Source organism: Chelonia mydas, chromosome 9 (assembly GCF_015237465.2).
Source record: "Chelonia mydas isolate rCheMyd1 chromosome 9, rCheMyd1.pri.v2, whole genome shotgun sequence".
Lineage (NCBI taxonomy): Eukaryota > Metazoa > Chordata > Testudines > Cheloniidae > Chelonia > Chelonia mydas.
Genome location: NC_057855.1, coordinates 75,786,489 through 75,926,751, shown reverse-complemented (window position 1 = coordinate 75,926,751; position 140,263 = coordinate 75,786,489). Strand labels below are relative to the sequence as shown.

At 49.5% G+C, this 140,263-nt stretch overlaps 6 protein-coding genes across 14 annotated transcripts in view; 4 read left to right on the top strand and 2 right to left on the bottom strand.

Annotated features, from left to right (window-relative positions):
• LOC102933309 (transforming growth factor beta activator LRRC32-like) overlaps positions 1–434 on the top strand; it is a 9,024-nt gene extending 8,590 nt beyond the window's left edge. For all 4 annotated transcript variants that reach the window (XR_006283885.1, XR_006283884.1, XR_006283886.1 and 1 more), the window contains one exon: positions 1–434. This exon is cut by the window's left edge. The gene's annotated coding sequence lies outside the window, so the exon portion shown is untranslated.
• Positions 435–18,131: 17,697 nt separating this feature from the next.
• On the top strand, positions 18,132–25,452 carry LOC102929745 (protein Wnt-11b). Its single transcript, XM_037909519.2, has 5 exons — positions 18,132–18,416; positions 19,692–19,927; positions 21,799–22,076; positions 23,023–23,315; positions 24,547–25,452. Exons 1-5 carry the CDS (start codon positions 18,334–18,336, stop codon positions 24,719–24,721), a joined length of 1,065 nt encoding a protein of 354 aa, XP_037765447.1. The 5' UTR covers positions 18,132–18,333; the 3' UTR covers positions 24,722–25,452.
• Positions 25,453–39,179: 13,727 nt separating this feature from the next.
• IGBP1 (immunoglobulin binding protein 1) lies at positions 39,180–54,671 on the top strand. Of its 2 annotated transcripts, none has more exons than XM_037908086.2 (6): positions 39,180–41,424; positions 42,871–43,182; positions 46,352–46,547; positions 47,995–48,077; positions 51,426–51,538; positions 54,141–54,671. In XM_037908086.2, the coding sequence occupies exons 1-6, from the start codon at positions 41,234–41,236 to the stop codon at positions 54,284–54,286; spliced, it is 1,041 nt and encodes a 346-aa protein (XP_037764014.1). In that variant the 5' UTR covers positions 39,180–41,233; the 3' UTR covers positions 54,287–54,671. The 2 variants fall into 2 exon arrangements, with proteins under 2 accessions (XP_037764014.1, XP_037764013.1); XM_037908085.2 differs by having other exon boundaries at positions 54,138–54,671.
• A 145-nt stretch (positions 54,672–54,816) lies between these two features.
• Positions 54,817–72,284, top strand: LOC102929519 (diacylglycerol O-acyltransferase 2). Its single transcript, XM_037908084.2, has 8 exons — positions 54,817–59,726; positions 61,723–61,851; positions 64,309–64,416; positions 65,967–66,037; positions 67,309–67,513; positions 68,766–68,940; positions 69,462–69,664; positions 70,849–72,284. The coding sequence occupies exons 1-8, from the start codon at positions 59,687–59,689 to the stop codon at positions 71,001–71,003; spliced, it is 1,086 nt and encodes a 361-aa protein (XP_037764012.1). The 5' UTR covers positions 54,817–59,686; the 3' UTR covers positions 71,004–72,284.
• Positions 72,285–75,445: 3,161 nt separating this feature from the next.
• Positions 75,446–94,137, bottom strand: P2RY4 (pyrimidinergic receptor P2Y4). Of its 2 annotated transcripts, XM_037908083.2 has the most exons (3): positions 91,758–94,137; positions 84,649–84,751; positions 75,446–78,730 (listed from the first exon to the last, which is right to left on the bottom strand). In XM_037908083.2, the coding sequence occupies exon 3, from the start codon at positions 78,712–78,714 to the stop codon at positions 77,614–77,616; it is 1,101 nt and encodes a 366-aa protein (XP_037764011.1). In that variant the 5' UTR covers positions 78,715–78,730; positions 84,649–84,751; positions 91,758–94,137; the 3' UTR covers positions 75,446–77,613. The 2 variants fall into 2 exon arrangements, with proteins under 2 accessions (XP_037764011.1, XP_007055358.1); XM_007055296.4 differs by lacking the exon at positions 84,649–84,751 and having other exon boundaries at positions 75,448–78,730.
• A 153-nt stretch (positions 94,138–94,290) lies between these two features.
• LOC102929300 (phosphatidylinositol 3,4,5-trisphosphate 5-phosphatase 2) lies at positions 94,291–120,853 on the bottom strand. Of its 4 annotated transcripts, none has more exons than XM_027817695.3 (27): positions 120,573–120,845; positions 119,095–119,705; positions 114,616–114,679; positions 113,270–113,408; positions 112,869–112,944; positions 112,171–112,311; positions 110,804–110,891; positions 109,526–109,612; positions 108,036–108,143; positions 107,387–107,501; positions 106,825–106,931; positions 105,379–105,481; positions 104,640–104,836; positions 103,529–103,646; positions 103,066–103,162; positions 102,390–102,528; positions 102,015–102,114; positions 101,127–101,215; positions 100,446–100,527; positions 100,221–100,310; positions 99,653–99,769; positions 98,805–98,893; positions 98,196–98,283; positions 97,315–97,470; positions 96,911–96,986; positions 96,012–96,576; positions 94,291–95,124 (listed from the first exon to the last, which is right to left on the bottom strand). In XM_027817695.3, exons 2-27 carry the CDS (start codon positions 119,229–119,231, stop codon positions 95,113–95,115), a joined length of 3,180 nt encoding a protein of 1,059 aa, XP_027673496.1. In that variant the 5' UTR covers positions 119,232–119,705; positions 120,573–120,845; the 3' UTR covers positions 94,291–95,112. The 4 variants fall into 4 exon arrangements, with proteins under 4 accessions (XP_027673496.1, XP_007055342.1, XP_043377771.1 ...); XM_007055280.4 differs by having other exon boundaries at positions 112,791–112,944; positions 120,573–120,844; XM_043521836.1 differs by having other exon boundaries at positions 94,330–95,124; positions 103,066–103,646; positions 120,573–120,853.
• Positions 120,854–140,263: the final 19,410 nt, after the last annotated feature.

Genomic DNA, 140,263 nt, shown 5'->3' with positions numbered 1-140,263 from the left:
AATGCAGGCGCTCATAGCACTGCAGATGGAGCAGATCCGCGCCTGCCCCCGCCCCGCAGCCCTTGTCCCAAAACTCTTTCCCTTGTGCCCCCATGTCACCGCCAACCCACTTCACCCAACATCCGGTTTCTTACCGCCACCAGCTGCCTCCGACACCTGTAGCTTCACCACCCAGCCCTGCAAACTACAACCCTTACCCACTGCACTCAGCCCCCTTCACCATGCATTTTAGCCAGCCTGAAGTGCAGCACCCATTGCACCACACTCCAGACAGGAAGGCTGAATATGATAACAAGACATACGCAAATCTGTGCTTGTCCCATTCCCCACCCTGCCCCCTTCCCTCCTCCCACACAGCACAGATGTGTCATGCCTTTTCTGTTCCCCAGCAGTTGTGTTTCTTTTCAATAAATGAATTTTTTTGGCTTTGAAAACATTCTTTATTGCATTAAGTAAAAGATACCAGAGCCCAGGAAAGCAACAGGCACTGCAAGTTAGTGCATCATACGTAGTAAACACAGATGCCTACTAGCATTGGAGCCACTGCACTTCACTCCTGTGCAGGGCACCAGACATTACTGGTGGCTCTCAGCATCGAATTGCTCCCTCAAGGCATCCCTAATCCTTACAGCCCCGCGCTGGGCCCCTCTAATAGCCCTGCTCTCTGGCTGTTCAAATTCAGCCTCCAGGTGTTGAACCTCCGTGGTCCATGCCTGAGTGAAGCTTTCACACTTCCCTTCACAAATGTTATGGAGGGTACAGAATGCAGCTATAACCATGAGGATGTTGTCATCGGCCAGGGTCCAGCTTCCCAAACAGACAGCACCAGCAGCCCTTTAAATGGCCAAAAGCACACTCAACGGTCATTGTACCAACTCAGCCTGTTGTCGAACCACTCCTTGCTGCTGTCAAGGCTCCCTGTGTAGGGTTTCATGAGCCATGGTATTAAAGGGTAAGCCAGGTCTCCAAGGATCACAATAAGCATTTTGACTTCCGCTACGGTGACCTTCTGGTCTGGGAAGAAAGTCCCGGCTTGTAGCTTCTTGAACAGGCCTGTGTTTCAAAAGATGCGTGCATCATGCACCTTTCCGCATCAGCCTGCGTTAATGTCCATGAATCGCACATGATGATCCACAAGTGCTTGGAGAACTATCGAGAAATACCCCTTCCGATTTATGTCCTTGGAAGCTAGGTGGTCTGGTGCCAGAATTGGAATATGCGTCCCATCTATTGCCCCTCCACATTTAGGAAAACCCATTTGTGCAAAGCCAGCCACAATGTCACGCACATTGCCCAGAGTCACGGTTGTTCTGAGCAGGATGCAATTAATGGCCCTGCAAATTTGCATCAGCACAATTCCAGCGGTCGACTTTCCCACTCCAAACTGGTTAGCGACCAATCAGTAGCTGTCTGGATTTGCCAGCTTCCAGACTGCAATAGCCCCACGCTTCTCCACCAGCAGGGCAGCTCTCAATCTCATGTCCTGGTGCCACAGGGTGGGGGTGAGCTCAGCACACAGTCCCATGAAAGTGGCTTTCCTCATCCAAAAGTTCTGCAGCCACTGCTCGTCATCCCAGACTTGAATGATGATGTGATCCCGCCACTCAGTGCTTGATTCCCGAGCCCAAACGCAGCATTCCACGGTGGTGAGCGTGTCCGTGAATGCCACAAGCAATCTTGTGTCGTCATCATAGAATCTCAGGGTTGGACAGGACCTCAGGAGGTCATCTAGTCCAACCCCCTGCTCAAAGCAGGACCAATCCCCAATTCGACATCATCCTCGGACTCTTCACTGTCACTTTGTAGCATAAGGAGTAACTTGACTGCACTCCGTGATGTGCTGGTGAGATCCATCAGCATATTCCTCAGCAGTTCAGAATCCATTCCCACAGACCGAAAGGGAAGACAGAGCACACAGTACAAAAACCGTTGAAAGATGGTGCCAAATGTGGATGGAAGCACAGGGATGCGAAGTGATGCATCACAGGGCATTGGGACAGGACCCAGGATGCCCCATATTCCCCCACCCCCTTCCCACAAGCCACAGCACCAGAATGGGAAGAGGTGCTCTGTGGAATAGCTGCCCATAATGCACCGCTCCCAATGGCACTGCAAGTGCCGCGAATGTGGCCACATCACTGCGCTTGCAGCTGACAGTGTGAACACACGGCAGCGCTTTCCCTGCTGCGGTCTCCAAGGCCTGATTTAACTTCTGACGCTCTACTTCTGCAAGTGTAGCCATGCCCTTAGTAATTCACCTGGTACCCAAGAGCTATGCGTGCTGGCAATGTAAAATGGAACCAATTACAGGCACCTTCACCTTTAATATGAAAGGGCTGCCCAGGGAGTCTACAGACCCCAGTATGCCCCCCTTTCAATCTGAGTGGATGGTCACTTGAATTGAACTGGAGCATTGCATGCTGGGCCCTCTAGTCTTCATTAGATGCACTTCTGTATTAAAGGTGACTGGCTGCAACCACATACAAAAGTCTCGATGCTGCCTTTGTGCCCAAAGCTGCCTTTCGGATGTCCATCCTGCTCCAGTCCTCATAAAGATGCAAGAAGCAGCTTCCAAAGGCTGGAGATTATTTGTTCTCTGTTGCTCAGTGTGTCAAGCACAGCATCTAAGGGGAAGACAGGGAGGGAGGAATGTTGTCCCATAATCCCGATGGTTTATATAGTGCTGTGGCCACTGAACATTTCACAGACACTACAGCTGTGTCTTCACTAGGAAAAAGGTGTGTTCTGTTCTTAACTCAAGTTAATGAGCAGGAGGTAAAATCCTAGTGAAGACAAGGCAGCTGTAGTATTAACGCACGTGAACAGGTCACGGTAAACCCAAGGCTCCCTCATAGTCTAACTCAACCTGCTAGCTCATGTGAAACCATAAACTGCCTTATCTTCTCTAGGATTTTATCCCATGCTAGTTAACTCGAGAACGCATCTTTTTTCCTCATGAAGACAAGGCCTAAGTGAGCCTCCTGTCCCCTATGCAGCAGGTGAGGGAGGGTGGTGTTGGAGGCTGGGTAACTAAGGCAAGTGGGAGACTTTTACACTATGTTCTGGGGTGGAAGGATCTTTGCAAAAGAAGCTCATAAACTTTTCCCTCTATTTTTACTCTGTTTCTCCCCCTGAGGGAAATCGAGGTTTTTCTAAGCATTTCTAGGTAAGGTGATGCTTGTTCTGTGCATTGGACAGAAGAACCTGTCATACCATGCATTTGCTCTCCCTCCTCAGAGCTCAGTGGGCCCCACTGCATGCCCTATATATGGAAAAGAGACTCTATTTCCTTCTCGTTTACACTGGCACCCATTGCTGTGGTCCCTGCTGCCACTCCTTTCCACTATCTCTTAATACGGCTTGCTTGTTCTGCGTGACTCAGCAAAACTCCCCTGACAGCTTTTTCTAATTAGAGGTCCTGGGTTTTTTGTTCATGGCACTTCCTTCCTCTGTGATGGGGCTCAGTAGGGACTAGAACCTGCCACAGCCCAGCCAGTGCGGCATCTTGGTGGGAGGGAGATTTCCTCACTGTAGAGCGACATGAAGGCAATTTGCAAAGTCTCTCCTCCTTTGCAGTCTCCTTTTAGAATCTCCCTCCTGGTGTGTCTAAAATCTCCCTCACTCACACTGTCCCAGCCTGATGGTCCAGGAAAAGCAGAAGTGAAATTTTTCTTGTTACATTAGCATGTTTTCCCTGTCTGGATCCTACCTGCTGAGCTTCCATTAAAGGAGATGGGTGGGAGCCTGGAGATGCAACCAGCCAGGTAGCCCAAACTATGGATTGTGCTGCTGTAAGTGGGCATGGTCTCAGGGGTGTACGAAGCGCTGTCTCTGTAACAGTGTCCCAGCCCTTTGGAATCCCTAACAGAGTGGCATTACAAACTGCTCCAGCCTCTCCAGCTAGTGCTGGGGACAGACCCCCTGCCCTTCAGTGCCTAGCCCATGGGAGGAGGCATTGCTGTTACTGTAGTCTGGGTGAGCTCAGGGCTATAATTGGGCTGTCTGAGTTAGTCCCTTTGTGAGTTCACTTATTATGGGCCGGTTCTGGCAGGTCACTGCCTCCCACGGCCCACTTCTTAGTATCTTTTCTGTGGTGAGGCCACGAGTTCAGCCAGCAAACCAGAAAGAGGAAGGAGGCCTGGCCCTGAGGGAGAGGCAGCCCCTCCCTCCTGGAATGTTGCCTACAATCTCTTCTACCCTGGGTCACCTATCCCCTCAGTGAGGAGCTCTAGGAGGGGGAAGTAGGTACTTGTCCCTAGTGCGATGCAAAGTGTATGCAGACACCCCCACACCCACCTAAGGATTTGACTGGACTAGGGGGAGCTGCCTCACTCCTGAACAGTGCTGCGGATGGAAGAGTCACCACCACATGACAGCCTGATACTTCTGGAGCGTTGGTGGCTTTACGTCATTGCAACACACAATCCTCAGCTATTAAATGTCATAGGACAAGATACTCATCAAATACCACCACCAGCCTCCCTCCAGCCACCAAGGGGCAGGGGCTCTCTCTTCTCTCCGTCCCCATTTCCCTTCTGTCTGCTGGATGGGAGAAGGACTCCCAGCAAAGCACCTCTTTTTCCCTACTCTTGGGCAACACTGTACAGGTCTCCCCATTGCCTCGTGTGTGTAAGGCAGCCCATGGATGTTGGCAGCTGTGACCTGTATCTTGATGAGAAGCACCAAGCAAGCCAGTGGTGTGTGCCAGAGTAATGCAGGGCCCTGAAGGGCCCCTAACTCCAATAGTTGCCCTTTTTCCATCATCCTTTGTTCTGGTCTTCCTATCCAAGCCAATTTAGTTAATGTATCAGTGAAGATTTCATGAAAGCTATTATCAAATCCTTGGATGAACACAGCTTCATCGTCCTATCACAGAAGCAATCAAGTTTCCCTAGCAAGCTCTCTCTGTGGCCCTCTCGATGCTGTTTAGTTAATGCTCACAGTTCCCTTCATGTCCAGGTATTTCATGACCTTTTCCTCTCTCTCTATTCCTCTGCCCTTTCACTCAGGTTGGCGGTTACAGAGACCTGCCCTGCATACAGAAGTTTGACCAGTTTAACAAGGTGTGATGTGGCACTGGATTAGTGGAATGGGTGCAACTTCTGTGCATAGACAAGCCCAGTGATGGGTTGCAGTTTGCCTGGATCCCTCTGCTGTCCTTCCTACAAGATTTCCACAGGGAGACAGTCTGTCAGCTGACTCCCTAGACATGTTATCCAGACTGGCTGGTTTGGACATAGTCATATTGTCCAAGTGTTCCCTTCCTGCTTTTTATCCATTTATACAGGCTCTTCCACTCCTCCCCACATGACACACGGACCGGTCACAAGAACAACACCAGCCACTCTGGTGGGTGGCAGTGGTTACAGTGGCTCCATTTCACTTTCTCCATGACATTCCCTCCCCCCACCCAAAAAAAAAAACCTTTCTGAAGAGTCTATGTAGGAAAGTGAAGCCTCCCTCCTGACCTGGGAAAACCCCTCTCAGGATGGAGTGTGACACGGAAGTGGACTGGGTATTTTTAGCACTTACCCTTTGTTCACTCTCTGGCTCAGGTTGGAAAGAGGAAGTGACCTCAACTGAAGAATGGTGTTTGCTTTAAAAGGAAGCCCTTGTCTGTGGGCCAGTCATTGCAAGACTCATATGCAAAGGGGGTGACCCACAAAGTCACCTTTTTAGGAGGCAGCATGTTCCAGTGGACTGAGCTTGGGAACAGCTCAGCACCTGAACTGAGCCAGCAGCTTCTGAATTCTAACCCAGATGCTTGTTATGGGAGCTTGGCACTTACCCTCTTTCCCTTATTTTCCCCAACAGTGAGTAAGGGAAGGTAATAGTGATCTTCACGGTATGCCATTAAACAGGCAGCATTTGCCAATGGCTCCTGCACAGTAACCAGTGACTGCAGTTTCTTCCAAGCCTATGAAAAACTACCCTGTCTCGGCTAGCGCTGTGCCATGTCTACCTGCAAATGTTGCCCCTAATGGCAACCACTGGGTCTCCAGGGGCACATGCGAATGTGAATTAGCTGATGTTAGTGCAGTGCTGTGTGAGTGCTCAGCTGTAGTAGTATTTCTGCCTCTCCTAACACACAGCGGCTCAGAGCCAGGCTCTACACCCTGTTCCAATCTTATCCTTAATTCCCAGCAAACTGACAGCGTTACCACTTGGGAGCGCTTCCCAGCCAGACCGCAAGCTCCTTTACTCAACTTGTGCAAACAACTTTGAAGAGTCCTCCTGCTCCATGAAGCCTCCTGATCATAACAACCAACCACATCCTGTGTCTGTCTGTGTCATACTGTGCGTGTACCCACAGGGCCTCCACATGAACTTATTCCCGGAGAGGATCCTGTTCTGTGGTTGGGACAATTCACACCCAGGACAATGTCCTGTAAAATAATAACAAATCACTGTGCCCCCATTTTGGTTTCTCATGGCTTTTGCTACTGGCTACTCCTGGCTTCTACTAAACCCCATTATCCAGATCTTCCTGCAGTGTATATACTCTGCTCATTGCTACATCTGCTTCTTGCTGGGCTTCTCTTCCATAGCCACCAACCACTGGACAGGTGTGAACAGAGCCCAAGGCATCAGGCAGCCATTTCTTCTGCTGGACCTTTTAATCCAATCAAAACAAAGTAATGAAATGTTGCTCCTTTGACCTGGTAGGAAAGTTTGGTCCTTCGGGGTTAGGCCTGTGATTCTAGAATTGCCTGTGGAAATGGTGTGACTCTGAGACTTGTGTTTGATCTGCTGCTAACATGCAGCAAAGCCCCTCTCCCATCCAGTCACAGCAGAGGTGAGTAAATGTTTTTACCTGCTCTGATGTTCATTGAATATCAGGGTTGGAAGGGACCTCAGGAGGTCATCTAGTCCAACCACCAAAATATGACTCTGGTGGGACTCAAACCCACAATCTTTGAATGACTTCATCTGTCATTGATCTAGAAGTCCAATGCGCTATCCATTGTGCCACAGAGGCAATATATTGCTGCATTGCAGGCTTCAGTGAGGTCAGGGGTCAGACAGACAAAATGCTGCATGCTGGCTGCTTCAAACTTCTGCCGTACTCCATCCCCTCAGTAACACTGACAGCAAGGCTGGCTCCTCAGTGTCAGATGCATAAGTACCTGCCTATTCATACCCACCAACTCGCCTCTCCCTCTCCCTTTCAAACTCTCACTGGCTTTGATATTTGAGTGCTTTGGGATTTTAATAGATTTGCCTGCCAATTACTTGATTTTAGATTCTTGGGTTTGCCAAGTTGCCAGTATAAAGTGCCAGCCATACCCAGGGCTGTCTGGGTGAACTGAACCCAAACAATGATTGGGTGTATCTGGGCCAGGATGCAGCAAACAGGTATCAATCCAGGGCAATGGGGCACAGAATGCCAGTCTGGGATCTCTCACACTCTGACTCTTGGGTGACAAGCACTAGCTAGCTAAGGCAGTTTGTACCAAGGACAGGTAGAGGATGACTCCAAGAACAGATTCTCTGTCTACCCCGTGGGAGGAGACAAACTGGAATGGGGTCCTTGTGCCCCCTGGAAGGGACTCTGGGATCAGTACCATGTTGGGGACAGAATCACCTGAATTGAGAAAGGGATATAAACATATCTTAGCTGTACTGAGGCATATCTATTATATATAGAGCATGTTGAGATCCTCAAATGTAGGGCACTATCCAATGCTCTGTGTAGACACATTCTTATTTCTGTGCCTCCTGGAAGGGGCTCTGGACAGGAGCTCTGCCTCCAGTTTTAATGCACCAACTAAAAAAATTATTTTATGCCATAAATTGCCATCTGCCAATGCCAGCACTGAATGCAGGAGTGCAATGAAAGTGGGAAGGCCCAACTGATGGGTACCAACTGGACTCTCATTTTGCCTTTATTGATGTTCTGCAGGCCACAGTACAGAACATCTGGGAAACCTGGGTATGTGACTATGTCCCCCACTAGATGGTACCCTCACCTTATATTTTCATATGGTCTCTGAGATTGTGACTGTAGAGGGTTCTTAGGAGCTAGCTTTTTCATAATTCAAGATAATGAGCCATTAGGCTGGTATTTGGTTCTGCAGTCTGTTTGGGCGGGTTCTGGAGGTAGGCCAAATCAGGGCTGGATCTGGGGTGTAAATTCAACAGCACCAAATTTTGGTGAGCTGTTGTCATGAGATTTCTCCCCTATCTTGGGCCAAACTTGCGCAAACCCACCTGTTCTCTCCCTAGTTCAATCATCTCCAAGCCAGAACTGAAAAAATTTACACCTGGACTCCTGACCAGATGCACCTAGTGCCTCCTGTGGGCCTTCCTGACTGTGGAGATTGAACTCTCAGGAGCTGACCCCTGGACAGACTGATGTGCAGTTACACTTGCCACAGACACCAGGCCCGGCTGCATGTCTGGGATATCAGCCGCCCCACTGCCAAAGGGTTAGGAACCCATCTATTCTGGTGACAGCATGGTCTGGAGTCCTCAGGTCACCAGTTCATGCTTTACAGCCTCATTGAAAAGGAGATGTGAAGAGGTTTATGGTGGTCATAAAGGTGGAGTGAATGGGGGAATAGAAAAGGAGGGGAGCTGAGGGGGAGCCTGTGCTTGGGTGTATGGAGAGGGGAAGGGACTGGTTCTCACTGCACTGTCCCTTCCCCCATCAGCTGGGGAAGTGGGGCAGTGGGAGAGCTTTGAGTATGGGGTGGGGAGAGGATCCTCAGCTGGAGCAAGAAGCAGAGAGCCTGGAGAATGGAAGAGGGGGTCTCACAGATACCAGGGAGTCAACTGTATTGCAGATTAGCAACATGCATGCTGGTGAAAAAGGGGACAAATAGGGGCTCTCCACACAGTGGGTCCAGCCCAGGCAGCTGCAGTGCAACCTTCCCATGCCCACCTCACCAACGTGCCTCAGGCTGCCCTGAGCTCCATCTCTGTGGTCTGTCTGCTGAGGTGCAAAGAGGCCAGTTAGTGCCAATTGTGGAGGGGTTTATCAGTGTGGACACCTGGCCACTAGACTGAGAGGCACCAACACCTCCCACATTAGCAAGGTCAGTGCTAAGAGGCAGGAGGAGTCTGTATGGCTGAGGGTGTTTAGGAGCATCCTGAAGTTGTCTGTCAGGGCCCTGCATTTGGTGTTTGTATTGGTTGGGGCCTTATGCTGTAGGCTGGGGGAAGGTGTTAGGTCCCTCTGGGGCCCTGTCAGTTTGTATGCAGCCCAGGATAGTCAAACCCATTTCTGGTCATAAAGATCCCCTGGAGTGTCTCTGAGAACCAGATAAACCAAGGAGCAGGGGTCACAATGCATGGCTGGTGAGGGTGAGTCACCTGCCACTTAGCATCCTAAGTGCTACTTTCCTGAAGGCTTAGGGGGGTTCTCCTTCCTGTCTCATCCTGCTGAGAGTCCTGCTCCCTCCCTCTGAATGCAGGGAATTCTTCTCACACCCGCTTCTCAAGTGTTCAGTGTGGGGCCTGCCAGGAGCACAAAGAGCTCAGAGCTAGATAGATGAGGCAGTAGCTTCCCATTGCCCAGAAATCCCATCGCAGCACCTGCTGGGAAATTGCTGCTCTGTCATGTTCTCAAGTGGTAGCTGCTGTTAAGAGTCAAGTGTCCCTTGTCCCTGTATCTATTCAGTTAATGAACCCCACAGCTAGGCTCCTCTCGACACCCAGGATTTGCGGTAGAGGAAGCTGCATGAGTAGTTCACACTCTGCACAGAGGTGGTATTTTGCTAAGCCTGCCTTTGCACAGAGGCTTGGGGCAGGTTGTGGGAATGCTGGGGCATAGGCACTGTGCTGGCAGTACCTTTCCTTGGAGTTGGGTGGTTCTGTTAGAGGGACCTAATGAAATTAGCCCAATGAAATCACCCAGTGAGGTTAGGGTCTCTGCCAGTTTTCCTCAAATCTACCACCGTTCCTCTCACTGGTGTAGCTCCCCCTAGTGCCAGCGACAGTGTCATGAAAACCTGTTCAGAGCTGGGTTAGTAGCTAAAATGCTGGCACCTGCCTACACAAGGATTCCCAACATCACTCACACGAATGGAGCTGCACCGGTGGGAGATTTTAGAGAAACAGAGCCAGTGTAGATACTGTCCCATTAAGCACATTTTGCTGGGTGCAAGGCAGCTCTGGGTGCATGAGCACAGAGCACAATGACTTTGAAACTGACAGAGCTGGGGCCCAGTTCGGAGGCTGCCAGAGCTACCGTACCCATTTGGATGGTGCTCAGAGGGTGCAGGGGATTGGTAGCAGGCTGAGAGAATATGGAATGTTCCACGGTCTATGTGATTCTGAAAATTTGGCTAACTGCATGGGATAGGCACCTATGCTGATATGTAAAACAACATAGCAGGCATGCCCAGTGCAGTGGCTTCACTCACTGATCACTTCATGGCTCACTCAAGCTTAGCAAAACATGCATCTCTGAGGGCTAAAGATGTGATGAATTTGAATTGGTATGTTCCAGCTGGTTTTGTTATACCCGCATGAAAAAGCACCCGAACAATTTTTCACAGCTGAAAAAACAATTTTTCATGTTCAGAAAACTCCAAATCCATTGAACAGATTTTTTTTCAAACTTTCCCCCCACCTCTGGACCTAGAACAAGCACAAGACACTTCATCTCAAAGGGGAACTTATGAGGAAAGTTATTTAAAAACACTAAAAAAGGAGATTCAGAATGAAAATAGTATGTGTGCCATAACTAAAGAGAAGTGTGTGCCATATATCTGAGCTGTGTTCAAGGTAAAAACTATCAACACATATGCCTGTAGGGTGTGAGAAAATATATTTGCAGACATCCAGAGGCACAACAAGTAGCAACAGGATGGAATGGAGCAAAGAAAAATGTAGGCGGATTATCAGGAACCATTTTGACCAATTTGACTTAGATTTATTGCCCAAAAGAATTGATGGAAGCTCCATTGCTTGAATAATTTAATCGTATACAGAACAAAGCAATGGAGATAATACTGTATGGTCAAATCCTGCACCAGACCCCAGGAGAACAGGCTAGCTAGATGAGGCTTTTCCTGTTCTAACTTCTGGGATCTCATTTTGTGTACTATCCAATGTATCATGGAATTAAGGGACCAGTTTCTCTCCCATAGCTCCCAGAAGAGGCTGAAATTCATGGACCAGATTCATGTTGGGCGTAAGCACATTGAATTCAAAGTGGTTATAGGAGCAACTGGTCCAAGGTGGAGAAAAAGATTTCACACACAATGACAACACTCAAGTCCGTAGATAACACAGGGCAATGCCCAACTGCAGCCCAAACATTAAGTGGAGAAAATAACAGAAGCACACATCGTTAAATAGAAGGGGTGCCCTGAGGAGACTTTGGATTGATAAGAAGTAACTGAGCTGGGTGGAGGATGCTGAGGCTATTACAAACTAATGTAAAGAGAATTGTTTCCTGAACCTACAGTGCATGTGTTGTTCTTTATGATGATTATACCACCAGCTCCCGGCCAGGAATTACGCCAAGGCTGCCTCAGGGCTCTGGATTTCTGTGGGAGTTGACTCCCTCTGGCTAATCTCCTGGGACTCCCCTGAGTTTCTCCTGCTGTGCAGCACCTAGCCAGCTCTTCTTTCCTCGGCAGTCCCCTTCTGCTGCCCCATGCTTTCCACGGTGAGAAGAAGCAGATCTCACCCAAGCACGCCTCCATGCATTTCATCTGAAACCAGCCAGTGAATTTCATCACAGATGAGATGATGCACATTTCATGGCCTTGGAAGAGGCAAGAGGAGTTGCCACCCTTCTGAGAGAGACATACAAGATCATTAACAATGTAGAAGAGGCTGAAGTGCCTGGAATGTGTCCAGGGCAATAAGGAAACCCGGGGCTATGGTATTACCAGGCTCTCTGAACTCCACTTGGGTCTGTCTGGATTAGGAAATGCACAGGGATACCTTTCAGGGCCTTCCATCAGGGCTTCCTTCACAGGTGAACTTTTCTGCATTGCTGAATAGGTTTCACTCCCTCTAACAAGGAAATGTGGCCAGCAGACCACACACAGCCATTGGCAACATAGCCAATGTCTTAATCTTTCATAAGAAAGAGCAATCAATGGATGGATGGATGGTCCCTTCCCATTATGCTGTATCTTGATCCAAACAGCTAGGAGATGGAGGAAGAAGAGAGGATGCACTGATGTATGTGCTGGAGCTCCATCTAGGTCAGTCGCAGGCAAGCAGAGACAATACCAGTCTGAGAATCAAAGCCATAATAGCTGATTTGTCTCTTTATCTTTCCCATTCTGTTTCTTCTCCCTTCTGGCCAACATCTGAAGCAAGGCAGGGCAGTGAAGAGGGCAAGAAACCTTTCCTGCTGTAGCTGATGTCACTTGATGTCACTGTTGTGTCTGAGGCTAGTTTTGTAGGGTTCCGTGATGACTACACACTAGAAAGGAGTCAGGCAAGGCAAGAAGGGAAGGCAGGAGACGGTGGCCACTGCTACTTTGTTTGCTCAGATGCTTCGCTGAAAAACATATGGATTTAAAAAATAAATAGGCATCTTAGCCCCCAGTTCTGGTAAGAGTCTGATCTTTAACATGGAATTTAGAGCTCCAGGAATACGGGTCAGGCCAAATCCCCCAGCCAGACTGCATGGCACTTCTTTCTCTCCGAAATATGCAGCACAAACCTACTTTCACCAGCAGGAAATCTTCCCCATTCAGAGATGCTCAGGGAGGATTTTCCAAGTCCCTACTGCACAGGAAAAGAAAAGGCCGTTCTCCCCCATACAGAGCACTCAACCCTCTGTTTCAACCTCAGAACCCAAAGCAAGATACTGGCAATGTTCTGTCAGAGAACACATGGTAAATGAAAACTGGTTCTGTCTTGTACCCTGATCTGAGGTGCAGAGATGGACCAGACTCCTCCTCCTCCTGGAACACAGTGAAGCAGAAATCCATATGCAGGAGGGTATCTACTGGCCTCCATGTGAAGGGGTCCTTGCAGAGGCATCCCAGCTGTGCCTTTGTTGGGCAGCTGTGTGAAGCAGTTTTCCTCCATTTGACTCTCCCACTCCCCTCCTGGGTCTCTTCTCCCTCCCCTCTGCTGAAAAGTCATTCCACAATTTACCAGGGTTTGCTGAAAGCCACGTGGTTCAAAACCTAATCATCGGGGAGAGCCCAGGAGCAGAAAAGCTAATGAGATGGAAATCAGCTGATTCTAGCAATAATACAGTATCAGCTAGATATTCTTTCTTTCTCTTAATTTAAGCCTCTTTTATCTCCCTTTGGGATTTGGGAGTGACCTCATCTCCTCCCCAGTAGGTACCTTCCTCATGGACCATTACTCAGACACAAAGCACTAAATGCCTTTTCATCACAGGGAATTAACTGGGGAAGGTCAGCAATCCAAGCTCTATCATCATTTTGTTTCACGATGGCAAGTCAAAAGGAGGTCAGGGGGAAGATATAAACTACCCATCTAATTATGGCCAGTAAAGAGAAGATCCCTTCCATTTAAAGCGGTGATCGCAAAACAAGGGAGAGAGTGGAAAAGTCCAAGGCAGAAGTCTTAATTGGGAATATTTCCAAAAGATATTAGCATTTGACTTCACAAGGCTGCTGGCTCCATCACAGCCCATCTGTTCCAGTGGGAATCCTTCCCCTCAGCCCTGCTTTGCACCAAGGCATCAAACGAATCTACGGTGGATAAGAGCCCAAGTTAACTCTGCAGTGAAGGCATTCCTTCCTTTATATTTTCCCCACCTCTTTTTGTCTTGCTAAATTCCCTGAGTTTTATATGCATGGTTTTACTCAGTTGTGTACATTTCTCAGCAGGGCCTCACTCACTGTACCAGTGGAATTCAAGGTGCTGCTTCTGATCCAGGAAGCCTGCTGTGGTTTGGGACCTGCTCTGATCCCCTGCACCAGTGCTGTGGCTGAGATAGTTGAGGTGCTTTAGCTATAATTTTCCCAGTGTGCACTCTGGGGTACTACTAGAGGCAGGAGGGTATTTTATGTGGTGTGCCACATTCTGGAATTCAGTCCGTCAGAGCTGGAGCTTCATTGTGCAGTGCAAAGCACATTGCTTTGGTCAAGCATTTGCCTGGCTGGATAATTGCTGGTTCTTTTTATGGATGGTATGGGCCAGTGCAGAAGGAAAGGGGTTTATTGTGCTGTGAAACTAACTGCAGCATCATGCTGAGTTAGGTCATGCTGTGGGCAGATGTTTTGGTGATAGGCATAGAGGAAGTTCAATCAATCAATCAGTTTTAGGGCTGTGTATTGTGTATAGTGTGTCTGTTCTCAGTGCTTGTGTATATAGCTTGTGCCAGTGTTATGGATTCCAAAATGATGGTGGAAGCTGCTTTGCAGCCCCTTTCCTTCACACAGCTTCTGGAAAGGTGCTTTAACGGGATTACATTGGAAATGTTTTTGTTGGCAGCATGCTGAGAGCTCTCCCCAAGCCGGTCTGACGCATCCCTGGTAGGTGTCCCCAAGAGGCTCTCCTAATCACACTAAATTTCTGCAGATTGATCCTCATACAGTTATGAAACAATTAGCAGCTCCTAATATCCTAAGCAAGTCAAACAGGTAGAGCAAAAGATTTGTCTCTAGGAAAAGAAAGTGGAAGGAGGTAACACTGAGAAGTCAATGGCCAGTAGCAGGACTTTCCCACATTCAGTCAGATTCCGAGGAATCCCTATGCTGAGTTTCAGGAGGGGACTCACTGGGGAGCCCAAACTCCTAGCCCCAGATCCAAAAGAGGGGATCTTTGGGCTTCTCTCATTTACTTTCCGCCCCCTTTAAGGTGGGGATTTAGCTTGCTTTTATTAGTAACACAGGTCAGAGCTGGTGCTTTTGGCTGTAATTTAGCCCCACATGTCTCTGCCTTTCCCAGGGGGCTGGATTCCCCTTGCTGGTGAGGCTTAGTGAGATGGTCTCTATGTTTTTGATTGACTCATATATTTGGATAGTCCTGCTGTTTAAACGGGGGTGGGAATTGCCACTGAGCTACACTGTAGGTAACCTGGAGACTGGGGTCTCAGCAGAGGGAAAGGGGTGCCCAGGTCTCTAGTCCTCACTAGATCCAAGGGGGGGGAAATGTATAAATACAATGTATTTTTAAAACATCTTTCAAACACGGCAGAAGTTGGGCTCCAAGATCTGCCCCCAGAAATAATGATCCATTCAAGGTATGGCACTGATAATTGCCAACCGGTTGTATCGTTGAGCTATTTCCTCCTATTTAATATGCAAAGAAATGTCCAGGAGTTTGATGTGTTGCCCACTATCCCCGCCCTTGTATTTTTGTCCATGATAAAAAGATGGTGAAGGGGAAATTTTCCATCCTCTACATGTCCCATATACAGGCCAGAACATGGCCCCATTGACAGAGATACTCTGAGCTTCTATGCTGCAGCCAATGCATACATGCTGTAATCCTAAATTGCTTAACTCTGAAATCTCCTTTCAGGAAGAATGCAAAACATTTACCAGGCAATCTAATGGGACATCGACACCTGTTGCTTTTAGCTCCATTTAAAGTCTTTGTACCACAAGGTCATGAGTATATGAATCCATAGTAGTAATGCTCTAATGCATCATTGAGCTATCTTACAATACCTGGCCCACAATGGACACCTGTGACAAGGTGTGGGTCAGAGGAAGTGGGGGCAGGAGAGAAGGAGAGGGCAGAAGGGCTGAAAACACAAAGCAAGTATTTGTGTAGGGTTGCAGGATCATTTTATCTTACAGAGCAAAAGGCCAAGAAGAGCAATCCTTGACTTCGTGTCCTATTGTCACGGGCTCTGATGTTCACACCAATTGTTAAACCATGACATAATGCTGTTTCCATCATTTCTAAACTTATTCCAGAGCCACAATGATGTCAGCCCTGGAATAAAACACTCAGAGGCAACAGTGGCCACTGAATTATTAAGAACAAACACAATGGAACACAGGGCTGGGGGCTAGGAACTGCCAGAGTTCAGTTCCCGTTCACAGTGTGGCATTGGCCAAATCCCTCAAGGAGACACTATCAACTTGAAATTCAATCAGTTAAAAAAAAATTTACAAGTAGTTTCAACCCTGCCTGAGCTAATTTGTAAAGCCATCTCCTGGTTCTCCTCCTTCAAATCCCTCAAGGCTTGACCTTGGGAAATGCACCCATTAATCATGGCTAGATTGAGGGACAGGTGGGGAGAGTAGATATTCTTTATTTATGAGCAAACACATATTTAATTTATTCAGAACCATCAAGACGTGCACATAGTAATCTCGAGTTCTTGTTATTGTCACCCTCACCTTTCCTTCTCTTCTACAGCTTGCATCTTGGTGAGACTGTAAACAGTAACTTCCGGATAAGGACTTCTCCTTGTGTGTGTGTCCCCCCCCATCCATGCACAAACAATAAATATTAACAACTCAGCTCCTACATCGGCTGCTGAACCTCCCTGCCAATCTCAGAGGTTTTACTGCCACACTGTCCTATTTTTGTAACCCATTTGTCTTAGCTAAGTCCCACTCAAACTAGAGAAGGAAGGCCCAGATCCCAACTCCCATTGGTTTCAACTATTTAAATGGATTCAGATGATTTCAAGGACCTCTGAGGATCTGGCCCTAATTGAAGGTGGAAAACTGGAAGGTGGAAAACTGAAGATTCACAAAGTGCTGTCAAGTCAATTAATGCAAAAATTCGGCTTCCCCCCTCCCTCCCCCCCAAAAATCTCTCACCTCTAGGAGGTGTAATTTAGAACTACCCTAGGTAAAGCAAATCACCCAGAATGTGAATACAATGTAAATCGGCAGCAGCAATTTAACCTGGTTCCTCTCCCTCTTCCTATTTGCAACAGGATTGGATGATGTTTAAAAAAAAAGTGAATTGTACAGAGTTTAAACATAGAAGTAAGTACAGATTATCAAGGGGTGCGAAATTCAGTTTAGGATCAGATGGCATAAGGAACACATAATCTGAAATCTCCCCGATTGTGGGTAAAAGGTTGACGGGTCAAAGTACAGACATTGAGATATGAGGGTATGTTGTTCATATAATGGCTATGTTCAGATGTGGAGTATAATGAGTGGATAGGATGACGAGGATGGATCTACCCTCATTTGGTGAGATTTAACGTTCAGTGAGTTTATGGGTTACTAATACTTAATCGTCTCCCCTTCCAGGCAGCTCAGTAATCCTAAATATTTGTAAACTGTTCGCAAATGGAAGGCGCTATGGAAGTGCTAAGCAGAAGCTGGCAGTGGATTCGCTGGCTGGCTCTCCCACAAGAAGAGGCCGCCACGCTCCGGCTGTTCGCACCCCTTGGTCAATCCCATGGGTGGTTTGTAAGACAGGAGGGCTGGGAGTTTGAAGCAGCGGTGTAACGCTACTGGCCTTTGCTCTAATCTGCGGGAGGGGACCGGGCAGTGCAACGGGGCTCCCCTTGGTTTTGGGGACGAACCCCTCGTGAGCTCCTAGCGGGACAGCGCCCCCAGTTGATTGCCTTGATTCACAGCAATTCACATGCAGATAAACCGGAGCCGCCCAGTTCTCATTTCAAAGCGCCTCTTCAAAGGGTTAGCCAGCCCCTCGCTACTCCCCGGGGAAGTGGAGATTGACACAGTCTCAACACCTCTGAGACCTGCCTGAAATATTTGTCTGACGCTATTTAAATGCGCGGGAGTGTTAATGCAACCAGGGCCTGGCCAGAGAGAGACCCCTCTGCGAGATCAGCCCCCTGCACTGCCGTGAGATCCCGGGCCAGCCGGCAGGAGAGCAGCCCCCAAGGGGCAGCGTTGGGGGAGGCTGGCCCTGGGCACAGCCAGGGGGCCCCATCCCCTGATCGGCCAGGAAAGGGCAGTGGCCGCGAGTCTGTCCCCAAGCTCTGCGCCCCAACCAGTCCCGCCCCCACAACCGGGCTCTGCGGCCTCCCCAACCCCACCCAGGCCGGGCCCTGTGCCCCCCAAGCCCGCACCCCCCGTCCGGGCTCTGCGCCCCCGACTAGAGCCAGGCCCTGTGCCCCCCCAACCCCGCACCCCCCGTCCGGGCTTTGCACCCGCCGGTTCTCTCCTGGGCATTGCCGCTGCCCCCTCTTCTCCTTGACTCTGGGTAGCTACGGGCAGCCCCGGGACACCTGGCCGGGCCCTGGGGCGGGGGCTCGGCGGCCTTTCCGGGGGAGGGGCGGGTTGTGTGGCTTTGACACGAAGCTGCGAACGGCCCCGCGTGTCCGGCCGGGAGCGGAGCCGCCGTGTGAATGGCACCCGAAACTCCCATTGTCCGTCCCCCCGGGGGGTGCCGCGCCCGGGCGCTTTAAGAGCCGGGGGCTGCCGGCCGCCCCCCAGCCCTGCTCCTGGACTCGACTCGCTCCTCTCCTGAGCGCCGCCCGCTCCTGCGATGGGCTCGAGCTTCCCCGCCCCGCTGCTGCTCACCCTGGCGCTGCTCTGGCAGCTGGGACTCTCCGCGGCGATCCAGTGGCTGTGAGTAGCAACTCAGGGCAGAGGGGTGGGGGCGCGGGGCCGCAGCCCATGGCAACCACCCCTCCCGCGGCAGCTGAGAGATGCCCTGCCCGGGGCTCCCCAGCTCAGCTGGAAAATCCCTGTTCCCTAAACTGTTGCCTGGGCTAACCCACCTGGGGACAGGGCAGGCTTAGCCACCCTCCAGGGGAGCGGAGAAGCTGAGCCGGCGGGGAGCTGACTCCCTTTCTCTGTCCTCTGCCATTTGGCAGTCCAACTCCTCTGCCTTTCCCCCTGGGACAGGGACACTTTCTGTGCGCCATTGTTCCCCTACTGGATTTTAAACTCAACACAGCCATCCCTTCGGAGCCCTTTCCCCTTCTGGCCAACTAGCCACTGCCTGCCTTGGGGCTAGCATGGAAGGATTTTCAGTCTTGCTTTTTAACTGGCATCTCAAATCAGTCTGACATTTGCCTCTCAGGATACAAGTGTTAGCTGGTCTTTATACCTGCTTAGTTCCACTGAGTTCACACATAGCAATAATGGGCCACATGCAACCTTGGGTGGGTGGGAGCCTCCATTTGCTCCGGTTTGGCCCTTTGTATGTATGAATAAATAGAAGATACACACGTATGTGGCGGTTTATAGCCCAATTTGCAGAAGTTCTGGGCACCAACTCTATTTTAAATCAATGGAAGCTGTAGCTGCTCATCCCTCCGAAAATCAGGCCCCGTGTGTCAATGTAACAAACGTGTGAGCTAGAGACATACATTTTAAACCCCACATGCTGTTCACACTTATTCCCTACACAGTAGAAGAGAATGCCTCTAAGGGTGGAGTGCCACCAGGACAACTCACAGCACTGACAGCAGCAGGACGGACCAGCTTCCCAAGTGCACTGCCCTATAATGTACCTCAGTCTGGATCTGGAGTGGGTGCCTCTAGGCCCAGAGGGGAGTTTAGGTGTCAGGTCTATTCAGTCTAGGTGCCTCTGCTGAGGATGCCAACAAAGGGATGCAATTAGTACCAGCTATGTTTGTTTTAACAATGTTGATTCCAGGCCTGAGACCCACCACCTCTTTTCATGTGGGGGACCACTGAACAGCTGTCACTGATTTGGACCGTAACCAGATTCCTGATCTAGAGGTGAAAGGCCCGGTATCCAGTTACCAATACTCAACACATGGCTCATCTCTCCTCCTCTCCGCCCCAGTAACATCCCTGGTCACAACAAGAGTGGGCTGGCCTCGATTCTCTACCCCGTCTCACTCATTTATGGTAATTCCTCTTTCATGACAGAGGGTTGATGGTGAATGGCAGCAGGGTAGCCTGGAACGAGACCCAGCACTGTAAGATATTGGATGGGCTAGTCCCAGACCAATTGCAGCTGTGCCGAAGAAACCTGGAGCTCATGCACAGCATTGTACATGCAGCCAAAGAGACCAAGGGAGTCTGCCAGAAAACGTTCTCGGATATGAGGTGGAACTGCTCTTCCATTGAGTATGCACCCAGTTTCACCCCTGACCTCATGAAAGGTAAAGGAAGCTCTGCTATATCATCTGGCATTTCTATACTCTGCTTGCCTAGGCACTGTAGTTTTTCATTCTCCTGCAGTCCTTTCACATGCAAAATTCCCATTGTAGTCAATGGGCCATATTCTGTTGTCAGATACTCTGGAGTAACCATATTGAAGTCACTAGAGATATACAGAATTTACACCGGTGTAACTGAGATCAGAGTCTGGCCTGGAGCGTGCAGAGACTGCAGGATGCAGTCTCAAAGCTAGCTCTCAGTCTGTGTGACTGACATTAACTTCCACATCAAAAAAAGAGCAATTGCTGGAGACCCCCAAACTAGAAGGGGAGAGTAAATCCCAGGGGAAAGTGAAGAACAGAACAAAACAGGGTGAAAAAAGATGGCACTAAGAATAGAATCAGAATGAGATGCAGATGGGAGGGGGGCACAAAGGAAGTATATTTTCTTTTATACCTGGTTTTGTCCACTTGCTATTGACTCAGAGCAGGAATTTTGCATTCTTGCTCCTGTGAAAGGAATTACTGGCTAGAGCAGGGCTGGGCAAACTTTTTGTCCCTAGGGCCACATCGGGGTTGCAAAACTATATGGAGGGCCGGGTAGGGAAGGCTGTGCCTCCCCAAACAGCCTGGCCCCTGCCCCCTATCCGCCCCTTCCCACTTCCTGCCCTCTGACTGTCCCCTGTCAAAACCCCCGACCCATCCAACCTCCCTCCCCTCCCCGCTCCTTGTCCCCTGACTGCCTGCTCCCAGAACCCCTCACCCCTAACCACCCCCCCGGGACCCCACCCCCTATCCAACTGCCCCGACCCCTATCCACACCCCCACCCCCTGACAGTCCCCCTGGGACTCCCACACCTATCCACACCCCAACCCCTAACCTCCCCATGGGACCTCACCCCCTATCCAAACCCCCCGCTCCCTGTCCCGTGACTGCTCCCCAGGACCCCCTGCCCCTTATCCAATGCCCCTGCTCTCCGCCCTCTTACCGTGCCGCTCAGAGAGCAGCAGCTTGCAGCCGCATGGCCCAATGGAGCCAGCCACGCCTGCAGGCGTGGCGAGCTGAGACTGCGGGGGAGGGGGACAGCAAGGGAGGGGCTAGGTACTAGCCTCCCAGGTCAGGAGCTCAAGGGCTGGGCAGGATGGTCCTGCAGGCCGGATGTGGTCCGCGAGCCATAGTTTGCCCACGTCTGGGTTGGGGGCGGGGGGAGTAAGCTGTTTGGAAGGAACTGATAGGGTCCTGTCTCCCTAATGCAATAGGGCTCTGGCCCTAATGGGGGAGGGTGCTGCTATAATAGAAATAATACGTCTGTCAGAGGAGATGTACTTGAGCGGTTAAAGTTCATCACTGAGTAAACCACCCTGGATTCTGTTTCTGGAGCTGCTGCTGTTTTGCTGTGTGACTTTACAAGTTGCTCTCACTCTCTGTACTTCATTTTCCCTTTCAGTGAAATGGGGAGAATAATGCTGACCTACACCACAGTTTTGTGATGAGTTTGTGAGATTTCACTCAAGAGTGTGCGCTTGCATGCATGCTCTGAAATCCTTGGGTGAAAAGAGCTGTAGAAAACCAAGCTACTAATTGTAAACAGCACTGCTCACTTTGGAGCCCAAATCAGTGTTGCCTGGAGCATCAGCCAAAAGGAAACACTTCCCTCACGCCCCCTCTCCCCAGGTCCTGAATTCTGATTGCTGTTGTACTGTGCTGAGACCCTTGTGAAACATACAGTTAGCATCAAATGAATGAGAGGTGTTGATGATTCTGAAGAGTATGTGGTGATTTTCTCTGTATGAAGAAAGCTCTGTGGCACTAGGAATCACGTTGGTGTTTCTGGGATTCAGGACTCTCTGGGATTCTTCCTTTTTCTTCACAGGGACCAGGGAATCTGCGTTTGTCTATGCATTGGCTGCTGCTGCTGTCAGTCATTCCATCGCCCGGGCCTGTGCCTCAGGGGAACTACCTATCTGTTCCTGTGGATCTGTCCCATCTGAGGTGCCTGGACCTGGCTTCAGGTGGGGTGGCTGTGGGGACAACCTCCGCTATGGCCTCCAGATGGGTTCTGCCTTTGCTGATGGTCCCATGAAGTCCAGCAAGGCAGGAGGACAAGCCACCAGGCTTATGAATCTACATAACAATGCAGTGGGCCGACAGGTGGGTATGGTCACTGGCCACAAAAATTGGCAAGACAGCCACAACCAGGGCACCTCTTTTAAGAAATAACTGGTTATATTGGCTGAGTTGCGGAGGAGGGCTGCAGCCTCTTGTCAGATTGTTGGGAGACCACACATGAATAAATTGGAGAGGCAATCAATGGGTTAAAGTAACTTTATAATGACCCATTCACACAAACACCTGCCTTACAGAAACAGGGCCGAGACCCTGTCTTGCTAACCTCCAGGGAGATAATTGCTGGCTATTTATATCTTCCCAGTGGTACATTGAGATCCATCCTGGCTTTGAACCTGCTTTACCCCAGGACCTAACTTGCTATAATAAGAACTGCATGTTCTTCTGTAGGTCTCTGCAGACCTCCAGTCCTGGTAGCTAATGGACCTGTGGTGACCAAACATAACCCAACCGAGGGCCTTGCTGACAATTTGCCATGAGCCCACAGGTGGCAATTAATGTGCAAAAATGGAGCAAATAGCAGCTACCCCTCCTGCTTAATACTATGGAGGGATGGCACGCAGAGACTACAGGTCTGCATACATAGCCAGGCTACTTGGAGCAAGATGGGAAACTGCCCACAGCACACCCCTGAATTAATGAGGGGAAACTTCAGGCCCCATTGCAAACTGGTGGATGGCACTGGTCCCAAGGACTACCCTCTTATTACAGGGACAGAAAAGCATAGTAATTGAACCCTTGTATTCCCTGTTAGTCTTGATGCAGGATTTCATGTTTGGCAACACAGGAAAGCATCCCCCATAGGTACTAAGTGAGATAAGGCCTCCTGGGTGCCAATGACTGTCCATGCTTTCTCATATCCTGAAGCCTCCTGTACATGCTCTTCAGAGATCTTCTTGGGATGTATGGGCTGTGGCGAGGAAAGATGAATCCCAGCTTTGGGTTCCTTACTGATTTTATTTCTTTCCAGGTATTGATTGACTCCTTGGAGACCAAGTGTAAATGCCATGGTGTTTCTGGCTCCTGCTCAGTTAAGACCTGTTGGAAGGGGCTGCAAGGTTTGAGTGAAATAGCCGCTGACCTCAAATCCAAGTACCTGGCAGCCACCAAGGTGATCCACCGGCACATGGGGACCAGAAAGCAGCTGGTGCCCAAAGAACTGGACATCAGGCCAGTGAGAGAGGCTGAGCTGGTTTATCTAGTCAGTTCTCCAGACTACTGCACAAAGAATCCCAAACTGGGGTCTCTGGGGACTCAGGACAGGTAAGGACCAGCTACAGATGCCGTAGCTTCCCTGTGTTATAACTCTCCCTCTGATATAAGGGGCTCTCATTCTACCTCTGTAGTCCAACCTAGAAACACTCTCTCTAAATCCCTTCTTGTTTGAATGATGTAATCTCTGCTATAACACACACAACATGTCCCATTGCCAGCTTGACTGTGAGTGCATAGGGAGGCTGTAATTGCAAGAGGCTCTGAAATCTCCCTACATCAGTTTTAATAAACTCCCTAGCCCCTCTCTTGTCACGCACACCCTACCACAGGCAAACCTTGTAACCATGTAACTCGCTGCAGACTTGAAGACCGTTTGAGGGAGGGGAGAGGATGCAAAAAGTGGAGAGAAGCCCCTTCTCATATGGTATGGTCTTACAAGGGGCCTCCCGTGGTCTAGATTGGGCCCCATGCATCTTATTATTCTATCTGTTCCACTAGAGCTGATACTAAACCTTGAGTGTTTTGTCGGGAGGAAGCGTTTGCCGGTTAGTTAGATGGCAGACCCAGCAAGCGTGGGGATTCCCATGAAACCCTAGCAGCTTGTTTATCTCCCCTGGGTACAGGATGGTAGGTGCCCCCATATTCAGGATTCAGCTGTAAAGGCAATGGAAAGTCCAGTAGATTCAACTAGTCCATTCCACAGCCCAGCCCTGCTGCCTGGCATATGAACCTGCTATTCCAGTGGTTCTCAAAACTTTTGTACTGGTGACCCCTTTCACATAGCAAACCTCTGAGTGTGACCCTCCCTTATAAATTAAAAACACTTTTTTGTATATTTAACACCATTATAATTCTGGAGGCAAAGTGGGGTTTAGGGTGGAGGCTGACAGCTTGCAACCCCCCCATGTAATAACCTTGCAAACCCCCCCGCCCCCCCCCCGAGGGGTCCCAACCCCCAGTTTGAGAACCCCTGTGCAATTCAGTGGGTGGAGTCAGAAGCATTTACCCACCCCACCCTGATGAGTCATGAGGAGAATGGTCCTCCAGTCTAAACTCTTCCATAGTCCTTCCTGCATCAAACTGCTCATCATTCCAGTGTCCCTCAGGGAGAAACAGCCCCTCCCAAACTATTCTCTGGTGCCCATGTATGTCTTTCCCTGGAGGCTGAGCAAGTTGTTTCCTAGATTGACCCATCTCAACTCCTATGCCATAACTAGCACCTCAACACAGCTGTGCCATCACATCCCTAAATCCCCTCATCTTTCTTCCACTTTGGCAGGCAATGCAACAAGACCTCTGTGGGCAGTGACAGCTGTAACCTGATGTGCTGCGGGCGTGGCTACAATGCTTACACTGAGAGTGTGGTGGAGAGGTGCCAGTGCAAGTACTATTGGTGCTGCTATGTGATGTGCAAGAAGTGCCAGCGGACAGTGGAGAGATACGTGTGCAAGTAATGCAGGAGGCCTTGGAGCAGCCCATGCACTGAGAAAGCACTAAATAACCTATGCTCCGAGACACTCCAGAGCATGTCTGGATATTTAATTAATCACAGGGGAAGTTGTAAGCTTTGGCTAGAAAGGGGGGCATAGTGGAAATCCTCATATTGGCATTACCCAGGAAAACACACATTTTTGGGGAAAAGGCCAGGCTTGATGTCTTTAGCCTCACCCCTTCCAGAGCAAGACAAACAGCTGCCTCCTGGGGCTGATCTGGTTTGTTCCAATTCTCAACCTCCAGCTGGGGACAAATAATTTATTACCCTGAATGCATGGATCTCTTTTTCCCCTGAGTTGCCAGCAGCCGTGTCTCTTTGTGGGAAGCTTTTGAAGGGGGCCTGAAAGCCAGGAGTGATGGATGGAAATGGGTGTGGGGAGAGACCAGAGTGAACGCAGGGGAAGAAAGAAGTGCTGCTCCTGAATAAACATGCTGAGGAAATCGTGGGCATACACTTTTGGGGTGGCCACCAGATGCTCCAATTTCAAGACAGGTACATGTTCATTGTCTTCTGCAGCATCACACTTTCTCTCTAACATTAGGATCAGGCTTGGGTGTAGGCTCGTCTCTGACCAATTAATTGCTCCTGGAGAAAGATCTCTGCCACCCTCTCCACTATCAGTGAGATCCATTCCTCTGTTCTTTCATACCAATGAAAGAAAGAGAGAGAGAGACATTCTAATATCATGGTGATGGGCATGCTACAAAAACTGAGACAAAAGAAAGGTCCATAGGGGATGTAGGTGGAAATAGTGGGATGGAAAGCGCTATTGAACTTCAGCATGAACCAGTGGGGTCTTGGTAAGGACCAGGCCTGATGCTTCTGCCCCCGAGCTCACACCTGTGAGGTGGAGAAGCCAGTAAATTGGGTGGCACGTTCTCATTCTCACATCCTTTTCTCCCCTCCTCCCTTGCTCCTCCACACCAAGGGTGGCAGCCTGTCTGCCTGCCCCTGTCTCTGACAGTGAGTACTGAGTACATTGGTTCCATGGCCCCTTTGTAGGGTTTGGAGATGAGACTGAATCTTTTGATTTCTGCTATTTATTTGGTGCTCTAATAAATTTGTTAGTCTCTAAGGTGCTACAAGTACTCCTGTTCTTTTTGTGGATACAGACTAACACGGCTGCTACTCTGAAACCTTTTAAATAAATATGTTCGTGTCTCTGCCAATGATGGCCCTAAGCCTCGTGTTACCCAGAAAGGCTCCCCACTCTGCACACTTCCCCCCGCCCCAGAACTCAGCTGGCCACAGAAGGGATGAGGCGATGCTGTGTCCCCTCTTTGCCTGGTAAAGGGACTGCAAAGCAGACATTCTGCGTCCTTTCAGGAGATGAAATGGCAGAGGTGGCTTCATAGTTTAAAGGGAAAGGATGTTTATTTCCATTTGAAGATGCTTTTTTCCCCTCCTTCTGTATCCCCTCTGGTACTGATTCCATACTGCATTGGGCTGTTGTAGCCAGACACAAGCAGCTATGGAGCATTTTTCTTGGTTGCTGCAGATCTAATCTCCCAGCAAAGCACCTACTCTTCTGGGATTTATTCCTAGTAGCAGAGAGCTTGAGTCTGGGGCAATGATCCCTGAGTTGTTTCTGATCTTTATAAATCATGGTTCAAACTGACCTCTGTGAGAGCTGGCAGCTGGAGGAGAGGTCAAAAGTGAGAGTGACTTTCGAATGGACTGACTTTCTCTCTCCTCCCCCTGTTGTCTGTGGGTCGCACTCCAGCTAGTGCTGGCCCCAACAGCCTCAGTTCTCTCAGAACACACATCAAAGCCAAGATGAAAGCAGAGAGACACCAGCTGCAGCTTTCACAGATTCCTCTTCCTCTGACTGTAAGGGGAAGGATTTTTCTTTTTTCTAAAAGGCAATATGCTCGGGACATCTGTAGGGTGGGGCACGCTTGTAAACTTGATCAAAATTCTAGGGCAAAGCTCTTGTGGCCCTGGGGATTCTGTGGCAGCTGCTGATACATTTTTTTTTTTTTTTTTGAAATTGTGGGTTTTTTAATTGAATTAAATATGGAAATGAATAATTCTATCGCTTTGCTTCACTCTCTCGTGTCATGGAATCTGTTCGAACACTTTATTGTACCCAGCCTCTAAAAGTTAATGTGCTGCAGGTTTTGTATTGATAATGAAAAGCTGCATCTCACCAGTTCTCAGCAGAGATCTGGAGGCAGTTTGAGATAAGCAGATGTGCTGGAAGTTAAAATGATCAGAGGTGAAATAGCTAACTGTTTACAATGAAATGCATATAATTAGATTTCAGCTTAACAACTATTGTTTCAGACAATCTGCAGCCTCAGGCAGATATCTCTGCATCAGCTATGCTTAGGCCCTATGTAGATAGTTTTCTTCACAGCTGCGAAGGTTAGAACGTTAACTTTCTATTTTTAAACAAAAGCTCAAATCTGGAGCTCATACTTGTGGAGTGTTTCTTCTCACAAAAATTTATTCACAAAGAGAAGGGAGCTTCCAGCCCTGCTGGTTAGAGCGGGCTTCCCATTGTGACTGAGGTGCTGGGCTTTTTGAGCCTGAAACCGGCCAGTATAGCCAGACCTACCCTCCTTTATTCCAGTGAGTTAATGTTGGTGCTTAATTAGTAACTTAAATGCCTCCACCATAACAATTTCATTGCTGAATAACTACCCAATCCAACCAGCAGAAGACATTGCCATGTCAGGCATACCATGAGCTGGAAATGCCAGTGAATAGTGTTAATGAAATCTGTGGATACTAAACATTATGGAAGTGGGAGGAGCTATAAACCCCACTGAGCATGGCAAAATGATTTAGTGATGCCAGAAATGTGGGCAGGAAATCACAGAAGGAGAAAGCACACTAGATGTAAATCTCCAGTGGTTTGAGAAAAAAGACTGTTTTGTGCTAAATATGGAAAGGCACCATTTCTGGAGCAGTTAGCGGATAGTCCCCCTCTGTCTGGCACTGGTGTGGTTGGCACCTGGGAGGCATCATTCAGGTGTGGGCCCCTCACCACCAGACACATTAGCAAACTGGTGAAAGCTCCAAGCAGTGCAACAATAATAATTGGGGGTTGCAGGGACTGATTAATAATTAGTGATTGAAAAGATTAAAACTCTCATGTGGGGGGAACATGATACATGTGTAATGGAAGGAAGGGTGCAAACACTAAGGACTTATTTGGGGTGGTACAAGGGGATATAAGTAGGTGTCATGGGCTGAAGTTGAGAGGGACAGTGTGAGAATGTGGGGGACAAACCCAGTGTCCAGTCCCCCAGCTCCAATGACTCTTTCATTATTTAGCCATAGTAGAACAGTTTCAGCAAGAGAGGTTGAGGGAGCCCTCCATCACAATATCCCATGGTTCCCCTGAGAGGCATGGGAGACCCCGGTTCAAAAATCGTTTCTCTTCTGCTGGCAGAGAGGTAGGCTTGTCTCTTACAGCTGAAGTGAGTGCTCTAACCACTGGCCTAAAAGTTATGAAGTGGGCACTGGCACTCCCACCACCTCCTCTGGCCAGATTTTGATTAGGACCTGATCTGGTAGACAGCCTCTGAGCACACCTGCTGGATTGGGTCTGATTTAGGCAAATGAATGCCTCTCTTCCCCCAGTTCATGAATCACTGGGGGTCAGGCAAGAAATAGATCTCCGGATGCCTAGAATGAGACGGCAGTGTGGATCCCAACAGGACAGAAACTTCGGTGCCTACAGGGTTAAAGCTGGAGTTTTGTAGACAGCTGAGTAGTACCTTTGTGGATTGGGGTCAGAGTGTTGAAAGAAAAAAAATCTCCATCTCTGTTCTCCTTTATCCCATCACTTTCGGGGTGGACAACAGCACCATGACACCCTGCTAAGATATTGCAACAAGAGGGATTGTCCCTGGGAATCTTCAGCTGAACGATGGTGATGAGTCAACACAGATGAGTAAGAGAGAGAAGGAGTGCTGGGTCTTAGCCTGGAAGAACCTCTCTTGTTCCAAAAGTAGGTGGAAGGGGCAGCTAGGGAAATGGCCTTGGGGAGGCTACCAGAAGACAAATACCCATCTTTGGGGCTAGGCATGAGTTGAGGAACGCCACCTTTAGGAAGGCAGGAATCCATTCCTGATCTGAGTCCCCTGTCATAATTACAGGACTAGCTAAACCTCTGTCCCCTTTGTGGCTGTGTCTGAGTGTACTCACTTCAGGGGTACAGAACACCCCCTTCAGGTGCTGGGCCTCATGGCTTTACCTTTCCAGGGGTGGAATTCTGCAATTCTCCCACTTTTTGACTGGGCTGTAGGCTATCCTGTGTATCCCCTGTGCTAACCCAACAGGTGTGGCTGGGTTCAGCACCTGCAGTTCTTCCCTTTAGGAGTCTGACCAGTGGTGAACAGAGTGACCAAACAGCCTTCTTAAACCAAAAGTGTTTTATTTTAGCAATAGGAACAAAGTATTTAGAGAAAAATGTAACCACAGTCAAGCACATGGCAACAACTTGCTCCTGGCCACAGTAAGAGTGGGCTATTTAGTGCCCTGGATGGAGACCTGTCATGCAAGGAGCAAGGGCTTGGTGAATAATTATACCATGAAAATGGCTTATGTTAGTAAGGAAACAACCAACAGCTGGGACCCCACCAGAAATAATATCCACTGAGATGTTGGCTCATCTGACTGCTCTAGTGGACAAGACAGCTGGAGACTGCAGCCATGCTATCTGCAATCCCAGATACATTTTAAAAATGTGAAGGATAAACAAACAAATCATCATTAATTGAAGCTGGTGCATTTCTAATCACTGTGGCCTTCCTTTCTCCCCTGTCCCTCTACACTGGACCACTTGTTTTTTTTTTCTTTTTTGCTTTTGTGGCTGGTTTTCTAGGCACTGGGTCCAGTTTGGATTCATTCATGTTTAGTATGTGTAGCGTCCCAGAGACTATTTCTGATTTTTTAAATCAGCTTTTTGCTGTGGAAGAGATGGGAAGTAGATCCTTATCTGTAGATCCTTAAATAATTGCTTTTTTCTCATTTGCATTCCTCAGCAAAGTGTCTGCAAGGCCAGTTCGAGGATGGGATAAAGAGGGAGGAGCCAGCAGAATACACCCCCACAATCTGTAGCCTCAGGGGAAGTCACTTTCCAGATCTTATTGAATGTTGGCTAGGTTTACAACTTTCACTTGCTGCTCAGTTCACTGGGAGTTGAGTCCTGTCTGCTGCACTAAACTAGATTACAGGGTCTTGGCTTGGGGAGGGTTGTAAGGGGCTGGAAGGAAAAGAAACCTCCTTTTCCAACCAAAGGCAGCTAGTCAGCTGCCACTGCAGCCTCAGGTCTGTGTGTCACCTCTCTTCCCCAATAGGGGAACAGATAAAGGATCTAGGTAGTAGTGGGTCCCTGGCCCTCACCCCTCCACTGATGGTAGTTCCACAGCGCTAGAGAAGGTAGGTTTGTGTGTGGTGGGGTGTGTTGAGGACTCGAACCCAAAACGAACCAGGTCAAAACTCCCGTGCTGTCTGGGGTTCAAGTCCTCAACAGGTGGAATTCTCTTTTTTACCAGAAAAAAGAAAAGGAGTACTTGTGGCACCTTAGAGACTAACCAGTTTATTTGAGCATGAGCAAAGCTCGTGCTCAAATAAACTGGTTAGTCTCTAAGGTGCCACAAGTACTCCTTTTCTTTTTACGAATACAGACTAACACGGCTGTTACTCTGAAACCTTTTTTACCAGAAATCTTTAAGCAGCCCCTAATTTGCATGAAATAGAGCAGATTGTAGCTTCTATTTGTTTATTCCTGCAGCTGGAGGCTTATCATAGTGTGAGCAAGAGCTTGGTGAATGATTACATATATGTGCAGGAGAACCATTTTTGCTTCTGCATACTACGGTCATTATTTAATATGAAGGGGCAGCCTGCAAAGACATGTCCCACTAGGCAATGCTCAGTCACTATCTAAGCAGTTAGGCTGCATGCTCATACCTGTAGTCATAACTGGCTGTGCCTATGTTGAATATAAAGGCAGATACAGGCCATATCCAGCCTACAGCCCATACTTTGGCCACCCCTGCTGTAAGTGGCTCTGTAAATCTAATCAAGAGTCCTGAAAAAGAGCTTGATGTAGCTTGAAGGCTTGTATCTCTCACCAACACAATTTGGTCCAATAAAAGATATTACCTCACCCACCTTGTCATTGAAAAATCTAACTCATTTTAGACCTATGAGGGCAGCAGGTGAAAACAGGACCCATCGCTCACAGTAGGGGAAGTGCCTGGGCTCCTGACAATTCAACAGCACAGGTAGGAGCCTGCCCATACTGCTGGGTGGACCTGCTTGCTCACTCTAGACAAGGCCTGGGGCATAGTCTCAGCTTCCCATTATTTCCTTTCATCTCTCTCTAGTATCCATTTGGCTAATGTAGATAATGCTCCTCTAGGCCTGTTTGACCCCACCCCAGATAATCTACACTGAAACTGCTCACACACAATGCAAAGGGGAGGGGTGCTGAGGTGGTGTTCTATGCCTGACCATCAGCAGGTTTGTAATTAGCTAGAGAGCACCACTTCAAAGAGGGAGCAGCAGATCTGGTGAGCAGTTACTGAGCCTGATAAGAGAAAAGGCACTTCATGGGATTTCCTTTAGTTCTAGGCAAGGGATTTATTCTTGTAGGAGCTGGCAAGTTCCAGTTAGCAGACAAAATAAGGCCATCAGATAGGAAAGATGGAAATGGCCTTTGTCTTCTCTTCCCTGTTTCTAAATGGAGCAGGGCCCCTTACCCTCCTCCCGAAGGGGTCAGCTCTGCAGTGTGGGGGGCCTCCAGCTTCCTTCAACCCCCCATATATTATTGTTGTCCTGGGGAATCATAAAAGATTAGGGTTGGAAGAGACCTCAGGAGGTCATCTAGTCCAACCCCCTGCTCAAAGCAGGACCAACCCCAATTAAATCATCCCAGCCAGGGCTTTGTCAAGCTAGGCCTTAAAAATCTCTCCACCTCCCTAAGTAACCCATTCCAGTGCTTCACCACCCTCCTAGTGAAATAGTTTTTCCTAATATCCAACTGTGAAATAACTCAGTTGTTACATACCAACAATTGCATCTTTAGGGCAGGTTCTGTCATGCTGCTTAGTTCAGACTCTGTACTAATTTTTAAACAAGACTTGCCCATAGTGACATCAACTCCATAAACACCTTCTGGAGGGTCTGTGGATTCACTGACAAGGGGTCGGTTTGCTCTTACCATGCAGACACACATACATTTGGGAGTGGGAAGAGTTGTTTCACAGGGCTGGAAATCCTGCTAAATTGAGAACAGCTGAAGCTTCCTCACTGGGGGAAGGGGGAAAAGAAGAGTTCTGCCCTTCCAGGTGGAAGAAATTAAGGGCTCGACTCTTGTTAATACCAAACATATGCCTCCCTGGTTTAGCTGATCCAGTACAATAAAATGACAGGGTCCTCATTACTGAGCTAACCTTAGTACTCAGAACTCTAACAAGCTGGAGGACCTGTTTAAGACAGGAAAACAGATGACCCTATGAGAAAGGAAAGAGCAGCTCCCTGTCTCCATCTCCCCATCCCAAACCAAAGGGAGACAAACAAATGACTGGCTTATGTTCTACAAGAAGTTGACTCCTGCTTGCCTTCTCCTCTGGTGGTTATCCTGCTGAGGCTCCACTGCAGCTGGTTTGAAGTCTGAGTCTCTGTTTATGAACTGACTGGTGGGAGTTGTTTCACAATTCATAGCTTCTGTCTGTTGAGTTCACACCATGGGCTCATCTTATTCCATTCCATAAACTCCCTGTGGACCACTGTCCCATCCCTCTCTATTTCAAGAGTTCCCTGCAACTCCCTACCACCTTCTTCCTCATCCCTGGTGCTCTCTGTGCACCCCCATATTAGGGTCCTGTATTCTCTCCCTGCATGTCACGGCATCTGAGGATTTATTTATTTTGGCCTCACTCAACCCTCCTGTTAGGCAGCCTTTGGATATGCAAGGATCACTGACCTGATTGCTGAAAAACAGCCATCTGTGGAGCATGGTATTTAACAGCATCAGTACACAGGTGTTTAGGACAGGACGTGAAGTAGAATCCTTTATCTGAGTGAAAATGCAGGAGGCATTTAGGGAGCTAGAATTCATGCCCGTTGAAATTTGTCCAGGAGCCTGGGTTCAGCATGATGACTTCTCAGAAAATGCTATGAGTAATCAGGGGCTTGGTTTGATGTCCTCTGAAAATTGGCACCTTCAACAGCAGCATGATGCTCCCAGCTCCAGGATTGGGTTGTGGTAGAGAAATAAAACTGGCAAGAGATTGGGTCTGTGCTGATCAGGGCCTGGCTCACGTGTTATTGCCAGGAAACTGGATCATACTAGTCACGTTCTCTGTGAGGCTTGGGGCAAACTACCATGTGTATATCTCTCTGATTCTGCTAACATATCGTGGGCACCTAGCAGTCTGGGAAGGAAGAGCCTGTGTCTACACTAGACTTTTTTCCTAACATTTCCCACGGGTGCTGCCAGCAGTTAGCTTCAGCAGTGGGAGGCCAGCTCCTGCTATTCTAATCACTATGCTGTCTAATCCAGCTCAGAGCAAGTCTAGATGACACAATGGTTAAACTGCTGGAGGAGCCAGTCTACCCCACAAGTCCTTCTGTTGCTGCCACCTGGAGATCTGCATGTCCTAGAAGAGGATTACATTGTTGAAATCCCAGTGACGGAGTGGTTCAATGGGAGGTACTCTCCCCTCTTAACTAATCAATGTGCTGTACAGCTAGAGGTACTGTCTTTCTGATGAGAGAAACTGGTTGCAATGTCACATTACATTGTCTTCTTAATCCCCCCCGCTTCCGTTGGATAGAGGATTCTCCTCCTCTTCCTCTCCTCGTCTGCTGTGTGGTGTCCCACTCAAGAGATGGCTGCATTTATACAGCGGGAAAAATGATTAAATAGAGAGTGTATAATTGATTAGTAAAGAGGTTTGGGATCCATTTGGATGACAGGCAACAGAAATTTAAAACAAAATATTACTTTTAAGAAAATCTACACCTTTCTAGGGCTGAATCCAGTCTGACCTGGATTGTCTGTGTCTGATTTAGATCATGAGCTACTTATTATTTATTATTAATAATCCAGTACAGAAAAAAACTTCTTTTAAAAAAACCCTGCAGCAGCTCTAATACAGTAGCAGCATCAATGTAAATTGGCCTTAGCATTTTGCAATAGGTGCTTCTGGCTCCTTCTAGGGAGGGGAGAGGCCAAAACCTGAACCCACACCTCACCAAGAGTTACTTTAATCTCTGGGATGAGACACGGTATGTGGGGGAGTTGCACCTCACTGAGAGACCAATCTCAAGGGCTGCTGTGGCCTTGGTTGGCTTTTCCCACCAAAACAATGAGCAGCAGCAGCCGTTCTGTCAGGCATCTCCTGCTCTTTCAGTCTTGCAATGAATTAGCTCCCTCTAGCGAAGTGTAACAGGCAAAGCATGTCAATGGACCATATGTCTGTGTCCAGCATGTGCATCTAGTATAGCCAATATGTGATATTTCAGTTTTATAAAGCTTTTCTTGGAAAAGATTCCCTGCTCTTCTCCCATCACACAATAGGACTATGGGTGCAGCATCCAGATTTTCATTTGCACTGTAATTTCCTTAATGGGGAAAAGTGAGACTAATAATGGTCTAACAAATACATCTCCAGAGAGCTGTGGGAAGAGAATTAGAGCAAAAATCATGGGAAAAAGTAAGAAAATTAGCTTCGGGAAAGCTAGGTTTTCTCTACATTAAAAGTAACATTGGTTTAAAATGAGTGCCCGGCTACTTTGCCCATTTTGCTAACAAGGGAAGATGCATAGCTAAGCTTATAAATAAAATTGTCCATAATAGATCATTTTCATGTATCCACCAAAAGCTTGGGGTAGATACACAGCCCGCATATAAGGCACTAACATCAAACAAACAAGCTTCCTAACAGTTACATGCACAGAGCCCCCCTATGGGACCATGAGAGCAGGAGTCATAACCAAGTTGGCAGGAACAGACTTCTCTCAGAGTTTTGCCCATGGAAACTTCCTGAAATTCACAGTTCATTTACCTGAACATATAGAGGATGAGACTTTGCCCTGTACACAGACAAATGGTATATTCCTGAGGAAAAAATGTTCTTTGATAATGGTCAAGGTTTAGAAATGCTGCTCCAGACATGTACAAAGGTACAATTTATTTTAAAAAATAACCACCAAAACGTTAAAACTATGGCAATAACCCATAAGGTGAAGTATACATTGAAACTATAGAAATCAGTATATTGGTGCTTAGATACAAGTGATAGGCAGCAACCAAAATCCTAATAGACGCTTTCATCTTGCCTACACTTGGATTTTTGAGCCTGTAATTTCCAACTGGTACAGCTCCACTTGTGATAGCACTGCTGGAAGCTGCAGCATCACCCAGGCCTGGACACTTTTATCACTGAGTCATCTAACTCTGATGATTTGCTGCAAACAGAAGTGTGATCATATGAACATAGGAACTGCCAGACTGGATCAGACCTGTAGTCCATCTAATCAAGTATTCTGTCACTGGCCTATACCGGATTCTTCAGAGAATGGCATAAGAACCCTGCAGTGGGTATATGTGGAACGATCTGCACCCCACATAGGTTTCATCCTGATTTCTAATAGTTTGAGATTGATGTAAAACCAAAAACACAATGCTTAATAACCATTCAAAATTGTAATGAATAATTATTCTGGATATTCTTTATATCTATTGTGGTAAACCCAGGACAAACAGCTACAAAAGGGGGGTAGTAATTAGTCCCAGGGGTTTAAAAGGCCCTTCCCTATCCAGGGAGGAGAGAGAACCACAGGGCAATAAGGTTCAGCTGGAAAAGGGGTTGCTAGGGAACCAGTTAGGTTCAGCTGACTCCAACTACTTGGGACCTTTTTAAACCCTCCCCTGGGTGGTAGGAGAGAGAGAGAGAGCGAGAGGAGCAGGGAAGTTGTCAGTAGGCTGTTTGTAGCAAGACACTAGACCTTCCCAGTAGGGAGGCTGCACTCACTCCCCAGAAAGGAAGGAAAATAAGCACAAGGGACTGACTGAGGAGAGGAGTAGCAGGACCTTGTGCCACCTATAAGGATTTGCCCCAAACCTAAAGAGGACTGAGCGTACTGAGGTGAACAAGGTATTTTGCCACACTATATAAATTCCCAATCCCTTTTGGAATCTTGTCAAGATTTTAGCCTCCATCTCTGCCACTGGCAATGAGTGCTATGGCTTAAACAAATCATGCATGAACAAGAATTTCTTTTTAACAGTTTTGAATTTCGTACTTTTTAATTTCACTTACTGTCTTGTTCTTAGATTATAAAACAAGGAGAATTGAAGCTCTCAATCTACCTTCCCTATAACACTGATACTTCTATCATATACCCTCTAATTTGTCTCCTTTGTAAGGTAAATAATCCTAGTCTTTTCAATCACTCCTCTCATAAGTTTTTCCATATCTTTGATCATTCTCATTGCTCTTCTCTGACCCCTGCCTCTAGTTCTGCAATATCCTTTTTGAGATGGAGTGACTAGTACCATACACAGAATTGCAGGTGAGACTGCACCGTTGATTTATATATTCCACTTCAGTGAACCGTAAGGTATCACTGGGGATTTCCAGGACCTTGAATATTTGTCTTCGCTCTTGCAGAGAAAAGAAAAGAAAAAAGGGAAGGGAAGGGGTAGGTTCTTTCACCTCAAAAGGACTTCTAGGAAACTAAGGCCCTTCCTTCCTGAACGAGGCATATAAACCAAAACCAACACTGAAAACAAAAAAAGAAAGGGAATAAACAGCCTCTCTCTGATCCTAAACAACCCTCGGGGGTTTTCCATGTATTTACACGGTTCACTGCTTTCTTGCACTTCAGAGTATAATTAGACAAGTAACAAAACAAAATCTCTTTCTGAGATCCTTTACCCTTCCATGGCATAATCTAAAACTTTCCCCTCCGGTATGCAGTCAGTACCATACTAAAATCTTAAATAACCAAAGGAAAACCCCTGCAAACAACTTTTTTTGGAAGCTGGCCCCAAAGGTACTTCTAGTTAAAATAAGGTCCCTTTTTCTTTAGATACTTTGACCAAAACCCTCATAGAAATGCTAAAGGAAAAAGAAGAGGGAACACTCAACCCACCCATTTCTCAGATGTTCCTGATCTTGGACTCTAGAAAGCAGTGGTGAGCTAGAGCCAGTTCGCACCGGTTCGTGAGAACTGGTTGTTAAATTTAGAAGCCCTTTTAGAACCGGTTGTTCCACGAGGGCTTCTAAATTTAACCGGCCAAAAGTGGTGCCTTAGGCACCGACTCCATGGGTGCTCCAGCCCTGGAGCACCCAAGGGGAAAATTTGGTGGGTGCACCCACCAGCAGCTCCCCAGCCCCACCTCACCTCCGCTCGGCTTCTGCCTCCTCCCCTGAACGCGCCGTCTCGCTCTGCTTCTCTGCCCCCTAGGCTTCCCGCGAATCAGCTGTTTGCGTGGGAAGCTGGGGCAGGCTGAGAAAGAAGCAGCGGCTTCCTGCTCAGGCCCAGGGAGGCGGAGGTGAGCTCGGGCCTGGGGGGCGCGAGGAGGGCCGCCCGCACCACAGCAGGTAACCCGGGGGGGGGCATGCAGTGAAACCGCTCCCCGCCCCAGCTCACCTCCGCCACCCTCAGCCTGAGCGGGAAGCTGTGGCCTGCTTCTCAGCCCTCCCCAGCTTCCCACCAAACAGCTGATTCGCGGGAAGCCGGGGGGGAGGGGAGGTGGAGAAGCAGAGTGGGGCGGTGCATTCAGGGGAGGAGGCGGAGCGGAGGTGAGCTGGGGCCGGGTGCAGGGTGGGGAGCTGCTGGTGGGTGCTCTGCACCCACCAATTTTCCCTGTGGGTGCTCCAGCCCCGGAGCACCAGGGAGTCGGCGCCTAAGGCGCCACTTTTGATGTGATCAGTGCAGGGAGCGGCCGCTCCACCTGCTCCCCCCCAGCTACGCTCCCCCGCCCCTAGGAGCCAGAGGGACCTGCCGGATGCTTCCTGGGAGCTGCCCTAGGTAAGCACCGCCGGGACTCCCCATCTCACCCCCCAGCAGGTGCCTCTGGCTCTTAGGGGTGGGGTGGGCACCCACTACGGTGGCCCATGAGACCCTCCTGCCCGGTTCTGGGGGCAGTCAGGGGACAGGGGAGGGGGGTGGATGGCCCAGGGATCCTGGGGGGCGTCAAGGAACGCAGGGGGGTTGGATGGGGCAGGAGTCCCAGGGGGCGGGGGTGGGCAACGACCCCCTCGTGGGGTGAGGAGGGAACCCGTTGTTAAGATTTTGGCAGCTCATCACTGCTAGAAAGACAACGCACAAAGTGTTTGTCTGCATTCACTAAATTACCCTGACTTCATAGTCTTTTTTTCAAGAGCACAATAACCCTCTCTGAGACCATATAGCCTCCACTCAAGGAGACAATTGCAACCCCATGCAGTATCTTTGGGGACCACTGTATTAAATATATGAAGACAAAAAGTGGGGGCGAGGGCTTTTGGTACAAAAAGGCTGACTTAAACTGACACAGAATTTTCTTTCTGATCCAGCAAAATTTTTGTCTAAGGGAGCTCCATGCCTGCTGAAGGCTTGGAAAGGCTTTGGCACCATAAGTAGAGCCCTACATGGATACCAAATTTATATCTACAGGTGCAGATACCTAAGGAGCTGCAGGGCTCTACCAGGAACGGCAAAAGCAGCCACACGTCTAGGCACTGCTTGCAGGAGCCAGCGCCCCGTGCGGGCTGCTCCTCTGGTGTGGCTGTACCGCCTATAGCCTTGCCCATGGAGTGGGCACGAGGCTCAGCGACTTGCATGTTCCCTGTCTAGCATGACTAGGGAGAGCTGCGACTGAGCCTGGTGCCTGCCCCAGGAGGTGAGGATGGTACAGCCATTCCAGAGGAGCTGCCCGCGTGAGGCGCTGGCTCCTGCGAGCAGTGGCCAGAGATGTGGCTGCTTTCACTGCTGGTGTTCCTGATAGAGCCCTGCAGATATATATATATCTGCTTTATATCTGCATCCGCGGATATACATTTGGTATCCGCACAGGGCTCTACCCATAAGACTGATGGGTGAATCCTGGTATGTTTAGTGTGTGTTTAAACTTGTTCATTGTTTTTATACATTTTTTCTGTAATGCTTTTACCTTAAGAATAAAGGTACTGCTGAGAAAGCTGTGTGGTCACTTGTAACTGGTGGCAATATACTGGTCATTGTCCTTGAAGAAAAAAGCACAGCCCAGGTGCTGGCCATTAGGCAGACTGACTTGCAGGGAACATCACAGTGTAAGGCAGGGGGCTGTGTAACCTTAAAACCTCCCACTCAGAAGGGAGTGGAACAAGGGTCTCCACCCAGAGACAAGTGAGGGCAAGGGTCCTGAAACCTAAGTGGCTACTCCTGGAGTTTCCATATATACATTTGTAGTTTACCCTGGACTGACACTGACTAATGCACAGAAACCATTTAGCTTCTCAGCAGTGTCCTTACCTTCTTTAATAGTCCTCTTTAATAGTCCAGTGGTCCCACCAATTCTTTCTCAGGCCTTGTCTACATTACATAATTTTGTCGACAAAAGTCAGTCAAAATAGTGGAGGTGTACACACTGAAATGCTCCTCCTGCCTATGTAACTCCCTTGCTAACATAATAAATAAATAACCAACATAATAAAACCACCTCGATGAGAGGCATAGGGCTTATGTTGATGTAATTAAGGTGACAGTGTCTGCGTAGACATTGCGTTTCTTATATTGGCTGTTGGCTGTCATTCTTGTAAATTTCATGGCTGGGAGTGGGAAGGCAAGAAGTCCTGCACCACTGCTCCCAGACAGGAACATGGAGATGAGAAGCCCCAGGGAGCAGCTGGGCTCCCGGTGGGGAGCTGTGCAGAGCTGAGAGTTCTGGGTCTGTTTCCCACACTGCCCCTCTTCAGTCGATGGAAGCACTCCTGGTGAGGATGTGTTCCACTGACAGAAAGAGGGTAGCGTGGACATCAGCCACCGCAGTAATTAATGCTGTGGCTATAAATCGACCTAACATAGGTCGATTTAAGATTGTAGTGTAGACATAGCCTCAGGCTTCCTGATTCTGATACAAGGTTTTAAAACAAATGAGATTCTTTAGCTATTTGCTCTTCAAACTCCATTTTTACCTTTCTAACTTCTCTACTGCTTATTGCCTGCAGTAATTTATGCTCCTGTTTCTTGGCCTCATGAGGGACTGACTTACAGATTCTGAAGGATTTTTGTTTGGCTCAAATAGCCTCTCAAACATTGGCCTTTTAGCTATACTGGTTTCCTCCATGCTTCCTAGTTCCTTTTTTATCCAGCAGTATACCTAACTTCTGAGACTCCATTATTGTTTTTTCTTAATAGCATCCCAGCTACCTCTAAGGATTTTATTTCACTTTTAGCTTTAGGGTGTTTTTGACTAACCTCATTTTATTGAAAATTTCTTTTCTAAAGATAATCTGTGGATTGTGGAAAACGATGTCATGTGTCAATATGAGATGTGTTACAGGCATGGTAGTGATCCAAAGTCTTTAGCATGTCAGATTTTTCTAGTGTGAAGATGGTCATGGAGTTTTAATAAAAGCTAAATTAAGGAAGGACAGTCTTTTTGTTGCTGTTCCTATAAGGAATTTATAGGTAAGGTAAGGTAAAGTACACTTTTTCCTGGAGGCTTCGTAGGACCATAGAGTCAGGCAGCGTTTGCTCGACCACTATACAATTAACAATAATACATTCTAGTGGAGTTGATCACGGCTGACACACGTTTCCTATGAATTGACAGGGTTGTTTTAGATATTTGTTGCAGTCCATGGAGAGGTGTTAGTGACAGGTCTGGGTAAGTCAGATGTCAGCGTGTGCTGACGCAGCTGGCTCAGAACCAATTTCACTTTTACAGACAATCCTGTACCTGCCTCTAGAGCACGCGGTGCCCAGGCCTCCAAGTGCACCAGCCATTAACGAGTTCACGCACATACCAAGACGGGTGAGCATTGTCCTCATTTTACAGATACCAAGACTGAGGCACAGCGTCGGCCAGGAGAATCGACATGTCTGTGGCACACCCCAGCCCAGGCACAGCTGGCCAGGGAACCCAGGCGTCCTGCCACGCTGGGTGTAAGTCACGCTGTCTGCAGGGCTGGGCCCGAGGCACCCCCGCCGGCAACACCTGGAGCCCAGGCTCAGCGCGCGCCGTTCGGCCTCTGCGCAGTGCCAGGCCGCTGTTGGTGCCACAGGCAGGAACAGCCCAGGAACATCAACGGGGGGTGCCCCGAGCTCCCTGTCCAAGAGGAGACTCTCCCGGGTCTGCCCCAGGCCCCGCCGCCTCCGCGCAACACGCTTCTTTCGTCAACCAAGATGGCGTTGGTAATCAACGGGCGCTAAACTTGAGGGTTGCCTCTACTAATATGGCGGCCGGGCGCTGCTGTGCCGCTCCCGGGCCCGGAAGTAGTTGCGCGTAGGCACCGCGTCCCTTCCCAAGATGGCGGCGGGGACAGCAGAGACGCCGCCGCGGCTCTCCGAACTGCTGGAGTCAGGCTGGCAGCTCCTGGACGAGGTGGAGGCCAGTACCGAGCCCTCCTCGGGGGCCCCGGCGCTCCAGGACAAGGTCCGGCGGGGGCTCGACCTCCTGCAGCAGGCAGCCCGCGGCGTAGCGCAGCTCGACCTGTTCAGGTGCGCGGCCGAGCTGCTCCTCTGGGGGGGCGGAGGCTTTTGGCCGCGCCCCCTCCCCCGGGCTCTGCCGGCCCCGCCCCCCTTTCCCCGGGCTCTGCCGGCCCCGCCCCCCTTTCCCCGGGCTCTGCCGGCCCCGCCCCCCTTTCCCCGGGCGCCCGGCCCCGGGCTCTGCGGGCCGGACCAACTAATCGGGCCATCTCGGTCCGCGCACTCAGGGGACGAGCCTGCTGCACGTGGCTTGGGTTGGCCGGGCGGTCGGTCTCGGGGCCTGCTGTCGGTGCTGGGAGCGCAGGTGTAGACAGGCCGCGGGTATTTAAAGCTCCCCATCATCGGACTCTTCCCAGATCTTAAAATGTCCCCAGTAGGCAGCAGCTCCCTTACACCGGGGATCCGGCTGTGGTTAGGAACCTGAACTGGTGTCTTCAGCAGAGGGAAGGGTTTGTAAAATATCGCTAATATAGGCAAGATTATGGAGAGTTAACAGCAGAGCTTTGGTTAGGATCTGGGATTCCCAATGTTTGGATCACTGAATCCTGCTTCTGTAAATACAGTTTCCAAGCAACGGGTATGAATGAAAATCCCAGAAATAGTGTTTGTGGTAGGTGAGAAAGACCCCCCCTGCCGCCACCTCTGTGGCACAGTTTGGTGGTTACGTTTTACAGAAGGTGAAGAAGCATTTCAAAGAGCGTCAGAACAGATAGGCTTTGTGCAGAATTGTAATACGTGTATATTTGCTCGACTTCAAGAAGTGCAATATTTTTAAAAAATGGACAACATTGTTGATAGAGAAGCAAAAAGCTACATACTAGTTTTATACTATTTTAGTTTTCAGAGTCCCTCCCAGTGGAGAAACTACCATGTAATGTAGCCACACCTTGCAGATGAGGGGCATTGGCTTTCATTGCCCATCAGTTCTGCAGCTTGGTCTGTCAGAGGGATTGCTTTATAGTGGCATGAAGTGTTCCATCACCTAAGTTCTATTTCCTTGCTGGTCCTGTTAACAAGAGATCAAGTTAGAGAATTAAAACTGGCCCCTATTAATCAATGGGCCGGTCTACAGCTGTTTTAGGAGTGGATAACAATCCATAGAATATGGTGATGCAGAAAGACCCAAACCAATTGCTAAAGAGCATTGTATGTTGTGAGTATTACAGCTCTATCTGGGGCCTCGTCTAGGCTAAGATAAAAGCTATGGTGATATAAAATATTAGCTAACACATTTTAAAAACCCATCTTTTTTTCCTAGTTTAGTCTAGGCTTCAGAGCTTGTGCTTCAGAGCTTGCACTCCAGGAGCTGTCTTCCTCTGAGGAAATGTGTTCCATCCATTCCTTCCTTTTGGTCCTCCCCACCATTGCAGAAATGTGAAGATTACAGCTCTTCCTATACATGCCATAGGCATCAACCCAATAGGGCAGAGGTACAGGAAGATCTTATTTCTCTTTCAGCCAAAATGAAGACCTGGAGGAGATTGCATCTGCTGACCTGAAGTATCTGCTGTTACCTGCTTTGTTGGGAGCCCTCACCCTGAAACAGGTCAATCTCAGCAAGCGGCTGGAGCATGTGCAGATTGCTCGTGCCCACTTCATGGACTTCCTGACACTCTGCAAGAACTACCAGATTGGCAAGTTCCACCTTCCACCAACACCAGAGAGTCCTAATGAAAATGAGTCTACGGAGAGTCTTTCGGGGGCTGGCCCATCTGGCAGACAGGCCAGTCTGGTGGCCATGGCATCTAATAGACAAGCAAAAATTGAAAGGTAGGTCTGTCTTTTTTTTCTGATTAAAGCAGTTGCAGGTACAAAATAAGGGGTGGAAAAGTAGAATATTTCACAGTACAAAATATACAGTATGATATTATAGAAATGGGTATAAAATGATAAAGAGAATAGTTTGAATTGTAAATAAAGTGAAAAAACAGTTTTTCATCATCCATTTATTAAATACATGCATTCTAGTTTTCAAGGTATTCACCATAGGTATCATTTAATACTATTAATTTCTCCCTGGGCAGGAGAGCCCTTGATTTAGTACAGCATTCATTAATAGGCATGTTGATTACAACTTCTATTCAGTAGTTGTAATCACTCGGGTAACTGAGACCCCATCTTGCACAGAGAGGGGCTATTTATGTAGTATTTACCAGATTGGAGCCTAAAGTTGTAAATGAGAGGAAGAGAAATATTACCAAAGCCACTATTTCAGGGGTGGCCAAACTTACTGACCCGCTGAGCTGCATACGACAATCTTCAGAAGTTCAAGAGCTGGGGCACCCCTGCTAGAGCCTGGGTTTTTGCTCCTGCTTCTGCTGAAGCCCTGAGCCCCGGCAGGTGCACCCCGTGGGGCTGAAGCCCCAAGACCTCCATCCCCGCTGGGCAGACGCTCCTATCCCATGTCAAGGCAGAGATCCCAAGCTCTTCTCACCCCACCCCCCGGTCTGGTAGGTGGAGAATGGTTGTGGGGGGTTTGGAAAAGAGCTGCATGTGGCTCACGAGCCATGGTTTGGCCACCCCTCCTCTATTTCAACCTAAGAATGTTAGGTGGTAGAATGTTATTGTATTGGAGTAGCGCCCAAAGGCCCCTGTTGGGTGCTGTTGGGCATTGTACAAATACAAACACATGGTCCCAGCCCCAAGTGTTCATATTCTAAGAGAAATGGATTTGGGATGGTAAAATAGTATCATTTCACTGATCCAATGGTCTCCAAAGCCTTTTTGCTGTGATAGGAAAAACACCATACACTTATCAAAGTCCTCAGTACTGCTACCTCTTCTTCAGCATAAGCTTTAGTACAACAATTTAAACAATACCTACTTTTCACCTTGTATAATAAGGTATAATGTACATATAAGGTCACCTCTTTCTATGAGATCAAGGTAGTTGGCAACACTATGTATATTGGGGAAAAATGGTGACACCTTCTCTGTAGATTCTGTTCAGGGGCAAGCTGCAGTCTGTTCTCTGATCTGGGAAGTTGGGGATTTGCATTGGCTTGATGTCAGCAGTGAGGAACACGTTTACTTGGATAAAGACAAGAATAGTTCACACAAACTGGGACAGATTTTCTTGTGTGGATTCACCAATACATGTCTGGCCTGCGTGTTCCTACCACCTCTTCCCCCTCGCCCTTCATCACCCCAAGTGCATGGAGGCCCTCAACAGTAACTGGTAGGAATGTGGTAGAATTCTAGTGTCTTGGGAGTAGTAATAAAACATGTGGTGTCCTTGGAGTAACTTATTTGAAGAGGACTGCCCTACTTCAAAGTATTAAGGTCGGCTAGGGTGGGGTCACGTCTCCTGTAATGCTCCAGGAGGGAAGCTGGAGGTCTGGTCCTTCTGTTGCTTAGCATTATGCTTCTCCAGCCCCTCAGTATTGAATTTTGTAAGAGATTCTCCTGAATGATCTGCCCTTCCAACCCCCTTAGTTTCCCTCTTCTTCGTTCTTAATGTTTTATTCTGATGACCCCAGAAAGGATTCCCTAGCTGAGTTTGTTAATCACTGAAACTGGGCATAAGCGGCTAGCCTTAGAAGCATATCTGATTTAAATAATAATCCCATAAAGTAATAAAACAGCTCCCTGTTTTCTAGTTCAGGTGTCCTTTTGCACTTTGAACTCAAGGATTTAGACTTTGAAGCCCAGATCTCTGTCTAGCTAGGAATTACTGCATCCTATAGGATCCCCTCTGACATCTTTATTTCTTAAGAAGGGTCTGATTAGCTCTCATGTTGGTGGTCTCAGCAGGGGCATTAAAGATTTTAGGTCATGAAGTTTGAGTGCCCCTTTCCTTCAGGTGATCCCTCCATTAGGAGTATTGGTTGTGTTGTGTGGGGGAAACTCATTGCCTCTGCCAATGCACTATCTATTCTATGCATAGGTCGCTTTAGCCCAGCTTCTACCATAATAAAATTTACTTGAGAAAAACCAAATGACCCTTACTGGAATATTTTATGCACTGTGGGTGGTTTTTTCTATTTGTTTTTTCCACCAGGTACCCATGGTGGCAATTGTCGCAGAAGCTCCTGGGTGTTATGTACTCCCTTACTTGCAGTTATTCACACATCCTGTCAGCATGACTTTTCTCTTTAAAGAGCTAATTTCCTGAAGATGGCACCAGAACCACTTTAAAATTGTATCTCTGGTTTTTGTTAATGGCCAGCAGGCTTCTTGGGATCTCAGCCAGCCTCTTGTTTGAAACATATCTTATTCAACAGCAAAGTGGAGATACCTGCAGCCAAGTCTGTTCTTACCCACACTGCAGTAATTAGCCATCAAAAACTCCCCTTTAGTATATTTTTTTCAGTTCCCAAAATTGCATAAGGCACCTCACAAAGACAGGTGAAGATCCCATGCTTGCTCCAAAGAGCTTATAATCTAAACTTGAGCTGATGCATCAAAGAAGGATCAAAACCCAGACAAAGTGAAGGGGAGGGGAAAGGGAGACTGTAGCAGATTTCCCTCTTGTATTGAGCTATATGCATGTGACTGTTTATATATTCTCAGTACCTTACAAGGGAAAGGGAAGGCCTTTAGTCAAGAAAATAAATCCACCTTCTGGATGCTGATTAGCCTGAGAAGAATGTTCTTGTACTCCATGTCAGGGTTCTCCAACTGTAGTTTGTGGGGCTCTTTGCCAATGGTCTCCAGAGACTGGGCTGGTCGTAAGGTGCTGACTTGTATTGAAATATATTACTTTACTAATATACTTTTCCCTGTAAGTCGCTGCTGTAGTTCTGTTGGGATGTATTCTAATTCTGAACTTCAGGGGTACTTGTTCCAAAAGGTAATTTCTCTAATAAAATGTGATCCACCCTAAGACAACCTCCTGAACCCTCTTTGCTCTACAGTCAGCTGTGTCAGAGTACCATCTGATAAAAAGTTGTTTGAAAGAGGTTCTTTAAATGGTCCTATCTTTCCCTCCCTGAGGCAGATATAAGCAGAAGAAGGAGGTGGAGAATAGGTTGGCCTCAATGAAAGCTTTTGTGGAGAGTGGCCAGGTGGAGGAGGAACAGATACGGGAATTCTACCTGTTGCAAATCCAGAAGTGGATCACTACGAGCCTGGAGGAAATCGAGAGCATTGACCAGGAAATGGTGATTTTGAGAGGAAGGAATGCACTAAAACAGGTATGAGATTTGGGATATGTCGTGGGGTATGGGGCTTGTAGGTTTTGTGTACAACGGCGGTTGATGATGGACATTGGTGAGACTGAAACAAAATAAGATTATCAGATTGTGTCAATGGCAGAGCTTAGGGTACTTTCATAAGTGAAGTCATGGGTTAAAATCCTACATAGATCACAAGTGAAATGAATGGAGGGGTCTCTGTTTAATGCCTACTGAATATTTGTCTGTATTAACAAACTAGGACCAAACCTGGCATGACCTTTTCTAGTTGTGGGCAGTCAAGGCTTGAAATAGCAGTGTGTTGCACATCAGACTTGCAGTACACTAAGACTGCTAGGGCAAACCTGCCCCAGCAATTTCCCTACGCTATGCCAGATTGTCAGACCCTCACTCTTAAAATAATCTGCGACAGTTAAAATAATAATCCAGTGAGCTTTTAAGCATGCAGTCTTGGCTTTCAGAATGTCCAGGTGCCGTCTGAAAGGAGTGACCCTGTTGAACAGTAAAAGCCCCTTCAGCAACATGTGACAGCTGTATCATACAGAACGATGCTGCTTTCTAGAGTTCAGGCTTTGTGCTGTTCACTTAAAATGTCTGCTGGTTAGAATTAGAAACACATTAAATGGGTACTGCATAAAATATTCCAGCTTTATTTGAGACATAGACTTGTTTTGTGCACTTCAATGACCTGTCCCTGTAGCACTGTCAGCTGGGGTGACAGCACTCTGCTCATCTGCAGTGCTCTGAGGCGGTAGAATTATTGCTCATGACAGGATTTACTGAGTGGCAGATGTGCCATATTTGGTCCCTGGGAGAAATAACGGTTCTCGTTTCTTCCTCCAGGTTAGTCTAGCTCAACTGCAGCTGCCTCATGTTTTATCAGCTTCTTGCTTTCATCCAGGACTGGAGTGCCTGAGGCACAGGGGAGTGCTGTCACATGCTGGCGCTCACATAGGAAATTTATGGCGTAGCATGGGTTAAGGCTGGAATTTGTCAGACTCATGGTATGTCTACACTGCAGCTGGTGTGTGATCCCCAGCGCCGGTAGATAAGTCTGCCGAGCAGATAGGTCTCTTGGTCTGCTCGAGCAAGTATGCTAAAAACAGCAGTGTGGTCATTGCAGAATGGATGGTGGCTCAGGCTAGCCATCTGAACTTCGACCTGGGGGTCAGGCGGGCTTGGACTCGGGCAGAAAGCCCAAGCCGCTGCCTGTGCCACAACATCCACACTGCTGTTTTTAGCACACTAGCTCAAACAGAGCTAGCTCAAGTCTGTGTCTCCGCGCTGAGAATCAGACCTCCCAGCTGCAGCGTAGACCTACCCTCCGTACGTTTCTCTGGCTGCAGAGGTGGCACTCTTCTCATGCTCTGCACTAGAGGACATGAAGGGGGATGCAGGGGAGGTTATTCTGAAGGTAAATCTGTTTGCTTTTGTTTCCCATCTCAAGGCTTCAGCACTTCCTCAGACTTCTCAGCGTCCCAGGACTGCAATGAAACCTTTCGTTCTCACCCGGGACGCCATGCAGGCTAAGTATGTTGCACCATAATAATGTTAGATGCAATCTCTGTCATATGGCTCCGTTTTCCTGGAAGTAGTGAGCACAGTGCTGCTTGGAATGTGTTTACAAAAGGCTAAGCTGGGCTCAGGGCATTCTTTCATGTCCAAAGGAAATACTTTTTCAAGACCTGCACCACATCAGGATGGCTTTTATTGTATGTGGGGGTCTGGAGCCTGTAAGATACCTCCTCCCTTTTCCTTTTCTTAATTCTCCTTTACCAGCATGCTCCAATATGCTGTCCTATGCCCCCTTCTCCTGGTGAGGAGGAAGAGAAGATCATCTTAGCAGCATCTCTCTGTGGAGTACACTGATCCAAGAGTACCACCATATCTGTGGTCTGTTTTCTTTATATTTGGTTAACTGGGGAGAGTTCCCAGCTGGCAAGGCTTCCTTTGCCCCTCTCTGAGCCCTCAATGTGTCATACCTGCATCAATGTTGCTACTCGAGCAGAAGGTCTCTTAGCACTTCCTTTCCCAATCTAGGGCTTGAAACAGAGCCAAGAAAGGAAAGAGGGAAGGCAGTCTGAGTTGGCCCACAGTGCTGCTCTTTGCTTCACCTTTGTTACAGTCCCTTCTCGTCCTGTATTTAAAGGAAATTTTACTCCTGCAAACCTTGAGATCTTGGATCTGTCCCTAGGAGTGAGGTGCATGTTTGTGCTCAAAGGATCTGGGTAATTCTGGTGTAGTTTGTCAGTGTCAGTCTCTAATGTGAAGTGTCAATGTGTTAGAAACAGTGAAAGCTGTGACTTCAGAAGCAGTCTCCCAGTAGACTGATGGACAAACTCAGGAAAAGACTGTCATATAGTCAAAATAAACAAACTTGGTAGTGAAGCATAAGATGTTATCTACTAGAGAGGTCTGCTGTGTTTTTTGAGAAACACACATAACTCCTTAATTCTAGCTGTTAACGGGAAGTGCACTGAATGGGTTCAGGGTTTTATATTTGTATACATACCAGTTAATTGTATTGGAAGGAGTATGGTTGCCAGGTCTTTTGTCACCATCCTGTGCCTAGGCTTCTGTTGGGATCTTAGAATGTGTTTACTTAGCTAAGTAAAGGACTGTGGATTCTGAGCTTGGTTCCTAGTTGCTTCGTGTTCTACAGCAAGCATGTAGGGGTGTTGTCCATCCATGCCCTTTGGGGTGAATTGATGCTGCTTCAAGGGTCCTAAGAGCTGAGCGGGTCTCTCTCTTTTAGACTTCTGGGATGATCTCCGTGGATGTCAGGTTACTGGAGAACAATTTGCTGTAGGCTTGAACTCTATATAAATATATTAGTTCCAGTACAAACCATGTTTATGTCCCGCACAGCATTACAAGATAAATGTAAGGTGTTCCAAAGTAGGTATGTGTATCATAACACACATTAGAAGTTCCTAGCCATTAGTGACTTGAACTGCAACTGCTGAGAGCCCCAAGTCCCCAGAGGAGGTGTTGATTGCAACTACTTGTGCAGAATAACATCATCTATCCAGAGTTCACAGATGTGTGTATATGGATTAAGCCATAGTGGCAGACTCCAGGCTGGAAGTTGCTCTCTCCTAGAAGATGGCAAAGTGCAGTATGCGACCAGTTTGCTGTTTCCCTATCCTTTTTGATAAAGGACCCCACAAGGCCACACTACATGTTGTGGGACAGAGCGAGACCGGAAATGGAGGAAGAGACATTTCTAGCCTTATAGCAATAGTACTGTAATGTCCAATTTGAGGGGGGGAAATTTAAAAAAGGAGAAAAAACTTTCCAGAGGTTGGTGTTTGCCCCTTTGCTTTTCCTGGTGATCTTAAATTGTTTTGATGGGGCAGTGACACAATACAGCAGGCGATCTAGGAGACTGAAGGGTATGCATGTAAAGTTACTAAATGGGAAGATTGTAGGAAGGGGAAATCAATGAAAGCACCCAAATCTGTGTTTTGCACTGACTGATAGAGTAAATAAAATGGATTGTTGCCAGATCTTCATTATGGCCATTAGATACAAAAATGAATAAGCCAAATAAATGGAACTGAGCTAAAAGCAGCAGGAGACTGCATTGGTTACACCCTGACTTTGACCAATGAGCCTAATAAGGAGCAGAAGTCCTGGGATATTGTCAGACCAAGAGCCTGAAGAAAGTAAGAGCAGGCTGGAGGGGAACAGAGTGTATATTGTAGAAAGAGAAACATCTTCAGCGGACTGGATGAGAGTCTAAAATAATCTCTGGGGAGCAGTTTAAAGCAAGGCTGTGAGTTCACACTCTCAGAAGATGGTAGGGCAAGCAGCCATGACCAGAAGCTATGGAATCAAAGCTAAATCAGAGTAATTTGTTAATGGAACAGACTCATTGAGAAGGTGGCTGAGGCACTATACTTGCAGAATCAAGATCAGGGACGATGAGGTGCTGGTGGGAAGGATTCATAAAGTTCTGAGTGATGACCGAAGGGCCTTGGCTGGCCCTTCTGTCTCTTTCTGTGGGACTCCAGAACACAGTTCCTTACTGGGACTTACGTTCATTTACAAGAAAACTGAAACGAGTTTGCTCTGAGGAGGGATAGAAGAATCTCTAATATTCACAAAGGATCCAGAATAAAGACCCTGAATGCAAAGATCAGACTATAAACTCTGGCTGTCAAGTCTGTGGAGAAATTGGAATGATTTGTGCTGGTTTAACTAGACAACGCAGAGATCTTTGACTAGAAAAGGAGTGTGTGCAGGGATGGAATTTTAAGGCATTCTGTTCTGAAGTCCTTAACTATCTTCTGAGGATGTCATTCTGGGGCCAGTCTTATTAGTTCGATATGTGCACGGACCTAAGCTCATCTTATCATTTTTGTAATAATTGCATGTTTCAAGTCCTCCTCAGACAGGAAGATCTCACAGTGTTGCAAATTTATTAGCTACCGCCCCTGAAATGCAGTCACTTTGTGGGGAGAGCATCAGCCAGGCAGATGATTTTCTGTGCACTGCAGCATCATAAGGAAAGAGATTTTTGGTCAATGATACTAGGTCTTATTCTGTCTCTTACCAAATGGGCCAAAAGGAGGTTAATATCTGAACAGAACTTACAGGGTCACACTTTCCTTTTATTTTAAATTTTATACTTCACATAACAGAAAAAATAACATAGATGCTACAAATCAGGAGGGTTCATTTAAACAGGCAGACTAAGGACTTTCTTGAATGGGAGGTCAAAATGTGCTTGATAAGTTGGGGCTGCCCTGGGAAGACTGTCGTCTTGGTATGTTGTGGGTACCTGCAATATGAGGCTGCAACAGGAGTATTAACTTGACATAGAATGTGCACTGTGTATGTAGCTTTATATTAACTATCTATTTCTTCCTACAGGGTGTTAGGAGCCGGCTATCCTAGCCTGGCGACAATGACAGTAAATGATTGGTATGAACAGCGCTGTAAACAGGACGTCTTTCCCAATAAAGGCATACCACAGACAACAGCAGGTATGGAGCAGTAAGGAAAATGTAAATGCGGGTGCTAATGATCCTAGGAATCACAAACCAGTGTGCATTATTGCAGTGCCTGGAAAATTGGTTGAAACAATAATTCTACACTATTATAAAACAACCAGATAAACATAATCATAGAATATTAGGGTTGGAAGAGACCTCAGGAGGTCATCTAGTCCAATCCCCTGCTCAAAGCAGGACCAATACCAACTAAATCAGCCCAGCCAAGGCTTTGTCAAGCTGGGCCTTAAAAACCTCTAAGGATGGAGATTCTACCACCTCCCTGGGTAACCTAGTCTAGTGCTTCACCACCCTCCTAGTGAAATAGTGTTTCCTAATATCCAACCTAGACCTCCCCCACTGTAACTTGAGACCACTGCTTCTTGTTCTGTCATCTGCCACCACTGAGAACAGCTAGCTCCATTGTCTTTAGAACCCCCCTTCAGGTAGTTGAAGGCTGCTATCAAATCCCCCCTCACTCTTCTGTTCTGCAGACTAAATAACCTCAGTTCCCTCAGCCTCTCCTCATAAGTCGTGTGCCCCAGCCCCCTAATCATTTTCGTTGCCCTCTGCTGGACTCTCTCCAATTTGTCCACATCCCTTTTGTAGTGGGGGGACCAAAACTGGACACAGTACTCCAGATGTGGCCTCACCAGTGCCAAATAGAGGGGAATAATCACTTCCCCCAAGCTGCTGGCAGTGCTCCTGCTAATACAGCCAAATATGCCGTTGGCCTTCTTGGCAACGAGGGCACACTGCTGACTCATATCCAGCTTCTCGTCCACTGTAATCCCCAGGTCCTTTTCTGCAGAACGGCTGCTTAGCCAGTCGGTCCCCAGCCTGTAGCAGTGTATGGGATTCTTCCTTCCTAAATGCAGGACTCTGCACTTGTCCTTGTTCAACCTCATCAGTTTTCTTTTGGCTCAATCCTCCAATTTGTCTAGGGTCACCCTGGACCCTATCCCTACCCTCCAGCATATCTACCTCTCCCCCCAGCTTAGTGTCATCTGTGAACTTGCTGAGGGTGCAATTAATCCCATCATCCAGATCATTGATAAAGATGTTGAACAAAACCGGCCCCAGGACCGATCACTGGGGCACTCCGCTCGATACCGGTTCTCAACTAGACATCGAGCCATTGATCACTACCCATTGAGCCTGACAATCTAGCCAGCTTTCTGTCCACCTTATTGTCCATACAATAATATATAATACGATGGAGACAAGCTGAAACATCTTTTGTAAAGAAAAAATCTGACTCTAATCTACTAGTGTTCTGTGAGCTTGTTAACAAAATAGGAACAGACATGCTTTTTGAAAATCCAAATATGCTGTAATCTGTTGTCCTTCAAAGTCTGTCACAAGAGGCTATTAAGAAAACTAAGTAGCAGTGACAGGCAAAGTATTGTCATGGCCCTGAAACTGGCTGAGACAGAAAACAAAAGGAAGAAAAAAACTAACGAAGAATGCAAGGAACTTCAGAGGAACCTAACATACCTAGCTGAATGAGCAACACGATGGCAGATGGGTGTTGGAAAATGTAAGCTAGTGTGCCTCAGAAGGAATCATTTGAACTCATCATGCATAGAACTGGGTTCTTAATTAACTGTAACCACTCAAGAAAGGTATTTGAGTGTCACTGCAGACCTCTCAATGAAAACACCTGTTCAATATGCAGCAGCAGTCCAAAAAGCAAACAGTGATAGAATGTATAGAGTGGGATGGAGAATAATACTGAAAACATATTGCCGTAATATAAATCAAGGCACACCTTCTCTTAGATCAAAACTGAACACTCTTATTCTATCTTTTTTGAGATGGGCTGTCCAGAAATCAAAGGGTTTGTATTTGGGCAACGAAAGTGATGAAAGGTTTTGGAGAGACCTCTATTTGAAAAGGTACACAGTGCAGTTTAGAGAAGAGATAAATAAAAGGGGCTATGATAGTTACTTAAAAACAAAACCCAAGATACAAAGAAAGTAAAGGGTAAATGGAAAGACCCATTCTCATAATACAAAAACAGGGAACACTTAATGAAAGTGAAAGATCGTCCCAGCGCCAAAGAAATTATCTGTAAGTTGGTGAAATGACTAGCATCATAAGGCCCTGGACTGTAGGCACTACTGCAAATAAATTAAAGTAATATACTAAACTGGCAAGGAAATACTTTTTTGTGTTTGTTTTTTAACATAATTAACCACTGGAACTCCCTGCCACATCGTCTCTTAAGTAAGAGCCTCACAGGATTAAAACAAGGATTAGACACGTAAATGAATGAGTATATCCACAGTTATATTTGAGTAGAAGAACAGAAAGGATGTAAGCCTTTGTGCTTCAGGGCATAAGTCAGCCATTAACTGAGGGGGGTTAGAAAGAAACTTTCCCTATGGTATGTTGTTTCATAATTGGCCACTGCGGACTTTCTTGCACCTTTCTCTGAAACAGACAGGCTACAATCTAGATGAACCATTAGGATGATCCCATATGGCAAGTCCTTTGTTCTTAAAGATCATATTCCAGGAGACATCACTACAGAGAACTCATTTGTTTCCATCTCCCTGTGTGGTAGCTTACTCTTTTTCTTGACCATCAGCAGATCTTGATGAAGAGGAGCTGCAGAAAGAGCAGCAGGAGAAGAAGGTGGAAGAGGATGATGAGGAAACTCTACGGAAAGCTCGAGGCTGGGAGGACTGGAAAGACACACACCCAAGGGGATATGGCAACCGAAAGAACATGGGCTGACTGTCAAAGGGATGAGTAGGGCAGGAGAGTCTCCATTGAATGCACTCCATGATATAGCAGGAATATATAGCTGTACATATGCAGGGAGGTCCTTGGTTTCTGCTGGGTGTCACCTATGGAAGGGGAGCGAACAGGACAGTTTGTCTTGATTTACATTAAATATCAGAATGCGCGCTTGTCATGGAGTGATGGTGATGTGGCAAAGCTTCATCAAGTGGGGGGCCTTTACTTGAGGGATCAGAACAAAACTTCCCTGATCCTCCTAATTAGAGGGAGGAGTTGTTAAGCAAAAAGTCTATTAATTTGAAAGTGGCTCTTTGTATTGGTGATGGCTGTATTTATTTTTCTCTATTTTTAAAAGAATAAATTTTCTTGTGCTGCTTAATCCTTCACGTAAAGTCTCTTGCTCTGGTCCTATCCTCTGCCCATGTTTCTTTATCATGCTGGTGTGGCCTTCCAGGGCCCTGGACAGTGGCGGACAGGTGGACAGTATGGGAAGTGAGAGTTTAGACAACAATTTGTAGGAGCAAGTGATCAGTTGAGGCTCTGAAGCGGGAGTTCACAAACATATGATTCATCTTTTGTGAAGGGCTATAGTTACAAAGAGGGCCTCCTGTGCAACCAGCAGGTGATGGCGCTGCTTCCAGTGTCCAACATCTTTATTCTTCCCCAGGTGGCTAACAGAAATGCTGTCTTTCTGTGTAATACAGGCAAGATGTCTCAAGGACATTGGCTTTAAATGATGGTAATAGACTCAATACAACTGCCACAGTAGGGATGTCAGCCTCCAGCACTGCCGCAGTCTCCATTTAAATTTAAAATGGAGACTTTGTGTGGCTATAACACTTCTCTAGAGAATACAAAAGAGCTGCTTGTGTCTTGTGACCCACTTCTGACCAATAACTGAAATAAAGGTAAATATCAAGGAGAGACCAGAACTACTTACGGGGCTACCAGAACTAAGAAATGAGGTGATATTAAAGGGAAATTCTAGGCCGTTCATCAAGACAAGCTGTGTGGTGGAGGCCTCCTTGTTTGGATTGTTTAAAGCTAGTTTGGATGGAATACTTAATGTGGGGGGGAGGGAAGCTGTAGGGAATAATAATTCTGTATTGGCTGGGAAGAGGGGATAGGCTAGGTAACAGAACTGCTGTGTCATATTTGGCATGGAGTTGCAACTGCAATAGTGGCTTTACTGGGTAGAGAATCTAAAAAGAGAAATTGCTTGCCAGCAGCTCTGTACTATACTGCCCCCTCCCCTTGCATGTTTGTCAGGGATCAGTAATGGTTTCTGAACCTGCTCTCTTATTGTTCTGCTAATGAAAGCCTTGTTACAACTGTTTGACTTAACAATGTTGGCTAAATTTCTTGTTTGGGAACATGGTCAGTCCGGGGTACAGAGCAGGCCATTAGATATTTGCCACCTCTGATTTCCGAGGTTCATCTTGGAATTTCCACCGACAGCCCAGTTAATCTCCTGTGTCTGTTTATCTTTTTGGGAATGAAGTCTGGTTTTTAGAAAGGCTTAGCGCTCATTCTTTATATCTAGTAGTTGGTACCAAAAGTAGCTAGAGTTCTGGCCCTGCTTGGCAGAGTCCTGGGTGGAGAGAGGCTCAGTACTGGATTCTGAAATTCACTCTAATTTACAAAAGCAGATTTTTTAGGAGGGGAGATTCTGCATACCTGCAACTTCCTCCATGCTGCTGTTGTCAGTGTGGTCAGTGCTGCAATACAGGAGGCTCTGTACTGTGTTGGCTGACCTAAAAACTCAGAATGGGCTCCTGAGAACTAATTTTAATGAGAAAGTAACCCTGTGCACGGACAAACCCAGTTTGCTAGAGTTACACATCTGTGTCTTGGAGTCTCTGCTGCTTCAAGCATGTGGCCCATTCACACAATGAAATTCTTTTGGTCAGCAGTGTTTGTTGGGGCTGTGTCTGCACTCTAGGTGTCCTCCAGCACCAGGGCATAAAGGATGGAGGAAGCCAAATTGTTCCTTAATTCTTTCTTGCTGCAGGAAGATGGAAGCCTTGCAGTGTTTGCTTCTCTGTGGCTCTGTTGTAGTTAGTGTTAGTTTAGTTGGGTTTAGAAAAGAGGGGTTGTACCCATGTTATCAGTACTAATTAGGCCTTTGGTCACTGAAACTAAGGTACCACATACAGCAGTTGAGACATTGAAACTATCTACTTCCCCTACCCTAGGCAGAAGGGATGCTGGAGTGTCCCAGAGTCCACCAGAAAGGGTAGCCTCACCATCTTCTCCATCAGGACACAGTAGAGTCTTATCTCCTGCTCATCTCCCATCCCCTCTATTGGGTCTTTCCCTGACTTTCCAGTGTGGAGCTGAGACTGCTCTTAAAACAGGAGATGGCATGGATCTCACAGGGAGCAAGTTCCTGGCATCCTCCTCTCTGTCCATTAGTCCAATACCCATATGCTTGAGTCATGGCCCTGGGGTAGGCAGCCACATACCTGCAAGCCAACATCCTTTTACCCTCTTTTAGGGTTAAATCCTCTTATCCTAAGAGGCAGTGTAGATCTTCCCAACGAGGTCAGTTAGTGCAACCATAGCTCCTAGAGAGACAGGAGAAACAATTGATCCTAGTAGCAATTTTGATGAAGCAGTCAATCTCTCTATGCCAGTGGTTTTCAACCTTTTTTTCATTTGCGGACCCCCACAAAAGTTTGAATGGAGGTGCGGACACCTTTGGAAATCTTAGGCATAGTCTGTGAACCCCCCCAGGGGTCAACGGACCACTGGTTGAAAACCACTGCTCTATGCCTTGTCCAATGGATGACTTCAACGCATTCCAAGACCTGAAATGTATAGCCAAGACCCTTAACGTGCCACTGGAAGAGAAGTCACACAAGCTGCTAGATATTCTGCACCCTTCTATACCTGATAGATTCATCATGTCTATTAACAAGGGATGGTTAGAGCCTGCAAAGGACAAGAGTGGGCTCCATGTGGACAAATACTTGAAGAGAGAACAGTTACTTTCCTTACAGCAATGGTGGCTTTCAGCATGGGTTGTCCACATGGATTCCACAACCATTTTTGCTGCTGCTAAGGAGTGCTACACTTCTTCTATCCTGTATTGGCAAAGGAGCTGAGGGGTGTTGGGCAAGCTTCACTCTTTATGCCCTCAGTGTGGGATAAGGGCATCCAAGGCCCAGGAGTTGCCCCAGTGGTTGCTGCTGGCCAAAAGAACCTGATCTCACATGTAAGGGGAGCATTTGCATCAAGAGAAGGAGCCATATAGACAAAACCTGTCAAAGAACCACAGTTACTGTAAGGTAAGTAAGTGGTGTTTTTGACTGACTCTCAAACTAGAACACAAAACTCTGACCCAGTTGTTTAGGGTAGAGCAGCCTAGCATGTGCAATGAAAAAACAAGTTTAAATCTTCACAATGCATGGTGTTGACTTGGTGGAAGATGCCAATTTGTTAAATCTCATCTATAATTACCAGGATTAGATGTAATTTTGAGAAGAGAATCAAAATGTAATACCTTTTCCCAACTTCTCGAGAGCCGTGCTAGGAGCCAGTCTTAGCTGGAGGTTCATCTGTATGTACAACCTAATCCAAGGGAAGCACCAGGCTGCAATAGCTGTGAGGCTAACCTCTTATATTTAGAGGTGGAGACCAATCAGTCTGTAGTGAATATACACTAGTGACCTATAAAAATCTAGAAGTCTTACAGACTCTCGAATCCAAACTAGTCTGTAGCAAACAGATGGTAAAAAGTAACCTAGTGCTAGCTTTCTTTAGAACTATAGATACAAATTTCAAGCAATCAGTAGCAAATGTACAGCATGCATACTTTCTCCTTGGTTTGTCAAGTTTCTCTCAACTACCTTTCACACAACAGTCTAAAATTCCTCCTTAATTACTCTTTTTTCAGTTTTTTTTAAACCCAAATATAACTTCTGACGCAAGCTGTGGGTTTGGTGCTAGAGCTGCCTACAGCTGCCTCTTTTGGCAGTAGGTGTTCCTGTGCAAAGGCTTGTATTTTTATCAGTGCTTGGGAATGACAGAAATATTTTCTGTTTCTATTGGTGAATGTAGCTTTTAGCAGCAGTAATGGTTAAAGTGGCATCCAGTCTTCTGAAGTTAGAATTTGCCAGTTTAGAAGATATTTTGCCCTTTTTTAACAACAAACATGAAACTTCTCTTCTTTAGGACTGGGTACTGAAATTCACTCTAATTTACAAAAGCAGATTTTTTAGGAGGGAGGATTCTACATACCTGCAACTTCCTCCATGCTGCTGTTGTCAATGTGGTCAGTGCTGCACCTGTGAAAACTGTGGAAAAGTGTAAGGCAGAAGAGGAAAAATAAGTGTCCAGCTAGGTACTCAGATCACCTAAACAGTTTGAACCAGCAATAGGTGAATACCTAGCAGAGCACAGCGGAGAGCCAGAACATCCAGTGGCAACCTCATGCAGTGCCTGACCCAGAACATCCTGCCCCAACTCTGTAGCACTTAACATAGCATTGCCTGGAACCTCCTTCAATAACTATATACAATATCTAGGAATCCACTCCAGCACCCAGAAGACCGTAGAAAGATTCCTGTTGATTTCAATGGGAGTTGGATCAATCCTAGGATACCACAGCCCAAAATTCTGATTCTGGCTTCAGCTTGTGTCGTCTTTCTGATTCTGTGGTTCTGGTGTGGTTTCCAGTAAGCCTTGGCAGAGATGGGTGACAGGAAAAACATTCAGAGGATGCCTCGGACAAGGAATCAGATCTTCTACATCAAGGTATAATCTCTGCTACAGTGAGCAGGAAGGATCCTTTTCACCTGTGAAGCCTTGGTCAATTTGCCAGGTGCATTGTAGGAGAAGGGAGTGAGGCAGTTATGCCTTCTTGAATATACTGGGTATTGGCTATTGGGTTTAACGGTCTGAGCCAGTGAGGCAAATGCTACATTTCTGTAACACATGGTGATTTGAGTTTGACTTTTTCTTATTTTCAACTTGCCTTTAATTAGAATCCCAGCACTAACGCCTGGGCAGTAGTTTGTGACATGCCCAGGAAAGTACCATTCCATGCAGGGGGGAGGACAGACTTAGGCAAGTGTCTTCTGATGAAAATATCCAGCATTGTGTACATTTGTGTAAGCGGGTGAAGGGTGCAGGATCCTTTATGGAAACAGCCTCCTGGGACCTTCTGCTAACTCCTTTTTTTTTTCTTTCTTAATACCACAGGGTTTTCTTCTTGCTTTTTCAAATGAAGGGCAGGGTTTGTCCACCACCCCTCTGGGGCGGGCAGTTTACCTTGGGCCAGACAGTGGAGCTTCAAAGCAGTTGGACACACAGTCAGTTTCACAGGTTCAGATGTGCAAACCTGCCTTTTAACCTGCGGATCCAAAGTCCGGAAAAGAACTTGTCACCAACATGAAAACAATTATTGCAGCCTATTCCCAAAATCGTAGTGGTAAGAAAATCGCAAAGCGTATTTGAAGTTATTTATAATGCTCTAGACTTGCCAGTTTCTAGTCAATTGATTAGTATTTGTTGTTATACATTTGTTTTAGGCTGCTTTATAAAAGGGGAAAGCTTTTTTATAAACATTGTGTAACAGCAGCAGGGCTCAATCTCCCAAATTACTCTGCAGGAATGAATTCTCTGAAATTGACAATACAAAGGAGCATCAGGTAGTTCACCAAAATAGGGGGCTGCAAAGGGTGGCAAATTCTCCCTGCCTGAGTGCTAATTCAGAGATGTAGTCGAAATCAAAGGAAAGCATCTAGCAACTCTTACTCAGGAAAGATTCCCGCAGATTTTAACAGGAGTGAGAGCTAAGTAAATCTGAGTAAAGTGTGTTGGATTTGGCCCTCTGTCAACTAAAGGGCAGAACTGGGGGGTATGAGATTTCTGGGAGCTGGTGTATCTGTCTGGCATGTATCAGGGATGAGTGATGGATTTGGTAGAACTTGGTAAACTGCTCTGGGGAAGAAAACAAATGCACTCAAACCCAATGAGAGCTCCTATATTCATTTAATTTCCACTGCCCTGTCCATGATCTGGATTTGCCTCTGGAAGGGATGAACCCCAAAGCTGGGTGAGTCAGACACTCATCTGGATTTGGTGGCTTTTCTGTGACCTCCTGTTCCTGGCTTTCCTCTGATCCTGCACAGCAATGTATGCCGGGGGCTCTCTTTTCTAGCTATGTAGATACATGTCTTAGGGGGCTCTTAAAATTAGAGCACCTGCCAAAGTTATTTTCCCAGCCACGGAAAGGCCAGCTGTGGCTCTGTGCAACTCTTTTGAGTGCCCTGTGAGCCAGTTGCCTTGTAGTCAGGCCTTGGTGGGACAGGCCATTTGGCACATGGAGGCTCTCGCAGCTCAGCCCAAATTTCTCTCTCAAACACTGAGCCCTTCCGTGGCAAGGAGAGGATGTGTGTGCACATGGAATTTGGAGTCCGACTCCAGTTCAGAAGGGAGGAGGGATCGAAAGCCCCTCATTGTGTTTGCTGAAACATAAGTGGGAGTTAATAGTTCACCAAGGTTAGCTGGGGGGAGGAGAAGTGAAGCAAGTTAGTGTTGTTGAACTCCCTCTTTCAGGAATCAAGGCCGGGGGCAGGGGCGAGGCCCCTTTATCAGTCATTGCAGGACAGAACAGTGAGCCTTGCACATCCAGACTCGTTTGTCACTAGTTCAGACACTCCTTCCTGCTGGGACGCTTTAGCTGGGTGCATACTTGCCCCCCACTTCCCATAGTTCCTAGCTCAGGCTTCCCCAGCACACATCTATAGGAAGGATGGCTGCTGCCTTGGATGCAGCAGAGTGACCCCAACCTGGGGCAGAATCTGCCTTCCCTGGAAGTCTGGGCAGCTTTGAAACTTGAATGTTTTGTCAAACTCCTTCCCCATGAGGCTGAACAGGCCCAGGGAGCCACCTCCCCAGACTCTGGAGGAGGTTCCATTCCCCTCAGGAGCTTGGAATGGCCTAGGGTGGGCTTCATTCACCTAGCAGTGTTAGTCCCTCATCCCCATCCCAGCACACGAGCCCCGCTGGGCCTTGCCCTCTCTCCCACCTGCTTGTCTCTTTGCTCTGAGCTTCACATTCATCTTCCTCTCCTGTTGTCAGCCTGGATTACTGGAGACAGCCACTGAGGGATGGGCTCGGTGTGTGTGTGTGAGGGCCTGCAGGTGCACATGTATGGAGAGTGGGGTGAAGATATGTGTTGGTGCGTGGAGTGGTTTGTGCATCTGCCTGTCAGTGCATGTGATGGGGGGGACTGTGTGTGCATGCATGTGAAGGTATAGGTGTGTATGGGATTGTGCATGCTTTTGGGTGCTGTGTGTTTTGGGGGGAGGGGGAGGGAAAGAAGAGGCTCAGCAGGTGAGTGCAGCATGACCAGTAGCAGGCTCAGGAAGCGATCGATCACACGTACAAACCAAATGTGTGTGTGTGTGCGTGCTTTGCAGGGAGCCGTGCCAATGTTCAGGCCGCCCTGCATACTTTGCTCACCGTGCCCTGGCCCTCGCAGCGGGAGTTCCGAACATGGATCCAGCTCCTCTCAGTTCTGCAGTGGATCCTCAGCTTCTTGCTGATGGGTGAGTGGACCCAGCTGGCAGGAGAGGGCGCTCCGTTCTCCATCTCTCTCACCAATCGGATTCTGCTGTGGGGTTGTTGAGATTCTGCGTTGGGGTCCATATGATTTGTTAGTCTCTATCCCTAGCACCATGGTTGATAATTTCACAAAAATTCAGGACATCGGAAAATCTAGCACTAAGGCCCAAGGGAATGACTAGGCTCCCTGGAGCCAGAATAGTAGCTTTCCCCAGGGGAAGGAGGGGTGCAAGAGATCTTTGCTGGTCAGTGGGAGAAGGATTTTCAGATGAGACCTCGGAAAAATACCCCATGACACTTTTCGTAAGAGCAGAGGTCTATGATCCTGAGCCACCATCTGTTTCTCCTCATGGCTGTGCAACGTGGTGTGCCCCCTTGGGCTGTCTGCTTCTCTCGTCACCTTCTGGAGCTGTGTTTAGAGCTTGCTGAAGGACAATGTGCTTTGGGGTAAAGGCCCCTGTATAGGTGTGTGTTAGCTGCATTCAAATTAGGCCTGGCACCACTCCAACTTCTCAGGAGTTGAGGGACACAAAGGGCCTGCTTTTTTTTCTTTTTAAACTGCTGAGCACCCAAAACGCGAGTTAATGTGGGGTGCTGAGGCACCTCTGAAAACAAAGGCCCAGAATGTTTACCCTCTCCTGCTGTGCACCCGCCCCTCAGAAAAAGCTTAGATTGTGGATTGCAGGTGGGGTCAGGAGGGGGGCAGAGACTGTCTCCATATATGTTTTGTACAGTGCTTAGCAGGACAAGGTCATGATCCTGACTGGGGCCTCCGAGCACAGCCACAGTTGAAATAGCTCAGAATCCCAAGCAGGAATTCAGATCCTCCAACTTGCCTCCCACTTACAAAGGGGATGGGAGGTGCCTTGGCTCGCTTACAGATACACCCCCGGCTGCACTCTGTGACAGGAGACTTCCCGTTAGCTTAATTATTTTATTCTGCGGAATTCTGTTTTGGTACTGTGACTTGCAAATCAGATCAAGTTAGTGCTTGTTACAGAATAATCGATTTAAAAGTGAATGGAGGGTTAGTGGTAAATGACTTCAGCTTTTCAGGAGACTGAATTTGTTGTTGAGACAAAAGAGACTTGTGACGTTGTTATCTAAAGTCCTAGGCTGTAAACTGCTGGGGGCAGGGAACATCTTTTTGGTCTGTTTGTACAGTGCCTTGCACATTGGGGCCCCGAGGTGCTACTGCAATAGAAATTATTATAATATGCACCTGAATGAGCTCTACAAATATGGGATTAGCTTTCCACCATTAGACTCAGTGGTAGCTAGGCTGCATTTTGAGACCTCTGGCGGTTCTGCATGTGGCACAGTGGAGCAAAGCGAGGCACAGTCCCAGCACGTGTGGTTACTGCAGTCAAAGCCTCTCATGATCTTTCCCCGGCTGCTCCATGTGCTGGAAGTGGGCTGTCGTTTGAGTACACTATATACGTGGGGGGGTCAGAGGGGCTCGGAGTCAGCAGGCTTTCTCATATCTGACAGGTTTCAGAGTAGCAGCCATGTTAGTCTGTATCCGCAAAAAGAAAAGGAGTACTTATGGCACATTAGAGACTAACAAATTTATTTGAGCATAAGCTTTCGTGAGCTACAGCTCACTTCATCGGATGCATTCAGTGGAAAATACAGTGGGGAGATTTATATACAGAGAGAACATGAAACAATGGGTGTTACCATCCAGACTGTAACAAGAGTGATCAGGTAAGGTGAGCTACTCCTGCTGTATTTTCCCCTGCATGCATCCGACGAAGTGAGCTGTAGCTCACGAAAGCTTAGGCTCAAATAAATTTGTTAGTCTCTAAGGTGCTACAAGTACTCCTTTTCTTTTCTCATATCTGAAGCTGTTTGGCCAGATGTAGCAGGCTGTATCTATATTAGGAAAATTGGAGCCTGTAGTTCTCCATCAGAGTGGCTTCAGCATAGACCAGGCTCTTGAGGTTTTACTACTGTGCTGCCTAGGCAGGCTGTACGGTTAAAGATGACCATGGTAAAAAGGCCTGAATCTTGTCTAAACACAGCCTCTTTCCAGGGAGCACCACAGCTAATGAATTAGGGCCCCAAATTTTGCTAGTGCAGCAAAGCCAGTCTGGCTGTTGTTCTGCCCTTACAGATTCAGCATGGAGGCTTAGTGGATCTGGATTGGTTGGTCAGTGCTGAAACACAGCCAGTCAGAACACACAGCAAATAAGCAGGCATTTTGGCCTACGGCCAAGTGCTGGGAATCAGATATTTTCTGGGGTGGGTGGGAAGGTCTGCCCAGTTTTGAATTGGCCCAAAGAGGATGGGATTCAGTGTGGGCACTCATCTCATCCCACATTAGAACTGGGGCATTATGGGGTGCTGCTGTGAAAACTCAATCCCTAGAGACCAGGAACCGATGGGCGTATTTCTACACAGGGACAGGTGAGCTAACCTCTTGCTTGTGATACCCTCAGGAATCGTCTTCCTGTTTCTCCTCATCTATTTGGTTTTCACCAGTTTCTGGCCAGTTTCTGCTCTATACCTTGCCTGGGTAATCTTTGACTGGGACGCACCGGAGCAAGGTATGGGAAGGTACAGCCTAATTTACTGCGTATATGTATGCCTAGGAGGACAGAGGGGAGACAGACTTGCTGGAGGATTCAGATGTCTGTCCAACCCCTTGCATGTGTGTCCTTGTCTCTGAGAGTATGATCTGTATACGTAGGTCTCCAGGCCCAGGTATTTTCTAAATCACACTCACACTAAAGGCATTTCCCCATGAACAAGGGAAATAGGTCCAGAGACACACACAGGGAGTAAACCGTAAAGTTTACAGCGGATTGTGCAAAGATCTTTGTGTGCTCTTTGCCTTTTTTTCCTTCTCCTCTTCCAAGATTTGCCTGCTTATTTAATGATCTTTAGTGACTGGCCCTTCCACAACATCTGCTCAGTGTCATGGGTGGTTAAAATGTGACTCTGACAGCACCCGGGCCAGAACGCGGTTTAATTTCATTCTGTTTCTCTGTATTGTAACACCTAGCAATTTTTGCAGCAGCAGCAGGGATAGTCCAGAAGCACAGACTCCTGCCATCTGAGATTAAGGAGACCCTCTTTTATCTGTTAGCAATACAGGACCTATGACATAGTTCCGGGCAGTTGTGATTCCTTCTAGTAGGGCACAAATATGCACAGAGAATCATTACACCAGCTGGGGCATAAGCAGCCCGAGAAGGTAAGATTCCCAGAAGAGCCAGCATCCCATTTTCCTCTTCATTTCTCCGGCCTAGTGACAAAGACAAACTACAGAGGTGCAGGGATTCTCCAAAAGAGTCAATCTTTCCAGCAGTCCCCAGCATGGCTGTGATGGGTTGTCGCTGTGTGAGGTCTCCTTGGGGACTGCGTTCCAAAGTTGCAGCAGTTTGTGGTGGTCCCTTGTCATTGCAGCACAGCTATTTTTGCAAAATATCAGAGGGGAAAGCCAGTTAGTAGTGGGAACTTCTGCAAAGGAACAAGCCTGCTGTAAGACACTAGAGGGCAGCAGCCCATAACATACCCAGGAGATACTGGCCCTGTGAGAGGATCGTCCTAGAGCTGGCTTTTCATGGGAACTTCCAAGGTTTCAAAAGCTGTTTTGTTCCACGCTGCAATAAAACGACCTTTTGGACAACTGGTCTAAAACTGAATTGTGCCGAAATGTCTCTTTTCACATCAGAACACACGTGTCCATCCTAGTGAGTAGGGCGCTGGCCTGCGGTGTGGGAGATCCAGGTTCTAATCCTTGCTCTGTGCCTGATTCAGAGCACAGTTTTTCATCCCAGATCACTCTTAATCAGACAGAGCAGGGTCTTGAGCCTGGGTCTCCCACATCCCAGGGCAGTGCCCTCGCCATAAGGCTACCCAGTACAATTTCTCCTCCCTCCCCCCATCTTTCCAACTAAAACTGCACATCTCTGCAAACTGTTACAGCAAAAAAATCATGTAGTCACCAATGTTCTGACTAGCTCTGGTCTGCTGGGAGGCAAGGGCTAAAAGGAAGAGGAAGTGACCAAATTCCCAATGAGAGTGGAGTCTGTCCTCAGTGTCTGTGTGAGCTCCTTGCCCCCATGCCTACTCGCTCTTGTGTGGTTTGCAGGTGGGAGGAGGTCAGCGTGGGTGCGAAACTGGCCTGTCTGGAAGCATTTCCGAGATTACTTCCCTATTCAGGTAAGTCCTGCTGGGCAGGTGTGCCAGGCCCTTGCTATCCGTACAGTATGTGCTGAGTGCTGTACTGTAGAATTTCAACTTCCTGCAAACCTCTGGACAAGCTCCTAAGTCCCTCAGGCATCTCTATTGGGCCCCTTGCCTGAATAGATCTCTCATGTCTCTCTGTATAAATACGCCCATCCTGTGCCTGGCTGCTGGCAGCTTCATGGGTGCCCAGTACGTCCACCTGCCCCTGAAATTGCACATGCATTTTTCTGTAGATGCCAGGCCAGACCCTGCATGGAGCTCCCAGTAAAGCCAATAGAAATTTGTTTTAAAAATTGATGGTTGAATTAATGTGACCTGCTGCTGCTCCCCTAGTGGACATTTGAGACAACAGCCACCTTACTCTTCACGGAATCCTTAGGATCACATCTGGTGCAGATGCTTCTGCCCAAATCGAATGCGGGGCCCCACAAAATTCAGCAATTCAATAGCTGTTCAGCACATGTATTTATTTTGGGTGAGGGAGTAAACTACTGAGCACAGCTCAGCTCAGGAATGAAAGGAAAGGCTGCCATGTGAGGAGAGATTAATAAGATGGACTTTTCAGCTTGGAAAAGAGACGACTAAGGGGGGATATGATAGAGGTCTATAAAATCATGGCTGGTGTAGAGAGAGTAAATAAGGAAGTGTTATTTACTCCTTATCATAACACAAGAACTAGGGGTCACCAAATGAAATTAATAGGCAGCAGGTTTAAAACAAACAAAAGGAAGTATTTTTTCACACTATGCTCAGTCAACCTGTGGAACTCCTTGCCTGGGGATGTTGTGAAGGCCAAGATTATAACGGGGTTCAAAAAAGAGCTAGATAAATTCATGGAGGATGGGTCCATCAATAGCTATTAGCCAGGATGGGCAGGGATCGTGTCCCTAGCCTCTATTTGCCAGAAGCTGGGAATGGGCAACAGGGGATGGATTGATTGATGATTACCTGTTCTGTTCGTTCCCTCTGGGGTACCTGGCATTGGCCACTGTTGGAAGACAGGATACTGGGCTAGATGGACCTTTGGTCTGACCCAGTATGGCTGCTCTTATGCTCTTATGTGGTGATTTGTCCATCTGTTTGTGGATGTGTGTGTGTACCAGGTGGGGATTGCCATGCGGGTATTTATCCAGCAGTGCCACCTGCAGTCACGCATAGAGACCTGTGACCCAACTAGGATCCTCCTTCCCTCTTCCCCCACCAGTCCCTGCCCTCCCCATTGATTATGCATCTTCTCCCTCTAGTTGGTAAAGACTCACAGCCTCCTCCCCAGTCACAATTATATAATTGGCGCACACCCCCATGGGATCCTCTGCGTTGGGGCCTTCTGCAACTTCATCACTGAGTCCACTGGCTTCTCTGAGAAGTTCCCCGGCATCAGACCCTTCCTGGCCACGCTGGCTGGCAACTTCCGGCTACCTGTCTTCAGGGAGTACCTGATGAGTGGGGGTGAGCATGCTCAGGGAGTGTCCCTCACAAAGGTCCAAAAATCACACCAGAAGTGTTGCAGATGTGGCTAGTACAAGAGACGTAGGAGATCTGGAAAACAGCCAGCTCCTCTCTTTTTCTTTCCATCACTGATCATCTGAGTCCCTTCCCTCTACAGTGTCTGGCCAAAGCCCCTTTCAAACCCTCTGGATACTGAATCCACTGCTGGCAACACCATTCTATTCTCATGTGCTTCTGTTCTTTTTTTCCCGAGACTAAAGCAAATTTCAGTACTTGCCAAAATGTCAGCTTGACATTGCTACCTTGGCCAGGCTTAGTGCTGTCAGCGGCTCACTGAGATTCTCCCGCAATGCTCTGCTACTGCTCTTCCATCCTTCCCCACACCCAGCACTACTCCAGCCTGCCCCCTCCTGCTCTGCCCCTGTTCCTCAGCCTGGGTTGAGTGATGGAATTCCATGCCGCAGCCAGGCCCTAGAGAAGGAAAGATGGGGGAACGCCTCAGAGCTCAAGTTTTTCGTAGGCTACATAGGTTTTCCCTAGGGATTGTTCCTTGCACCATCTCCTGAGAAAGCTCAAAGACCTGAGCAGCTGTCATTTTTCATGGAGCCCAGACGTGAAGTTTGCCCTGCTCTGTCCTCCCCTCCCTGAGTGCCAGTTCCCAGGCTCAGTCACTGAAAATGGCACCATAACGGCATCTCCTGGGAAACTGCATTCTGTCTGGCACAGCTGCTGCTTCCTGCTGCCTCCCCGGGCTGCTGGCTAACGTGGGCATTCAGAAGCCATGTGTAGCCCAGTGGGTGTCCCATTTTGGCCTCAGTTCTGCTGATCCCCTTAGCCTATTGCATCCTCCAGAGCCAGAGACCCCATGGCTCCTGTGTGGACACAAGGTGTCGCCCTTATTCCATGTTTTGGGCTCCTGGGCAGGGACATAGATCTGCGTACAGCACATGGCTCTGGGCAGGGCTCACTGCTCCTAACTCTGCTGGGAGGAAGGAAAGAGAATAGCTTCCCCACGCCTTTTGCATGCCTGAGTGATGGGCACCTGATCATCCACCTGCCCTCACTTGTTGGGATGTTCTCCTCAAATCCTAACTGTAGGCAGGTTTCCAAGCCCCCTGAACTCATTCAGAGACTGGGGCCAGGGGTCTGTCCCCCGAGTCAGCTGGTGTGTCAAGAGGTTCTCAGTCAGGTGGGGCAAGAGCTGGTTTCCATTGCAGTTCTCCTCACGCCCCCTTGGTGCTCTGCTCTTTAGGCCTGTGCCCTGTGACACGCCAGGCAATAGGGTACCTGCTCTCTCAGAATGGCAGTGGGAACGCTGTGGCCGTCGTGATTGGAGGTGCAGCCGAGTCACTGTCTTGTCAGCCAGGAATCACAACATTAATCCTCAAAAACCGCAAAGGCTTTGTTCGGATGGCGCTGCGGCATGGGTGAGTATTGTCAACCAGACACTGTCCGGAGAGACCTCCAGCTCCTCTGGTAGCACCTCCAGGAAACTGGCCTGGGGCCAGTCACCCCCCAGGACCTGCCAATCCAGCCACATGACCAGGAAACAGGGCCTGGCACCTCTTCCCTGCTTGGGATTGCCCCAGGCAACCCATCCCTGGCCTACCTTTCAGTAGGACCCAGGAGATAGGATAGTGAGTGTGTCTCAGCTGCTACTTACTGTGGCTCCCAAGGGAGGCTGGTTCAATATCAGCAAGTTTGTAGCCGGGCCCCATGGTGCTAAGGTGCAGTAGCGAGCAGAGATGCTGGAACTAGGGGTCCTGGGGTCGCGGCCACGCCCCCTGGGTTGAAGTGGGTTCCATTATATTCAGGGTTTACAATTTGGTTCAGTGGCGCTCAGCACCCCCACTAGACAAATTGTTCTTCACCCCTGGTAGTGAGCGCTACCCTGGGTGGGGGGGTGCTGGCTGCAAGGGCACTCATGTTACAATGCTTTCTCCCCCAGGGCACACCTGGTTCCTGCCTTCTCCTTCGGTGAGAATGACCTCTTCCGGCAGGTGGTTTTTGAAGAGGGCAGCTGGATGAGGGGCATTCAGAAGAGGTTCCAGAAGCTGGTGGGCTTTGCTCCCTGTGTCTTCTACGGACGGGGTTTAACCTCTATCCATTCCCGAGGCTTCCTGCCCTACCCGAAGCCTATCACCACTGTCAGTAAGTATCCCCTTACTCTTCTCCTGTGGCTTTAGCTGCCAAAAGCCCTGTCACTGGGGGCTGAGTCCTGGTTGTCTCAGCCAGCATTTCTCAAATGCGGCCACCAGCGGCTTTTCTAGTGGTCACAGCCTCCTGGGCTGTGATTTGGGGGAGAGGGGGCAGCAGTGGCCCCTCCTCCTCCCTGTTGCTCCTGGATGCACCACCTTGGTGTTGACTGCAAGCAGGGGTCGAGCCCTGCCCCCTCTGGAGACAGCTGGGACACAGCGCAGGAGGAGGAGGCAGCTGGTGAGTTCCCCACCTTTCCAGGGGTAGTGAGGCTCAGGCTTTGGGCTTCACCCCTAGGGTGGTGGGGCGGCAGGCTCTGGCCATTGGTCTTTGGCCGCACAGCGGGAGCCCAGGGCGGGAGCCCAAAGACCCCAGGCTCTGGGCATGGCGTTTTGGCTCTGGCTACCAGGCATCAGGCTCTGGCCCCCGACTGTTTCCCCTGGAATCCCCACCCCAATCACCCCTGACTCCTGCTGGCTCCCCCAACTTACTTACTCAGCCCCGGCTTAATTTGTCCGCAGGTTTGTCGGGGCTGAGTAAGTATGCTGTGAAAAGTGATATTTGTATGTTTTTTAATATCACTTTTAACAACAGACTTATTAGCTAGCAATAAATAAATTACAATGATTTGAACATGTATATCTCCATATTTATTTGTTTTTCCTAAAGCTAATGAAGTATTTTAGGAAAAAATTTGAGAGCCGCCACGAGCAAGATTTGGTGGCCACACTCTGAAACCACCAAAAATTTGTCCTGAGAACCCTTAGTCTAAGCTGACAAAGAGGGTTCCACTTGCCATTGAGTTTGTGGCAGGTGTGGAAGCCAAAAACTCATCATGATGAGAGGGGTGAAATCCAGCAATGGGCAGAGTGGGCCCAGGGGCTTGTGAACCTTCAGTGGGAGGGCGCTGTCCCAGGGCACAGTGTGTTCTCTTCCCTCCCTCTTTGCCTGTGGCCAGGCACTCTTGGTGTCTCTGTGGTACTACTGCCCATATGTAACAGTTCACTAGGAAGAAAGTTTGGCATTAGCATTCCAAGGCCCAGCTCATTACGAGGGGCAGGGAGTCCTCCCAGCTGCACCAGCTGGTTTATTCCAGGTGCTTAGGATTCACTCTCCCACCCTCTTTCTGGCTCTGGCAGTAGGAGAACCTGTGACGGTGCCCAGGATCAAGGAGCCAAGTCACGAGACGGTGGATCTGTACCATGCTATGTACATCCGCTCCCTGCTCAAACTCTTCAATGACCACAAAGCCAAGTATGGCCTGTCGGAGGCAGATGAGCTGAGGATCCTGTGACTGAGGCCAGAGAGAAGCCCGGAGACTTTGGGCAGCCAAGCCCTAACTCTCAAGGGCTGCCTGCTCTTGGAGGTGGGAACGGCAGCTTACCTGGCAGGATGGGGACTCTCAGGGACATACTGTTCCGCTGCACCCCAACTACTGCTTGCCGTCTGCCCCGGTGCCTTACTCACTTGTCCCCTTGCTGCTGCCCCAGCCTCTGCTTCTGTTTGTTCCCTCCAGAAGATGAAGGAAGGAAGGAAGGCGCTCCCTGCTTGTCGTATCCCAGCGTTTCCTGTGTGCTTTCTGCTCGCTCCCATGGGCAATGCAGTGAGTTGGCTTCCTCAGCTCCCAAAGCCCCCTCGGGGAAGGGGAAGGGAGGAGCACAGGAAGGACAGGTGCTGGGGCTTGGAGGGGATGGGGAGTGTGCACGTGAGCAGAGAGACATGGGGGAATGTGTGTGGGGACATTTCTCCTCTGCCCGGACCCCGCTCTCCTGGAGGGAGATGAATAGTAGCTTTGTGCTGCTGTTAATGGAACAGAGGAATGCAACCCTGCAGGCTAAACTCTGCCTAGGGCTCCAGCTCCGACTAAGGAGGAGGGAGGGTGAGATAGATAGATTGGGGGAAAAGAGGGGAGGGGGGAGAAAAATGGAGGGAAAGCCCTTGATTGAAACGAATGTGAAAAACAGGGTTATCAGGGGGGCCTGCAGTGCCATGTAGGGTGTGTTGTGAGGGGCAGGGCCCTGAGACTGAGGGTCTCTGAGGAGCTGGCTGCTGACTCAATTCCTTGCCTAAGGAAAGCTAGCCAGCTATAACTCCTTGTGGCCTTGTGTCTGTCCCTAGTGCCCATGTAGAATGGAGCCTCCTGGGAGGGTTTGTCCTTCCACCTCCATTTTGCTGGCTAAGCATGTAGCTTGAAAGCAGGCATGTCAGGCTGTTTATCCCAGGGGGACGTGTCATCCCTGCACCAGGCTGGAGAGTTCTCCCTGTGGTGGTTAGCATGGGCAGCTTTGCCTCAGCCTTAGAATCAGGGCAGGGACCGGGCTACCCTTCCCACAGTGAGGAGGGATGGACAGTCAGGGGGTTCATGGGAAGCTTGGTGAGACTCTGGCCAGGACGTAGCCAGCATGCGCAAGATTTTCCCTTTGAATCTCCCCTTCTCAACACATCTTGTTCCCTGCCTCAGCTGTGGCCATCCCTTTGTTTTCCCCATGGCCCCCGTATGTGCCGCCCACCACTTTCTTAGATTGTGGGTCCCAGCCCCACAATTCCTTGTCCCTGTCTGTGTGAGTTGGCAACCGGAAAGGCCAGTGCACCTGGAGCTGTATGTGGAGAGACGCCAGGTCCCAGAAGAGCAATAGCAGAGTCCCTGGGGAGACTACACCTGGGAGATTGCAGTGATTTTTGGGCACTGTGTGACCAGAAAGAGATTGATCCTAGGAAACGGATCAGAATAGAGCAAGAAAAACTACCAGGAGCTGGAGGGAAAGCCTGGAGTGACAAAGCAGGGTGGGCCAAGTCTGCACACCTCTGACAAGTGTGTTCCCCTAGGGAGGGCAAAAGGTTAGTTATGAGTAAAGGCAGGTGTAACTAGGAGGTTCGGAGGCAATTGATGATGAGAAGATGCAGACTGTCTCTCAGGGATAACTTCCTGTCACTGAAATGTACTGAGCTTGAGTGTTGTCTCCTAAGGGAAGGGGTGGGAGCCCCAGGACATGGGTCATTTCAGGCTGGGTCTGACAAAACAGTAGGTCTGGACTGTGCTGTAGGGGCCAATCCTGCTTTGGCTCCAGGGCTGGATGGGGCAATCTAATGGGGCTTGTCCATCACTCACCTCGATGATTCTGTGTTGAATACATTTGTATAAATATCATACTGACATGGACCACATTGTGTGAGAAGGAGGCAATTCTGCAGGTGGGGAAGTGCCATGCGGTAGTCCATACACATACATACATACATACATACCAAGAACATAACCATGCATGTGCCTGGACTTCCCCCTCCATACCCAGACATGCACACAAACACACACTGCTCCTTACACATGTGAAGGTATATGTACACAGATACATATACCCCTCCATGCACAAGCGCAGAGCACACACTCCTAAGGGCTTTCAAACACACCTCATTGTTCTTTGGAGAAGGGATGCCTCTACATGTTGTTCCAAGGATTCAATAGGACAGCCCAAAGGGCTGCACTAGCCATTCCCTGCTGAAGACCGTGCACTTGAGCAGTGAACGTGGCTCCCCCTGCAGGCCCTTCCTGTGCTGGTTGAGGGGACTGCTAGCCTGCTGCTCCCACTGTACAAAGGACAAAGGGTCTGTCACAAGCCCCTGTGCATGGAGTAGCTTAAGGGGAAAGAGGGGGAGGAAGTCCTTAGCCATTGTCAAGCCCATGGGATGGCAGGGTTGCTCCTGTGTTCACAGCTTCTATTGTTGGGCTCCTTTTCAATTGCCTGGGACCCTGTAATTCTGCTCTGAGCTACCTCAGTGGCTCTCAGCTGTGCTCTGCTGCCATGCCTGGAGGCCCAGAATGCGGGGGCTGTGGCACCTTATGGGAGCACTGAGTGGAGGGTCCTGGCCTAGCTCTAGGCTCTTTGTGGTGAGAAGATTCTAAGGATGCCAGGGGAATGTAACTGGGTAGCTCCCCGGGCAGGAGCTTCTGCACCCAGCCCCTGGCGCTTAGCTCAGATCCCAGGGGTTAGTGTTTTTTTTTTTCCAAGCCCAGTGAGTAATGTCAGGCAGCTGGTACCAGCGTGGGGAAAGCCCAGCATTAAGGCTGGGATTAACCTCCCTGAGGAGCTCAATTCCATAGAACAAAAGCTGCTCGACTACTGCCATCACTTGTGAGCAAAGCCTCAGCCTGATGCCTGCTGGAACAGCTGCTGAGGGCCCCCGAGTGGGGAATGTCTGAGGCCACCCGCACTGCAGTATCAGAGGCAAAGTAGTGCATGGATTAGCCCCGCTCATGGGACATGCTGGTACTAAACCTGGAGGATGCAGATCAGGGGCACCGCACAGGCAGGTACTGCTTTCTATGGAGTCTGTGAAGAAACAGGGCTGAAACCATGGTAATAATTTCCTCCATTTCCAAAGCTCCCAAAGCAATTTGCATGCCCACAGCCCCACTGAAATGCAGCCGCCTCTGAGGTGGGGACATCAGCACCTGGTGCAGAGCACCCTGCTAGGAAATTTGTTTCTGGCCTCAGAGTGTATTCAGGGGTAGAGGGCAGCTTCTGCACCTGACCCCCCAGCCTCTGCAAGCAGAGAAGGTGATGGCACAAGACCCCTCTGTTGGCTTAAAGCTTTTGCTTCGCTGTAGGAAAAGCTGGTGATGGGGTAGTGCCCAGTGCTGGGCCCAGGCCGGGGCACCCTGGTGAGCTGTTTCCTGGGTGTAGATGACAGCAGTATTGAAAGCAAAGATCACCGATGAGGCCAGGCTGAGTCATGTGAACACAATCCTGTGGGGAGGACAAACAGGTTGCTTTGCAGCTCCCCCCTCAGATTTCCACAGGCAGAGATGGTCCTCCCCCTGTGCATGTCTCCCTTCCTGCCCCAGCTCTGCTCCCCACAGAAGGCAGGCTGGGCTCATGAATTCTAGAATGTGGAATACCTAATTCATTACACCCTAATGCGTTAGTATCCTCCAGCATCATCGCTGGAGCACTTCACACACTCACCTGTATGCTCCCTTGCAGATACTACCCGTATGCCCACACAATTAAACAACAGAGCTATGTAAACATTTCAAAAGTAAACACCACTAAAGGAAACATTTTGAAGAGCTTGTTAACTTTCTGTTATAGTGCCTCTAAGTACTTTATACTCCCAATTTCCTGGCTTCCCTGCCGAAATGCTAATATTAAAAGCAAACCCACATGCCCTAGTCAGCAGAGGTGCCAGGTCAGGTCATACTAGGGACTTATTGGGTTGGGGGGAAGCTTTTCACTGGCTTTAGAAATGTTTGTTGGAGTTTAACTAATATCTGGCAGAGAAAAATGGAACATAAAGTGGTGAATCTTTCCTGCCCCTTGACTCTCATCACGAAGTAGGGGAGAAACCAGAATCTAAGGGGCACCTTTCAGAGGCTGAAATGCCGGAACCTGTGTAAACAAGCCCATTCTCAGTTGTGGGAGAGGCACTGAGACATGGTGCTTGTGGGGGTGGAGGGTGCTGGGGTGTGTGAAAGCCATTTCAGGTATGAGCTGGTGGGAAAAATTAGCAAAAAGGAGGGAAAATGCCCCCTTCCTACCACAGGCCTTTCTGCTTGAGGCTCAAACCTTTTTATTTGAATACTTGAGCCCACTAAGTACAGACCTAAAGGGACTGGGGAAATTTCCCCAGCAGGAGAAATGTAGGTGCAAAACATGCTGAGCTTGGAGTCTCCATTCGGTACAATACCAACCTCACAAATCATCTAAGACCTTCTTTGGAGGCCCTGGGAAACCACCTGGGCCTTCCCCTCCGCTACCCTTCCCCTTTACAAGACCTATCAGAAGGTAGCAGGTGTGCCCTCAGTTATTTCCCCACTCTGACTGCAGTGGAAAACTCACTCTGGCCATTTCCAGGAGTCCTGAGGGGTGAAACTGACTCTGAACTCTCCTGAGGCCCTAAGGAAATGTGCCAAGCCACTGAGCCCAGGCAGACGTGTCACCTGGCATTTCTTCCTTTCTCAGCTTTCAGCAATGGACACTTCACAGCTTGGCTGAGCCAAATGGACCTTCAATGAGACATTTAAAAGATTCTCATGCATGCCAGTTCTCTCCTGTTTATTGATTTCCTGGTGGCAATAGGGAGGGAAACAGTCCTGGGCCTTAGGAAAATTGCTCAGGAAAACATTTTATTCATGGATCAGTTAGTTGCTTTCATGGGCTTCATTGCCCTGGGGGCTCTGCCCACCCTCCAGTCACCTGGAGCTAGGAGAGTGGGGAGCAAAGGTGCTGTGGTGCCTTCTCTGTTAGTTATATGGCGAGTCATGCCCTCCCGTACACAAAGGGACAGAGATGTGTAACAGCATCTACAATACACACACGGTTCCATGGCCACTGCTCAGGCTTTAACTCTGTATGCATCACTACCCTGTCACCTGCATCCTGCCAGAGCCAGCCCCAGTCTCTCTTCTGCATTGCTAGAACCAGTGCCCTGAAAGTGCTCCCTTGCCAGCCCTGGCTGCCTCGTGGCATGGTGCCTGCACTGTCAACAGCAGCTCAGCTACTTTTGCTTTTGATCCAGACTCAGTTTCCCCCAGCTTAGAGCAGCAAAAGGGAAGTAAGGCAAATGAGGTGAAGTTAGTGACGGTCAGTAATCTAAGAGATACCCTTGTGCCAGCAGGGAGTTCGCAGCTGGCATGGCAGCCACTGCTCCGAACAAATACTGACTCAGGCCATGACATAGCGTCGTCTGAGCATGGTCAGGAAAGATTCCTGACATGACAGACTCCCCCCTGCTGCTGAAACTATGGCCAGCAAAAGGTCAGGCCACTGGGCCCAGGAATCCAGGTCAGTTGTTTCTTCTCCCCTTCTCTGTCTGACCGTCGTGTTGTCCTCAATAGCATATGCTGCACCTCGACTCCTAGCTGCGGGAGCTCCCCTCTATTTCGCCTCCCGTACGCTTTGACCCAGTGTTGACCCCATTAGGTCACTTAGTTACTGTTTATAATGTGCTAAATATTCTTCTTTATAAGCATTGTCCCTATTTATTTTTCAGCAGGGGTCTCTATTGTCTCTGGGTCACTTTGAAGGAAGCTCTATATGGGTTTTCTGTGCCTGGGAAGACAGGCTCCTTTCTTCTTACCTGGACCCCCGTACATAGCTTATCATTAGACCCAGCATGCCCTATTCTAAGTCCTCAGCTCCCTAGCATTGTACCGCACACGCTAGGCTGTGATCTTCCCTTGTCAGCAGCCCAGGGCCCCAGGCTACTTGAAACAGCCTACTTGGGCTTCTCCCAAAAGAAGTCAGGAGGCCAGTTTTGTGGCCTGTGGTCAATTGCTGGCTCCTTTCCTATGGTAAAATCCTCCATCTCTTTGCTCTCAGCCTCAGGCACTGGGGCTTCTAGGTTCCTAGGCTTCTGACCAGCGAAGTGTCACCATGTCCCCTCCCTTCCCACTGCTCTGCCCCCACTTGCATCTGAAGCAGGGAATTTGCTACCTGTGAGTCTCTCGTACTCTTCATAAGACAATCCCTCTGGCCTCCCCCATTTCCTTATGGGATGTAGGGGTCTCTTCTCTCTGAACTCCCATTGGCGTTACTCCGGGTGGTCCTCCCAAGCTATGACAAGACAGGGAATATCCCTGGCTCTGAGATAGATGTTCAGTCTGTGTGAGAGGGGTAGAGCATTCTCTGAGCATGGGAGTGTAAACCTAGTTCAAAAGCATTCAGAGGTTAAACCTGGTGCCAAAATGATTGTGTCAGAAGCAGACACAGCACAGTGGGGAAATAATTCACAGAGATTAGGAGGAGATGGAGGAGACCTCCATTCTGGAGTGAGACTAATCCAGCAACTCTATAGCCTTCCCTAATGCTGGTCCCACATGCTGGCCTCGATGCATACTGGCTCCCCAGGCTCTAGCCCTTTCAATACCCCTCGCTGCTTCCATTGTCGGTCAGTTTCACCCCCTTTTCTCAGGCATCATTTATGGAGTAGCTGGCACCTCGGGAGGTAGAGAAGCCGTTCTTCTTGAGTTGTGAGACGAGGGCTAGAGTAGATGTGTTCTCGGCATTGGGCATTTTGATTGCAGCCCGACGCAGCCTTCCCCTGTATTTATCCCCAGCCAGAAAGTACAGGATGGGGTCTATGCAGCTGTTGATGCTGGCCAGAGGCCGTGTGATCTTGTAGGTGAAGTTGATGATGTTGAGGGTCCTGCAGTTGGCTTGGAAGAGCCGGGCAGTATAGTACAATGTCCGTGTGATGTGGAAGGGTAGGAAGCAGATGGCGAAGACTGTGATTACAATGATGATAATCTTGATAGAGCGTTTCTTGTAGAAGGGGATGCTCTGGTTGGAGCTGGATAGGCTGGGTTTCCAAAGCCTCTTCGCCATCAGGCTGTAGCACACGATGATCACCAGAAAGGGTATGCCAAAGAGGAGGGTCATGATTGAGGAGCTGTAGTGCACATAGTGGTCAAACTCTTCGGGCTTGGTGGTGTCGTGGCAAAGGGTGTCGTTGCCCCTGGAGCTGGTGGTGACAAAGATCAGGTTGGGTATGAGGCAGATGGTGACAATGAACCACACACCCACACAGATGAGGCGGGCATGCTTGGTCTTCACCCACCCGAGCGACTGAATGGGGTGGCAGATCCCCATGTAGCGGTGCACGCTGATGCAGGTGAGGAAGAGTATGCTACAGTACAGATTAGCATAGAAGAGGAAGCGCACAATCTTGCAGAGTCCCTCCCCAAAAGGCCAGTTGTTGCGGTCAGCATAGTAATAGACCAGGGTGGGGAGGGAAAGCACGTACAGGGTGTCTGAGAGGGCCAGATTGAACATGTAGGTGGTGGTGGCATTCCAGGGCCTCATCTTGCAGATGAACATCCACAACGCCCAGGAATTGAGCAGCAGCCCCACCACAGAGACAAACCCATAGGACACAGGCAGCAGAATGAACTTAAACTCCTCATTGAAGACGCAATTCTCCTCTCCATCGCTGGTGGTATTTGCTGTCAGCTGGAAAGTGGGTGTTGGAGTCAACAGAGCAACTGGGAATGTCCCCACCAAAGTGGCCATTGCCTGAAGCCAATCTCTGAAAAAGCAACAATAATAAAAACATCCATTAATCACTGATCTCAACCGGTGTCAGATATGAAGAATCTAGGGGGCCAGATCTTCCTCTCCCAGGCATTCCTGCTGCTTAGATGATCGTTTGTGGGGTTTTTCCAATGCCTCCCACCTTTGGGCCTTTACCCCTTTCTAAGCACCCTGAGTGACACAAAGCACGTATGAGACCCTACAAGTATACGTCAGAAGAAAAGCCTGTTTCTCCCGCCCCCCAAACTCTAGCAGCTACTCAGATAATCCCACTGTTTTCCTAACAATGAGATCTTTGTGAGCCTTAGCAGCCCCACGCTCGATGCCAGCACAGCCTCTCAAAAACAGATTCAGACTAATTAGCATGTCCTCAACGATGCTGCAAATCCCAGAGGGGTGATTTGCAAAGGAAAGAGTGCAGGGTCACTGGAGAGGAAAGAGTCTCGCCTGGAGACACATTCTGCTCTGGAGAAATCCCTGAAGAGCTGCTAAAGGGGCCTCTTGGAAGAACACTGTCCATCAGCATTGAGAGGGGCCTCAGGTCCCCCCGAATTGGAGGCAGTCCCAGTTTCAGAACACTGATCTCTGAGCCACACAGAGAAGAGTCATTACAAAGTGGAGTCCCATCCCAGTGCAGCTGTGAGCTCAGAATCCAGGTGGGATATGTCCCAGGTTGCACATCAACAGGAGGGGCCCAGGAGTTGTGTGTGTCTGGCAAATGAATCCCCAGGGAAGGGAAAGAGCCATAAAATGGCTCCACTTGCATCTCAGAATATCTACAGCCCAGAGTCCTGATTCTCCCCTGCAGGAGATGAGTAACTTGCATCCAGTAGCTTCATCCCATGCGGGAGTCGGGCCTCAGAAGGTTCTGAGCACCTCAGCAGCCCCCAGAATCTCCCTAAAGATTTTGAAATTAGCTCATTTCCCTGCCTGGCATTTTCAGAAAGGCAGCAGCCCGTCACCCAGGGCACCAGCTGCAATGAGGGACCACAGGCAGAAATCAGGAGAAGGCAACTGACAAAACTCACCAAAAGCTCCCAGTGTCACAGAAGACAAAAGTGCAGCTGACTGAAGCAAAGCAGCTGCTCCAGGCAGGCACTGGATGACGTGGACACACTTGCTTTATCACCATGCCCCAGTGCCCGTTCCACTATGAAGCCAACACTTGTGTAGCACCATTAACAAAAGGCCAAAGTCACATCAAGGGCAAGGACAAAAGGCATAAACTAGTGAATGGTGTGCTCAGTGACAGGGCTCCCTCCAAGAATAAAGGGTATCTACAGTATTTGGCCTCTCAAACCCAGAGCAGGAGTTCAGGGTAAGTGGTGCCCAGCAGGTCCCAGTGCTCTCAGGATTGCCACTCAGTCTGCACCACATCCCATCACCAACCCTGAATCTACAGACACCGGCTGGTAATCGCCCTCACACTAGATTCTCCTGCTAGCAGCAACCTGAAGAAACCGGCTCTGAAGCTCTGTTGTGAGGGGCGAGCTTCCTGCTAGAATGTGGGGATGGAGAAGGTATATACTTGGCCGTAAAGGGCACTAACTTAGATCTGCCTGTTGCACCAGTGTCTGGTTGGCTGGTCATTCCCACCACCATTTCCAGCATCAGAGGATTAAATGGATTAAAAAATGGTTACATGATAATCTCACAAAGTAGCTGTAAACAGGGAATAGTCATCCAACATGGGTGTTCCTAGCAGGGGCCCGCAGAGCTCTGTTCTTGGCCCTAATGCTATTAAATAGCTTAATCAATAATCCGGAAGAAAAGCTAAAACCACTACTGGTAAAATTTCAGACGACACAAAAATTGGTAAAAAAACGATGGGGACAGACCAGTTGTACAGGCTAACCTGGATAGCTTGGTAAGGTGCGATCATTTGCATAATATGCATTTTAATACAGCCAGTTGCACGTCATACTAGCATCAAAGAATGTAGGTCACATTAAATGATGGGACACAGTATTCTAGAATGCAGTGACACTGGCAAGGACTGAAGGGTCATGGTAGGTACCCCGTTTAACATGAGCTCCCAGTGCAATGCTGTAACAAAGAGGGCAAATATGACCATAGACATATACACAAGGGCATACAAGTAGGAGTAGGGAGCTGGTATTACCTCGGTACAGGGCAGTTGTGAGACCACTACTGCAATAGTGTGTTCAGTTCTGCTGTCCATTTTTAAAAAGGAATGTTGAAAAATGGTAATGACTGGAGGTCTGGAAAACATGCCTTACAGTGAAAGCATTAAAAAGCTCAACCTATCAAGTTAACCAAAGGAAGGTTGAGAGGTGACTTGATCACAGCCTATTACAGGGGTGAGCAAACTTTTTGGCCTGAGGGCCACATCTGGGTATGGAAATTGTATGGCGGGCCATCAATGCTCATGAAATTGGGGGTTAGTGTGTGGGAGGGGGTGAGGGCTCCGGCGGGGGGGTGCAGGCTATGGGGTGGGGCCAGAAAATGAGGCGTTCAGGGTGTGGGAGGGGGCTCTGTGCTGGTGCAGGGGGGAGGGGGAGGGCTCTGGTTGAGGGTGCAGGCTCTGGGGTGGGACTGGGGATGAGGGGTTTAGGGTGCAGGAGGGTGCTCTGGGATGGGTTCGGAGGGCGAGAGGGGGATCAGGGCTGGGGCAGGGGCTTGGGACATGGGAGGAGGTCAGGGGTGCAGGCTTGAGGCGGCGCTTGCCTCAAGCAGCTCCCAGAAGCAGCGGCATGTCCCCCCTCCAGCTCCTATGCTCTGTGCGCTGCCCCGTTTGCAGGTGCCACCGCTGCAGCTCCCATTGGCTGTGGTTCCCACTCCCGGCTGCCCCTACACCTAGGAGCCGGAGCCAGAGCCGGAGGGGAGATGTGACCCTGCTTCCCAGCTGAAGCCCCAGAGTGGGGCAAGCCTATGGCCCTGCTCCCCAGTGGGACCTCAAGGGCCGGATTAAAAGGCCTGATGGGCCGGAAGCGGCCTGTGGGCCGTAGTTTGCCCACCCTGGTCTATTAGTATCTACATGGGGGAAAGATTTCCGATAGCAGCTCTTTAATCTAGCAGAAAAAGGCATAATGCAATCCAAAGGTTGGAAGGTGAAGCTAGACACAGTCAAATTAGAAATAAGGTGCATATTTTTTACAGTGAGGTTAATTAACCACTGGAACACCATCCTTAGGGTTGTGGTCGATTCTCCATCACTTGAAGTCTTTAAATCAAGACTGGATCATTTTCTAACAGACATGCTATAGTTATGTGCTTGATACAGAGTTTATTGGGTGCTGTTCTCTGGCCTGTGTTATACTGGGGGGTCAGACGAGATGGTTTTAATAGTACTTTCTGGGCTTAAAATCCATGACTCAATGAAATTGCTACATTCTTCTCATCAAGGGCATGATGCCCAGAGAAGCTGCGTGTGGCTCACAACTGTACACATGTTCAGAAGAAGACAAGGTGATAGTGAGGATGCTGGTTTACAATGGTGCAGGGCAGATGCCGGCAGACCTCTGTTTATTGTGTTATATCAACCTCCCATCCTGTTTGTCTCTTTCATCTACCTGTTGTATCCTATCTGACATGTAGATTGTGAGCTCTCTGTGGCAAGGACTATCTTCCTCATTACTTGGCTGTACAGTGCCTAGAACAACAGGGCCCTGATCCTTGACTGTGGTTCCTGGACCTACGGTAATAATAATCCTGCAGGTGGACTGGGATGCAGGTGAGACTGAGGTGCAAAGGGAGCATACAAGGCTGCTGTGTAGGATTTCCACCTGCAGGACATCCAGCACTAGTGTCAATCATATCCCTTGATTGCAGTATTTACTTGTGTTCCAGATGGAACTGGATCTTCAAGCCCAAACTAAACACGCTCTGCAATTTCCCTCCAGCTACCAAAGGTGCAGATTGCTGCACAGGTTTATTACAGAGCTAAATTATATTAGTCAGTATCCTTGGAGAGCAAACGCCTTGAGTTCAGAGGGCAGGCAGGCCCTATCAAATATTAACAAATAGAGCTCAGCCAGTTCCACTGTAAACAGATGAGAAAAATGGGAAAGTAGGAAAGTCTAGCAACCTTCACCAAAGCTGCTGTTACCAGATGCAGGACACTTCTGCAAGCTGTGACGTGGCTTTCCTGTGAGGAATGCTGCAGGATTGTAGCATTGCCTTTGGTTATAATGACTTCCTTGAGAAACAACCACGGGAAATCCAGACACTACAGGAAATGTTGCTGGGGATTTAGGAGCTGGCCCTTGTCCCTCTGAGTCAGTGCTAAATCAACGCCCCACTGTGATGCCAGGTGACTGTGCTGTGGGAGGCATGATATTCCAGAGGAGATGAAATGCTGAACCTCCTGACCACATGTGATACTTTTCACAAGAATGTCAGGTTCTCAGCCCCCTAAGCTGACTAGTTTATGTAATCTTATGCCTCCCTAAAATTCCTCTGCAGTTTCTATTGGATCCAGGATTCTTTTTTCTCTGCTCTCCTAGAGCGCCGTAGAATATTGACGTTAATCGGCAATCAATGTGATGAGCATGATATGAATGCCCAGTGATCGATCAGATATCTGCAGGTTCATAAATCAGTAGTGCTCTATTGAAGTCAACAGAAATATGCCAGTTTACACCAGTTGAGAATCTGGCCATAGAAACAGCTGCCATGTCCCACTCCAGGGCTCTGTCCATCAATTCCTTTTTGAATATGCACAAGGTAGAGGCTTCCTGTGAGTGTTTACTGGCTAGAAGATCCCTCTGGGTCAGGTGAAGTTTGATTTATTTTGAAGTGGTGCCCACTTCAACCAGGCATTTGGTCTGGCCAGTGTGTCCCTGAGAAGCATTAAACACTTTCTCTCCTAACTGAAGGAGAATGTAGATCTGACTTGCTGCCCAGACAGAAGCTGCTCTATTGAACAGTCCTATACAGAAAGAAAGGAAGAATAAAATGGGGTGAATGGAACAGTAGGGACAAGCCTGTGTCCACTCAGCTGCTAAGGAGTGGTTGGAGTTTTCTTTCTAGTAGTCCCCAAGGGGAAACCATGGGATTCTCCCAGGTAGTCTCTGGACTCACACATGCAGCCAGACATATGTTGAAGCCTATCTTCGGTCTAGGACTGGATATTGGAGATGTCACCATCATACGCTTCCTCATCTGATCACACCTCATCTAGGCAGAGATCAGAGCCATTCCACAATGGTAATGAACAACCAAAGTTGGTCCACTGCTGAAGACTGCTGAACTCCCTAGGTTTTCAACTCGCCCTAGGAGAAAAGCCACGCTAACACAAGGCCAAAGCACCAATGAGTTAGTACAGTACAATCACATGTCGTCCACTACCATCGGCACCCAACCCATCCAATCCCTCCACCCGCCACTGACCAAGAAGACACCAGGGTTGAGAGATGAACGACAGCAGTTGAGGTACACAGGCAGAAAGTTCAAACCCCAGAGATGCAAAAAACATTCTGAATCCCTCAGCCAGCAGCACAAACAACACTTCCAGGACTAGGCCACTGCTGTAACAGAGTTAAAATGAGCCTTCTACTCATCAACAATAAATGCAGCAGAATCAGGGCCATCAGAGCTATTCCATACAGTGAACCAGCTAATCAACCCCGACTGCGTAGCCCAGACTCCAGAGCCAAGCATCGACCATAGTGAAGAGCTGTCAGCACACTTCACTGATAAGATCAGCCAAATACCTATGGAGCTAACTGAGACAGAAAATTCCTCCCCGATATGATTTGTATTACCTGCCCCATGGCCCATGACTGAGTCTGGCTCAATCACACAAGTCAAAGCTCAAAAAGCCCTGAAACATATTAGAGCCACAACCTGTGAAACAGATCCGTGCCGCTTTTGCTGGTACAAGCCAAAGAATAACAAGTCTGCCTGCTCCTAATGGAAATAGTCAGTGCCCCCTCAGAGATGCACACCTACCAAACTCCTTGGAAAATGCAGTAGTTCACCCAGTCATCAACTATAGCCAACACTTGACCCTGAAGATCTCTCCAGCTACCATCCTGTCTTCAACCTTCCATACCTGGGCAAAGTAATGGAGAAAATAGTTCCAACATATGACATCAGCCAACCCATTGGATATCTCAGAATCAGGGTTCAGCTCGAGGCACAGCCCAAGCTTAGTAACACTAGTAGTAACTAGTAACACTAAAAGACAATCGTCTCATGGCCATGGACATAGGTCAGATCTCCATACTCACTGTGCTGGACCTCTCTGAAGCCTTGGATACAGTGGACCACAAGGCACTACTAACACACCTATGTGACATAACTGGAGTAGTCAGTTCAGCATTACAGTAACTCCAATCATTCCTCGCCGGCAGACCCAGAGTGGTGATGGGTAGTGGCTCCTCCTCTCCAAAGGCCTCACTTGGTGGGACCTGTTGGATCCACACTATCCCTGCTTCTCTTCACTGCTTACATGAGACCACTGGGAGAGAGAGACAGACCTCATGGGTTCAGCTGCCAACAGTATGCCAAAGACACAACTGTTTATCTCATCCTCAATTGATGCAACCACTGCCACTACTAAAGTGTCAGAATGCCTACAAGAAATAAGCTCTTGGATGACGAGCAGCTGATTCAAGCTAAACCTGAGCAAAACCAAAAGGATGCTAGTTGGAAACAGGAAACACTTTGAAGAGCTGGCCAAGATGTTGTCTCCACCTTTCATTGAAGGCATGCAGCCCCCATTGGTCAGAGTGGTACAAAACCTCAGGGTCTTGTTTGATTCCTTGCTAAGCTTGGATAAACAGGCAGTATCAGTTTCCAAAAATGCCTTATTTCACCTTCAGATGGTTAGGAAACTTAGGCCATTCCCCCCGGACAAGGACCTGTCCATATTAATTGATGCATTTGTCACCTCCAGACTGGGTTACAGTAGATCATTGTATCTGAAACTGAATGTCAAGATGATGCACAGGCTCCAACTGATACAGAATGTGGATGCCCACTTTCTCCATGGCATAGGCTGCCATGAGCACATCAGGCCTGTGCTCAAGTCCCTCCACCTGCTCCAAGACCAGTTTAAGGTCTTGGTCCTAATTTTCAAAGAAATTAATGGATCGGCTACATCGGGAACCGAATTTTGAACAGTGAATCATCATGAAAGCTGGTCGCCTCTGGGACAATAAAAATCTCAAAGCCCTGGGCGAAGCTCATGAGGGCTGGGGACAATGCATGGAACGGTCTTCCAGAAGTGATCAAGCAAATCCAGAGCCTGATGTCTTGAGGAACCACTGCAAGGTCTTCCTCTTTGAGAAAGCCTTTCCACTCTACGTGGCGCTCTCAATATGAACACCCCCATCTATTCTCAAACCCTTACCCACTACTATCACCCCCCAAAAAACAACCCCACACTCTATCCTAAAGAGTTTTGATTCTGAAAAGGGAGGAATGTGAGAGACTTTTTGAAGTCCACTAAGGACTTTGCTATTGTTGTTCATAGAATCATAGAATATCAGGGTTGGAAGGGACCTTAGGAGGTCATCTAGTCCAACCCCCTGCTCAAAGCAGGACCACTCCCCAACTAAATCATCCCAGCCAGGGCTTTTTCAAGCCTGACCTTAAAAACCTCTAAGGAAGAATTTTATTGTTGATTGTATGTGGATGCCACTATAAAAATAGTGATAAATAGTAGATAAATAGGAACTACTCACTATTCCTTTAGCCCTGGAGGCTGCAGAGAGCCTGAGATGGGAGAAGCCACTGTCAGATTCTGAACTGACACATCTTTCTGTGCCAGGGTCTCTCCTTAGTGGACATAACCTGGCAGTAAAGTGTCATGACAGCTGGGAGATAGGGAACATTCCACAGCTCCTTATCTCAGAAGATGGAATGATTAACCAATGGAAACCCTGTAAACTCTGCAATTCACCATGGGGACAGCAACATTATCTCACTGGTGACAGTGCCTTAAGGTGTTTAGGATTCCACAGAGTGAGGAAGTGGATGTGTCCCCTTTACAAAACTGCACAGGAAACTCCCCAACTCTGCACAATGAGCCCAGTTTCAGGACTGAAGGAATGAGTCACTGAGAATACCAGGCATGAAATTGCACTGGGTGGTTTGTGGAATCTCCCATATAGAGTAGAATAACACAAAGCTCCCCTGGGATGATAGAGTTCAGCAAACCTAAGTTCAGGGCAGAGTGTATTTGGTGATGGGACCTCAGCTGTGGAACACATCTTCCATGAGTGGCTCAGACTGAGCCTGTTCAGATCTCTGGGCAAAAACCATCTCTTCACTGAGGTCTCCCCTAGGAATGGCATCTCTCTAAGAGAAGAACATTTCCAGCAATGGGGAGAGGCAAAGAGCTGCATCATGCAAATGTTAGTTGTTTGACATTTGAATGCTGTGGTGACGGGCCTTATGAATACCGGAGATAGATGCCATCTGCTGAAGGGGATGGAGCAGGGCCAGAGCTGAGAGGAAGGTAGGGAAGACATATTTGGAATCCCTCTGCTCTGGAGCAAGTTCCTCCTTCCAAAAGTGTTACCAGTAATGGCAGAACAAGGCTCCCAAAAGCTCATCTTCTCCTCATGGGGCAGAAGGGTGTGAGACAGTGACACCCAATAGGACACATGCCTGCTGCCAGCTCACAGAGATGGATCCCGGCTTCTCTCCGTGCCCTGCCCAGATCATCATCAAGGGACACTCCCCTGCCTCCCCACCCTCACCTCCCTGCTGATGTCCTTCCCTCAGCCCTGCCCCTCCCAGCAATCACTCCTATCAGGTTTGTGCTATCCTGGGCCCAGAGCTCTATATTTTCTCTCACTGTTGACACTGGCTGTGAAACTGACTGGGGAAGTGAGAAGATGCACCCTCCAGATGGGATGCAGGAAAACATTCTCAGGCCAGAGGCAGCTTGGAGCAGCTCAGAACAAGAACAGGATTCTGCACCCAGCCGAGGGGACCCTCAGTAGCCATTGTCCAGGATCCCTCCCAGTCCCAACTGGTCAGTCTAAAGTGCTCCCAATTTCAGGTGTCCTTGATAGGGCACTGAGGATTCATAGGTTATAAAGCCAGAATGGACTATTATGATCATCTAGTCTGCCTTCCTGCATAACACAGGCTATAGAACTGCCCTGAATTAATTCCTGTTTGAACTAGAACAAATCTTTTAGAAAAACATCCTATCTTGATTTATAAATGTCCACTGATGGAAAATCCACCACAACCCTGGGTAAATAGTTCCAATACTCAATTACCTTCACTGTTAACAAACTGCATTCTATTTCTAATCTGAATTTCTCTCGCTTCAACTTCCAGCCCTTGGATCTTGTTGCACCTTTGTCTGCTAGATTGAAGAGCCCTCTATTATCAAACTCCTGTCCCCATGTATGCAGAGATATTGGAGCCAAGTCAGTCCCAGGATATTAGAGAAACAAGGTCCGTGAGGTAATGTCTTTTACTGGACTAACTTCTGTTGGTGAGAGAGACAAGTTATTGAGCTTACATAGAACTCTTTTTGAGGGCTCCTGAAGAAGACCTCTGTGTCAGCTCAAAAACTTGTCTCTCTTACCAACAGAAGTTGGCTTAATAAAAGATATTATCTTTCCCCGTGTAGGTACTTATAGACTGCTCAAGTCACCCCTGAACCTTCTGTTTGTTGAGCTAAACAGCTTGAGCACTGGGAGTCTGTTATAATCATTCCCATGGCTGAACCTTCTCCAATTTATTAACATCCTTCTTGAACTGAGCACACCAGAACTGAACTCAGTATTCCAGCAGTGGTGCCACACACAGAGGTGATAATAACACCCCTACTTCTACTTGAGGTTTCTCTTTATGCATTCAGTGATCACATTAGCTCTATTGACCATGGTGTCACACTTGGAGCTTATGTTCAGTTGATTATCCACCAGGACCGCAAGTCCTTTTCAGAGTCACTGCTACCCAAGATAGCATCTCCCATCCTGTAAGTATGACCTGCATGCTTTTTTCCTAGATGTAGGACTTTACATGTATAAAACCATATTGTTTGCTTGCATCCTGTTTATCAAGTGATCCAAATGACCTGCCCTGTTCATTATGTTTTCAGTCAGTTCATTGACAAAAATAGTAAATAGCATAGGGCCAAGAACTGATCCTTGCAGGACCCACTAGAAACACACCCATGCACTCATGATTCCCCATTTACAATTACATTTTAAGACCTGTCAGTTAACCAGTTTTTAATGTGTTTAATGTGTGCCTTGTTGATTTTGTGCAATACCATCTCAAACGCCTTACTGAAGTGTGTCTGTTACCTCACCGCTATTACGTTTATCAATCAAACTTGTAACCTCATCCGAAAAAAAAAAATCAAGCACCAGGGGGGTGAGGGGGGAAGGGTTCAGGTCCCATACACTGCACAGAATGTGATCCCCAGAAACTTCTTCACTGTGGCTTACTGCATCTGAATGTGTCAGTGCTCCTGGCCCTGACACATGAGGAATGCCTACACTGGAGCTGGAGGTGTAATTTCCAGCTCAGGGAGACATACCCACGCTAGCTTTGATCAAGATAGCACCCTAAAAATAGCAATGTAGCTATGGCTACATAGTCAGCAGGATGATAGCCAATGGAAGGTGCAGCATTGCCAGGTTCTGGAAGGAGATGGGCCCCATCTGTCTAGGAGAAGGGCAGAGCCTATAGAGGGGGAGGGGATGTAAGGAGTAGAACAGTGATGACCACCCAAAAAGATGTATGATCAGTGTCAGACAATGCAGCATGGACTCCCTCTCATAAGCAGCCCCTTTGTTCCCACCTATGGTTCTAGCCCACATGCAATGTGGGCAGCACTGAGATGCTGTTAGTGAAGCACCAGCCCCTGCAACGGCCATGCATGCAAATCTACAGTGACCAAGAAACAGTGAGCGCCACAGCTGGTGGGGGCACTAGGGGATCTCCCACTGCCCACACCAAATGCTTCCTGCTGCCAAGTTTTAAATCAAGACTGAATGTTTTTCTTAAAGATCTGCTCTGGGAATTATTTTGGGGATGTTCTGTGACTTGCGCAATACAGGAGGTCAGACTAGATGATCAGAGTGGACTCTTTTGGCCTTGGAGTCTATGAAACTCCCTTCACCTGCTCTCACTACTGGAAAAGGATCTGAACCATGTGACTTTATTCCAGGTGCCTCCTAGTTTGTATATTTACCCAGGCAGTTTAAAAGTGTCAATAAAATGAATGAGACTGTCAGTAAAGAGCCCAGATTTTTCTTTAGCAGCTCAAAGCTCCTGTCTCCTTCCTTTCAGGAGCAAATGATATAACACTCTGTTCTATCTGTGTGACGCACCCTTTCTTGGCAGGAAATTGCAAGGGTGTGTGTCCTAAGTCATCACTCAGGGGGTTGGAGTGCAGATTGCACTGCATACAGGGATGGGCATTTGGGGGCTGCTGACAGACAGACAAGCATCTCAGTGATTTAGCAGCTGAGGCACAAACCCAGTCAGGGGTCATCCTGTGACCTGGGTAAGGAGGGGCGCACCTTCATCCTCTTCCACACTCCTCTAGGAAATTGCAAAACATGTGAGGAAGTAATGTAAAACTTCCTGTGTAAGGCCCCTTGTCTATAATCACTATGCCACAGTTCTGTCACAAGGGGAGCATGCCCCAATTTCTCTCTTTGAGCCTTCCCTTCACAGCAGCAGCAAGAACAGGCACAGTGGGGCCAGGTCCCCAAGGACCTTTCCCTGAAGCTAAAGACACAGCCCAACACCTCAACACTGCCACACACGTCACAAGCAGCCTGCTCCTCCCCACAGTGACCCAGTTTCTCAGCCAGGCCAGATGGGATGTGAGGGCGCTTCCCTTTTCTCCGTCAGCAGAACGATGCCAAGAGCCAGTGTTCCCACCCAACAGACCCTCATGCAATGGGATGCATGAGGACTGTGCCCTTCACACTCCTTTGGGGAGGCAGGAGGTAACCTGTGTAGTCTTTCAAAGCTAGTGGAGATCAGTGCAAGGAGCAAGTCAACCTTACCCCACATTGGCCATGTGGGGTGAGGAAGAAGGTGAGGAGGTGGCCATGTTGAGTTGAGGAGTGGGAGGCCATGTTAGAAGAGGCAAAGAAAGCAGCCATGTTGTGGTGAGAAGGAAGAGGTGGTGATGGAGGGAGTGAGGAGGGAGCCACCAGGGACATGAGCTGGGGCTCTGCCTGGTGACACCACACGTTGCTTTCGGTGAGTCAGTCAGCTCTTTCTATTTAACACCCACAAAACCCAGACTCCAGCCCTAGAGAAGCTTGGGGCCAGCTCCCCTTCAGGGGCAGTAATAGTATCAGTGTGGCTTGCCTGCTGAGGTTAGGCCAAACCCTGCATGCCTGGACGTGGGGCCAATAGGGCTGGGAGGGGATAGCTCAAGACCCCATGCTGGGGAGGGTTCGATTACCAGTGCTTGGACTGTGGTGGTGCCAGAGGCCCCCATCAGGGATCAGGGCCTCGCTGTGTTAGGTGCTGTGTACACAGATAACCTCAAAGAGCTTACAGTCTGTGTCTGAGCACTTGTTGTGTGGGCCTTGGAGTGAAATTTGTTCCCCCTCAGAGTAGTTGTCTCCCAGGTCCTGGCCCCTGCCCCTTTGATTTCCACAGGTGATTTTGTTTTGCTGGTTGCTGGTTCTGGAGTGAACCCCACTCTCCAGGGCAGGACCCTCCCCCACTTGGGTTTATTTGCCTTTCTGAGCCTCTGGCATTCATAGGGGTTAGTTTTGTGGCAGGGAGACAATTCATCCCACACCCCAAATGCCACAGATTGGCATAGGGCTCCAGTACAGTTAGAGGATCTGGGTTTTCTCTCTCCTCCTCCTTCGTGCAGGTTAGGGTGACCAGACAGCAAGTGTCAAAAATCGGGATGCGGGTGGGAGGTAATAGGAGCCTATATAAGAAAAGACCAAAATATCGGGACTGTCCCTATAAAATCGGGACATCTGGTCACCCTAGTGTAGGTTCTTGCGGTACCTCTCTGTGGCCCTTTGGGTCAGCCTGGCCATGTTGCCACAGCTCCCTGCAGGAACTCCACAGTCTCCCCACATGCCCAGCCTCACCTGCTCTCTTTGGTTTCAGAGTCAGTTCCTCAGGTGATGTGTGTCCCTGTGTGGGATGGGCTCCAGCTTGATCCCATCCCTGGCCAGCCGGTGCTGCCGTTTCTCCCGGTCACCTTACAGCTCTTGCTTTCCCTGGGCACTTGCAGAGTTTCAGGCTTGCTCTCTGAGCATCGTGCCAAGGAGAGGGAGGGCCTGGAGTGGGGAGAGGCGGGGTCAGAAGCCAGAGGCTGTCAGTGCCAACTCCCTCCTTCCATTCAGCTCACCAGCTCAATGTGCACTTCTGAGAACACCCCGTCTTCAAGCCTGCCCATCCGAGGGGCACAGTCCCAGCCAGAATCCCTGATCTGCAGCCTCATCGCTCCCTGCTTATTCATTCCCTTTGCCCTTCCTCTGCCCCATTTCAGACACTCTCTTCGCTGCCTCGTGGATTGCCCAAAAAACTTTCCAGTCCTTTATAGATTCACCACACTGACACTCCCACTGACTAGACTAGAGGGGGGATATAGGAGCTGGGAAGCTGCAGTGGGAATGGGTGCCCTGACTCAGCTGCCTGCCTGAAAAGAAATTGCACTGCAATGGAGGGCAGTGAGAAACTTGCCTGGGGGTGGGGGCGGCGTGGAAGTCACTGGCATTCTGATCGCCCATCACAGTTAGGTAACCACCACCACCACCCCTCCTGTCAGCTTCCCTATCTCCCTTTGCCAGCACTGCCTTCTCCCAGCCCCAGAAGGGGACCCGCTGGATTCCTGCTGCGGTGAGACAGGGCCAAAGGCTCCTGGTTCAGGAGAAGACTCAGAACCCCTTGCTTTGCTGCTCTTTGTTGCGATGTCCTTTGAAGATTGGTTTTACTAATGATGCTCTGCATTGACCCGCTCTCTTGATACCTGCTGTCCAAAGGTACAGCCTGCATTTGTGCTGAGCCCTAGCATTCCCTTGTCTAGCATTTGGGCCCCAATCCTCCATGCCCTCTCTGCAGTCTCCTGTCCCCTGCCCCTCCCTGCTGTCTTGCTTGTGGTATCTGGCCTGGCCATCCCATCACCAAAAACCTGGTCATCAAAAAACAAATAGTGCATCATTTTAGAAAACTGAACTGAATTATAAGAGATTCCCATTTGTGGGACTAAGGTGCCAGTTGCTTTTCAGCCTCTGCCCCATGCCACATTCCAACCCAGTGCTGTACCATACTCCTTGCCTGTGTCACACCCGTTACTCAGCACCACTGCCAGCCCTGTGCTGAGTCCTACCCTACACCACTCCATTTGGCCAGATACCTTGGAGCCATGCTGCCAGTAAGGACAGCCTGGAGTGTTGTTTGTCTCTAGCATTAGCTAGAGTTGCCCATCTGCAGAAGAACTGAGAGGCAGGTGAGAAATGGGCAGATGCAAGGTGTGGGTAACACCGCTGACTTGGAGCAGCAGGTGACACATGTTGGTGCCCCCTACAGGCTGCAGCCTTCCAGGGTACTGGGCACCTCACAATGCCACCAGCTTCTGTCCCTGAGCCAGTGAAGGTTGGACAGAAGTGGAGCTGACAGGCAGGCCATGTCAGTCTCCCTCCTGTGGCACATTCCGCACAGGAGATATTTCCCCAGCCTGTGAGCACCAGGGCTTGATACAGGGGGCAGTGGGGAATTTGATGCAGCGTGCATCACTGGAACCATGTCACTAGGTTCCACAAGGACCAGGAAAGTGCAGGAGCTGGGCAGGGCACAAAGGGCAAAGCCAGCATTTCCCCACCATTTTTTGTACCGGCTGTGTCAGTATATCGGAGCTGTAAAGCTGCCATAAGTGCCCTCTGAGCAACCCCTGCTGTACAGAGCACTCAGAGTCAGTAGAGCCGGTGCTAACTCAGCCCCAAGCACCCCCAGTAGTCCATGTGGCAGAGCAGCAGGGGTTGTGGCTGCCGCATTCCCACCCTCTGGTATTCACAGCTGGCAGAAAAGCCCACAAGCCATTGACAGCTAGGTACAAGTTAGGGCAGCCCCTCAGGAACTGTTCTAACCTGGGCTGGCGGCTGCCTCAGCTCCCTGCACCTTACAGGGTTTTATCCTTCTCCGTGGTCCCTGTGCTAAGCACAGCTCCAGTGCTGCTGAACTGGGCTCAGCAGCCCTGAGTGCCCTCCCACTTATCCCCACCCCCACAGCAGAACTGGAGCCCAACCTCTCCCAGGGTTATTCCTGGGACAAAGGCTAGTGCTGCCACCTACGGGCCAGTCTGAGGAGAGTGCCTTCAAGTGGATATCTGGGGCAGGTGTAGCCAGCAACACTGCCAGCCACCCTGCATGTTTCAGCCATGATGTCCCACGCTGGAGTCGGACAGGCTGATGCACAAACACGCCCACATCCGGCTGGCGTGGCATTGAGTAGGGGCTTGACTAGATGCTCAAAGGAAACCCAAATATTTGCTCAATGTCCACCCTGAACCTCAGTGTTAAACGATACACAGAAGCTTGTGTGTCCTAGGCCCATCGCTATGCATGGGCAGGGTGCAGCTGGATTGCTCAAATATTAAGAAACAGATTGCTCCATGCGGGATACAGGAAAGAACCTGTTGAGACAAAAAGCACCAGCAGCAACATTGCAAATGGAACCAGTGTTTCCTCCCAGAAAGAAAATGCACCACAGCAGAGCGAGAGTGAGTGAGTGTGTGTGCACGTACATCACATACACACACAAGCTCCTCCAGGACAGCCTTCTACAGTGCGTGTGAAAAATCGGGATGGTAATAGGAGCCTATATGAGGAAAAGACCCAAATATCAGGACTGTCCCTATAAAATCGGGACATCTGGTCACCCTAAGCTCACACAGGGAAGGAAGAAAAGTTAGTGCTGGCGTCGCAGTAGCTGCTGGGGCTCCCCTGCTACGTTCTGGCTCCCCTGAATTCCCAGTCACCGCTCCATGGAACCCGGCTAGACAGTTTGGGGTTGTGGCAAGCTTCACCACAAGGCTAAACATCCTTTTGGGTCCAGGCCTTTGGCAAAGCCTCAGCCAGATGCACAGGGCATTTCTGCAGCCACCGCCAGGGGAGATTATGCACGAGGATATCAGAGTGACAGTGAAGGTTGCAAAGGAAGGTAGCAAGGGGGATATTTCCAATCCAGAGGCTTAGCCCAGTGACACCGGATCTTGGCCCTGTCCCAGGGACAGAACACCTTCAGCAGCTCTCCACCCCCTGCACCAGGCAGCTACCCAGAGGAGATTAGAAGGGCATGGAGGAGTCTGGATGCCAGATTCATGATAGGTTTGGTTTCAGACTGGGTCCCTGCTGCAGGCTCCTGGGGCTGCTCTCGTGGAGCTTGGCTTGGATGAGCTTCCGATGAGTGGTGCTCAGCACGCCAGTGTCCAGCAGGTCCTGGTCAGTGATATTTCTAGACAAGGGAGAGAAGGAGAGAAACTGAGGGAGAAGCCAGCAATGCAGCACAAGGCAGGGAGGAAGGGGACTCAACCACCTATGACTATTGGACATGGAAGGACTATGAGACTCCACAGGTCATCTCCCCCTAGTCTCTGCCCTGCGCTCTGCATCCAGGGCTCAGCCAGGAGACCCCAACTCTCCTCCTGCCCCACGCTGAACTCAGAGCTCTTGCCAGGATGTCTGGAGGCACACGAGCTGGACGGTCATACTCCAGTAAGGCACAGTGGTACACATGAGCCAATGAGCCCTCACACACCACTATCCTTACGATACCTGAAGAATTACAGATCATCCCAGCCGTTTTCATACAGCCCTTCCTCATACTGTTCCAGGCCCAAGCGGCTCAGCCACATGCCAACACTCCGGGGTGATCACCACTGCCACAGGGCCACTCAGAAAGAAGAACCAGGATATGGCCCAACAGCATCATGCCAGGGGACTACAAAGCAATGACTCTAGCCCCAGCTCTGCTGAGTCTCCTGAATCCAGTCCTGTGCTATCCCTGCTCATCCCGCCCTCACAGCTCTGCTAGGTGCCTCCCTTGTGACCTGCAGCATCCTACTGTTCCAGCCCCAGGCCTTTCCTGAGCCAGACTGACTGTGGTACCCAGTGTGGACAAGGGAACTAGGATGGGAGACCCCAAGCTCGCTGGTGCCCAATCAACACATTTACACGCAGGTCTCCAGAGATTTGTGCATTAACATCCTCCCTACACCTGAAGTTCCTTCAAGGCCCAGCACGAAGCCCTCGCCAGGCATGGGGTGTCTTGTCTTGATGCATCATGTCTACCTGGCGCATGAGCCAGTTGGTGCTTTCCAGTGCGGGTTGCCCGGGACATACCTCTCTAGCACGGTTGAGTCGGCGAGTGTCCCGCTGGGACCCTGCCCCCTCCCAGCAGCTCTGTGGTGGTGGCTCCAGTGCGCTGCGGGTGTGGCGCAGCAGGTTCTTCCGGCCCTCTGGCTGGCTGGGGTCCAGGCAGCTTCCTCTCTTGTGGGGCTCTGTGTCCACGTCACTGAGGCACCAGGCCATGTGCAGGGCTGTGAGGGAACAGTCACCCGACGTCTGCGGGTGTCTCGTCAGAATGGCTGACTTGGGCCTCTTGTGCCTCCCAATCTGGGAGGGGCTGAGCTGGTGCCCACAGGAGATGGTCTCGGGCACAGAGTAGTGGGGGCTTCTCTGTAGCTGTTCCTTGGAGGAGGAGCAGGCTTGTGCTCCTGTCAGGCTCTGGAGCCTGCGGCATGGAGAATGGTCCAGGTACCTGTCAGCCTGCCTGTCACTGGCCTGACTGTAAGGAGGTTCAGGCAGTCTGGGACACTGCGCCCAGGTGTTGGGGACCCCCTCAAATATGAAATAGGCTGGATTGGTGTAACTGCCAGCTGCATCCGGGAGGCTGAGGGGCCGGCTCCTGAAACAGACAACAGTCGAGTGGGTGTTTTTGCCCAGAAAGACAACTCCAACAGATAGATCATCCCAGCACCCTGGGACAAACCCAACCCCAGTTCCTGGCAGAGACAAACTGACCGACATCCCCAACACCGTGACAGAGAGACAACCATGGCACTCTAGGGCAGATGGACCGACAATCCTAGAAGACAGACGGACAAGCAGCTACTTCACCCGCTCAGAGTGCACCCTCATTCGGAAACCAAACCGAACAACTCCCATCATGAGCCCTGGACTGGCAGCACCAAGTATCCTAGCAGGTTAATGGCCAAGGCGCGGCATGCTAGCAGCGTTACCTGACGGCACGCAGAGCTGGCTTGGAGAGGGTCGGGAAGTCGGACTCCGTCTCGTCTGTCTCAAAGCTGATCCACTCTGCACAGAACGAAGACTGTAACAGTTAATGGGAATGCAGCAAAGGAAAGTGTTTCTACTGAACTGTCAGCCCGGATGGCGGGAACTCCCAGCTGCTCCAGTCCCAGCCTCTCCCTGCTGGGAACTCTAGAGGGAAGGGGGCAAGAGGAATGGCAGCAGGGGAGCTCCCACTTATTCCAGTCCTGGCCTTTCCTGGTGCCTCCTGGGGCAGGAGAGATGGCTGCAGAGGAGCTCCCCCCAGCTTCTCTGGGTTTTCCCTGGTCCCCAAGTGGGGAACTGAAGCCCATATCTCTGAAGCAGCAGCAGTTCAGTGGCATGGCTGTATTACCGTAGAGCCTCTCGCGTGTGCTCCGCCTGTCCTTGGGGACTCGGACCTTCATCCAGCCACGCATGGAGCCTGTTTCTTCACCCCGGTGGAAGAGGAAAGTCTCAAACTGCTGGGCCAGGCTGCCAACCATAGATCTCATGGCAATGCAGCACTCACCTGCCCAGAGAGCACAGCATCACCTCAGAGGGTGGGGCACCACACAGTCACTCAGGCATCCACCAACAGCAACTAGCATCCTCCTCCTCCCACTCACACATTCCCATGGAAAAGTACTAGGACCAGGGACTGGTGGATGCCACACCACAATGTGACATCCACCAGGAGCATGGAGCTGTTCATATACACAGAGCTAGTGTCCATTGGGGGTGGGGGTGGCTTGTCCTGCCAAAACTTCAGATGTGCCCCTAGTTTCCCTGTAGCTTGGAGAAACCATTTTCTCCTGGGGGAGATGGGAGTCAGTCTCCATGGTCACCACATTCAGGCTACAGCACATGTCTTCAGTGAGGCATCAGCCTCTCCTTCCTGGGCCTGCTCTGATGGTCAGGGCCCTGCACTATCTGCAGGCCCCCAGGTCCTCCCCCTGGGTCCCAGGGGCAGCAGGGGCTGAAGGACAGTGCCCTGCACTGCTGTGAGGAGACCTGGCTGCTGTCCCTCAGTCTAGTCTCTTGCTCCTTGCTTCAGGAGGGGGCAGCTTAAGTCACAGTGGAACCTGGACCCTTCATGAATGTTGGTGCTCACACTGATCCCCCTGGTCCCCTGCTCTGGGCTGCTCCGGAACACAGGGAGCCCAGTAGGAATCACCTTAGCCCTCTGTGAGGTTCATGTGCCATCCTGGCACTCCCTAACACTCCCCCTTTTAAGAGGATGTGCTGGACACATACCATATGACTCACAACTGTCCATGCCCTTGATGCTGAGGAGCAGGTGCTGGTCCAGCAGGTACTCCAGGTCCGACAGGATCGGGCTCAGCTGCACAGGGAGAGACAACAACTCTCAGAAGATCTGCAAACCGCCAATCCAGCCACAAAGCCTGAGCTCTGGGCCTGAGCGCTGGGCTTAGGTACAGGGACATCACAGTGACCCTACTGTCCTGTAGTGCAAGGGAGAAAGCCCCAGTGCTCACCACTGGGTTCACTCTGTGTGCAAAAGAACTTACTCAGGAGATCAGCCAGGGAAAGAGCGCACCAGGGAGTCAGGACAGAGGGAGAGGGATGGGGTGCCCCAGAGGCAGGGCCTGGGAGAGAGAGGAATGGGTATGCCAGGGGAACAGGGGATGGGGGTGCATTTCAGAGCCAGTGAGGTGGGAAGTCAGGGCCAGGGAAGGGGTGGAGGAGCCAGGGAGTCTGACAAAGTCTACAGGCTGTCACTCCTTATAGTCTGCCTATGTCCTTCTCACCTGCCTCCCCTTTGTTGTGCCAGACACATGCACATGCCAGCCCACGCACATACCTGCCAGCCCACCCAAGCCCCACCCCCCTCACTGTGCTTACCACTGGCAGCTGTTTAGCTGACCAGCTGAGTTTGAGGAAGCCCGGGATGTCGCTGCTTTGGGAACTGTTCTCCCCACTCCGCTGAGACTCTGGCAAGAAATTAAGAGAGAATTACAAGAGCAAAGTGGTGTCCTGCTGCCAACCTACCCACCCCTCTCTCTACCTGCTACCAGCCTCACGCCTCTTCCCTGCCAGCTCCAACCTCTCCTAGGCACCAACCACATTGCCATGGGGAAGGGGAGTGGACTCAACCCAGGACAAATCCCAGTTGTTTGCCATTGAGATAGAGCTGCCAGCCCCATTGCCCGCAGAAAAAGAATCCCAACACAGGAACAGACTGCACAGAGAGCACATCACCCACTGCTCAAATGCAGCCACCTCTGAGATGAGATGTAGCAGCTGCTTATACCATGCACAGCAATGGTGTACAACAGGACAGGAAGTTTAGAAGAGGCCCAATCCTTGTGAAACTTAAGGTTGTCACAATCTAACCCAAGTGTGACACCAGCGTTACACTTCAATTCTCACACAAAATGTCCTGGGCTATGTAATGAGCGCAAAAGGCCAGAAGCTTGGCTGTCCGTCTCACTTGAAAAACAGCATCTCGTGCAGCACAGCAGCCTGGGCCCTGAGGTCAGTAACGATTCCGGGGCGGCACCCCCTTCTGAGGAGCCCTCTGCAACACAGCGCCCCTTAGCACTGCACTGGGGCACCGGGGTCAGCACTGACTCAGTAAGGAATGTCACCTGTGCTGCCCCCTGCAGCGCTAGGTTTTCCTTGCTGGTCTCCCTTCCAGGTGCTAGGCAGGCTTGGCATGTGGCCGGTAGAGATGCCCAGGCTGCTCTCACCTTCCAGGCAGTAGGAGTGGAACTCAATGTAGCACTTGCTGCGGCTGGCTGTTTTCACAATCACCTCGACGCTGTCCCACTCGATGCAGGCCAGGGACTCGGGGCTGGAGCCAGGAACTGCCAGCACAGAACGGCCAATCAGTGTATGCTGACGGGGCCCCACCCTGGCCCCCAGATCTGTCCCCTCAGATGGGCTGTTCCCGTGCTGGCTGATATGACCCCTTGAGGACCTGGGCAGGGTGTCAGATTGCTACTACCCCAAAAGTAACAGGGAGGGGTCAGTCATAGCTCAGGTCTGTCTGCAGGGTCAGCAAAATGAGTTCCTTGGATCCTACTCCCCAGGCAAAGACTGACCTATTCATCTCCCCACTAACAATGCTAACCAGCACTGCTGGCTGGTAGCCCTGTGGCGACATGTGTTGGCCCTGAGGACACTGCAGTTTGAAAGTGATGGCAGAACCTACTCAGCACATTCGGGGCTAGGACTGCAGCACTCCAGCCCTAGATCCACCAGGGGAGCAGGCCCTCCCCACCCTGTCCAGTGGCCAACGGGAGGCAGCCTCCTTACCCTTCCTAGGCACGAACTGAGACGTCACTCCCACCTCAAATGTGGCAAAGACAGGCGAGTGGTCACTGGTCACAATGTCATCAGTGCAGCCTGAAACACGGAAGAGGGAGCCACGTCACTGCCACAGAAACCCACTGTTCCATGCCCCTGTTCCAGACTGGGCCTTGAAGGTGCCAGGCTAATGGCCTTTGTGCTCCCAGGCAGCTCCCGGGGCTCCTCACTCACCATATGAGTTACAGAGCATGTGAGTCTCAGGGTGTGACTTCCACAGGATGCGATCGCACCACGAGGGAACATTGATTCTCACCTGCAACCAAGAGCAAAGAAGCTTTAGGTGCATGGCTGAGCCTGGTTTGAGCTGCTTGGATTTCCCTGCAGCCTCAGACACTCCCAGCACATCTCCCCTCCCAGCTGAACTAGGGAGGTTACTATCCTGTTCATTCCCAAGGGCTGCCGTTCATCCCAGTGTCCCTGAAGGCATGGGTTCCCCGCTGCTCACTGTTCAGGGACAGCACAGATCACAGCGCGAGAGAGGCAGGGAGTGTAGGGTGAGGCAGCGTGGGCTGAGCACTGGGCTGGGAGCCAGGAGCTCTCGAGCCCTAACCCCAGCCCTGCCATTGCCTCACTCTGGACTTCCTTGGTCCAGCTATTCCCTCGTGGCCACAGGCAGCCAGCACAAGCCAGAGGAGCTTCAGGGATCCAGCCTGAGAATAGGGATGGCTCAAAGCTACTGTGTCTTCATCCCTACCCTTAATGCAACTCAGCTGGAATACAGACTCGAGCCTGCGGGCCCAGTCCTATTCCCGCTCCCAGCCAGGTAGGACCATGGAGCACCTCACTTGGGACAGTCCCACATAGGAGGCCTGGCCAGATCCCAGCCCCTTCCCCTCGAGGCCAGACACTCACCCCTGTTGTTTTGAACTTCTGCCAGACATAGCTGTCCCGGGAGCCCCGTTCATATCGGTACGTGGGAGGGAAGGAGATGTCTCCCTCACCTGGAAATGGAGCAAACAGGAAGACCTGGAGGCGAGACCGCGCCAGACACCCACAGCCCAGGGCAGGCAGATACTGCCCACAGAGCCCATGGCAAGGCCAGAGAAACCCAGTCAGATTATTCTGTCAGACTAGAAAAACCACCTCCTCCCCCACTGACACACACAGATCTACTAGCGCCCCTCAGCCCTGAACTTCATCCCTGCTCTTACTCTGCCAAAGCACTTCCACCCTGGCCTGTAGCCCCTCTGCTACCCAGCCCTGGGTCTCTCCTTGGCGCAGTGAACTGTGCACAAACATCCGCTGGGACTAAGCTGAGCCATCTACCTCACTGAGCCTACCACCTGAAGCTGGGTTTCTTTTGTGCACCTCAAAGTTTCTTGCATATTTAGACACTATGTAGCTGGGAGGTGACACTAGACTGTTCATGGCTGGGGTAGGCGACAGCGTGATGGCTTGGATGGGTGAATCTGTGGAGTCTAGGTGTGGGGGGTGTAGTGAAGCTCATTGGCCCATAGCTGTTATCTGCATCATGTCAGGGGTTAAAGCCCAAACCCCAGTTAAACCCCAAACCCCATCCTGGCTGTGCTGTATCTGCTGCTTTTGGGGACCTGGGGGCTCCAGTCTCTCCTGCACATTTTGGCAGCAGTTGTAGAGCTTGTCCTGCCTTCAAGCATTGTTGAATTGTGAGTGCAGGAGGTGGCCAGGGGGCATGGTATACGGGAGCCTTGCTGGGGGCGAGGCTGCAGACGGGCAGGCAGTGCTCTGGGCATCAGCCCCATCTGTCCCCATCGCACTCACTAAATCGCAGGAACACCTTGTTCTTCTCACGCTCCAGGGTGAGCTGGTCCACGGCCAGCAGGGCCTCAAACTCCTTTTTGTTCACATGAGCTAAGATGTCCTGAGAAGGAAGAAGGGAAGGTCCATAAGCGCTAAGGTTTGCAGGGCTTTTCTGTACCCTTCCCCCAGCACGGGCTCCCACCACAGGAGTCCACAGAGAAGAAAAGGAGCTCCGTGTTCACAGTCCACACCCATCCCCTTTATGCCTTTGGGGCTGGGCTGGGATGAGGGACTGAGCTGCCTGCCCCAAGAGTGTTCCCACAAGTAGCCCATTCTCGAGAGCAGCTGTGTGGAGCTCAGCAGCAACCCAGGGCACAGATGGGACCAGTGTCCTACCTGGACCTCCATATCAAGGCGGTAATTGAGGTCTCCAAACCAGAAGAGGTGGGTGAAGCGCAGGGTGAGGTCGAAGCTGCTGAGTCTCCTGTCACCCAGGACCAGAGAGCGCAGAATGTCACTGTAGTTCTGGTTCCGCCTGCACCGGATGAGGGTGGCACAAGGCAGAGCAAATCAGGGAGATCCCCCAGGACTCCACTGCCCTGCAAATCCGCAGGACCCCACCTGCCTCCACAGATCCCCCTGAGACCCAGCTCGCCCTGATCCCTACCTGCCCCCACAAGGCCCCCTCTCCCTGACCTCACCAATTCCCAGCCCCTACCTTCCAATTTGACAGTGATCAAAGTGACATTAACCCCAGCCCCTTCAAGCCAACACCTTGGCTTCTCCCCTGCCCTGCAGTAGGCTGGACAGTGTCCCAGCCCTGCACACATCTACTTCAGCCAGCTGGAAGAGCGCAGCCTTTGGGTGAGCATGTCCAGCCCAGTACCCAGGCTGTCTGGCCATGGCCGGGAGGCTGAGATGAAGGCTGACTGTGGCTGAGGCAGAGGAAAGGCCAGGACGTGGTTAATCAATACAGGAGGTGATGCACTGGCTATGGGGCAGCTGTGCTGGCATTCCCAGCCCCCTGAGGGTCTCATATAGGCACAGGGTTCAGGAAGCAGCCCCCAATCACCTGTGTGTCTTCTCGCTCCCTGAGGCCAGGTGGCAGTTCACAAACCCAAACGACGTTCCGTTGAAAAGGAAGGAGACGCCCACAGCCCCTTTGTTACCTGAGGAAACACACCAGGCACAGTCAGCCCTCAGCCCTGCGTGTTCCCCTTGCTGGGGGCTCCTCACAGGACCTGGCTGTCCCCATATGCTCTGATCCCCACTGGGACCTGAGACCTGCTCACCCCCTGGTATGGCCCCCGGAGCACTCCCCTCTGCCCCAGATACAACCCAAAGATTGCTCCCCAGCTCCCCTCCCCCTGCCCCAGATACAGACCCCAGACCACTCCCCTGCCCCTTCCCCAGATATGGCCCTGGAACATGTCCCTCCTCCCACCCCAACATGGCCCTTCGAGCCCTCCCCTGCCCCACAGTGTTCTCCTCTCCTCCCACTCCAGCCCCCAGATGCCCTTCCCCTTTTGCTACACCTAGTGTGTTTGCAATTCCTGTTTTCACACTTGACGTGTTCACATGACTGATCCGGCGTTCGTGCTCTGGTTTTACCAGCACCACAATCTTGATGCTCCAGAGGCACTGTAAGGCAACCTGCAATGAGATTGGAAAGGGAGTGAGACCACCCCAAGAAAGAGTAGGGGAATGAGAGCACACTGTCCTCTTCTGGAAATCACGCTGCAATAGGCAACCCTCCTGCAGCTGGGCAAGGCATCCCTGAAGCTTTGTGTACAAACACCCCCTACCTGGGCCCAACATCAGGTTTGGATTTGCAGCGTTTGCTGGGTCTGGCCTGAGCCAAACTCCATTAGCTCACTCCTGGGCTCTGGGCAAGGCCTGTCTGAGCTCAGGCTGTGGGGAGATTTCTCAGGCCTTCGTCCCAGCTCTCTGGGCATGACCATCCGTGCCACAAGGCCTAGCTGCAGAGGCCACAGCCTGAAAAATGGCACCACACAGATCAGAGAACATGTCCTGCCTAGGCAGGCACCAACGAGGATAGCTAAGAGAGAATTCAATTCAACTGAAGAAATTACTTTCCCAATGGGGAGAAAGGGAGAGAGAAGCCAGGGCCGTGAGATAGAGAGAAGAGGACACAAGGGAGAGGACGAGCTCGGCTTCCCCATCTCCCACTGGAAGCATCTGTGGGTCCCTGAACTGTTCTCCAATCCTTCAGCCACCAGGTGGCAAGGGGGATCGTGAAGGAAGCAGAAAGGTGGGGTCAAACAAGCCACCAAAGTGTCTGAGCACCAGGTCCCAACAACAGGCTCCACTGGGGGAGGGCATCTTTCCTGCTTGTCAAGGGCTCTGGTAGTGTGTTGGATCCCTCTGGCTTTATCTTAGGCAGTTGGTTATGGGTGTAACAGCCCCAGGACAATTGGTTGCTGAGCGATCTACTTCCAATAATAGTTGGATGCAGGTAAGTCTTTCCAATAGGCTCTTAACTGAGTGAGTGCTGGCAGGCACCCTCCTTACAAAGCCAGAGAGGGCAGGTAAGGTAAGGGGAGCCAAGAGGAACAAGGGATACTAGGGGACATGGGTGCTGTCCCTCCCTTAGCATTGGGTGAATGGGGTGGCCTGGGCCCATACCACTCGGAAATCTATGGACATCAAGGTCTTCAGAGAGGCTCGCAGGAACTCCACCCATTCGCGGTCCCCCAGCGAGTTCTCCTGGGTGCCAATAACATAGATGTCATGTGGGATGCCAGCTGTGGTCTCATCCTGAGTCTGTCCCAACCCCCTCGATGTCAGCCATGAAGCCATGGACCTGGGAGGTGGAGCGCTGCCTGAGGGGAAACGAGAGACGGGATCAGATTGCTACATTTAATTGCCTTCCCACCCCTGCACCAACCCAAGCACATTGGTGGAATATCAAGTCCTTGAATTGGAACCACGCTGGGTGAAGTGGGATTTGGTTACCTCTCATTCTGCTCCAGGCCCTGGGGGGTCTAATAGGTCCCCTGTCAAGGATGGAAAGTACCATGGCAGCTCTTGAGTCCAGCCAAGAGACCTCTTGTTTCTGAGGTTTGCTGCCATGTCCCACCACCACTGACCATACATCAGCAGCTCTATTTACACAGCAAAAATACAAGGTGTGGCAGGTGCATCATGATATTGACCCACCATAGCGCAGACGAGCCCAGGTAAGGCCTGAGGGCGAGGGCTTCTCCAACCTTCTCACCGCACCAGGACTCAACAAGGATCTCAGAACTCCTGGGCATCGCTCCCTTTGGAAATCTGCAGAGATTTCAACTCCAGAACTATCCCTGGATTCACAACAAGAACCCATTGTCACGCTGGAGGTCTCTGAGCTGTCCCTACTCCTTACCCATGTTCCATGTCCCAACGTACACAGAAATGAGGTCTGGCTCATCCAGGTTGGAATGCTGGATCTTCATGAGCTGCAGCAGTTGACAAAAGGCCTCTCGCTTCTGCAAGAGAAGAACACGACTGCCTGCTTGGGTCCTGACACAGAAGGCAGAGTTCAAGAGAACATGGTGCCCAAGCTGAGCCACAGGTCTGTCCCCACAGATCTGCAGACTGGTGGTGGCCAATGTTTAACTACCAGTCTTCAGTGCAGGGCTCATCTGTATCACCCTGGAGCATCCCTAGTGGTGGACAATCCTGCTTTTAGCTGTAACGCCGTGTCTAGTGATGATCAATGGATGTAACTGTCCTACGACCCACTTCTTAGGAGAAGAGCACAGGAGAAAGGGCCTCCAGGACCACAGTCAAGCTCACATGGGCATCATGGAAAGAGGCAATGAGAATAAAACTTGACAATGGTTGGGCTGTCTGGTGTGGCAAGACCACTGTCAGTCGTGCTGACCAGCATTGTCTCATTGTGTCCTAGTTCTCCCCCGTCTGTCTGTCCGCATCCACCTGTCATCTCTCGTCTTCACTTAATGTGAACTGTTTGGCACAGGGACTGTCTTTTCATGTTGTGTGGGACAGTGCCTAGTACACTGGGGTTCGGGCCCACTATAATAATAAACCCCAGGCCGCAAATCTCCAGGCTCCTACCAGCTAAGGAGTAGAGGGAGAGGAGGCCCCATGCTCCAGCAGAAAGCAATGGAGCACACTGCAGCCTCACAGGCCAAGCCTCCTTGCTGAACAGTTCAGGGTCTAGGGTTAGTCTGTGATTAGCTCTCTTCACTGCGCCTCCCAGCATAGTATCTAGGTGATTCATGGTCATCAGCTACCTGTAAACACACATGCGAGGCGCATAGGGAAAAGCAAACAGACAGGGAATCAGGATACTGGTTCCTCTCTACAGGATACCAATAAGCTAAGGGCCAGCTCTGCCGACTCACACCAGAGGTGGAAAGCAGTGCTGCCTGAGAGGTCTCTCCCACACCAGCAGAGGGCAGTGCTGCACAGCCACATGAGCACCTGGCTCTTAGGATGGGCTGAAGCCCCTTGTTCCCCTCTCTAGTTTCATGGTGATGTTCCATCTCCTGGGTGCTGAGGGGAAGCCCTCACCCACTTTTTCAGTGATCCCTTTGGGGGGAACAGAACACCCTACATCCATCCTCAGAGAGCTTGCTCTCAGGCCCCTGCACGTTCCACGCCAACATCCCCTCATTGCCCACATACAGCAGAGCATAAGTGGGTTTCCTACCGGCCAATTCTCAGAGGCCGGGCAGAGAGAGCCTGGATGCCAGCCCACAAGCAGGGCTAGTCTGCAGCAGGGGCAAATACTGCCCTGAGACCTAGCCCTAGTCTTTTGCTGCAGTGAAGCTGGCGGGAGCCCAGCCTGGGGAGGATCTCTTACCCGTGCGTTCTGGAAGATGAAGTCCCTGGTCAGGCTTCTGTGTTGGTCTCTGTCATACACCAGCCTCACTTTGCTCTGCATGCTCTGGTATTTAATCAGCTGCAAGACTGAAGACAGCCACACCAGCGACAGTGAGACACAGAACAGCACAACCCCCGAAAGCACAGCCAATACACGCCTAAGGAAGGGTCCTGCTGCTGCCTCTCAGCATGACACAGAGGGCTGTGAATACGGCTGCCCCTCACTCCCCCAGGATGTCACACTGCAGGAAGGCAGCCGGCACTAAGCTCACCAAGCGGGGCTCTTGTGTGCATCCAGCAGGCTCTGGCTTATTCCTCCCGTCCTTGGGATAACTGTTCAACAGATTACCCAGGATGAAGGAGCCCATCACCCTGGCTTCAGCCAGGCAGCCTAGTGATGGTCATGTTCCATTTGTGCACCACAGAGTATTCTTGACCTCTCACTGCTGCTTCTCCCATGGGTCTACTTCCACAGTGGGCCAATTACCCAACAACCTTCCAAGGCCTACGCCAAGTCAATGGAATGAAGGGGTTTCCCCTACTTTTGTCCTGAGAGATGGTCTCCTCTGGAGAGCTGCAGCCCCTCTTTGTGATAGCCATTGTCCCAGACTCCACGTCCACTGTCAGAGAAGCCCTCTGTGTTTTGCCCACTTTCACCTGCAGCACAAAGAATTAGGTTATTGAGGCAAGTGCAACTAGGCTGGGTGCAACTGAGGGCAGCAGCAGCCCCTTTATCTCTGTATCTCCCTGGAGTGTACAGATGGGCCAGGGGCTACCCCTCTGCTGGAGGGGCACTGCTCGCATGAGCTCACTAGGCAGGTGCTGTAGCTGCTTGAAGGCTGACTTCCTCCACCCCTATGTCTGAATCCCAATGTATTGTGGCAGGTATAAACCAGCTCTTCTCACGCTAGCTCCCGCTGTCCATTGGAGAACAGGAGAAGGGCAGCCCCACAGATTTCCTGCCCCTCCCTCCAGATTGGCTTTCTCAGCTGACTGAAGGGGAAATCACACCCCATGTTGCCTCTCCTACAATCCCACTGCCCAGATGGCCCACAAGCTGCAGGCCCCACATTATGTAGGGCCCACGCTGATCATGCCCACCCTAGTCTCTGCCTGTGCTGGGAAAGGCCCTATCAAAGGCCCGAAAGGAGCAGTGCAGCGGAGCTCGCCACACCTAGGCGCCTCTCTCACCTCAAAGCTCTGCACAGCCATGGGCTTGGCAGCAGGTGGGTGCACCGCAGCCATACTGGGAAGAGCCAGTTTGTGCTTGATCACTGTCTCCTGCAGTGTCTTCAGCACCTACAGAGAAAGAGTCAGAGACAGGCAGGCAGGTGGTAAGCAACACAAACAGAGGAACCAGCTGCCCAAGGGAGAGGGTTCAAATCCAGCTGCCTTGCCAGCAGGTGAACTAGGGTTTAGTGGGAGCAGGAGATTCTAACATGTTGCTGGCTGCAGGGCATGGCTTGGCCTTCCTGCTAAGCACAACAAGTGGCAGGGGGAACTTTGGAATTGGGTCCTGATGAGGCACCACTTGCTGTTTGCTCTGTGTCTGCACAGATTAAAGTGAAGGCAACACCACCTATTAGTCAGAGAGGGAGACTGGAGCCCTGGGTTCTGTTCCTGGCCCTGCCAGTGACTTGCTTGCAACCAGTCACCTCCTCTTTTGGTGCCTGAATTTACCAATCAGCTATTGGCACTATCTGGCATGTATTGACTGGGCAGTGCTGGAGCCATCAGGGTGAAGAACCCAGGCAACAGTCAGCAGAATGTGCTCCCTCCCGTCCAGCGTTCCTCTCACCAAGGGTGGGGACAAGGTGAACAGCTCGTGTTTGGGAGAGCCGTACAGAGACTCTGTCAGCTTTGCCATGGAGGCATCCAGAGTGATGGCTTGGCTACAAATCACAATGCCCTGCTCTAGGAAGGAGGCGATGACACAGATCTGTCCCTCATGGCTGTCCCGCAGGAGTGGCAATGTCACACTGCTTGTGATAGATATCTCAGCGAAAGTGAGCAGGAATTGGGAACCAGGTGACCCAGTGGGGCAGTTCAAAGAGCAGGGAGGCCCAGAGGCAGAGGCTGGTTTTTGAAAGTGTTAAATTGGTAATGCGAGTTGTGAGTGGGGGGGGGGAGGGGGGGCTGATTGGCTAGAACCTGTTAGGGATGGGGCTAAGGAACTATAAAGCATTCTCCAGGTGGAAGGAATTTCCTTCCCTCTAATCTAAAGAGAGGCCTGGGCTCTTCCTGAAGTTGTCTGTAATGTCTGAGCGCTTAACCTAGTAGAAACTTGCTCTATCTGGAAGTTTTAATTTATCCCAGGAGTTTGCTCAAGTTTAAGGATCTTATTCTAGTCTGGAGAGCTAGGTGATATAGTAAAGGTTTCAATTAGTAGCTCTTCTACCCTTCATGGGGGAATTTATAAAAGGATATTTCTTCAGAGGTTGTTGCTGTAATTCTTGTAATTTAAATTTACTTCCTCTGGGATCTTAAATTCTAAGTCTCCCTATATTTAATGGAATTCTAACTTCTGCTCTCTTTCTCTTCTTCTTGTAGCTTAATCCATGACAAATGCACTGCTCATATGCCATGGTTGCAGTGTGGCAAACTTGTTACCCTGGGCTTCTTTGCAGAGTAACAGTCCCAAGCCATAGCAATGTGTGCTGAGATTAGAAACTCATTAGTACCTTTTTCTCTAGAGAGGAGAGCAGGTGATTGACAGTGGCGATCTTGCTGAGGAGCAATTCAAGGTCTGGATCGCTGGCCAGGAGACCCTGAACAGAAAGAGAGACAGATTCTGATACCTGGTGCTTTTAAAGCAGCAATGACAGATTAAACTGTAGTGGACATGTCCAGAAACCTTGGCCAGTTTCCAGGGTCACTTCAGTACCTATGGAGAATAGAGCCGCATGAAAAACTGGGTTTTTCTCCCCCAAGTTTGGTAGCCAAACTGGAAAATCTGAAAAAATTCATTTTGAGTCCAAACTGATTTTTTTTCCTTATTAAAACGCAAAAACATGTTGCTTGGGTCAAACAAAGCATTTTGGAGGTTGCCGTGAATTGAGATTTTTTTGAACCATTTTGACATTTCTGAAACTTAATTTTAGGTATTCTCAGCCTAAACTATTTGCTGAATTTCTGAATAGTTTTGGTGCCCCACAAATGCATTTTTCAGAAAATTTACTATTTGCCAAACTAAAAAAAAAGCTCTCTAATGTAGGGTGACCAGATAGCAAATGTGAAAAATCGGGACGGAGGTGTAGGGTAATAGGCATCTATATAGGAAAAAGCCCCAAATATTGGCACTGTCCCTATAAAATCGGGACATCTGGTCACCCTACTCTAATGGTTATTAACTACACTTTGGGTCACTAGCAAATAGTTGGGAAGGTCTGAAGACGCTTCTCTACGGAACCAAAACACACACACCCAGTTTAGCACAATTAGCACCTCTCGGGGGAGGTCTGTGCAGGGAGCTGCGGCACAGGACTGAGGTGCACAGGCAGAGCAGTGAGGGCAGGTTAGGGCTGGAACAGCGTGGGGGGCTTTGGCTCAGGACACAGGTCTCCACTCCCAGGCAGTTGCTCTGGCCTGCGTCAGTCCAGCTGAGGTGTCCCAGACCAGATCCCTGACTTGCCGCACCCCACCACTTAAGTATTCTCCCTCTCCCAGGTCCCTGCATTGCAATTTCCAACCTTCACTGAAGCATCTAGCCTGCTGCATCTGAACTCCCTCTGGATTTGAGCTCCAGCACTTGGTTCATGAACACAGGCAGCTGGCTGGGCCTCGCTCCAGGAAAGGAGCATGGTGCCCTCTATGGGTGAAGATATGCAGGAAAACCAAACCCAAACAATGAAATCCCCCATGACCAACTTCCCCCTCCAGCCTCGGAGGCAAAGACGTGCTGACGCCTCCAGTGAGGCTCTCTGCCCTGGGCCAGCACTTTGGGGAAGGGGAGGGCTCACCTGCTCTCTTACGGGGCTCCGAGGGGAAGCCGGAGGGTCAAACACTTTGGCCAGAGTCTCTAAACCAGCCAGCGTGAAGTCAATCTCACTGCAAAGAGAAGAGCACTGAGTGGGGAAGCTCTGTTTGGTCCAAGGAGCCAGTCTCCAGGACACCCCTGCTGGTCCTCTCCCAGTTCCTGATAAGCCACCAGTCACACCCATTCAGAGAAGCTGGGCTGGGGGCGGCAATCCCACATCAGGCCCCTCTGTCTTACTCGTGGGGACTGCCATCAGGTGGTGCCACCTGACATCACAGTGCCAGGAACAGGTCCTTCCCACCAGAGAGTGTAGCAAACCAGAGACACTTTCAGTGCCGGAGGAGTCTAAGCAGGGCTGGGCCTAAGACTCTACAAAGCTCAAGGGGGGGGCTGGGATCAGGCCCCTCCCAGAGTCCCAGCAGGGACAGTAACTGCCCAAGAAGCTCCATCACAGTGCCCTGCAGCTGACTCAAAATGAGGAGGCTGCTGAGGGCCGGATTACAGACGTGCCCTTTCCTGGTTTGCAGGGCTCAGGGAAGCAGTGCAGGAGGCTAGTTCAGCTGCCTCAGGCTGGTACGGTCTGAGCTGGAACCCCTGCTGCCCCAAGCCTTCCAATCTCCAGAGGTGGCTGAGGCCTGGCTGCGGCATCTTGCCAGGGCCTCCAGATTTAAAGGCTTTTGTTGCAGGGGGACTTGGCTCTGCGATGTGGGCGCGCTTTGCAGTGACTTGCTAACACAGCTGCTGTTTAGGCACTTGAATTTGAAGGATGCAGCCACTGAGGGAGGGGGATAATTGGGAGGGAGGAGAAAGGGGCTGTAATTAGGGCTGAGACCAAGCAAAGGGAACAGCATGAGACCTTCCAGGTGGGGATTTCTCGGCTTGTGGATGAGCTCAGTGAACCACACTCCCCCAGAATCCACACAAGAAGAAATTCACACAGGGGTTTCGTGGAGGTCTGCAGCTTCCAGGTGCTCTGGATGCAGGAACTGGCCTGGCTTCCTCGCAAAGGCCTTGTGCAAGCTGCCTCCTCCCAGGGGGACTTTCTTCTGCAAAGCAGCAGGTGCCATCTGTACCCAGCACATACGAGACTCCCGAGGGGAAGGTATTCAAAGCAGCAGATGCCAATTTTACCCAGCAGAGAACTGCTGGCCAGCGTGTAAAGTAGCAGACAGCATCTGTACCCAGCACAGATGAGATGCCCAGAGGAAGAACTGAGAGGGCCGGGTATGAGACATGTAAACCAGACGTCCTGTCTCTAGAGAACAGACAGGAAAGAATAACCTAGCCCTAGGACCTCATCGGGCTTTTCTGCCTCTGACTAGGATGAGTCTATTGCCCTTCATTACTCACCTGTGCAGCCCACGGCAGGCGGTCACTAAGGCTGTGCTCAGGTGTCTCAGCTGCAGGTTCCCATTCCTCAGGGCCTCCAGGTCAAGCTGTAAGTGGTGACTGAGGTAGTCGGCCATGAATCCCATGAAATCGCTGGCCGGGCTGCAACAGGTGGGGATGTGTGAGCGTGCAAGGGAATTTCTTATTGACAGCCCCAGCTGCCTGCCCCGTTGTGCTGATGCAGGTACTGCCCCTGGCACCATGATGTGGAAAGTCAGCGGCTATTGCAGACCTCCGGGAAAAGACAGGGCTGGTTGCCAGTCACTCTGAGCTCTCCAATCTCACTCTCACCACGTGGGGTTGGGCAAGAAGGGGTGTTCTAGTGCCACCTGTGGGCAAAGGCAGGTGCTAGAGGTACAGCCCCCACTCTGCCCTTTACTCAAGCTGTCCAGTTCCCCCCCTCACTGCTGTGGCCTCACCCTTCCCAATGGGACAGTTTCCACTCTCCATAGCAGGAAGGGAAGGGACACCCTAGCTCTCCTGGCACATGCACTGGTAGCTCACTCCAGCAGCCTCTGGACATCCCAGTATATAGTGCTTGCTACTTGCTCTGTGACAGGTGTGGAGGTGCCAGGCAGTACCTGCTGTGAACCTGCTCCTGCAGCCTCAGCTGCAGCTGCTGAGATATCTGGGCCTTGTTTGGCTGAGCAGTAACCCACCCACTGGTGCTGCCCGCGATGATCCCACTGTGAGGCACCAGGCTTGGAGGGTGGCTGGCTCTGCCATCTTCACCATCTGCAAACACAAAGGCACAGTACCTTAAGAGAGAAAAGTAACCAGTTTCCCCTCCCCCAAGCCCATCCCTGATCTCCCCATTGTGTCCAGCATCCTCGCTGGGTCAATCGGGTGTGGGGTGAGTGGAATGTTACACCCCATTTAAGCCATGAACCCCAGGCACAATTAGGTGCAGGAGAAGACTATAATTCACTCTCTTGGGGAGCTGAATGGCCGATCTGCACCCTCCACATCCCCCCATTTCATTTCCTTCCCCAGTCCTTCATCCAGCCCCCTAAATGCCCCCCTCACCACACACGCACCCCCCCAGCCCCTCCAGACTCACCAGAGTCCTCCTCCACTGGCTCTCTTGCTCTGTTCACAGGATAGAGCAGTGGGATCACCAGACCATTGTTGGGTTGTTGGTAGGCCCCTATTAGATCAGTCAGGGTGCGGAAGCATTTGGCCTGGATGCCCTGGATGGTCTAAGGGCAGACGAAGAATGGCTGTTGCTCTGGCGCATCCCACCCCAGACTCTGGATACCCATGGCATCCTGCAGCCAGCCCAGGAACGATTAGAAATGTTATATCTCTCTGTTAGGTGCAGCTAATGAGCCTGTCTCGGCTCAGGGTGCAATGGAAGACTGTTCTCGTCCCAAGGAACTTACACTCCACAAGACCCTGGGGAGGGCGCTCACTTAGAACATTAAATAGCCTTAGCTTTCTCTCCTCTGCCCTGACATCGTGCTGGGGAGGGAGGGAGTTTGCCTAATGTGGGTCATTGATCATGGGCATCTGTCTTCAGGAGAGATTTGAGTGAGGAGAGGATGGGGGCTCTGGGACAGGGAGATCATTCCACACACAAGGGGGCAACCTGGCAGCCGTCAGAAAGATGGGAATGGGAGGAAGACCCAAAGGGGCATGGAGGTTGGTGCCATTGGCACAAGTTAGGGGAGAAGTGGGGACATGCTAAGAGCCAAGGTCTGATCTGAGTGGGTGGAGCAGTGCAGGGCTGTAAAAGGGAGCACCTCTGGGATGGGATGTGATCACTGTTTTCTGAGAGATGTCACCCAATCACACGCAGCAGTTTAGGACAGGAAGTGAACAAGAATCCTGTATCCAGCTGAAACTGAAGGTGGGTCAGAAAGGAAATGGGAAGGAGTAGATGTTTCTCTAGAGCCATCCCAGTTATGATTGTAACGTCTAATGAAGGCATGCAATATCAGCATGGAGCGGCCAGCAAGCTGTGTTCCCAGGTTGTCGCTGAGCACAAGGCCATACCAGAGATGAGTCTGAGGCTATGACGCACTACGTCTGTGCAAAGGAAACACATCCTGTGGGCTCTGAGCACTGCAGGTGTCTTACGCAGAAAGGAAACCACAGTGCTAGTTTGTGGCTCCCAGCAGGGAGGGAGGCACATACACCCCATCCCCAGATGCTGCCAGTGGTGTGTCCCTCCCGTTTGCATCTGCAGAGTAGAGGGTGGAGGCAAGATCCTTCCACATCTGCTTCCTGTGCAAACCCCAAATCACGCAGCCAACAGGGGATCTCCATGCCTAGAAGCCATGCAGAGAGGTGCCTTAAGCACACCCAAAGGAGAGAGATTCGAGGGACAGCAATACTAGTGATTGGGGCATCTCTGCTACAGCTGCCTCCTTCCCACCTGCAGCCAGTGGACCCCACTCCACCCACCTGCACGGATAGCAGCCCCTCCTCATCGGGCAGGATCCTATAGGTGTGCACGTGCCTCTGGAACCTAGGAGGAAACAACAAAGTATCAACACCACATTTCCACCCTTGTGGGTCTAACAGTCAGGTGGGGCCAGTGACGGTGGGAAGAGCCTTTAGCCCATTAGGAAGGCAGGAAGGGATCACAGCGGCACCCATGAGCTCCACTATATCTGGATGAATCTGGAAACCAGTTGTTCTCAGGGAAATGAGGGACAATAATACTCCCATTCTCCCAGCTTCTGTCTTGTCTGGGGAGCTTGTGATCTCCCTGAAGCAGGGACTGTCTCTAACCATGTGTATGTGAGTGCAGTCCCTACCCCAACAGGGCCTCTGGGTGTTGCCACAACACAAATACATCATAAATTTCTGTCCCATTTGGGAGCAGCAGTCAACGATCCCCAGCACTGTGATAAAGGGCCCAATTGGCTCTCAGAGCATTACCCATAATTAGTACCTGGGACAAAGGAGGCAGAGAAATTAAGCTTCTAACCCTGGAAATAAAAATATCTAAGCTGTAGTAGCTGCCCCCAACCCAGGCCACACGACAGGGAGCCCCATTGATGGACGTATGCCCTGCCCCCATTGAAGCCTGAAGCTAACTGGCTTGTCACATGGATAAACATCCTTGTTTGGCCAAAGAACCCCCCACAAGGCCATTGCAGCTGGATACTGGTTCTGACTTGAGCCATCACTTCTGGTGTGTGGCGGGAGGGTTTGAGTGACACATTTCCCTCCCGCCTTCTCAAGGGACAGGCCAAGCACAAAAGGACTTTATGGGCAAAGTTTTCAGGAGAGGCCACTGATTACAGATGCTTCCAATTCTGGGTCTCAGCTGAAGTACGGTGGGCCTGACCCATGGTATTGTGCTGAAGAGCCAGACTTCCTGCAGCTCATGTGGCCACTCCTGTTCAAGTGTGAATTAAACTGCCCGCAAAAGGACAGCCTAGGCCTGGGCTAGTGAGAGCGCATCCTGCTCTGGGAGCCCAAACACCCCACAGCTACTCAGAGCCAAAGTAGGAGCTTTGGAGAGAAAAAGTGCTTAGCAGTATCTAAGCCCCTGCAAGTTCTGGGGGCCTGGGCAGCTCACTGGTTAAATCCCCAGCATGCGCTGCGCCTCCCACACTCCTCAGGACCATGTGTTTGTAATTTATACCATGCTCTGGGCCAGGAAAATATCGGAAATGGAACGGCATCCTTCCAAGACTCTTAAAGGAATAGCATCTTATTCCTGCAGCACCCTGACTACTAGCTGAGCTTTCAGTGAGTTATGCAGATGTGTCGCTTGGTTGGGAGTTGGGATCAGTGCGGCAGCTCAGTCACTGACAGCACAAAGGGACACCTGCCCACTCAGATCACACCCAGCAGTCAAGCTCCAGCCAAAGGCTTTAAACATGTTTAGGTAAATCTGATACGATGTCGTCCTCATGAATACGAGCAATTGGACAGCACTGGCTAGCCAAATGCAGTGCAGAGCCCTGCTACTACGTTCTGATCCAGAGCCGCAGGACCCCTGGCTAGTCCAGCCCTGAGCTCCCACACAGATCTGCCAATGCACTCAGCCCTGACCTACAGAATCTCTGCTCATCCAGTCCTTGCACAGCTGCACAGCTTGCTCTGCCTGCTAGTGCAAATTTTAAATTGTGTTTACGATCAGAAATGTGACTGTATAAAAATGGCTCCTCCTTACTCACCAGATCTGAGCGCCATGCACATCAGAGTCCAGATCTGCTGACTGCAGTGACAAACTGGTTTTCACAGTCTTTTACTCCTATAAAGCCTACAGAAGCCAGTGCAGCTAGAGGAGAGGAACTGGCTCAGTGGTAGCTCCTGCATCACCCACACAATTCTTAACTAACTAGCTAATTGCAGAACTTTATTGCTGATAAGCCAGAAAGAGCCCAGCGCAATTATCCGATCCCAGGGGAGTTTGCAGCACTGGCTGCTAGAAAAAAAATGACAGCTTTTCACTTCCATTTGTATACAGGCATTTTTAGAGCAGAATGCCACTTTAGACTTAAGGGCACCAGTAGGGTCTGGGTACCAGGGACCACCTAGCGCAGAGTGAATTATTAGAGGAATTACTAATACGTGGAGCATGGGGGGAATAGGCTGCCCCCATCAAAACTCCACTCTGAGTTCCCTGCACATACTGTCCTCATCAGGGACTTTTTGTGGAGTGCCATGCATGGGTGAGGACTTAGCAAACACATTCCCATGCCAGGGATGGACATTTAAAGGATCTCTGTGGCCTGGAATCTAAAGAGTTAACTGTGTGCTTTGTGGGCTGGCTGCTGCTGAGTTTTGGGGTGACTTTGTTTTTGCAGAGGGTGGATTGCACCCGCCTGCGTGATTCACTCCCGCACTCACAGCACTAGCAGGATCCTGCAGTCTCACACAGTGTGTAGTCACTCTACTGGACACCCACATCAGAGGCAGACGCTGCTAGGACAGATGGGGACACAGTTGGGGCAGGCTCTCTGGAGTCTAAGAATCTGATTCTGCTCCCCCTTACACTGATTAATTGAACATGGTGTAAATGGAGAATCAGACCCCAGAGTCACTGCCTCCGCAGCCACATTTCACAGATCCTGTTCCCAGAGCAGGGCTGCTGGCACCTACTACAGGACAGGCCCAACAAAGAAAGTAACAGAATGCCGCTAGCCCCCAACTAAAACCTCTCCAGCGCATCATCAAGGATCTACAACCTATCCTGAAGGACGATCCGCCACTCTCAGAGACTTTGGGAGACAGGCCAGTCCTTGCTTACAGATAGCCCCCCCAGCCTGAAGCTAATACTCACCAGCAATTACACACCACACAACAGAAACACTAACCCAGGAACCAATCCCTGCAACAAACCCCGTTGCCAACTCGGTCCGCATATCTATTCAAGGAACACCATCATAGGACCTAACCACATCGGTCACACCTTCAGGGGCTCGTTCATCTGCACATCTACCAATGTGATATATGCCATCATGTGCCAGCAATGCCCCTCTGCCACGTACATTGGCCAAACCAGACAGTCTCTATGCAAAAAATAAATGGACACAAATCAGACATCAAGAATTGTAACATTCAAAAACCAGTAGGCGAGCACTTCAATCTCCCTGGAACTCAATAACAGACTTAAAAGGGGCAATTCTTCAACAAAAACACTTCAAAAACAGACTCCAACGAGAAACTGCAGAACTGGAATTAATTTGCAAACTGGACACCATCAAATTAGGCCTGAATAAAGACTGGGAGTGAATGGGTCACTACAAAAAGTAACTCACACCTTCTTGTCAACTGTTTGAAATGGGCCACCCTGATTGCATTGGCTTTGTTAGCGCTACAAAAGTAATTTTCCCTCCCTTGGTATTCACTCCTTCTTGTCAACTGTTGAGATTAGGCCACTTCCACCTTAATTGAATTGGCTCGTTAGCACTGACCCCCAACTTGGTAAGGCAACTCCCGTCTTTTCATGTACCATGCTATATATTCTGCTTACTGTATTTTTCACTCCATGCATCTGATAAAGTGGGTTTTAGTCATGCAAGCTTATGCCCAAATAAATTTGTTAGTCTCTAAGGTGCCACAAGGACTCCTCATTGTTTTTGTTTAAACCAGGCAAAGCCACTTGCACTCCAGGTCCCCTTATAAACAGGATTTTCCCCTGCATGGGGAAGGGCCGTTGGTGATGGGATATCTCATTTAGCCACTTCTCAGAAAAGAGGGTTCCCAGGTTACATCACTCAAGGTGTAGCCAGGACTGTCTTACAGTCAGGCTGTGTGGTCACTTCTACTAGAAAGACTCATGCTCATTCCATTGATATAGCTGCACTGTAATCTAGGGGTTGGAGCATGGGTTCGGAACCAGGGACACCAGGGGTCTAAACCTAACTCAGCCACTGTCTCACTTTGTGCCGTTAGCCAAGTCACTTCACCTCGCTGTGCCTAGTTTCCCCATATGGGAATACAATCCTTACCCACTTGGTAAATGTCTGTGCAGGGCTTTGAAGGCTATCAGCGCTCAGCAATATTATTAGTCACTCCCACGATGAGCAGCCTGAGACACCAGAGCCAGATTCTCACAGCAATGTGCGAGCGCGTGTGCATGTTTACACCATAGGATCAGGTGGCCCTCGTTAGCAAAGGGCATCTCTGTGTCATTATTCCCTACTGACCTCTCCAGGAATGCTCCAAGGAGTCAGCGCACCGTCAGAGACAAAAGGGATTAAAAAGGCTGGCACCAGCCTGAGGTGCAGAGAGAGATCTCCAGGAACCATTCACCTAAGTTCAGCCTGCTTCTCACCCTGGGTCTGGGCACTGGGGATTTGGGTCTCTGGGTCAGAGCCTTTTGGCAGAACAAGCAGGTTTGTAAGTGACAAGAGTCAGAACCTGAAAAAGGAAAAGGAACAGAGAGAGACAAAGATGAGAAGTGAGTTGGGCACTTACAGCAGGCAAAGGGCGTACGCCCCAGACACGGACTCGCTGTCTCGCACCAGGAAGCACCCATCCTTCCCAGCTTTGGCCAACAAATCCTCAGCCACAACACGACTGATATCCCGGTGATACCAACTTGCTGCTGTCATTCTCTGAGCTAGTCAGGCATGGACTGAAAGTTGTCCCCAAAGGTAAGTCCACCCTAGGGATCCTGCTTCCACAGAAGCTCTGGGATCAGCAGCTGCTCTCAGTGATCAGGCCAGACTAATGGGGTCCAAGCCAGAGGGTTCAATACAGAGGCAGCGAAATTTGTTGAGGTGAGAAGGGCTTCCAGCCCTTGGATAAATTAGGGACTGAAGATCAGAACACAGCTGTGCCAGCTTCAGATCTGCATGTCCTGCATGTGGTCTCTGATTCATCTGTTCCACCCATTAGAAGACACTGCCTTGGATCTGCACAACCATGTGAACCGAGCCAGGCGGAAATCCCCCGAACATTTAACTTGGTCCAAGCAGAGCCAAACGGGGCTGAAGTTTGCAGAGGAGGGCTGGTCGTCCAGAATGCTGGTACACTCTTCATCTCAAATCATTCCAATGGGCCTGCCGGATAGGAGAGGGAACGAGCTGGGGAAGGTAAAGACAAATGTAAAGACAAAAGAAGGTAAAGACAAAGACACTTCTCCTGCAGCAAGTTCCAGTAACCGTCTACCCCAGGGAGGTGCCAGGCCCCCTGCCTGGCCTTCAGTTAGGGGCCTATAGTTCCCATGAGAGCCTGAACAATCTCTGCAGCAGTGAAGGTGACCCTATCACAGGATGACAAAAGGACCCATTCTGTACAGGAGTCCAGTAAAAGCAATCTCCCTTTAATAGGGATGCTTAGAAGGGGGAGCTGAGTTCCAGCCTGGGATTCCCTGGGACTGTCCTGGGCAGCAGGATCTGTGCTACAGTCAGAAGAGGAGGGAGTCCCCTCAAACTGACTGTTCCCATGGCAAAGGGTCTGCATGCTAGGATTCCCTGCGGTCTGTCCAGGGAGCAGCCTAAGGGCAGGGCCCATTCACTTCATTAGCCAGAACACACCCAGGCAAATGCCATACAGGGATTTTATGACCTCTCCAAACATGTGCCCCATCCAGAGCTTGGGCCATTGCTCTGGGAGCACACAAAGCATGTACCCTGTGCCCACGGGGCTCTCAGTCACTCCCTGGGGCAACTTAGTCCAGTGCCTCCCGGAAAGCCGACTGAGCTCTGCTAGCTGCTGGTAGCTGTGCTGAATGCTAAATGTCCACTTGATGATTTCAGTTCCCCCCCAGCCCCTGCTTCCTGACTGCACCAGGTATACACCCCAGCCTGTTGCGGCTCCCTGCAGACCCCTAGCTGCTGCACCAAAGCCGGACACATCCCAGACTAAACTTGGACGCTTAGCCCAGGCCCCCGCAGTCCTCCCCTCAGGAACACCCAGGCCCAGGAAAACTTTCTCCAGTGGTTCTTTACCAATGTCCTGTGGAGCAGGAACAACAGCATCACCCTGCCTGCCAGATGGTTCCTCCGTCCATCACCTGGCTCCAGCTGGACCTGGCTCCTTTCGGCACAGTATGGCTCTCTCACTTGTGCTCCTCTTCCTTCTTCTCACCACTTTCCTCTCCTCTGTGGCTGTCAGGAACAGCCGCCTCGCTCCCCCTCCCCCAGGTTCAGTCACTCTGCAGCAGGCGCAGCAGCAGCCGCTCTGCTAGAGGAAGCCAGTATTAGTCATGTGGGTGCAGCATTCACATTCTGCCTCCATTCTCACAGCTCCAGTGGTTCAGGATGCAGCCCAGTTTGCAAGGCAGCCCCAGCCCTGTGGGCAGGGGCAGCCAGAGGAGCCTCTCGTGGGGCCAGCTGCCGAGTCCTGGCAGTGTCTTAGCCTTTGCTTCACAGAATCCTAGGGGTTAGTAATGGGAACAGGCCATTGGAACATCCAGCTCCTCTCCCAGGAGCCAGGGCAGGGTTGTCTCCTGTTGGACATTGTCGAATGCTTTCTTCAGCATAGTTCAAAAGGTCTCAGGCACAGAGGCATCCAGCCCATGGCCTGGGGAAGTCACTCCACAGCCTGACACAGCTTGCTGGCTTGAAATGTTTTCCCACAACCAGTCTACACTTTTCTTTTCATTGCCCATGTCTGCACCACGGGGACTATGGCGGCTTAGCTCCTGCACTGTGGCTATGCAGCATAATCCATAGCGTAGACAGCCTACAGCAATGGAAGGAGTTTTTACATCGCCGTAGGAACACCACCTCCCCGAGCAGTGGTAGCTAGGTTGACAGAAGCATTTTCCCATCAATCTAGCTACGTCTACACTGCGGGTTAGATCAGCATAGCTGCGGCACTCCCCAGCATAGCTACAGCGCTCACCAGCATGGATTTTTCACACCCCTGAATGCTGGAGCTATATCGGCCTAAACTTTAAGTGTTGACCAGGCTTTTGTTTCATCCCATTTCTCCTTGTTTTACCCCCTGGTACCACCCTAAATAATTACATTCCTTCCTTGGTGTTGACACCCTTCATGTACTCACAGATTGTGAACGTCAGATTTCAGCCACTGTGGTAGCCAATGATCAGAGCCTCCTTTTCCATTGGTGGAACAGGGGGCTATCTGGGAGCAGAGTGCACTGCCCTCGTATGGATTCATTATTCACATTTACTTGGTGAATGCTTGCCCTATATGGATTGATTGCAACATGCAATACTCAGTATTTGTGATTCCAGTGTCTTGGTTAGTTGTGATTGCTAGAGCATTCATGTGGTATTATTTCTGATCCCTGAATAGATAAGTGTAAGAGAACTTCTGATATGAATGCTCACACCTGTGACTTGGCCAGTTGCTTTCTATGAACATCCAGGCAAGTAAAACTTACTGGATCAAATGTTTTCAGGGAGCAAATACAGAGGGGGCATACAATGCTTAATTTGTACTGAAAGAGGTGCTGGGGCTCAAGCAATTTTTTTTACATTCATAAATGAGGCAGCAAGCTCAGAGGTGCTGGGGCTATGAACTGCCAAGCCTACAGGTGCCAGGGCTCAGCCCAGGCAAACCCTGGCACAAATTAAGCACTGGGGCACATGAATTTAGCCTTAGTCAGTAAAAAACTCAAGCACATATTCCCAGAGACTATTTTAGAGTCTTCCCCATCACCCCTTCTTGTTCACACTAGGAAAATTACCTTTGCTGTTGCCAGGTGTCAGCAAAACGTTCAGCTGAATGGGTGCTAGCGTGGCTTAACTGTAAATATAGACCAGAACAAAACCATGGTTAAAATCTGCTCTGTGCTCAGCTCCCGGCAAGAGAAGCCTGGTTTAGCCACCCCAGGAGTAAAAATGGGTTCCTGAAGGGATCAACTCCCAGCCAGAAGAGTGGGTCTGCCCATCATGGGGCTTTCAAGGGAGACGAGAAAATAAAGGAGAAAATAGGAAATGGCCCCTCCCCTACAAACCGACCTCACTGAAAGGAATGGAGAACCCAGCAAGCTCTGTCTGGAGCAAACAGCAGAAACAAACCAGAAAGCAGAGATGGGCTCTGCTGACTGACCTCCAAGGCTCCCGTGGGGTAGGGCCTGGTCAGTGAGCCAAGCTTCCCACAAGGACTGCTCTGTGACTCTGCCCTTGGGACATGTGCCAAGGGAGGCCGTCCACATGGGAAGAGAAATCCTCAGTGCGTCTGGCTCCTGGTGCCTTGGCATCGGGGTGTGGGTGTGTGTGAGAGAGAGAGAGGGAATCAGTGTGTGTGTGTGTGTGTGTGAGAGAGAGAGAGACAGAGAGTGAGAGGAAGTCAGTGTGTGTGTGTGGTGCAGTGCTGGTGGGGGGAGGTACAGTGCTCTGGCCACTGGTTCCTGAGAGAGAAGCTAATTAGGATTTCGTTGGGATGATTATCAGCACAGAGTTCAATTAATTACAGATGAGCAACAGCCACCATCTGTCACTGGGGAGGCTGTGGAAAGGTGAGACCGGAAGGGAAAAGAGAGAGGGTGATGGGTGACAGCCAAGGGCCAGCAGGAGGAGGGGCCCAAGTCGCAGGCCAGGGGAGGTGCCCCTCTGCCTTAGAACCAAGGCCTATGCCCCTCCAGCAACATGGGACGCAGCAAATCATAAAGCCAGCTCTGCCTCTAAGCTTCTTTAGACCTCTTACTCAGCCCTTTTTGCTGCAGAATTGCCATGTGCCTTCAGCACAGGATGACTGTACCTCCCGTGCTTCATTGTACTGGGACTGCAGGAACCACAGGGACTATGGCTTAGACAGCACTCATCCGCTCAGTCTTCTGTAGTGAGCAAGGCAGAGGTTCTTAGGGCTGAATGAGGAGTATGAATAAATGTCCTCATCCCCCCAGGGCAGGCTGGGGGGGGGAGGGGCGTGAAGAGGTCAGGGTGGGGAGTCCTGTGCTAGAGGACCTTGGAAAGCCCAGGAGTGAAGGAAGCTGGGGACTGAGGCCCTGAATCTCAGCTGCAGCTGGTGTAGTCCAGAATGTAGGATGAGCAAAGGTGGCTGTGCACCCCCTTCACAGCTCCTGGGTCTGCTGGGGACAGGTTTAGCCTCTGCTGTTAGCTTCACCAGACACAGCCTGCAATGGTTCCCGAGGAACTCTCTAGCAGCTCAAAGCAGCCATGCTCCATCCTTCCCCAAAACACCTCCTTGCTCTGGGCCTACCCCTGAATTGGAGCCCGTGGATGGCAATTCCACTGACCCTGCAATCTCCTTTACTCCAGGGCTATTCCAGCAGGGAGAGCACAAAGGGAAATCAGGGTTCTACAACCATTTACATAAAACTGCAGGATCTGAAGTGGCCAAAGCCTCTTTCCAAGGGTGGCAGCATCGTGCTGCTTCCTGTGCACTTCGGTTGCTGTCACATGTGCCCTTTAACATCAGTGGGAGGGTCGGTGGGCTGGCCTGCTGGGAGGTTTCGGAGAACCTTTGCTACCTGCTTTGTTTTCAGTTGGTGGCTCCCTGGGTTGTGAGCAGCTCTGCTGTGTTTGCAAAAAGAAAAGGAGTACTTGTGGCACCTTAGAGACTAACCAATTTATTTGAGCATAAGCTTTCATGAGCTACAGCTCACTTCATTGGATGCATACTGTGGAAAGTTTAGAAGATCTTATTATATACACACAAAGCATGAAAAAATACTTCCTCCCACCCCACTCTCCTGCTGGTAATAGCTTATCTAAAGTGATCACTCTCCTTACATCCTTGCATACTCTCCTTGCATCCGATGAAGTGAGCTGTAGCTCACGAAAGCTTATGCTCAGATAAATTGGTTAGTCTCTAAGGTGCCACAAGTACTCCTTTTCTTTTTGCGAATACAGACTAACATGGCTGTTACTCTGAAATCTGCTGTGTTTGTGTCTCTGACCCCTTCAGGGCAATGGTGAGAGAGAGACGTGATACTAATTTCTCTGGTGATATAATGTGTCTAAGCGGGACAGGCTGCTCACCAGTTATACAAGCTGCCAGGATCGGAAATAGCAATCAATGGACAGCCAGGAGACTAGCTGCTTAGGGACTCTTTCCATAGAGTCACAGAGGAAACTGCCTTCCTCCCAGGGACCCTCTCAATACAGATTTGGCTAGTAGGGGGGTGCTTATCTCCCCTTTTAGACAAGCAGGGGTTATTTAACAGCATTGCACTAATTTGTCAGACCTAAGAGGATGCCCAGATCTGGGAGCAGAGCTTGGTGATTAATGCCACTCACACGCCTTAATCCAGACCAGAGAAGGAAAGACAGTTTGAAGCTTTGAGGGACTTTGGGAAATGACGAGAGTCTGAACCAGTCATACAATGGTTCCAGCACAGGATCTCTGTAGTGTTTATGTAACGATGTGTGATGCATGCATATACAGACACCATGGCTGTCAGCTGGGATCATACTTTGAGCCTTGAGAACCAGAAGTACAGGCCTTTACCACTTGAATTAAGGGAGAGCTCCATTAGCTGTGAGACAGTAGTAGGTTGTTCTGTCACTGGAACCAGCTACTATAGGGATATATGATCACACACACATACACCAGTGTATTAAATGCAGGCTCTATTTGGAGCACAATGTGTTATGGACTGTGTGGATGGCCACCTCAAAGTGAAAGTGTATTGAGGAGAATAACAACATGAGGGGCTCTACATTTAGAGCTGGGCTGGGCTGGCCTGGTATGTGGTGGGAGGGCAGGCATGTTAACACCTTTCCCAAACTGCCATTTGTGCTCCAGAATCTCAGCTCTCATTTGTCAGTAAAGTAAATCTAAAGCTGCTGTGGCTGCATGTGAAAACGTGGGAATGGAGTGTAAAGGTTGTAGTGATCTCTGCCTCAGTCTGGAACAATGCCTCTGAGAGGTGTGAACTGGCCATGCATCTCAATGAGGGGTTAACTCTGATGCCCAGTGAAGATTATTTAAAAGCTAGCATTGTAACTATTCCATTGTTCATTAAAGTATGTGGGGAGAGGAAGGTGGGCTGTGGGGGAAGAAGGTCTCTAATCTCCACAATTGTCTGGGAGTGGCATCTCATTTTGGCACCATGGTGGATGGTATTTGGGAGATACCAACACTGGCTTTCTCTCCCTGTCAAGGAGCAAATCCTTGGGAGCCTAGCAGAGTTCTGGAAGGCATTCCAGCCCCCCAACTGGGAGCCATGCTCAAGGAGCCCAGTGGAGCCAAGCAAACACCCATAGTCATATTCCAAACTTCTGCTCAGTCTGCAGTGAGTGGTGCCTCATGTGTGAAGCTTATTTTGTGGGGTGGGGCTTGGAAGAGTACCATCACCTTTTTTTCTCCAACTTGACCCCTGAATTAATATGTTAAAATGTGAGTTTCCAGGAAGTTTCCAGAGCCCCCTGTCACTGTATTGCTTTCCATAGCCTTGCAAGGCACTGGTATCTCCCAGTGAGACTAATCCATCCAGGGTGAGGACGGAGGATAGGACAAGGATGGAGGAGGGCAAGCCTCCATGTGAAGGCAGAGGAAAGCAGACGACTTCCAGAGGGAGTTATGGCAAGTTGGTTAAACTCCTTACTACTGGTGTTGGTTGCTGCTGTGATACAGAGCTGACTCTGCAGAACTTTGAAAGTCCCCTGCTTAGCTCTGCATTCCAGTGGGAGCTGCACTCCCTGAGACAAGCCTCAGTATACCTCAGAGTCTCAGAATATCTTCCTGCTGGCTCCTCTTTGGCGGTTCATTGCAATGCTATTGCTATAGACTGCACAATGGTTCCCTCTGCTCTGTGAGTCAGCATCATAAGTGCACTCTCTTTATATGTCCCTGCACTTTTCCTGTAGCCTCAGTTGGCTTTTATCATAGCCAAGGGGTCAGATGTGCCTCCTGAGTCCTTGTACCCACTGCTCCCACCCAACCCTGGTGGCACTTCATCCTCTTGTCTGCATCTCCTCTGGTGTAGACCTTACACACCCAGAGTTACAGCTCGTCCTAGTGGGAATTGTGCACAGAGAGAGCGAGCAGTGCATCCTCAGAGCCATGTCATCCATCCCCCACCCCAGTGTAGCCACGTGCCCTGAGGTGATGTGTACAGTTTCGCAGGGACCCCTGCAGGACCAGCACACACATTCCAGAGTAAGAGGATCCGAGAAGGGCAAGACTGACAGCTTCTGTCTTGGTAATTCTGCATCCTCGTCAAAGGGGGATTGAATCCCCCAGCCCACACATACTGCACATTCTCTTAATGACTTAGGGAGTGAATTCCACCCCCACTCCCCCCCATACTTCACACTCTGGTAATGGGGTTGAGGCATGGGTCCTGGCTTCCTGCCAACACACTTCAGAGTCTGTTAATGAAATTAGGGGAGGAATCTCCTAAAACGCAGTTCAGACACTATGGGGGTGGGGTACGGATCCCCCATCCACATGTCAGACTCTGTTAATGGGGTTGGAGCATGGATCCTCCATACACATTTCACATGCTGTTAATAAGGATAGCAGAGTAAATGGGGCAAACTCCTGATACAGACCAAACCCTTAATCCTGACCTACCAGAGGGAGCTAGGGTACTTTTTGGGGGGAGGGACAGCACCAAAGAAATGGTGAAGAGTTTTCACTGGTTTTACAAAGGTACAGCCCAACCTTTGTCCTTCCAGCCCCACTAAGGATTAGTGCCTCCAAAAGATCACTGAGTGCACCCTGCCAGCCTGCACAGTACTGTCACTGCAGAGACCCTTGTCCCATGGAGACCCACAATGCTCCAGCTAGCTAGCTAGGGGCCTCTCAGCACCCAGAATCAATTTCTGCTCCTATGTTGCATCCCTTTTCCTCCACCCTTTGTCTATCTTGTCTTAATTATAAGCTCTTTGGGGTAGGGGCTGTGTTTTACTATTTTTTGTACTACTTTTAGCACAATGGGGTCTTAATCCTCATTGGGAGGCACTAAGGCACTAGATAGATAGATAGATAGATAGATAGATAGATAGATAGATAGATAGATAGATAATACCAGAAAGATGTCGTCAGGTTGGATGGATTCCATGGGGTCTGGAAAGATTAGGACAAAGTCTGTCCATTCTGGCTATTGGATATGCTAAGGGTCTGGAAGAGGATGCAAATGCCAAGAAGGGGGAGAGACTGTTTATTAATGGGGCCAAACTAGGAGGAATGGAATGGAAAATCCAAAAGAAAGTCTAAGAGGCAATCAGGAAGCATTGCCAGCATGTAAGATTGATCAAGCTGTGGAATCATCTCCAAAGAGAAGGGCTGGGAAATGCAGACCTAGAGACATTTAAAACTGGACTAGAAATGCCCTGGAAAATCCACTGTAGGAAACAATCTTGCAGTAGATGAGACCTAAGTATCAATACCAATGGATTCAATTCTTTATTGATAAGACATCAGATAGCTCAGTCAGTTTATTGAGCATAGATAAATCAGCACGATACAGAAAGGGTTAAATACTTTACCCAATCAGGAGAACAGGCTTGCAGCTTACATCTTCATTGTTCCAAATGGATTACAACTACCTGTTTTTATACTCCACTTGTTTACAACAGATAGAAAATTCTACAGATTCCACTTCATTAATTAAAGCACTTACATACCTGTTCTGATCTAGTTTCTAATTATTTTCAGGTCACAGAGACATCTGAAAGCATCTTATACCAATTATCCCTAAAACTAGCACTGTTCATATTTGGCAAGCCTTAACAGAACATATATCTTGTTTTCGTTAGTTCCTATATGTACAAGGAACAGGTGTCATACAAAGTTTACCTATTAGTACATTTCTACTATAAGCTTAGCATGAATTGCAAAGCATAACAGAAGTATGTTTGTAGTTATACAGCTTAGCATATGTGATATTGTCTAACATAAGGCTTTTCTCAGGCACTCCCTTTCAGGCACTTCTGGAAACAGGAGCCTCTCCCTCATGGGAAGGGCCCTGTGTAAATCACAATTTTATTTTATTTTAATTTTTTTAGAAAATTCATGCCAGTGTAAACAGCAAAGTGTTGAATTTTACCAGAGTTTTCACTGAATTAATTTTACAATTAAATTTAATCAGTTTCAGGGACAAAATGAATTTTACAAGTAGCCTTAGTCAGTTTCAAGGACTGTAAACTCAGGTAAGGTTTTGTATTAAAGACTACATTGTAGACATTTTCCTTTTTAAAGAACATATTGAAAAGCTCAGGGTCTGGGGGCACTTTCATGATTTCCATGCCCTCCATGAAATTGTGTTTTACACAGGGCCCAACTGATGGGCAAATGGAGAGACTCCCTGCTATCTGAGAAGGGAATAACCTCCGATATTGAAACCAGATGGGATGAACTGCCCTCAAAACTACTGCTGGGCAGATCTAACTTGTCATTAGTCTTTATTACCAGCAGGTGTCACTGTCCTCAAGTCAGGAATAAAAATGAGAACACTGTGAGCAACTAGGAAAAGTGTCTTGTTCTTGTCTTTCCTTGTTAACTCGAGCCACTATACCCACCCTGTCCAAGCCAGCCTCTGCACTATCACGGGTCTGCTCAGTGAGATGGCCTGATACGCTCCCTTATGTCTGCACAAACTCACGCTCTAACACAGGCATGACAGAGCTGCAGTCACCTACTCAATCCCTTCAGTTCTTTAAGCGAAATGGTACAAGGAAGAGGTCTTTGTATCTGCACCCACATCGGATTTAGGATAGGGTCTGAGGGTGCATCAGGGTCCGAGTTCAGATTCCATGGGACAGAAATTTCAGCAGTTATTCTCAAGAGATTTGCCTGCATCTGAACTGGAACCAGAAAATAGGCTTCTTCTGAGTTTGATCCAACCCAGATCCCAAATGGAGGGGTGGGTTTGGATCTGGGGAAGCTCTTAAGGGGTTCAGATTTGAGGATCCAGTTCCAATCTCGACTTTAAACAGTGTTTGAATTTGGGGGGAGGGGTACAAGTGGGAGGGATGTGCCCAAAGCTGCTTCTTAATCCTGGACTACACTTAAAACGTAGATTGACATAGCTACAACACTCTTAGGTGTGAAAAATCCAGACCCTTGAGTGCTATAGCTATGCCAACCCAACCCCTGTGAGATCCAGCTAAGTCAAAGGAACTGGTAGGGAGGTGGCAGAAAAACCCTTCCTGTCGCTGTAGTCTGCATCTATGGTTCAGAGTTACAATGGTCTAGCCACGACACTGTAGCTATGCCACTATGGCGCTGTAGTGCAGATATGGCCGAAGGTTGTAAACTCTTTGGGCAGTGACTGTCTTTTTGTTCTGTGTTTGTACAGTGCCTAGCACCATGGGATCCTGGTCCCCGATGGGCTCCTAAGCACTAGAATCATACAAATAATAATAATTATAATAAAAGAAAAAAAGGTAAAGCTCTTCATGGAAAGTGCACTCCTCCTATTCTCCCACTCCAAACACTGTCTTTCTGCTACACGCTCCCAAGGTGTCCATCTGATTGGTTAACACTGCTGAACTTTTTCCTTGTTGGATGATAAAATCCTTGGCTGTTGGCAGTTTCTTCCTCTATGTTTGTTCATCACCCAGAACAATAGGAATCCAAACCTGTCCGAGGCCTTTAGATGCTACCAAAATGCAAATAAATAACACAGAATCATAACTGCTTAGACAAAATGCAAATGCAAATTAGAGAGAAATGCTAAGAACAGCTAGAGGAATGTCAGCTAAGGAGGTTAGGTTGAAACGCTGGGGGGGCAGTTCAATAAGGGCAGTTGTTTTGTGCTTGCTCAAAAAGCCCATAAAGATTTGGCTGAAAGCTATTATCTCTGAGAGTGCCAATGGGAATTCAGACTGGAAAGGCCAAATCAGGTGTGTGCATTCCTGAACTGATACACATGCTTGCATACACTAGCAAACACACAGTCCTGTGCCTGACTCCAGTGGGCTAGTGAAAAGCCTGAGATGTTTCTTTCAGACAACCTATCCCCCACACCTGGTCCATAATTCAAAAAAGAGCCATTGAATACAGTTTATTTGTTTTAGTCAGGGAAATAAGTTCTTCCCCAATGGATCCAGACAATGGGAAATAAACTGAACTGAGCCCCTCAACAGTGTTCCTTGCATCCTGCCTGGACAATATTCTGATTGATTGATCCACCTTCATTTTTTGTAGTGTTCATGGCCACTGCACTACTGAAAGAAAGCAGGCTATCCTAAGAGCCTGAGTCTCAGGCCAAAACCTTGAGATTAGGCAGCTTTGATACATGCTGAGGATTCTCAACCCTCATTCATCACAGTGCCTGTGTAACTACCACCAAGAACACAGACCTGCCCACTCCTATGGCTGTATCTCTACTCACTACGAGTGTTCAGAACAGGTCTCTCAGGAGTGTGCATCCTGTTCCCTGCAAGACCATCACTAGAAAGCTCACAGTTCATGTGTCCTCCTGACCTTGATGGAAATAGCCAGTGCTAATCTACAGATTAAGCAGCTCTCCTGTCTACAATTACAGGATCACAAGCCGCAGCGATGGGCAACGTGTTCTGACAGATAAAACTCTCCCAGCTGAGGCTGGCCTGACAAAGATGCTTCTTTTCAGCTTACAGAGACCTGACAGCACAGGTGGGCTAAGTGTGAGGAGGGGGTACACAGTGATTAAAGGCTGGCGACAGAGTTCATGAGCACCAGCGGTCCCTTGCAGCCCTGGGAGATGGGCACAGAGGGGTCCCAGAGGCAAATCTGGGGGCAGAGAGATCAAAATAATTGGCAAGCTGGCCACTATCTGAAACAGAGTCAGCTGATCCTGTGCCCTAAGAATAGGGGGTATCTGTGCTGCTTCAGCAATGAAATCCAGAATCAGAGATCTTTACAGTCCAGTATTCCACCTTCCCTGCTCCCCTGCTGCTTTTGGGAGTCAGCGACCTTGTGAATGCACCAACCCTGAAACACAAATGGCAAAGCAATAAAAATAAATACAAACGCTCATTGGAACCTGAGCCTTAACTATCTTCAGTAGTGCTGAAGCCCTGCAGGGCCATTGGGTAGCAGGGCCTTAGGAGCTGAAACAGAAACAAAAACATACTTAAGGCAAAGGGATATAAATAAGTGGGGCTAATAAAGCAACCTAGGCCTGGCCTGTGTCTGAGCAGAGACCCTGGTGAGCTCACTTATGCACTATACCTTGCACGTACAAATGGTAGCATGTCCGTGTACAAACCCCACAAGTGCTCAGTCTGTGATGGATTTGTGCTTGCAGAGGCATTTGTCCCTGCCCATCTTTCAGTGGTAGGGTGGCCAGATGTCCCGATTTTATAGGGACAGTCCTGATTTTTGGGTCTTTTTCTTATATAGGGTCCTATTACCTCCCACCCCTGTCCCAATTTTTCACACTTGCTGTCTGGTCACCCTATTCAGTGGTGCCTGCGAAACTGCACAGGCACAAATACAGGCCACATTCTAAAACACAGGACAAGGATTGCACCTTGAATTGACAAAGTAGCAATAAAGCCCTTGGCCTATAGTTTTGGCACTGTTGTCATTTTTCCAGTCTGCCAGACAATATTGTAGTTATTGGTCCTATAGCTTAGTTGTGCTCAGTGTAATGCTTAGCGAATAACATACATGAACCCCAGAGAATTCAGGTATCAGGCTTGTGCTGCTGCATATCTGATTCTGTGCAATCCCACCACAAAAGAGCTGCTTCTGTTACAGATGTTGATGGCTGGGAGGTCTCTTTTCTCATCTCCCAGTAGCAGCGCCAGCATAGCCAGGAACAAATGTTCTTTACTGCATTCAAAGTCTTCACACATCCCCAGATTTGCTATTTGATCAGATAAACAGAAAGGCTAAACCCATATCGGCTCCTTAGCAGGTGGAATTTGCAGGGTTTATATTCACCCTGTGGGATTTTTTTGTTCTTGGATTTTATAAATGCTAAACTGCTCCATAATGCCTGACTCATAATGGGCACTTCTGGCTGGGTTCTGATCATAATCTTGGGATCTCAGACCAGAACCCCGCAGTGTAAAAGCACACAGTCTTGCGTTGCCCTGAGTTGCAGTCACTATCCTGATGCCAGGTGCAATCACAAAAACTCAACAGATCTCTCCTGGTGGGAGAGGAGACTTTGGCACACTCTGTATGCAGAGCTATCAGCACATGTTGCAGCGCATTGCAAATTGACAGAAATCACCAAAGTTTTCCCCCAAAGAAAACTCATTCCAGCAGGATTTTCTTGCTGAAGGAGGGAAGGAGGCTTTGTTGTTGAATTTCTTTTCTTGGGGTTTTAGTTGTGGTCAGAGGCTTTTGTGACTCTGAACTCACACTCAGTCAAAGGTCAAAGAGAATGGGCTTCTCTTTAGCAATACCTGCCTCTTTCCCTGCCTCTCCCTTTTGCTGTGTTAGGCAAAATATGTCACCCCGTTTGACAACTCTGACACCCTGAGACTGCGTCAGCTGACAGCCAGACAGATGGTGCTGTAGAATATTTCCCATGAATGAGCACTAGTGGCTCCTGAGCTTGCTGCTCCCTGGGGTCTGGCACTCCCTTCACATTGACTGGCAAATCAGATTATGTGCTGTTATTAATATAGCATGATCCGATGGCTGGAAGCTGAAGCTAGGTCAATTTAGACTGGAAATAAGGCATAACCGTAAGGGTAATTAACCATTGGAACCATTTATGAAGGCTTGTGGTGGATTCTCCATCACTGACAATTTTTAAACCAAGGTTGGATGTTTTCCTTAAAGCTCTGCTCTAGGGATTATTTTGGGGATGTTCTCTGGCCTCTGTTACGCAGGAGGTAGACTAGACTATCACAATGGTCCCCTCTGGCCTGGGAATCTATAATCATGTTCAGACACATGCATTGGAGAGGCAGCCTCAAGGAGAGGCTATCGAGTTTGATGAGTGTCTCGCACTAAATGCAAAGCAGCCTCCAGCAGATTGATAGGGCAGTCTCACCAGGGGGCTCAGGGTGAAAGATATGATTAGCACTGAACTTGGCCCTGATCTCACACCTAACCATCCACATTCTCCTGAGCTTCCCACTTCCTCAGAGAGCCGCCTTCCTTCTGGGCTGGCTGGCGCTCACCTCCTTTGGGTTTCCTGTGCATTAGTCCATCACACTGTGAAGAGAGCAGGACAACCAAGCACTGAGCAGCCACCTAGCCTGAGAAGCTTCTCGTCAGGAAAGTGCTCCCTTATCCTGGCATTAATGGGGACAAGAGAAATCAGAGGGGGGGCTGGAGTTGCAGTAATGAGAAGAGGCAGCCTTGCAACAACCAGGCAGGTGAGGGTACCAAAGGGGCTTCCCCAGCTCTAAACATCAGTTTGGAAACATCCTTTCATCACATCTTCAGTCTGGAATCGGGCACTCTCCACCTGTTGGACTGTCTCTCCCTCTCTCTTTTGGGAGCCATATGATGACACAAGGCCAGCCCTGCTGAGAGAGGTGGGGAAAATTCCTGCTAATTGGCCCAGTCTGTAAAGGCAGAAGGAAGTGGGGGGGTGGAGGCTATTTTGTCTCATAAAACAAAGCCACCTTTACACTTGCAAGAGTTTTCCATTCACAGCAGGGAGCCGTTGATTAAAGGCATTGTAATAGGGTCAGCTGGGATATGTGAGCCACATTCTTATAGGAGTATGCTAGCACTACCATATGGAAGAGATCATTGGCCCAGCTAGTCCTGTGTCCCACCTCCAGCATCATACAGTACCTGCTGCTTTAGAAGAAGACGAAAACATCTTGATAAATTGGAGAATTGGTCTGAAATCCACAAGATGAAATTCAGTAAAGACAAGTGCAAAGTACTGTACTTAGGAAGGAAAAATCAAAGGCACAACTACAAAATGGAGAATAATTCACTAGGCAGTAGTACTGCTGAAAAGGACCTGGGGATTACAGTGGATCGCAGAATATGAGTCAATAATGTGATGCAGCTGCAAAAACGTCATTATCATTCTGGAGTGTATGTGTAAAGCCGACAGACCCCGGTCGATAACTGGTGTAGCATCTGTTAACCACCTAGTCTGTCTGTCACCCACAGGTGTAACCGCAGCCTGTGTCTCAATCTTCAGCCCTCTGTCAGAATACACAGAATATCTCTGGTTAATGCACTAAGGTACTCTGAGCACAGAACCAGTGAATATAAATGGCAAAACCTCAAAATGAATAGGAGTCACATCCCATTTCTGCCCTAGCTTCTGCAACACACAATTTCCTTCCTATGTGTATCACAGAAACAGAGTCTTCAAATTAACAATCATATTCTTTTGTTCTCCCTTCACCTGCCTCAGATTAGTCACATGACCAAAGATTCTAATAGCCTTCTTAATTTCTGCAGTACTATCAACAGGGGACACATAACTGACCAGAATTGTCCTACAGGGATCTAACCCTAACTGTGTACGAGTTTCCATTATCTTAATAATATTAATATGGTGCACAAATTCAATAATGTTCAATAACACCACATTCTTTTATAACTAATTGCTGCAATATTCCTCAAAAGAATTCAGAGGTGAGCTCTGAGCAATCCTCAAGTCCCTGTCTGCTTGGGCACCAATCTGTAACTTTGTGTGGGCTAGAGTTCACTTCATTTCCCATCTCCAGTGCCTTAAAAAAACCCAACTCCCACAGAAAGTAGCTGGAGACTCAGAGTTCAGTCTCTAAGGATTTTCAGCAAGGATTGCACAAGGTCAACCTCCCCACATTCAAGTCCCAAAAGGAACTAAAGAAATGAATTGAATTAAATAACTTTATAAAATCTTATGATAAAGAAACAAATAATCTAATTTTTACAGCATGGCATGGCTATTTTATAATCCACAGACATTACCTTCACAGTTATACATAAACATAAATAAAGAAAACAAATTAAAATCTGAACAGTTCAGTCCCCACAGAAATACAGTGAGAAGAAACTGAAAGTTCCCAAAAGCTTAGTTTTTGTTCACCTAAGTCTCAGTTAGAGTCTTCGATCACCAAATCTATACAGTCTGCTGAGTCTAAAACAGTGGTCACCAACTGGTCGTTCGTGATCGGCTGGTTGACCCTAGAGGATCTCCCAGTCGATCGCGATCTCCAGGGGCAGCACAGCATGGCTGCAGCTAAGGCAGACTCCCTGCCTACCCCGGCCCCACGCCGCTCCCAGAGGCAGCCACTGCAGCCCCATGGCCTCAGGGGCAGGGGTCTCCCTCTGCGCGCTGCTCCTTCCTGCAAGCACCACCCCTGCAACTCCCATTGGCTGGGAGAGCTTCAGGGGTAGTCCTTGCAGAGAGGGGCAGCGTGTGGAACCATGTGCCTCCTGCCCCTCCCAGGGGCTGCAGGGGCTCGTTGGTCCCTTCCAGGAGGGGTGTGGGGCTGGGGTAGATTGGGAGCCTGCCTTAGCCTCGCTGTGTCCGCTGCCGACTGGGAGGTAAGTGCTGCCCGACAGGAGGCCGCACCCCAAGCCCCAGCCCTGATCCCTCTCCCAGAGACAGCACCCTGTACCCCCTCCTACACCCCAACACTCTGCCCCAACCCTGACCCCCCTTCCAGAGCCAGCACGCAATACCCACTCCTGCACGCCAACCCCCTGCCCCAGCCCTGACCCCACTCCCAGAGCCAGCATCCTGTACCCCCTCCTGCACCCCAACACTCTGTCCCAGCCCGGAGCTCCCTCCTGCACCCAAACTCCCTCCTAAAGCTTGCACCCCTCACCCCCTCCTGCACCCCAGCCCCTTGCCCCAGGCTCAGCCCAGAGCCCCCTCTCACACTGAGCGAACCCCTCAGCTCCAGCCGAGAGCCCGCACCCCCTCCCAAACCCCTGCCCCAGCCCTGTGAAAGTGAGTGAGGGTGGAGGAGAGCCAGCGACCCGCAGGGGCGGTGGGGAGTGGAGTGAGCGGGGCAGGGCCTCGGGGAAGGGGCAGGGCCTCAGGGAGGGGGCGGGGTAGATCCTGGGTTGCCCTTAGATTCAAAAAGTGATCTTGGGCGTAAAAAGGTTGGAGACCACTGATCTAGAACAACATCTTCCCTCCACTTGCTTGTAGGCATCTTCAGTTGGAATCCATGCAGACTCTTCCTCTGCTGAAATCACTGCTAGCCAGTCGGCTAACTGATTAACCAATCACTCAGTTAAGTGTATATATTTAAAGAAAACCCTGTTACAAGAAAATACAAAACTGAGAAGAGCAAAATAGAAATGACTCTTTCCTCATTACTACTTTTAAAGAAAAGTTGATGAATCAGACTAGTTGAGACAATTTAACAAGAACAGTTTGGCTAAAATCCAAACAACATTCAAAGCATACAATTAAAATAGAAGTTATTTTTCCCTCCCAATTCCCTTTGCTATAATTAGCATTGCCCATGCTTCCCTGTTAGAGGGTTAACATTAACAATATCACTAATCTGGCCTTCTGCAAAGCAGCTGCCCTGACTGCTTGCCCTCATGGAGCCTGACCCCAGCAACTCAGAACCTATTGGAGCAGACCCAAAACTACCACATCCAATTCCAGAAGCTTCTGGCTGTGGAGCGCTTAATCTGCCGAGCAACAATGACTCAGACCCTTGATGCCCTTGAGGAGCAGTGGGCGCTGTCCGGGGTTCTCTGCTCAGTGTCCCCGTCTGGTTCCTTTCGTTTGACCCTTTAACCGCATTCCTGTCCCTGTTATTTCATTAGTTGTCCCCTGTATTTATTTGGTTTCCAGGTCCTGTGGATCCCCCTCTGATGCTGGGGGGGGGGATCCTTTAGCAGTGCGCGGGCTTTGCCCGCCCACTTCCTGGATCCCAATAGGAGCAATGACTCAGACACAACTCACTCCTCCCTTCCTTGAATGGGTCTCCTAAAGAGATATCTCCTTATTAGGCACATGGGTTACATATGAACAGGACTGTCGTGTGTAAGACATAGGAGGTAACTGTCCTGCTCTTCTTGGCATTGGTGAGGCCTCTGTTGGAGAACTGTGTCCAACTCTGACTGCCACAATTTAGGAAAAATGTGGCCAAACTGGAGAGAGTTCACAGGAGAGCAACAAAAATGATAAAAGGCTTAAAAACCTGACCTCTGAGGAAAGGTTAAAAAACTGGGCATGCTTAATCTTGAGAAAAGAAAGTGAGAAGGGACCTGATAACGGTCTTCAGATATGTTAAGGGCTGGTATAAAGAGGACCGCGGTCACTTGTTATTCATGACTATTGAAGGTAGGACAAGAAGTAATGGGCTTAATCTGCAGCAAGGGAGATTTAGGTTAGATATCAGGAAAATCTTTCAAACAAAAAGGATCATTAAGCTCTGAAATAGGCTTCCAAGGGAGGTTGTGGAATCTCCATCATTAGAGGTTTTTAAAAACAGATTGGACAAACACCAATCAGTGATGGTCTAGTTTTCCTTGGTCCTAGCACAGCGCGGTGGACTGGACTTCATGACTTCTCAAGGTCCTACATTTCTATGATTCTATGATTGAAGAATGCCAGGAAGAAACAAGGACTGCAAACAGGGGCGGCTCTACCAATTTTGCTGCCCCAAGCAGTCGCTGCCTGAATTGCTGCCGCTGCAACAGCGGCGGAGCTGCCGCCAAATTGCCACTGCCCCCGCAAGAGCGGCAGAGCTGCAGCCGAATTGCCGCCGCGGGACACGGACTGCCGCCCCATTCTGAATGCCGCCCCAAGCACCTGCTTGGAAAGCTGGTGCCTGGAGCTGGCCCTGACCACAAAGCTTCCCCATTCTAATGTCTTCCCAGGGCTCCTCGTTACACCTCGCCCTGCTAGCGTCTCAAACCAAGTCTCCTAATGACCTGGTGTGATTTTGCAGCAGTGCAGTGATTGTGGAAACAGGCTCCCAGCATTGTGCAAACTTCCAATGTGCAAGAGCAAAGCATCCATCCTAATTACAGTACCATTATCAGGATTTAAGCCTGCTCTACCAAGCTCTCTAATCTGCTTTCTCAGGGCTCCAGCAGAAGCATTATTTATAGCCCACTCTTACTTACTAAAAGTCCCCCAACTAATAAAGTAATAGGATTCTAGCCTCGAAATACTCCCCCTACAATATGCACACACACACACAAATCACATCTCCAGTCAAAGCCCCTCTGGCAAGAGCAGCCTCCAGGGGAGGGACTAGCAAGGAGCTATAAGAAGCCTACAAGCAGAGAGCAGAAGCCTCCTTGTAACTTGGCTATAGAAGAAAGGGCTGGAAGAGTAGCTGGGCTCTGTTCACTCATCTCACAGGTAAGACCTCTCTACCTCCCTTTTTCTCAGGCTGGGAGAGGGAGAGGCTTTTTCTGTCCCTCACATCCAGTACTCTGGGGGAAGGTCAGTTACTCTGTCTGGTTACGTTATGAGCTCACTGGGGCAGGGACCCTTCTGGGTCTTGTAAAGCGCTAAGGACCAGTAATGTTAATTTTTCAATAGCGGCTATATAGGTGGGTAGCGCCTTCTGGCCCACAGGGGGCTAAAAGAGGGCTGCCTGCCTGCTGAGACACTAAAGGACTTTGCCAGCCCTATCCAGGGAACTCAGGAGCCTGCATGTGGCTGAGCTGGAAACCAGAGAACAGAAGTATTAATATATCAGAGTAGGAGATCCCCCATCCTAACCAAGCCATAATATGTCTCCAAATCCCTAGTGCACCCTTCCTCACAACAGCCTTAGGAGAAATAGGAGGGGACTCAGCTCCTTTCTTCTCTGGCTTCCTCCTTCCACTTTCTTCTTTAATTCCCACCACATCCCACCACCAACATCCTGCCATAGACCTGTCTTGTCTCCATCTGGGGAATGGATGAGTCCCATAATATCCTCCTCTGCTCCCTCTTTCTCTGACTCAGGGTAATCTGCCTGCTACTGCTCCTGAGGTCTAGCTAGGGCAGATGCCCAGCGTTTCAGAATACCAGAGCTTTTCCACAGGGCATTAAAGACACAGTCTGCTGTTAGGATTAATTACCTGTCTCCCAATGGGGCAGAAGGGGGCTCATCCCTCTTTTCCCCAGAGTTCTGATTTCTTTTTTCTCCTGGGTTTCGTTTCAATTACACTGAAAAAAGCTCTGCCCATGTGCCGCCCAATTTAGCAGTTCTGCCTGGGTTCCTATCCCACCTGGCTTAAGCAGGGCTATCCAAGTTTAAGATGCTGAGCTCATCCCTGATAAGCTCCCCGCAAATCAGCTGATTACAACTGAGATGTTTACAAGTGTAATTCTGGCAGCAAAGACTGATAAAGTAAAGCTCATTCAGATGATGACAAGATCTTGAGCAGTCCCCTGAGTGCAGGGCGAAGCCAGAATCCACTCCATGTTGGCACAACACTACAGTGCAGGGTTTAATTGAATTGTCTCTGATGATTAATGATCACTATGGCAGTCTATGCTCTCAGACCATTCACTGGGACAGAGGGAAGGAACTGGAACTGGATATCTATGATCCCGGGAATTGACCTGGGTTTCGCACACCCCTGGAATGGACTTTGGGACCCTGGCCCTGCACCACTAAAGCCATGGGTTTTCATGGATTTCAGTAAAAGCAAAAGCAGTCCCCATACTAGCTATGTAAAGAGTGAAGAGAGAGATGATGGATTCATGAATGGTGAGAGACAGATGTAGAGGCAGAAGTGGTTAAATATGGAAATGTTCAAAGCAGAATGGTATTTTCATTTCCCACAGGCTGAATTATAGGAAAGGCCGTTGTGCAGACTGTGAGCTTTTTGGGGAGAGGGGACTGTGTCTTCCTGGGTATGTGTATAGTGATAAGCACTAGTCAGCAATGACAGTGGCAATTGTGCATTCCCATTAAACTGATGTGGGG

What these genes read in the sequence shown, in the direction of transcription:
- P2RY4 (XM_037908083.2), bottom strand. Translation starts at nt 78,714, where the DNA reads ATGGCCACTTTGGTGGGGACATTCCCAGTTGCTCTGTTGACTCCAACA.
- LOC102929300 (XM_043521835.1), bottom strand. Translation starts at nt 119,231, where the DNA reads ATGACAGCAGCAAGTTGGTATCACCGGGATATCAGTCGTGTTGTGGCT. An exon ending in GCCTTGATATGGAGGTCCAG is followed by an intron (nt 102,115 to 102,389) that starts GTAGGACACTGG and finishes CTTCCTTCTCAG; the next exon opens with GACATCTTAGCTCATGTGAA. An exon ending in TCAGTTCGTGCCTAGGAAGG is followed by an intron (nt 99,770 to 100,220) that starts GTAAGGAGGCTG and finishes CTGTGCTGGCAG; the next exon opens with TTCCTGGCTCCAGCCCCGAG.
- IGBP1 (XM_037908085.2), top strand. Translation starts at nt 41,234, where the DNA reads ATGGCGGCGGGGACAGCAGAGACGCCGCCGCGGCTCTCCGAACTGCTG. An exon ending in GCGCAGCTCGACCTGTTCAG is followed by an intron (nt 41,425 to 42,870) that starts GTGCGCGGCCGA and finishes TTTCTCTTTCAG; the next exon opens with CCAAAATGAAGACCTGGAGG. An exon ending in CGGGACGCCATGCAGGCTAA is followed by an intron (nt 48,078 to 51,425) that starts GTATGTTGCACC and finishes TTCTTCCTACAG; the next exon opens with GGTGTTAGGAGCCGGCTATC.
- LOC102929519 (XM_037908084.2), top strand. Translation starts at nt 59,687, where the DNA reads ATGAAAACAATTATTGCAGCCTATTCCCAAAATCGTAGTG. An exon ending in CTATTCCCAAAATCGTAGTG is followed by an intron (nt 59,727 to 61,722) that starts GTAAGAAAATCG and finishes CGTGCTTTGCAG; the next exon opens with GGAGCCGTGCCAATGTTCAG. An exon ending in CTGGGACGCACCGGAGCAAG is followed by an intron (nt 64,417 to 65,966) that starts GTATGGGAAGGT and finishes TGTGGTTTGCAG; the next exon opens with GTGGGAGGAGGTCAGCGTGG.
- LOC102929745 (XM_037909519.2), top strand. Translation starts at nt 18,334, where the DNA reads ATGGGCTCGAGCTTCCCCGCCCCGCTGCTGCTCACCCTGGCGCTGCTC. An exon ending in ACAATGCAGTGGGCCGACAG is followed by an intron (nt 22,077 to 23,022) that starts GTGGGTATGGTC and finishes ATTTCTTTCCAG; the next exon opens with GTATTGATTGACTCCTTGGA. An exon ending in TCTCTGGGGACTCAGGACAG is followed by an intron (nt 23,316 to 24,546) that starts GTAAGGACCAGC and finishes CCACTTTGGCAG; the next exon opens with GCAATGCAACAAGACCTCTG.